The sequence below is a fragment of the Balearica regulorum genome, chromosome 17 (assembly GCF_011004875.1).
Source record: "Balearica regulorum gibbericeps isolate bBalReg1 chromosome 17, bBalReg1.pri, whole genome shotgun sequence".
In the NCBI taxonomy this organism is placed as follows: domain Eukaryota; kingdom Metazoa; phylum Chordata; class Aves; order Gruiformes; family Gruidae; genus Balearica; species Balearica regulorum.
This window is the reverse complement of record NC_046200.1, coordinates 10,528,681-10,643,223: the sequence shown is the minus strand read 5'-3', so window position 1 is coordinate 10,643,223 and position 114,543 is coordinate 10,528,681. Positions and strand designations below refer to the sequence as shown.

Sequence of the window (114,543 nt, the reverse complement as noted above, 5' to 3'; positions counted from 1 at the left end):
TCCCAGTTGCCTTCTGGGAACAAGTGTTTCTCTAACCAGCAAGTGCAGATCACCCGTGCCCAAAAAGCAGCAGAGAAAAGCTGCCGTGCCCAGGAGGAGCAGAGGGAAGGGGCTCACAGGGAGGGCAGCCAAACCCGGCTCTCGTCCTGGCCTGACTCTGAGCTGGGGTTTGCAGCCGGCTGCTGCGGGGCCAGCTGCGCTGAGCAGGATTGAGGCAACAAATGCGAATATGAGGAAGCAGGAACTGCTCCGTCTCCCCCTCCCCTGAGCAAGTGGATCCATTTCCTCTATTTTTGCAGAGAAATAGCCCAGTCCTCCAAAACAACAATGTATCTCCAACCACAGCTTCCCTTCTAAGTTAAATAATCGGAGAAGTAGAAAGCAGCACAGAGCCACCTGCTTTCGGGTGGGCGCAAAGCCCTTGCACGGCGCCTGCGCCATGGCAGGGGTGGCTCCTGGCCCCGCAGGTGAAGCGCACGGGGAACCAGCCCGGGGCTCGGTGCCTGTGGGAAGTTCCATCGCAGACCCAGCTCCCTGCCACGACACACAGCTCACACGGCTGCAGTGGATAAGCAAAACGAAGCTGGAGCACAGCCTCCTGCCCCAAGGCAGTGCCCCCACCGCTCTCCTGGATGCTTCGTCCAGGGGCTGGTCGCTCAAACTGTGGGGTGATTGTGAGAGTTTCTCTTCTCACTTACTGGCCTCACCAAACCCTGTGTTGTTGCTGCCTGTATGCTGCTCAGCATTTTCCTACCCATGCCCCACAAAGAAAGGAGAAGCTATCATCTCTGACGGTCGTGGTGTTTTGCTTCTTTAAGGCATCGGAGCCTGCCTTCTCCATCCAGGTTACAGCAACTCATTCCTCGTCCTTGCTGGCTCTTCACCGACATTTCTGGCAACAATTACATCGTGCTGTTCCCAAAATCAACCAGAATTCCCTCTTTCCTGTCCACTTATATGAACAAGAATCCCTTGATGTTCTTCACCTTTTTTCCTACATGGAGCAAGAAGCCAAGCCCCAAACTGTTCATGCAAGCACGCAGAGGCTCTGCATGTGATGACGTTACAGCCCCACATCACACCACACCACCCTGCCCCGGTTCCCAAGATGTCTTGCAAGCAGCTGGTAACCCACCGTGGCCAGTCCTGCCGCCACCACTGCTCACTGCCAACCACCTCTGCGGCGTTAGGAGAGCTCCAGGAGCTATTCTGCCTGAGGAAGGAAGCGTCCTAGGGTCTGGCGCATAGGAAAATGGAAGATATACAGGCACAGCAAAAGGAAACAACCCTCTAAAAAAGAAAGGGGGGGGATGGAAATAATCACAAGTCATCAAGAGCCAAGATGGTTTTTCACACTGGATTTGGCCCTGTAAGGCACATTATCTGCTAGCGCTACAGCACCAAAAATATCTGACAACAAAGAGTTTACTGATTCTCTAATTACAGATAGCAGGGGCTGAACTGCAGCAGGAAGCAGAGACCAGACATTACAGCAGGCGTTACAGGAATAGCCCATCTGAAGAGCACTACATCCCCTTCAAGAGATCGTTTTATAGCATTTCATTGAAAATAAATTATATTCCCAGCAAACATGTGAAGGCACTTCAGTCTTGCAGAATCGAGACTGTGATTTTAGTAGGGCTGTCTAGGTTAATTCACTTGAGAGCAAACACAAAACCAACGCCATCCCACAGGATATTTAATGCAATCTGCTTTTAAGCATGATTTGCACAACACAGAGCTAATCATTCTCAGATATCACATTCCCCTCTCTGTTATTCCAGCTATATCTTGGTATGAGCACAACCAGTTTGAAATGCCATAGAAGATGCACGCCCCGTCCTGCTCCTGACCCACAGGTACGCCCCATCCATGGTCCCTCGAACACTGCCCAGCCTTTACACCCATCCCATGCCCAGAAGAGAGGGCTCCCGCACCCAGCGAATGGCTAGGAATCATCTAGCAAGAAGATGGAGGAGACCAGGCACTGTGCTGGAGACAGGCACGCTGATCACAGCCTGCTTCCGTACATCCAGCCCGTATCCCAACTTCTCTCCATGTTCCCATGCTTGCTCTTCTCTAAGCCTCTTCTAATTACTTTTTCCTGTTGGGCACAGTCTTGCTACATCCGTAGCCAAACTGGGTGTTTCTGATACCTCTGACTGGGTCACCTCCACCTTGGCAGGTTCCACACCCCAGGTGGTCCCCATGATCCTCCTCAATCACCTGTGAAGCTCAGCCATTTCCCCGGGGCGGTCACTGTAGTGGTCCAGCAGCTACCTGTTACCTGCTGCATCCGTCCATCTCTCATGTCTCATCTACTCCTTTCTCCTGGTCTGCTCAGTGACCCAAACTACATGCCAGGGCCTGACCATCTGCCTGCGTACCCTAACAGAGAGGTCCTACATTTCACGGAGATAAGCAGATCGTGTGATCACTAGGAAAGAAATAATTAGTTTTAAAAATTACCCAAGAACTTGTTATTTAGCCAGCTCAGTCCTTACAGAACATCTCTGAAAGCACAGAAACATTAGTAAATGGATTCCCTTTATATTCATTCATGAGTACCTGAGAATATTTCTTGCTTAAAGAAAAAACAGCCTTCAATTATTTCTAAACTAAAAAAAAGCAAAAACCATTTCTTGCAGTCACGATTCCTAGCAATGTCATGTTGACCAATTGATTTTCACAAGGTGCACTATAAAAATTGAGTCTCTTGGAAGGGTATTTCACAGTCAGGGACATGAGTTTTGGAAGTGGCCATGGAAACCATGCAAGAGGAAGCTCTCCATCAAGAAAAACACAGCATCAAACAGCCCAGATTTTACAGAAGGCTGCAGGCACGGCTCAAAGACCTGCATAAGATTTTCCATGGATGTTCCCTCGGTAAAACATCACCCAATTACAGCAAATGTCAAGACTGCCAAGTGTTACACTTGCCAAGTGTGGCACTCTGGCATGGCGCAAGAAGCGTACACATCTGGCTACGCCTGCTTCCTGCTAAAAGGTGCTCGGTGCTTCTCCAGGCGGGATCATGCCACATGAGTGCTCATCCCACACTCAAATATCACGTTCCCCTCTCTGTTATTCCAGCCACATCTTGGTATGAGCACAACCAGTCTGAAATGCCGCAGAACAACCCCAGCTCCGAGAGCAGGCTATGTATGGTTAAACCTGCTCTTCAGGGTTTTGGCTAATTACAAAAATTAGCCAAAAGTTTCAAAGAATGGGAGGAAAAAACCCAAACAAAATGCCCAGTGTGGCTGTCAGAAGTACCACTTCTGTTTTTCAGAATGACATTGTCATCCACGCTGGTGGACAGACCACGATTGTCCCCAGCCCCTCTGTGTTGTGATCGTCAACATCATCAAGTCTTTGGAGTCACACACATGGCAGCTGTAAAAACAAATTTGAAAAAGCTGAAATCAACACAAACCAAAATTCTCCAGAGGCTGATTACAGTGAAGCAATCAACATGCAAAACAGCAATCCTCTGAGCCATTTTGAGGAAGGTGTTGGTGTGAGCCTTTCTTAAGAAAAGCAGACACTGGAAGTCAAAACGTAACTCCCCCACCGAGGAAGGGTTTAAGAAAATGCCAGCTGCAAAGCCCACGAAAGCAGCCAATCATCAGAGCTACAAAATGGAGGGGCTGGATGAACAACAAGGAAATGAACGTAAAAAAAGCCACCTCCTTCCCCTAACAAGCCCATGAGGAAAAAAAATAAACCAGTTCTCAAACACAGCCCTGGCGAAGGCAAGAAAAGCAGCATCCATCCCTTTTGAGGACAGCTGGCCGACAAGGAGCAAGGCCACCACACGCCAGAAGCAAGCGTATGTGGAGCTTAAAAGATTGAGACATACAAAAAGACAACAGACAAAATTTCACCACACGTGAATAAAAAGACTTAGGTACATTTTAGGAAAGAAAAACTTCCATCCTGTTAGCAAAACTAAATAGAAAGATCATTTGATGAAGGCAGCAGAGCACAACCAACGTCTCTCAGCAAGGTGATGTTCAGTTTTTGAAAGAAAGGTCCTTCCAAGTGCCCCGTGCAGGGGCAGCCGCCTGTGACATCACACAGTGGCCAGCGCCGGGGTGCCCACCCACCTGCCGCATCAGTGCCCTGGGCAGCCACCATGGTGCGTGGGCACACCACCTGCCACCACGCATGATGCACACCAACAACAACTCACACAGCTCCCGCCAGCTCGCCCACCATGGATGATGCTGTGGTGCTTGGAAAGAAAGGCTACAGCCTGAGCAACACGCTGGGAGAAGGCTCTTATGGCAAAGTGAAATCTGCCTACTGTGACCAGCTCAAATGCAACGTGGCCATCAAGATAATCGACAAGAGGAAAACTCCTCGGGACTTCCTGGAAAAATTTCTCCCCAGGGAAATAGAGGCTTTGAGACGTTTGCACCACCCCTCAATCATCAAAACCTATGAGATTTTTGAGACATCAGCTGGGAAAGTGTACATCGTGATGGAGCTGGGGGAAAAGGGAGACCTCCTGGACTACATCAAGATCACAGGAGCTATGAAAGAGGACATTGCTCGCATCAAGTTTCATCAGTTGGCTTCTGCCATCAAGCACTGCCACGACTCGGACTTCGCTCACAGGGACTTGAAATGTGAGAACATCCTTCTCGATGAAGACCTCAACATCAAGCTGTCAGACTTTGGTTTTTCCAAATCCTTGTCTCGGGATGAAAACGGAAGAACTATTCTCAGCAAAACCTTCTGTGGCTCTGCTGCGTACGCAGCTCCTGAAGTGCTACAGGGCATTCCTTGTGACCCCAGGATTTCCGATATATGGAGCCTGGGTGTAATCCTGTATACAATGGTCTACGCTTTAATGCCATTTGACGATTCCAATGTCAGGAAAATGATCTGTATCCAGAAACAACACAGGATTCCTTTCCCCAACACAAAATACCTGACTGTAGAGTGCAAGGACCTCATTTACCACCTGCTCCAGCCCAACGTGTCTCAGAGGTTGTGCATAGATCAAGTTTTGAAACACTCATGGCTGCAGACTCCAAAATCCAGGCTCCCTTCCCCTCTGCCAGCCGCAGAAGAGGGCGAGTGTTCCCAAAACCTGCGCGAAGGAAAGCCTGAGCACAAGCTGCAAGCGAAATCCCATTCTGCAGAAAGGGAAGGAGAGGGGAAGCAAAAGGGAGCCTCTTAAAGATGGCTGGTTTTTAACAATAGCACAATGGGTCTAACTTGTGAACTGGTGGTTTTCAACTTCAGCTTCTCTGGACCCTTTCAGAAATAGTCCTCGTCTTTTGCTTTACAGAGTACAGCAACAGAAGACACAGCACATCTGCTGAGTGAATGAACAGCTTAATACTACTATTCTCAAAAGACCTGTCTCTAATAGGGTTTGCAGGGTCGAGAAGTTACCGTCAAAACACATTGGAAAGTTTTTCAGTGCTGTTGACATTTAACAGCTCTTATGCTCTCGTTTCTCAAGTTCCTGACTACACCGGCTGCAGAATTCACACATGCATCACGTTTTGGATTCAGTAAGAGGGCAGGTTATTAGGAAGTGTGAACTGATGTCTGAGACTGTATGCATACTGTTTTCATAATGTACCACCTCTCTTGACAGACCCACTGTACGTTCAAGAGCATAAGTTTAAACTCCGCTTTAAATTAAAGATAAGCCCTCTAAAATTATGGGTCATGTCTCAATATATACATGGTTGTATCCCTTCTTCTGCAAAGGACAAACCCAAAGAAGTTTGACAAGCCAGAAAAAAGTCCAGTTCAACCTTTTAGGAAGGATTAGCACATTTTATAAATAGACATATCTGTACAGAAACATATTTAAATGCATGCCCATCTTAAAGAGAAATATATCTTTTAAAAATTATCACCATTTTCCAAGAGTCCAGAATCTTCTCTGCTGTTGCAGGAAGCATCCTTCTGCTACAGCAGCCCTGTGCATCCCACCCATGCAGCTCAAAGGGAAGTTATACCACAGCAGGAGATAACTCTGCTTCCAAAAAGCACATTACAGGCTATTTTAGCTATATAGTCTAGAGTAGCGTTGGTCCCAGATCTTATAAATCGCTGGCTTCCATTCTGGCAGCTGTATCTAGACATCCCTTACTACCGATGGCCCACAACATCCAGTTTGCAGACAGCTGAGCACAGCCAGTTCACTATAGCCTTGCTGGTGACTAGAATATTCAGAAGAAATCAGATGCCTTCCTTCTTTTGGGAAGCTGCAGTAAATTGTCTGTGATTGATGTAGTATCCTGAGATACTGGCGTCTGAGATACTGTCCTAGACTGTGGGGTGCTTGTGGGTGTATGAGGCCCACTTGCTGGGGTCTTGTAACCAGGAGTTCCTGTGTGGGCTGGGGAAGGAGTATAGCTGGCTCGCAGGGCTTTGTCGGTATATTTACTCGCAGTCCTGTTTACTAGTCTTTGCAAAGCTGGCGACATTGCTGGACTTAGTCCTTTTGGGGTGAGGCTGGAATAGAATAAAGTTTTAAAAGATTTTACAATTAAAATCGGTCATTTATCAGGAAGAGCATCAATGCTTCCACAGGCGAGCTCGGTGTCCACTGCCCCCACAGACCAACTGGCTACAGAAGTCATTCTGCCTGCAGGTAAATGCAGCCTGTCTCTCTAGAGACAAGCAACAGAGAAACCACCCACATCCCTCCCAAACCTGAGTGGCACTGCCTGCCCTCTCCTTTGAGCCTGTTCAGTCTTTCCCATGACCCAGCCAAGCAAGCCCTATCACGTCTCCTCTTTGCAATGAGGCAAGACACCGATCCAGATGCATTGCTGGGTGGCTGTAGGGCCAAACAGTAATGCTGACAAGAGGGAGTATCAGGGACAGCCATCAGTCATCTTCCTGCAGGAATTAAGGTTTTTAATTTCTAAAAACTTCTAGTTTGACTGTTGCTTCTCCCGATTCCAGTACTCTTATCATTCCTTCATTTCTACATACATTGATTTAAATCTCATCAGAAAATACCTATCCCCAATTCTGCTGCCAGAACAGAAGTCTCACCTGGCCAAGTTTTCTGTCACTTTTCGAAGTGCCTCCTGCTTCTTTGCTCGGTTTTTAGCTGCCACTTCATTGGCCATCTTGAGTCCTAACCTCTCACGGCGCCCAGGCTCCAGGATCTACAAATGCATCACACAGTTCACTCGCCAAGGCACTCATATAAGTGCTACATAAATGAGTCAAAGCACCTTCAAAGTTGGATTCCAGCCTACAGGGATCTAAAGTGGGGAGAAGTGGGATCAGCCCATACCTCTCTGCTGCTATATAAAAGCCAGAGAGGACACAGAGAGACCTTCAACCTGCCTTAGCAAGTAACAAAAATGGTAAAACCAGTTCAGTCAAGGAAGCAGCCATTACCTCTGGCATTTCCTCCTGCTGTCTCTCCTGGACAAACAATGTCACCTGTGTCTTGCCGAGCCTGGCCTGCAGCCAGCCAGCTCTCAGGCAAACACAGACATTGCTAAACAGCAGGAGAACCAGTCAAGGGCTTCGGAGTCTGACAAAACAGGGGCACATACAGCAAATTACACCTTTCTTAAACTAAGAGTCTCAGACAGCTCACATTTCAATGACACCAGCAGGAGGCAGGTGGCATGCAGGGTCAGGTGCCATTAGCAAAGCCAGAGTGTCTTTTCTACTCTCAAGTGATACACCTGCCTCAGGCTGTGACAGCCAGGAGATCAAGACAGAGGGAAATCCTACAATTTCTACCCATTCATAAATTAAAGTCAGAGAAATCAGGCATCTCTTCAGCTTTCTCTGAAAGCCCCTCTGTCTGGGCCCATCATCAAATATTGACTCGCACTCTCCTGCCAACAGTGTGTCATCCATCTTAGCTATCTCCACCAAGTAGCTTTCACGTGGAGCCATGTCCACCTCCACCCTCCAAGCAGAACCTGGATTATTAGTCTCAAGGACTGGGAGCACAGCCCAGAGATGTGTCACACTCCCACAACAATGTCAATCTATTAGTTACTCACTTGTCTTTCCCTTCTTAGTCCTTCCCCCCCAAGAAGAATGCCATGCTGACTCCTGACATGAAATACCTTGAATGCTGGTCCAGGTGTTCTGTCCACATATGGTGTTTCTGACCCTTCTAGATGCAAAGGGGTGCTTTCGATTTCACCCCACGTCATAAAAGGAGACTCATTCACACCTAAAAACAAATTTTAAAAGTCATGCTCACACAAGACATTTGACTATTCATTCATCGCAAAAAAAAAAAAACCAAACAGAGAAGCAAATTATGAAATACAGCAAATTAATCAAGACACAAAGGAGCCCCTCCACGGCAGAGGAAATCACAGCCAATGGTGAATAGTAACATGTGGTTCCCATTAAAAGAGCGTGACCTTAAACTCATAGGATTGCCTGTGCTGTGTCACCCTAGGTTATGACACCCAAGCACTGTCCTTTCCACGTGTTTATTTTTCCAGTTGGTGAGCTTTTGCTTAGTGACACTTTAATTTTTTTCCTCTACAATACTAGTCTTCCCCTCTGCTATTGTATGAAACTCTAACTATGGACAAACTATTTAAAATCAAGGAAATGAGCAGAAGACACAAGATACTTGTAATAGCTAAATGTACCCTCAATTCATCTTGAGGCTAGCCTGCACCCAACGGTGACTGCACCTTGCCTAACAGCTACAACTGCAGAATAGATTCTAAAAGCCCCACTGCCTAGAAAATCCTGCTGCCCAGGGTTTGGAAAAGGCATTTACAGCAGAGAAAGGAGGTGCGCTCCAAATGCCACCTACAGGCTTTTCGGAGGAAAAGCCTCAGTATGTTCACCTTTTTGCATAGTGACAAAAGACAGGGAAATATAATGGCTGGTGAAGAACAGCTAAAAATTCAGATATCCCATTTCAACTGGAAGAAAAATAATCAGTTTCTTCTACCTGAAAGTATCCTGCAGCTAATACATTTGAACAAAAGGATTCTATAATACACAAGTGTATTCAGAGAAAGAAAGAACCTAGAAAGAAGTAGACCTGTAAGAAAACAGTAGGTTAGACTGAAGGAAGTGAGAAACACCACATCCCTATGAGCCAGGCTGAACCCTCATGCAGCGAACTACTGGACACAGTGACACGAATGCTCCCCATTTTGCAAAATGAGCAGCTGAACTCATTGGAAGCTTGATGTTTGTGAAACATCTGAATTCCTATCTTTAAGCCCTAGAGAAGCATCACTCAGGGATAAAACAAGCAGCTACAGCATTCCAGGTGCCTAGGAAATCTCACAACCCTCTAGATGATTCCTATGCAACAGCACAGCAGCTTGCTCAGAGCCTCTCAGGTACTGCACAACTTCTCTTGCCAGTTTATCGGAGTAGGATTTAAGTGTTGAACAAACAGAGCATCAAAATAAGTGCCATAGCAATCCTCTTAACATCAGAATAAATAAAACCTTCTTACCAGGGGCAGGAGAAGGGGTAGCCACAAACCCATAACCATTCACTTTCGGAGATTCTTGTGGTATCAGCTCCTTCCCATCTGGTCCCACTTTGCCTTGTTTATACTGAAACAAAAAAGACAATGCCGTTCACTGGCCTTTGGAGAAAGGTATGTGACAGCTGTATCTAGCACACACACAGTTCTCCTGGCTGATGAACAATACCAGAGGGCAGAGTCTAACAAGGTTTTAGAAGAAGTAAAATTATCCAACCTGGGCATTGAGAGCTGCAGCTTGCTGGAGCTGTGATTTGCTCACAGCTTGGCTAAAAGGGTCCTTCACAAAACGGGTGTTTCGATGGACAACTTCCCTGGGCTTCTTAAATACATCATCCTCATCAGGTACACCTTGAAAAGCAAAATATCTTTTAAGAAAGGGCTCAGGTAACACTAGGCAGCGTGCTTTAAAGCCCCCAACCAACATGATGCTTGCCACATATTCCTACACAACATCAAATCCATCAGCAATTCCAGTGTATCTCTAGCAATTTAAAACAAAATTTGCACTAGATATATGCTTTGTAACACCTGACATCTGTAAAATAAGATCAGATTTATTTATTTTAAGAAAACAGTCAACAAGAGTTTCTTTTCTCTACTTCACTGGTTTGCAGAAATTATCAATTGTACATTTATAGCCAAAAAGAAAACTGTTTACAAAATAATGTAGTTTTCTATAGCAACTAAGGGATCGACAAGCCCAAGGAGCACTCTTTGAGCAGAAGCCAAGAATGACAATAAAGAAGACAAGAAAGTGCTCCTAAATAAGATAGGCCAAACTGGAAAGAGCTTTGGCTCCTGAAAACAATTGCTTCTATAATACAGATAATAAGCTTCTCAATGACAACTAGAACATGATCAAACTTTGCAATCAGAGGCAAAGGAGCAAGGTCCAAAGAAAGAAAAAAAAAAAAAAAAGACTTTATAAAACAACTTTACATATCTGAGCTTCACAGAAGAAAAAGTGCAGTATTACCAGTAAGACCTGCTCAGTCATCTATAGAAATGCTGTAAGAACTGTTTGGAGTCAATGCCTCTCCTGAGAAACCTGGCACCTCACCTGTCGGATAATACATGAGGGTGTTTCGAGCCGTGTACTCCCAGGTCTCCAGTCCAGCTTTCACATTCTCCAGAGCTTGCTGCTCTGCTGAAGGAAGTGCCAGGTTCTCATTTCGTCGCTGAAAGGGCAATGGAACAAAAAAATTTAAAAAGCTAAAAAATAAAAAAAAAATCAGGTGTGAAACAGACTCCTGCAATCTTTTAACCAGGCATACATGAGCTGGAGAGCTCAATCATGACCTCATGACTCATGACTCGCACACTTTGCATCTGGCGTGGCACAAGCACTCTCTGGCAAGTGGCATTTGAGAAGCCATCCTGTTCCCAGGTGAGCTTGCAAACAACACCTCCATATGAGGTTCTGGTATAAAATCAAGTGAGAACTAAAGAATTAACTTCTCAGAAAGATTATGACTTTGTTTATTACATCTTGTGACAACCCTTGTGATGGTTCAGACTCTTCCTGTTTTTCTCTATCTGCTCATCAAAATTCAAATGAGGCATCCATTGCTAAATAAGGGAAGAGCAACATATGACACTCATATCTAACATAAAGGCAGGCTACAAGGTTTTGGCACGTAACCTTGGGAGAATATTTGTACCATCCTAGTCTCGTGCAAACTGTATTAGCTGAGGCAAGCAGTAATGAAAGAACGGACGCTTCTTCAATACTTAAGAGAGTTTTCAAACATTTCCATAGGCAGTACAGGTATGGAAGCATTTGACATATTCATGTGATTACTTGCATGCTGTTACCAGCGTACTAGTATCACTGTAGTATCACCAAAGAGAAACTAATAGAATGCAGTCAGCTACCGACAAGTTACTCCATTTTAAAATTCTCATAGTAATTAAACTAGACAATTACTGCCAGAAGCTATATATTAAAGACATCAACTGATGTTATCTTTAATAGGTATCATCCATATACATTTAAGTAGCAGTATTGCCACTGAATACACTAAATGAGGCATAGCAAAGTTGTTCTGCTACACAAAAAGCATGCTGTGCAAGGAAACGCGAGGTCTGAACAGAGTGCTGGGTGACAGGAACACACACAACATCAGCACAAGACCAGCTCCAGCAACTTCACCTTGACCTGAAACAACCTGTGCTTTGGGAATGTTCTCCTGCTGCCTGCCTTTTAATTTTGGATGAAAGCATTCAAGCAAAGAAGATGCATAAGGAGCCACAGAGGGCATTTTTATTCTAACAGACACCGAGGGTTTACATTAGCTGGGATACAAACATAACACTTGTAACAACAGCAGTGAACACTCATGTGTCAGTGCCAAGCTTCATTAACAGGCACTGCAGCTCACATCCATCACTGACACATCTGGCAACAATGCCAGCTGCTCACTGCTGGTGGAGAAAGATGGACATGGCAGCCCCAGAACAGCTCCTGAACCTCCCACGAAGCTAGCTGAGAAAGACAGCACAGCCAGCCATGTACATACCATGTACAGTACTTCGGCAGCTGAATGGATTATTACCGATAACAGAAAACTGAAATGAGAAAGACAATCTAACTGCAAATAATAAAGGGCTGATGGACAAGCAACAGGAACTGTTCTCAACTGCTCTCTTTGGTATTGCTGCTTATGGAAAAGACTGCCAAGAACAGCAATACTTGCACTTAGTGCAACGTCTCAGTCTCAAAACTTTAGGACGAGACAGATCCTCAGCAACTATGTCAACACTGTTCTTGCATTACAGATGGGGGAAAATCAGGACTGCAAAAGGAAGCAATGAGCTGTCACAGGACCCAGGAAACTCAGGCTTAGCTCAGATTAAGATGTGATCACCCTGTGCACCTACTATCCAAAATCAAGACCTTTCTATTCTTATTCAATCATATGAGTAATTCAACAGTCTAATGCGACAGCCCCATGCTCAGAGCAAATGAATTCTCATTCATATTTATAGCAGGATTCGAAAACAGAAGGTGAGATAATTTATTCAAACAAGAAAGAAATACAGTGAAATGGTAGTTCCCTGCTGTGTCACTTTGGAAGAGCAGAGATACAGCCGAGCCATTTCCCTACCTGGGCATACTCCTCTTCTGCACTGTACAGCCAAGCATGCTTGACTTTCTCCTTCTCTTTGGCCACTTCCATGATCTGCTCAAATGAAGCATTATCTTCACTTGTGTGTTTTGCTAAGAAGCTGTCCAGACTGGGAAGTGCCTCTTTATCATCTTTTTCTGCTTCTCCTAACAAGAGGAGGGAAGAAGCCTGAGAAAGGTTGATACCTCCATTTCTATCAGAGTGCTATACATCAGTCTTAATCCCTTCCGACAGCGAGCCTTCTACAGACCCGATAATAATTAACATTAAGCTTGGTGAAAAAAAAACCATATATACACACAGAGTGGTACAATAATAAATTCTTTTTTGGAAAATATATAATTAACTTCCACATAAAACCTTTTATGGCATTTACAGTTATTTGTGTTAAAGGGAAAACACATAAGTGGACAGCTGCTCACAGGCATTTTTAATATACTATATGAACAGCTCTGCCCCTACAATCTTTGCTTATTTACAGAATTAATTTCAGGCGACAGGAAAAATTTACTGCCTTCAAAGAGATCAATTGAGCTACGAATTTACACAGCCATAAAGAGAATTCACTGAGAATAAACTGAGAATTCACACACATGATGTAAAACATTACATCAAGTTCACCTTCAGAGTGATAATTTTTACCTACTAGAAGGTTAACAGAAACTGCTTAAACATTTGCTAAATACTCAAAATTCTTATAGGAGACAGACCTCACAAAAGTATTTTCCTGCTGCTGAAGAATTCAGCTAGAGAAATATCATTCTCCTACCTTCCTCTGCAGATTTGGTGCCAGCTTTGGATTTATTCCCCAGTGGAAGACCACCTGGATGCACATCTGGGGTTTCAAACGTGGCTGGAGTAACATCTGTGACAGAAAAGAAAAGGCTCACATAGTTACCGGAGCATGGAATAAAACACTTGCTCTCACATCTTCCACCATAGTAAGGGTCATGTGCCAAACAAGTCACAGAAAACATATCAAGAGAACAACATTTTAATTAAAGATTGTGAAAACTCCAAAATGTTATATTCAATTCTGTCCCAACCACTGAACAAGATTTTTGCACTCATCGAAGACACTCATTTTCTCCTGCTGGGAAAATTTCACAGGAGAGCCACAGCCCGGTACATTCGCCACCCTATCTACAGCTTTAACCAAATAAGCAAGCAGCAGCGTAACAATCCTAACCTAGGCCAGAGCCAGCACTGGCAGGAATTATTAGATACTACCACAGAGAAACTCAGCATCAGCCATCAGATACCGGCTACTACCCAATCCGAAATATTAATTCCCACACAATGTCAATCTTGATTCTTTAAGATAAGCACTGCCTGCACAAAGTTAGGTAAACCAGAGCAGTAATATTAGATATAAAAACTTTATGCCAGCTCTTACAGGGCACAGGTGTGTCCCTCGATGATTTGCCCAAGGAGGAGCCAAACTTGATCGCAATTTGTCTCATTTTCTCCAAGTCACCATTTTCTTCAGCCTCCAGATACTCCTTCTGCGCTCGCAACTTCTCCACGTCGGGGAAGAAGTCTCGCTGAATGATTTTTTCTAAGCCCTATAAAGAGAGAGACAACTGCAAGGCCGTGCTGGGACACATCGGAGTGCCACATCAGCTCGGGGCCGGCCGCACACAGCCCACCGGGAGGGGGACGGGCTGCCCACGGGGAGGGGGACGGGCTGCCCACGGGGAGGGGGTCGGGCTGCCCACGGGGAGGGGGACGGGCTGCCCACCGGGAGGGGGACGGGCTGCCCACCGGGAGGGGGACGGGCTGCCCACCGGGAGGACCCACGGGCGCTGCAAGCCGAGGCTGGGACGGTGGCAGCAGGCCGGCACCTGTCGCCACAGGAGCCCAAGGGGCGGCCCCAGGGCTGCCTCGGCCCCAGGCCCGACCCGCTGCCAGGGTCACAGCGGGCAGCGGCCGCGGGCGGACCAGAGCCGGGCCCCGCCGCGCCAGAAGCCGCTCGGCCCGGGTGCCGGGAGAGCGGGGCCGCCCGGGCCCAGGCCCGCCGGCCTACCTCGATGTAGGCCTCCTCATCCAGGATCTTCTTCCGGCGCTTCTGGGCCGGGGGGGTCGCCTTCTTCCCCGTCGCCATGGCGGTGCCCGCGGCGGCAGCTGTCACCAAGGCGCCGGAGGAGACCGCTGCAACCGCCGCCGCCTCCATTGCGAACGCGACGCGCAGTGACGTCACACCGCCGCGCCACGAGGAACCGGAACGCCCCGCCCCGGAGAGACGCACGGAGCAGTGCGCGCGGCGGCCAGCGCGCCCCCTGCCGGCCGGGAGGACCCGCCCGGTCCCGCTCCATGACAACGGCGCGGCCTCGGTCCGGGGCGGGGGGATGCGGCCTCACGGACTGGGCTGTGCCGGGCCGCGGCCGGACACCGGGCCCCGGCCTGGGGACAGCCGCGGGGGCGCTGCCTGTCCCTGCCGGTGCGGGCCGGGGCGAGGCCCTCGGTACCCACAGGCCGCGCGTTGGGTCTCTCCCTCCCAGCACCTCCCCGGCCGCCCTCAGGGCTCCTCAGCGGCACCCCGGGCTCCCCGGGCAGCGGGGACCAGCGCCTGGGTGCCCGAGGGCTGTGGAAGGCCCCCTCGGGGCCGTGGGGCAGGCGAAGGCCCTACGGGGAGCGGCCCTACGGGGAGCAGCCCCCGCCGTCAGGCACGGCCAGGGCCCCCCCGCCGCCGGCTCTCCACAGCACGCACAGAGGTGACAGGGACGGGTTTATTTATCTCGCTGCTTTACAGGACGTGGTTTCTGCTCAGCCCCGCCGGGGACACGGACACCGCTTGCACTGACAGGGAACCGGCCGGAGCAGCGAGCTGAACCCTGGCTGTGCCGACCCCTCTCGCCACAGCAGCGGGGTCACCTCTCCCGTGGGCTGTAGGGAGAAATCCGTGTTTCTTTGTTAAGGAACAAATCGCCTGGTCACTGAGTTCAACCCCAAAAGCAACTCCATTGATGCCATTGAGGTGCTGAAAATTAGAAACATTCATTTGCAGGATATTTTGCAAATCTACAGTAGTAAAACAAGCACAAATACTACCGCACAGAGCAAAGACGTGAAGGGGAGTCTCCCCTTCTCCTGAAGCACACACATTTACCACTAGTACAGCTCTGTCCCTGCATGGGCTTTGGGCAGTGGTTTCTGCTTAGGCATCTGAGGGTCACGCCTGGTGAGTTACTTGCCACGTGAACTAGGTTTGGAAGAGAAACCGGGATGTGAAAGTACCATGTCTGCTTTTACCTGTCCTCCTCCTCTGGGAATCAGAGATTCCCTTTTGCTTCATTAGCCCCCCGTGGGCTACCTCCCTGCGGAACCTGTCAGCTACGGGAAATGGATGCTCTTGGCATTCATCTGCTGACCGACCACTAACAGCTCTCCTCAGGGGGCTTCTTGGTGCCTTGAAGGATCAGCGCTGAAGCAGACGCCCTCTTCTGATGCCGCCACTTGGCCCGTCGATTTTTAAACCAAACCTAGAAAGTACAAAACAAGAAAAGAAGAACTTAGGTGTTTCACGTGTTGCTCGGAGGGGACAGGCGGTCACACTCCTGGGCTGTACAGCGTGAGCTTTAGGATACTGCAATGTATTTCCCCATATAAAAGTTTGATACAAGATTTAATCTGTCTCTCCCCTGCAATCCTGCTCAGATGCATGTAAGGGGCACAAAGGAGCTGAGACACCCCACCCACCCCTCCCGTGGCAGATTCAGAAGTCACGCAGATCACTTAAATAAGGAATACACACTCGGGTGCAGGGAACAAGCAGAACTGGGCACGTCTGTGTGTTTGTATAGGTGAACCCAGGAGAGACAGAGTGAGTGAGTCTGCGGGACCAGACACCAGAACAAATCAGCCTGACAGAACTGTTTTACACTCTTCCATTGCTTGCCAAACCTAGTTTTCTTAAACACCCAAGAATGGTTTTTAAAATGAGGCCCTGGGTCTGTGGCTCCTGTAAAAGACAGCGCAATGCCCTGGTCCGTGTTCTCGGGGGCGTTGGAGCAAACAGCACCTCACCGAGTGGCAGGATCTCACCTCTACCCTCTCCTCCTTCAGGTGAATGCGGTTTGCCAGGTGCTCGCGGGTGATGACGTCTGGGTACTGGTTCTGATGGAAAAGCGTCTCCAGGGCCTGCAGCTGATCCTCGGTGAAGATGGTGCGATGCCGGCGCGTCCGGCGCTGGATCTGGTGGAAAGTCTGCAGCTCGCTCGGGCTCCCCTGGGGACTCTTGCAGACCCTGACGGCCGAGTGGAAGAGCTGCATGGGCCAGGGGAACCGGGCATCTGCAGGGGAGAGGCACAACGGCAGCATTAGGGGTGAGATGGAGCTAAAAACTCTTTTCCTTGAAGGACAAATGAGGTTCCCCAGGGCCGGTGGTGTCAGGAAGCACAGGCACAGCTCTGCGCATCAGCAGCATGACCGTGGGGCCCCACACTCTACAGAGAAATTCCACCCCTAGAAGCCTCATCCTCTCAAGTGTTTTACAATAAAACAGTAATGTACAGTAATAAATAGCCCCTGCTGCTTTTAAAAACCTGGTGGCATTGCAGGTAACAGTGCCCACTCTTAGGACCTATGCCGAGAACAGATCCAGCTGCCCCTCGCTGGAGCTGGGATCTGAGAAGACCACCGTGGTGGTAGGCCAGACGCTACAGCGTCACTCAATGCCCAGGTTGTCCCCTCCGCTGGCACCAGCCCATCCACGAGCCCCACACCGTGAAACAAACCCAATCGCTCACCCAGCCAACTCGGCAAATCCTGCCGGGAACGGGCGCTCATGTGAGAACAGCAGCAGCAGTTGCAGCCTACTCCTTCCAGCTCTTCCTCCTCCTCCTCCTCCTCCTGCAGGGAGCTGGCCGGGATGGCCTCCAGCTCGCACAGCCCCTTGGGTGCGCAGTCCAAGATGCCCTGCAGGCACAGCGGGACCAGGACCTGGGGGCTCTTCTCTGCTGGGCTGGAGAGGATGTCCTCGATGCTGAACGAACACGGCTTCTTGAGGCCTCTCCTGACCGCATCGGTGTCCGACGCTGGCTCTGAAGACATCCTCTGCTGGCAGCAGCGGTCGCGGGAATGGGCAGCTCAGGTGGAGCGGGGTTTGCTCACCGTGTGCTAACTCTGGAGTAGGGTCTCGCAAGGAAAAAGGCAGCTTACGTAGCTTTTAAAATGGACTGGTGAAACCATCCAGAATCGCTGCTTTGTCTTGGCACTTCAAGTGACTGTCATTCTTGCAGCCGAGTTTTTATTTTATACGCACGCACACTTTTTCTCACTCTAACCTAGCTGCTGTATGACTGAAGCCACTCTAAATATATATATATAGAGAGAAAGATATAATCCCTCTGGAAAGAAAAACGTAAACCCCCCTGTGAATAAAATAAATTCTAACTAATCTTGGCAGCTTTGTGAAGGGTTAGTGTGGATCTAAGATTTAGCTAATCCCACAAAAATGACTGGAGAAGGAAATCTGATTTCTCCATCTCGGGTGTAGATTTGAGGTGGTTATGATCTCCATTGTGCTGCCGCCTCCGATCCAAGGAAGGGGGAGGATAGCTGTTCCCAGCCCAGAAATGGACCAGAGGATTAACTCCTTAAAAGAAGCAAATTATCCCTTTCTCTGGCCAAATGAAAGCTTTCCCATCAAAAGAAAGCTGTCATATCATACAATATGAGAGAGAAGAGAGTTCAGCTTAATAAAAAATCATTTTTAATGATAGCACAGCCTTTGGCCATGCCAGAACTCTCTGTGAAAGTTGATTTATTTTCTGCTGAAAGCAGAAAAAATGTATTTTCCCTCCTTCCCCTTTCCCCCACCTCCGCTGCCCTAATCATGGTGATAATGCAGATGCTTTGCCATGTATCCAACATACTCTTTGCAAGGATTCAAAGCCCTTAATAAATTAGATTACTGGCAGCTCACGGCAGCTGTGGCATAGCTTAGCGGCACATAGCCGCCTCCTGTACAGCTCAGCTGTAACCCTGCTCGGCATCGGGAATGGGAGGAGTGCTGCCTGCTGCCTCCATGTGCAGGCAGCCAACGAGATCCTGCAGCAGCTTGGGCAGGAGCGTGGCCTTGGTGCCGCAGCTAACGGGCGGTTCAGTGAGCCCAGAGCAGCTAGGATGGCTGCCTGGGGCAGCCAGGCTTCCCAGAGTCAGTCCCATTCCCAACTTCTTCTCCCCAGCAAGAGAGACTGAGGTGAGCTTACGGCCGAGAGCAGTGACTCAGGACGGGAGGGGACGCTTGGCACTGACCCTCCCGATGGCAAACAGCAAGAGGATCCACAGGAGGAGAGAGGACATCTTCCATCTTGGGCTTATAACTGAAATGAGTAGCTGGGGTTAAAATAGAGAACCTGACTTTGAGCTCAGGTTGCTGAGGAAAGTTTAAACCCAAGTTCTCTTGCCCTCAGTGCGGTTTAAGCCAAGGTAAGTAGGAAGGCTTCAGGATCTCACGTGGGGAATGCTCTCCCACTTGGAGTTTCTTTGCAGGGGAGAGAAGGTACCAGTCGCACCCATGGTACACCGAGGAGACACACAGGTGAGTGCTGTGAAACCACTGCACGTCAAAGGTCCTCGTGGCACCTCATGACTTCACACTGAACAGTCGAGCAACCCCTCCAGCATCACGCGAAAATGAGAGTCAGTCTCCAGGAGAGCCCCCTCGCAGTCCCCTCTCTCCTCTCCTTGGCCCTGCTTTCTGCCTGCCCTTCCTCACCCTGCTGCTCTCGCAGTGCTGGGAAGGGATGCCCCATAGCTGCTCTACCCGTGACCCTCACATCTCTATAAAATCTCACTTAAAACCAAACCACTATTTTTTCTTCCATCCCTTTATTTGCCTCTTCTTCAGCTATTCCGATGGCATAACATAAATTATAGCCATGGTCTATGAATCTTGACATGTTTGCTGTAGGCTTGAGAGGAAGACACCTTTGTAGCTGCCCGGTCTGGACATGTTCACTGCTGCCCCGCCAAGGTGTCAGCGCTCCAGAGAGGCACTGGGGATGCACTAACCCAGGGATCCTCGCACACTGCTCCCAGCTTTTGTGCACGTACCCAAACCCTGACACAGGAGACGGATGTGGGGCCAGGCTCTGCTCCCCACACCGTGCTGGTCCAGAGTGATGGCAGGGCAGGCGCACTGGGACATGCCGTGGGCAGGATCCGACCCTTTCTGCTCTCGGCTGTAATAATCATAGGCCCGAAGCGGATTAATTCTCATTCCCCATCCTTAACAAAGGACGCCTTTCCCTGGCCTCCGCTGCCCGTCCCTGCCTTCCCACCACACATGCACTTAGCCTATTAGGATCTCTGCTGATTGCTTTCTTTCATTCCTCCCGTACCTTTCACTTCAGAAAATGGACTGGTAATACTTCTTTTATCAAAGAATTATGGGATTTAGGACCCAGATCTTACAAAGAGACTTTTGATAGCTGCTGGTAATCAAATCCCAATCGGCGGACACTTCTCTGCACCCTGTTACCGGAGAGGAATAAAGGAAAGGGATTATTGATGTTCTGTTTACCGAGCCTCCAGGAGATAGGATCGCTGGGCTATTTCATATTAGAAAAGGAAAGGAAAATAAAACAAGACAGAAAAAAAAATGCAGACAAGGGAGGACAATATAGATATAGATAAAAAGAAAAGAAACAGGCTCTTATCATTTTCTTATTGGTTAAGGAGATTCCAAAGCCATTATAGAGGATTAGCAAAAAGGTTAATCTGCTTTAGCCGTTCACTTGTCAAAAGTGAATTTATGGGGTTTGAAAATCCTGCCTATGGTGAAACCAGAAAAAAAATGCCCCTCTCCCTCCCCTGCCCCTCCCTTCTGCAGGCAGCACAAGAGGATGGGAACGGGAGCCTCAGAGACCCTAAAACACAGGAGCACCCTCCCTCCCCTTGCCCCTGCTTGGGCACGTGCACCCATGGGAGCTCTGGTTTGGCAGTGCTTCCCCCTCTCCCTCACCCACATGGGGTGGCTGTGGGGCTCGGGGAGCGGAGGAGCAGGTCCAAGGGACGTGACTATCCTCCCACACTGCTCCATCTTTCCGGGGGTAAATCCCAGGCTGTTTCACTGGTTGATATCGGCAGCAGTCAGGGCAAACCTGGACCCGTGACTGGATTTGGACAACCAGGTTGATTTCTAAAGCAGAACAAAGATGGACGTTGCTGGTAAATGTTGCCAAAAACTCCAGGCTGGGGCTTATCTATCCCCAAACACAGTGCTCACCCAGGGAGCCACGTCTCAACATCCTCCCGGTCACCCAGCGCAGATGTTGGCCTGTCCCAGCCGCACTCTCCTGGGCTGCCCGTGCCACTGATTCGCCCAAGCGGCCAATGCCCATCACTCGCCTTTGTGCCACTGTGAGAAACAACCCAGGGAAAAAACAATCCTTCAAGGTCAAAAGCAGCCAGGAGCACTTTCTTGATAGCTGCTAGGTGAAGTTCAGGGGCATGTGTTAGTCAGGAGTTACGACTACATTTCATAAAGACACAGAAATCATAGAATCGTAGAATGGTTTGGGTCGGAAGGCACCATCTAGTCCAACCCCCAAATCATGCCTGTTAAAATAGTTCAACCCTGTGCCAAGTGACAAAAAGAACCCAGACAAAACCGTTTGGATTCAATGACAATTAATATCAAGTGTTATAATAAATCTGTTTCTCTCTCCAAAGGCCATTCCATCCTGCAGGAAGAAGCGGAGTCCCTCCACTGGCTATTAGTGTTAATTGGGATGCTGGCTAACAGGGATGGATAGCAGGAGGACCGTGGAGTACCAAACCTCCTCTGGTGCAACGAGGCACGGTGGAGACAAACAACTATTTCGCTCTGAAGCGTTTCATTTAGTATTTCCCAAATCTTACAACCACCATCTCATTCTGCCTGCCTTCCTCTTTGCTCAGCAGCGAGCACCAGCTCCCCATTTTTTTTCAGCCCTTCTGGGGGCTCTCGCTCCCCACCGACTATGGAAACAGCTTTCAGAGGATGTTTTTAATCCCCGATTTTGCAATCTGCGCTGGATCGAGTCGTGAGGAAGGCTCCGGGGGGGGGGGGAAGGCGAGCCTCCCCGCCCGGCGATAGCCGGGCGGGGAGGCTCGCCTTCCCCCCCCCCCCCCCTCCGCCGCAGCCTTCCTCACTACCAGCCCTACCAGGAGCTTCCACCATCCCCCGGAGCCTGCCCGGCTGTCCCGGGGAGGGCAGAGCGCTAGGGGGGGCCGCTGAGGCGACAGAAACACGGCCGAGCTCTATGGTGGTGGTGGAGGCTGGGAGCGGCCATGGGAGCGGAGCGGGAGGCGCGGGCCTGCGCTGCCTTCTACGGGGCGCTGGGTATCGCTCAGCCGGTGCTGTCCTGTTTGCGGTGCCTACGGCAATTCGCGGGGTAAGAGAACCGGTCTTGAGAGAGGGATTACTCGGGAATTGCCCGGCGTGGAGTTATCGAATGTTTCCCGGGTGAAGGGGACCCGGCGTGGGTCCTCCGAGCATCCCCCCGGGCGTGGGGAGGGAGGGAGGGAGGGAGCCGCCCCCACTTGCCCTCATCCCGTTGCAGCCCTCTCTGCAGCAGGAGGGCAGCAGGTTTTAGGATTTTTCAGGTCCTCCTACGCACCCCCCCCCCCCACCCCCGACTTACAGTAGCCAGAACGGGCTGGGGTTTGGACTGAGCTTTGAGGAGTTCCTCCCCACCGCTGCAATGCTGAGTGCAGTTTGGAGAGAGGAGCATTCCAAGCCGGGGCACCCCAACATTAACCCCTGTCAAGCCAGGGCACCCCCTCCCCAATCCAAATCAAGCTAGGGCACACCCACCCCGATCCCCACCAAACTGGGACACCCCCACCCCAATGCACATTGAGCTGGGGCTCCCCAACCCTAATCCCCACCAAGCTGGGGAATCCCTCGCCCCAAGCCCCATTCCCATCCCATTTCAGGAGTACTGCCAAAAGATGCAAAGACAAGCACCTGGAGGAGGCTCTACTGCTGTCGCAGGCGCTGAGCGAGGGTCTGCGGGCGTTGAGCGAGGCAGAGGCACGGCCCCTGCTCCGCTGCGTCCTGGCTTTCCAGATGGAGGCAACCAGCAGCTCCAGCTCCTTCCAGAAGCTGGAACAGGTCTGTAACACAACCGGCTGGGCTGCAGCTTCAGAGCTCCATTAGCCACAAGCGTAAGCGATGGTCTCGCCCAGCTCTGCCGGCCACCAGCACAGCCCTGGTGCGGTACATCCTTACCGGCAAAGGGGCCACGGTGATGCCGCAGAGCTCACCTAAAGGGACCTTGCAGCTGGTATCTCTCGGGGGTCCGGGCAGAGCGGCTGACTCGGGGCGTCTCTCAGCAGATCGTGACCCAACTGGCGGTGGGGAAGGAAGCCCTGCTAGCCCAGGAGGTGGGCGTGCTGCTGGCCGGCCTGGTGCCGCAGGGAGAGGTGAGAGCACCCCAGATGTGCGGTGGTACTGGCTTTTGTGGGGACTTGGCTGGAGCCCATGTGCAACAGGGACCTCCTGGTTTGGGCTGCTTGGGGTCCTTTGCTTCTCTTCCCAATGTGCTGGGGGCTCGCCCTTGCTTGCAGCTGGTGACACGTGGCTGCCTGTCACACCAGCCCTTTGCTCACTGCTGGGACAGCTTCTGGTGCAGGCAGGACCCTCCTGCCCAAGGCACTGAGCCCCAGCATGTCATCACATGGGACAAACTGTCCTTCTGCCTCTGCAGGTGCTGTCTCCTGGGGACCTTCAGTCAGGTCAGTCTCTGTTCCTTCCCCTCTGGGGGCTTCTCCCAGTCCCCACCACCAATGCACAGAACACATCCTGCCCACCCAGACCGGGTCCTCTGTGCTCATGGGAGGGGGAGCAGGGATCAAGGATCAGCCAGATCCATGGGAACTCTGCAGAGGTCCCAGCAGCACCCAATGGCTCTGCCCATCTGCCTGGGGCACTGGAAGCTGGATAAGCCAAAGCATCCCCTGCATCGCAGCCCTGTTCTTACCCCGCTCACCAGCAGCGCAGCCCTTGGTTTAACCAGGAGCAGGGCTGGCTGCGGGCACAGTGCTGGGAGCTGATGCTGTCCCCTTGCCCACAGTGTGCATGTTCATGGAGGAGAGCAGCCTGGGCCGACAGCACTGGCAGCAGAACCTGGCCCCGCTGCTGCAGCGCCTGGCCAGTACCTTGCGCTGGGTGCTGCAGAGCCAGCCTGCGCCCGGCAGCACGTGGGGCTACCTGGCTGTCAAGGTAAGAGCCGAATTTCAGAGGAGGAGGGAAGGATCAGTCCCTGCAAGGATCTCACTGGAGCGATCTCCAGGCAGGACGCGGCACACAGTACTGCTTTGAACGGTCGTCCCTGGGGAACCACTGCTTTTTGGGAGGTGAGGGATGCTGACAGCCATCCCTGTGGCCCCTGTCCCTCCTATTGCTCCAGGCCTGCCTCCAGCTCTTCCAGGTGCTGCCAAAGGACGTGGCCCCCCTGGTGTGGAGCGCGGTGGGGAAGAGTGAAGCCCTGCAGAGCCTCCTGGAGCTGCTGCTGGAGGTGACGTGGGGGAAGGTACGTATGGCTGCAGGGAGGGATGGGGCTGCCTGTCCCAAGGAGCAGAGCAATCCCACCCTTCCCGGGTGCTTTCCTCATTCCCCTAGCCAAGGGGAGCCTGCAGCGTCTGGGGTGTCTGAGGGACCCTGCGTGGTTGCCTGCATGGGCATGGAGGGAAGGTTAAATGGGGTCTGGTTTTCAAGGGGCGTTTTGAGCTGTGCCTTTACCTCCCTCGCAAGTCCAGGCCCCGAACAAGGACACGCGGCTGCTGGCAGGCACGGCCCTGAGCATGCTGGTGAACACAGCCCTGCAGCCCGAGCACGGGGCAAACGCCATGCTGGCCCTCTTCCAGCTCCCTGACCGAGGTGCGTGCTCCATCCCGAGCCAGGGTCAGCCTCTGGCAAACAGGACAGCAGGGACAGGCGTGTTTGGGTGCAAGAGACCAGTGCTGGTCTGGGTGCCACTCACCAGCAGTACAAGCTGGACACTGCTGCTGTGTCCTGTTCTCAGGGTTTGGGAGCACCAGCTGCCACCGGCCACCTCCCACAGTCACTCTGGGATGAGCCAGGGCAGTTCACTCTTGGAGCAGTGTTTGCGTTTGCCATCTTCCTGTCATCTAATGCAGCCATTTCCCACCAGGTGTGGGGGAGCTGAAGTTTGGGGAGCTGGCAGTGGAGGTCCCCCCCATCCTGGAGCCAGATGGGCTGGAGAAGCTGGTACTCACCAGAGGTTTGCTGATGTGCTGCAGGATGGACATCCTCAGCTGCCAGCTGGAGAGCTTCACCCACCAGGTAGGGGAGCTCCAACCCAGTGGCCAGGGATTTGGAGAGCCCCTTGCACAGGGCTGGCAGCTGCCAGCAGGGGCTGTGGATCCCCAGGGAATGTAGCCAGGCTGCACCGCTCCACACCCAGCTCCACGCATCCCGCTGAGCACCGTGCATTAGCCAGGAGCCTGCTTTTTCCAAAGACATCCGAGCGGGGATTTCCCTCTCCTGGGGAAGCTGAGAAGCCAGGAGGTGCCAAAAGTAGCCCCCACAAAAGCAAAGTGGCAGCAGCATTCACCCTGTGCTTCTGCAGCATGAACCCAGGGCAACCCTGGGCCAAGTGCAACCTCCAGCCCTGCCCATCTCCAGCATCTCCCAGGTCCTCAAGAGCTGAGGACCTCCAGACAGGAGCAAAAACTACTACAGCAATAAGCTGCTGTAAGAGTAGAAAAACCCAGCAGTGCTCCCCTCATCTGTCTCGTGGTGGGGTTTTCTCACCCTGGAAAGCCCACGCCTGCCCGGTCCCTGAGCCCCCGTGCTCCCACAGGCCTGCCTGCTGCTGGACGTGGTCTTTCCCACCGTGTGTGCCCTGACCAAGGAGCGGAAGGACTGTCACTACTACTGCTTCCAAGGTAGGAGATGATGCTCCCCTTGTGCACAGGGTCCTTAAGCCCAGCAGCCCGCACCAGCTCTGCTGCGGGTGAGTCTCGGGGCGAGGGCTGCAGCGATGCTCTCTGCTCTTGCAGCATGTGTCCTGTGGCTGCAGCGCCTGCGGGAGAGCCTGCCTGCCGTCTGGCGCCTGACCGGGACCCGCATCCTGGCCCAGGACGCTGAACTGCTCCAGCAGCTCGCCCAGCTGGTGTGGGACAACGCTGAGACCCCGGTAAGGCCGGGGTGCTGGAAACCCACACCACAGCAAGCAGAAACAGCCCTTTCCCTGCCCATAACGCATCCCTGCCTGTTTCAGATCCATCAACCAAATACAACCCCCTTGCCCATGGCTGCCTGCAGCTGCCTTCCTCTGGCAGGACAGGGGCATCCATGCTGCTGAGGCCAGGGCGCTCATCACACATGGCTTCCACAGGGTTGTGTCCCAGGGCTTCACCCTCCCTAGGCAGCGCCCATGGGTGCAGTCCCAGCCGGTCCATGCCTGCTGGCTCACCTCCTGCCATCCTCACGTCCCCAGCTGCCAACCCCATGGTTACCAGCCACTGCCACAGGAAAGCAAAGACTCTTTCCTCACCCAGCAAGACAGGAGGAGGAACCCACCCTAACCTCTCCTGCTTGTCATCCTTCTCCCCCCAGGTGGAAGGGGTGTCCGAGTTCATCCACAGCTCCTTCCGACTGCTCCTGGAGATCTACCACCTCGAGTGCCAGCGCTTCCAGGACCAGGAGAAACCCCTCTACCAACAGATGCTGCAGAGGGTGATCTCAATGCCCTGGCAAATCAAAGCCAGATACGTGCCCCTGTGTGCCATCATCCCCTTCGTGGGCAGCCAGCAGGTAGGGAAGGCAGGGGGACAGGGAAGCTTGGTCCTGGCTGGCACTGCTGCTGGGGTGGCACAGCCTCTGTCCACTGCCTGTCACCTTCCCCTGCCCAGCTCAGCCATGCGGGCAGGCAGCATTCCCAGCCAGGGGAGGCGTGTTAGCATCACCCAGGGGATAGCATCCCTGGTGGGGCAGTGAGCTGCAGCAACCGTGATGCATCCCTGGGGACTGCCAGCAGGGAGGGAAACTTTGTCAGTTGATGATCACAAAACTCTGGCCAAAAGCAGCTTGGGGTACCAGAGATGCTCAGTGCCATGGGTGACCACAGATCTGCCCCACCACCCGGACCCTTCAGCCCAGCAGGGAATCAGAGAATCATTTAGATTGGAAGAGACTCTTAGGAGGGGGTCATCTGGCTTTCTCCCAGGTGCTGGATGCCTACCCAGACCTGCCACAGCACCTCCTGAGCTGCCTTTCCACCAACCACCTGTGTCCCACAGCTGCCGAAGTCTACAAGGCCCTGGTGCGACAGCAGCGCGCTGAGCAGCAGGACGGGCAGCAGGGCACAGAGGCAGCTCTGGCAGAGCGGTGGGCGCTGCGCTGGCTGCCCCTGCTCTCCCAGGCGCTCCGCTCCCCCCTGCCCATCCTGCAGAGCAATGCCACCAACCACCTCCTCACCTGGACCCTGCAGCACCTCCCGGCTGCCCAGGCGCTGCTGGCCGCCCAGTTCGGTGGCCGGGATGCAGCATCGCTCCGGGCTTGGGTCTCACTGCTGAAGGCGCAGAAGAGCGTGGCAGGGGCCCTGCCACTGCGTGGCGAGGAGCTGGAGCAGCTCTCCTGCTGCCTGGGCAGCCGTGAGGAGGGCGTTCGGCTGGCAGCACTGGGTCTCCTCTGCTGCAGCCCCAGCACCAACCGGCCCCTCTCGAGCACTGAGATGCGGCTTCTGCGGGAGTTCCTGCCGCTCAACCTCAACTGCGACTCCTCCTCGTTCCGGCAGCTGCTACAGGCAGCGGTGAGGAAGGCACTGGTCCGGCTGCGGGACAGCTCGCTGGCCCAGCTGCGAGGGAAGGTACCCCAAGGTGCCGAGCCGAGCGAGGGAACAGGACAGCTCGCCCAGGCAGTAGGTGAGGCGGCCACCCCGGCCCTTCCACCGCAGCTCCAGGGAATTCACACGCGGTGCCCAGCCTGGCATCGCTCTCTGCCCACAGGCTTTGTGGAGTGGCTGCTGCAGCTCAGCATCGCTTCGCTCAGCCCAGGCTCCAACTACCAGAGGAAGAAGACAGCTCTGCTCCTCCTGGGCACGGTTTTGGAGACCTGCACAGACACCTGGAGCCCCGATAGAAAGAAGGGCCAGCCCCCACGTGAGTACGGGCAGCCCCCCCAGAGCATCGCCCCTCAGCTGCAGGGGTGCTGCCCCTTTCCCCGTCCCACTGCCCCGTGTCCCCACCACAGGGACCATGGCCACGCTGCTGAGCTATGCCAGGCAGAGCGGCTGCTGGCACTTCTTCTCCCAGCCCAACTTGTTGGCACTGCTGAGCTGCTTGCAGGACAGCACTAACGAGGTGAGCCTTAATGGTTGTAAAGTCACCTGCCTCAGTGGGGAAGGGTGGTGGGCTCCCCCTCCTGCCCTGTCCCAGCTGCTTCCACGTCTGTCTTGTGTCCCAATTCCCCCCACCTCTCCTGTCTTGGCAGATCAGAGACTTGGCCTCAGAGCTGCTCGTCCGCTACTTCCCCCCCACGTTCCCCGAGCCCGTTGCCCTGGCTCTCTTCCAGCTGGCCCAGGACACCCTGGGCAGCCCGCGAGTGCAGGAGGCTGAAGCCGGAGCTGTGCTGATGAAGACCATCCTGCAGAAGTACGGGCTCTCGGCCTCCCCATCCCCGCAGTGGGGCAGCAGCAGTGTCTCACCAGCAGTGTCTCACCAGAGGCTGCCTTTACAACAGGGCAGCGACGGCTCGGGTTTGAGATAGCCTTGCAGTGAGGAGCTGTGCAGGACCCCGAGCCAGGGGAGGAAGGAGCTACACAGACAGTTGGACAGAAAATTTCATCCTCACAGCAGCCTCTACCTCTTCCCCCAGGTCAGACAGCAGCACCATGAAGAGCCTGGCCCTGGAGGCCAAAGCAGCCCCTTTGCTGCCCAACCGAGGCCTGTGCTTCGCCCAGCACCTTCTCCACGTGCTGCAAGCCCAGTATGCTGCGGCGTGCCAGGACCTGCTGCAGGCAGCAGCCACTGCGCCAATGCACGGTACGTCCCCAGCCTGGCTGGGCAGCAAGGGGCTCCTGCAGCGGGTATCCTCCCCAGGAATTTGGAGCAGGCAGGAATCGTACAGGCAGGATTGAGGCCACAACTCAGTGCTGGTGCCACAGCCTTGCCTCAGTTTCCCTGTATTACTGCTCCACCTGCCCAGCGTGCCCATCACCTAGGGGCCCTGCTCGCTCCCCTGCCCGTGAGCCATTTCAGCTGCGGGCTCAGGCAGGAGAGCTGGGGTCACACCAGCCACTGCTGTGACCACACGTGGGTGTTCTTGCAGGAGCCATTGCAGCCCTGCGGCGGTGCCTGCTCCAGGTGCCAGAGGTGGCCGCCTCCATGCGGGCAGCAGAGTTGGTGCAGAGCTGGCAGGAGCTCCTCACCCGCCTCATAACCACAGTGAGAGACATCACCTCCTTCCTCCTGGGTGCTCTGCAGAGCCAGCAAGGCCCCGGTGCTGAGCAAGGTGAGTGTGTCCCCAGGGAGGGACCAGCCCTGGGAACCACTGACACCTCCATCACAGCTGTCCTTGACCTGGCAGCCCTCCAGCCTGCAGGGAGGACATTTGCTTTTGGGAGGGGACAGCAGTGGGGCCAGGCAGGCAAGGTTGGCCTGGGAGTAAGGTCCAAAGCAGGACACCTGAGCAAGGATGCTCTAGGTGTTGGGCAGAGGATCCTGGAAACCACAGGAGCAGAGCAGCTAGTGCCTGGTTTTGCCTCCCTTTCTCAACTGCACATGAAAACAGCAGCAGAAGTAAAAGGCAAAAGCCTTCCAGAAGCATAGAATAGAATCATAGAATCATTTAGCTTGGAAAAAACCTGTAAGGTCATCAAGTCCACCAGCAAGGCACTTGCTCAACTGGAAGAGCTGGGAGATCAGGGGCTGGTGGACCCCTTACAGCAATGGCTCAGAAAGAGCAGTGGGGCAAAGCACAGCTGCAGTCCTGAGCACGACAGGAGCCACTGTCATTTGTGTGCACCCCTAACAGAACAGTGGGTCCCCCCAGCAGCATTCCCCTCCCTCTGCCTCACACCACCCTGCTCAGACCAGGCTTCTCCCTTTTGCAGCTGCTGCCCCATCATTTGCAGACATGGGGAATGCCATCAGCTCCCTCATCATGCTGGGGAAAAGCCAGGGGCAGGAAGAAGAGGAGGACTCAGTCCTGCTCTCAGAGGAGCACAGTCTGATCCTGACCTGCTGCTGGGTATCAGTGAAGGTAGGCACCCCTCCCCATGGCACTGCAGAGAGGGGCAGCCCAGCCCCAGCCCCGCACCCACCATCCAGCCCAGCCCACCCACTGGGTTCTTCAGCTCCCCTTGGGGCATTTATGCTCCCTGGGGATGAACAAGGGGGAATTTCTGCCCTTACCTCAGAGCTGCCACAGTCCATCCTCACCCCCTGACAGGGAGGATACAACCACCACCCTCCCCAAAAGCAGCCACCCCCCTGCCTGCCCTTATGTAGCCCAGCTGGTTCCCAGGCACTGACGGACTCCAGCTGCAGCAGAGCCGGGCTCCCCAGCTTGCAGCCCTGTGGCTGCCCGTCATGGCTCCTTTCCGACAGCTGCCCATCCCAGCTTCTCCTCTGCAGCCTTTCCAGCGGCTGCCTGGAAAAAGGCCATCTCCACCACACACACCTTGCAGCTGGCTGAGAAACCGCCGTGCCGCAGAGCCTGTGCACGCTCCTGGGCATGCCGGTGGCCATGCTGCCTGATGGTGCCGGCAACCGAGAGCGCCCGTGCTGGGGGGCAACAGCAGCACCCGCTGTGCTTCCCTGTGGCGGCAGTGGTGGGGCAGGACAGGAACGGGGCAGCCCTGCTGCCAGTGCTGGTGACCTTCCGCTTCTTCCCAGGAGATAGGGCTGCTCTTGGGGGGCCTGGCTGAGCTGCTGCTGGCCCCAGCGCTGCCTCCCGGATCAGGGTCCCTCCTGCCGCTCCCCACCGTGCAGATGGCCGCAAGAGTGTTCCAGGAAATCCTGCTGCGGTGCCGGCACTGGGTAAGAGCGTGTCCTGCCTGGGGTGGCTTGGCCCCTTGCCCACCCCTCCAGCCCCGTCCCTGGTGTGCAGGGTGGGCGAGCACAGCAGGCAGAGTCTGCTCTGGGGTGAGATGTGGGGCACAGCTGGAAGCTCCCAGCTGAGATCCCAGTGTCAAACTCCATCACGTCCCCACACCATCATGTCTTTTTGCTTCCTCCTTCCCCTGTGCAAAGAGTTTTCGGGGGGCCATGGGGGGCTGGCGGCTGCAGCCTTTGGGGCGCAGGGGCCTGACGCTGCTCTGCCCTAGGGAGCGGTGGAGGGCTGCAGCATGGGCTTCACCAAGTTTTGTGCTGCTCTGCTGAACCACCCAGATACGGAGCTGCAGGCGATCCCGCAGACCATGCTGGAGCAGGTACCACGCTCATTCTGCCCCATGTTCCCCCCATGTCTGGGGAAGCCCCAGGGCCATGTCCCTGTGTCCCCCTACCCTGGGATAAGCACCCACGTGGCGGCCAGGGTGTCGTGGTGCGGGTTTGGTGCAGCCGGTACGCTCCCCTGCAGAGCAGCTGCAGGCTCCAGCCAGCAGGTTTCCAGCCATATCTCGGGTGGGTTTTGTTCCTCAGGGCTTAGATGCACTGAGCGGACCTCGGAGCAGCTCCATCACGCGCCGTGCTGCCGGCTTCCCCATGCTTTTCCTCTGCATCACCAGCGGGGAGGTCCCAGCGCAAGCACGGCTGCTGCTGACCCGCTGCGTCCAGACGCTGCTGGCCTTGGCCACCACTGCCCTGCCGCAGGACTGGGACCAGACGCTCGACCTCCCACAGGTGAGCATGGTGGGCCCTGAGATCCTGGCTGGAGCTGGTCTGGGGACAGAGCGATCTGCACGAGGTCCCCTAAAGGGACCCGTGCTGGGTACCCCAGCACAAGGCTGTGCTAGCGTGGAGACCTTGGGGTGAGCCAAGAGCCACAGCCCTGCCTGTGCTGCCTGTCCTGGGAACCCTCAGCTCCCCCATCTCTTCCCACCGTTGTCCCTTTGCGCGGAGCCCCCTCCCCTCGCCGCTGAGCCCCGCACACTTTCCCCAGGTGTGCGCCCTCCACGTGCTGCAGACGCTGGTCCGTGGCACAGGGCTGGGCGGCACGCTGCTGCGCCACGCCACGCCAATGGTGGCCCTGGCACTGCGGGGCTTGAGCTCACCGTGCTGGGCCATGAGGAACGCGGCCGTCCAGCTCTTCAGTGAGTACCGAGGGGGAGAGGCAAGAGAGCCCCGCAGGACCGATGCAGCCGCCCCCCAGGGTTCGGAGCCTGGCCGGAGTGAAGTGCAGGGGGTTGAGCAGGGGGTGGACGGGACCTGACGCTGCTCTCTGCCTGTCTCTGCAGGCGCCCTCACGTCCCGGCTGCTGGGCCAGCAGCGGAGCCGTGGGGAGGGCTGCCCAGCGGAGGGGGTGAGCCTGCAAGCCTTCCTCGGGCAGCACCCCCAGCTGGGCGCTGTGCTGCTGGGTGAATTGGGGGAGGCCGCAGGGCCTGTGCCGGGGGGGCCCCGCCTGCGCCCCGCGCTTCATGCCGTCCTCACCCTCCTGGCCCAGCTGCAGCCCGGCCCCGACGGCCCCAACAGGTGAGGGGGCAGCAGGGATGCTCTGCCCGGCCAAGGGCTCCTGCAGCAGGAGGTGGTCCTGCAGCACCAGGACTGGCCCTGGCTCTTGGGGGAAGTTTCGCTCCAGCCACAGCATCACCGTGCCGTGCCCTTTTTGCTCCACAGCCCCTCTCCTCGCTTCCTGGGGCCGCTGCTGGAGCTGGCAGGGAGCCCCATCTACGCCGTGCGAGTGATGGCTGCCAAGGCGCTGGTGCCGGTCGTCCCGCCGCCCCGGCGCTGTGGGGTCCTCCTGCAACTGGCCCAGCGGCTCCCTGCCGCACCCGGACAGGTCCGCTCGCACAATGCCGTTCACGGGCACCTGCTGCAGATGCGGGCGCTGCTGGCCTCTGCCCCGGGCACCAACGGGTGAGTGGTCCCACGCCATCCCCCTGCCCATGGCCCCTGAGGTCGCTCTGTGCCGAGATGCAGCTTTTTGGCCAAAAAGCAGCGTCCGCCCCTGTGCCGCAGGCCCCGTGGTGAGGCTGCGCATCTCCCTGCAGGCTGTCGGCCGAGGCGCTGCGCTCCGTGGCTTTGCAGCTGGAGGCGCGGGGCTGGCTGCTCACCCCTGCCCAGCGCTGCCCGCTCGTCCGCGCTGCCTTCCTCCAGGTCCTCGCCCTCCTGCCTGCATCCTTTGGCCCCGGCTTTGCCCAGAGCATCTGTGACACCATCAGCGCTGAGCTGGGCAGCCTCCCGCCGGGGGGAAAGCCTGGCTGTGCCGAGCTGCAGGTATTGCTGCCTGCCTGGAAAATCACAGCCGTGGCCTCCCTGGCAGCGAGCCTGGGGGTGGTGGGAGGTGGGGCACCCCCCACTTGTGGGGCACACCCCCCCCCCCCCCCCCCCCCAGGCCAAGTATTAGAAGGGGGATCCTGGTTTTCCTCCAGGTGGGCTCAGCCGTCCTCCACCAAACCATGGCCCACTTCGTCTGCGGCAAGGCAGCCCAGCTGGCAGGCGGTGAGCGGATCAGCTCCGTCTGCTCGCTCCTCCGGCAGCCGAATCCCGACATCCAACTTGCCATCCTGAGCTGGGTGATCACTGGGAAGGGAGGAACGTGCGAGGAGTTGGAGAAGGCTCTCGGTCTGACACTACTGGTACGACGAGGCTCAAAAGTCACCAAGTAAAGCGGAGGGTCCCCGATGCACCATGCAGACGGGATCCTGGGTGCTCACTGAGGAGAGCAGTGCTCCCCGGGCTCCCCCGGGAGGGTGCACGAGTGCGGTGCGCTCACCCAGTTGCACTGAGGTCACTGTCCTGCAGTGCCAGGGATACTAACTGTGTATCTTCTTTCCTGTTGTTGACTAGGAGAGCTTGGGGTCGGTGCTGCGAGAGAGAAGGGATGGAGAGTTCCTGAGATTGTACCTTGAGGCTTTGCTGCATCTTTACAGAGAACCCTCGTCATGGTCCCAGGAAGCTTCCCATAAGCTCCAGGGCTCCTCAGCAGCATGCCTGGAGATGCTGCTGCACATGGTGGAGGCTGGGTGCCCTGGCCCCGACCTCCTCTTCCAGGCACTGTGTGCTGCCAGCCTGCTGCTCGCCCGCTGGTAGGTCCCTGCTGCTGCCGGGGGGGCTCTGCCTGACCCTTCCAGGAGATTTCTCCTTAGTCCTTGCTGGAAACAGAGCCGTGGCTTCTCACCTGTAAATCACAGCTTTATGCCTGGGTCCTGCGATCTCAGGGGAGCAGGTGGCCTTTGGTCCCCTGGATGGAGTTGGAAGGTGTGCCTGAATTCCCTCTCCTTCCCTGGCCTCTGGCAGGTTTGGGGACGAGGACGGCCCGCTGGTCGAGCGATGGTGCGCAGCGCTGGAGGAGTGCAGCCAGTCCGCTTCGTCCGAGGTGCTGCGGCTGGCGGCAGCCCGCTCCCTGCGGATGGCGGGTGCCAACATGGTGCGGCGATCCCTGCGTGCTGCCTGTCCCTCGCTTGTCCCCGTAGCTCTGCGGTAGGTCACTGAGCCCATCCCCTGAGCTGGCCATGCTTGCAGGAGCAGCGCTGCCCACAGCCATGGTGCATTCCCAGCAGCACTGCTCCTTGGAGCCCCAGCCCCAGGGTGCTGCAAGTTAATTGACTCTGCAAAAGGAGATATCCCCTGCAAAAAATTCAAGGGTGTTAAAGAAAACCCCCCACAAGACCTTGCAGCCTACAAAAAACTTGAGTGGCACTTGAATAGAAGCAGCCAGACCCATATGAGCAGCAAACCGCATTGCTAGGTCCCTCGTTCCCTGTCACAGTCCCTGCCCTCCCAAGCTGCAAGCTCTCGGGTGGTGGCTGTGCTTTTCACAACCCAGGAGAAAAGTCCCTCGGGGAAGCATTGCCCTGGGGGGTCTCATCCTTCCCCCGCTCTAGGCAGGCTGGGGATGCTCTGGGGAGTGTGGTGCCCTTCCCTTCCCTTCCCTTCTCTTCCCTTCCCTTCCCTTCTCTTCCCATTCTCCAGGCTGATAAACGTGGGCATTCACCTTCTGCAAGACGAGGAGCGGGAAGTCCGGCACGAGGCCTCAGGTTTCGCCAGCCTCCTGCAGCAGGACCCTGGGGAGCCGCTCCGAGATGGCTGCATCTTTGTGCAGGACAACGTGGCGCTCCTGGGCCTCCTGCAGCTCCTCCTGGGAGAGTTTGGGGAGCACCCTGAAACCTTTGACTTGCTGCTGCAGCATCTCCCAGTCCTAGATCTCCGGGGCATCGTGGAGGAGATGGAGGCCAACAAGTGAGTTGCCAGACCCCTGGGCTGGGTATGAGGGAGCGTGGGGGACCACGGGGCCGGCCCTTGGCTTCACTCTGCTTCTCCCCGCAAGAACCACCAGCCTGTACAAGGAAGATGAACCCAACGTTTTTGCGGAGCCAGCCGTCCTGGCGTGGCAGCTGCTCCCCATCCTGCTGCAGCTCCTGGAGAAAGTGCCCACCAGCCGCCCGCTCCGTGCCTCGGCCCTGCACTGGCTGGCAGCCGCGGGCCCCGGCATCCTGCGTGACCTGCGGTACTGCAGGCACCGCTGGAGCCAAGGTACGGCGCAGCGTGAAGCCTCTGGGGTGGGTGAGCTGGTGTCCTCATCCCCTGGGCCGGCGCTGCCCGCGGGCACCCCGCCACGCTCACGACTCCTTCGCCCGCTCTCTCCGCAGAGGCTGCTGCCCGCTGGGGCATGAAGGCGCTGGGCTGTGCCAAGCTGCGCGTGGCCGTGGCCGTGCTGCTGGTGAGGGCCCGGCTGGCGGCACGGGCAATGCAGGTGCTGGGGGAAAGTGCCGTCACCGTGCCAGGGCTGGACTGCGGTGCCCAGGAGCTGGAGCAGGAGCGGACGCTGGTGCAGAGGCTGCTGGCACAGCACGGGCTGGTCCCCGTGCCGAGCCAGGGCAACGCACCGGGGGAGCCGGGACCACCGTCTGGGGCTGCCTGACAGCTCTGGGTACGTGTCCTGGGTTCGGCTGGGGTAGAGTTAATTTTCTTTCTAGCAGCTGGCACAGTGCTGTGTTTTGGGGTTAGGATGAGAACAATGTTGATAACACGCTGATGTTTTTAGTTGTTGCTAAGCACTGTTCACAATTAAGTCAAGGACTTTTCAGCTTCCCAGGCCCTGCCAGGTGCAGAAGAAGCTGGGAGAGCACAGCCAGGGCAGCTGACCCGCACTGGCCAAAGGGATATTCCCTGCCATAGAACGTCATGCTCCAGATAGAACTGGGGAAGCGAGCTGGGAGGGGGGATTGCTGCTTGGAAACAGACTGGGTGTCAGGGATTTTTTCCCACAGATGGTGAGCAATTGCATTTGTGCATCACTTGTTTTTTATTATTATTATTGATGTTATTGTTATCCTATTAAACTGTCTCTATCTCAACCCATGAGGTTTTTTCCATTCCTCTCCGCATCCCACGGTGGGGGGGGAGCGGTGAATGAGCGGCTGCGTGGTGCCATGAGGCACCCTGTGGTACTACCTGCGTGACCACAGAGAGGACATGAAGGGCTGTCTGGTTCTAGCTGGTAACTGAGCACCTGCAGCTGCCTGCTCACCCTTCCCCCCCAGTGGGATGGGCAGGGGAATGGAAAAAAACTCATGGGTTCAGATAAAGACAGTTTAATAGGATAACAAAGGAAGAGAATGACTATTATTATTAGTTTTAATAATAATAATAAAATGCCCAGTCTGTTTCCAAGCAGCAATCCCCCCTCCCAGCTCGCTTCCCCAGTTCTATCTGGAGCATGACGTTCTATGGCAGGGAATATCCCTTTGGCCAGTGCGGGTCAGCTGCCCTGGCTGTGCTCTCCCAGCTTCTTCTGCACCTGGCAGGGCCTGGGAAGCTGAAAAGTCCTTGACTTAGTGTAAATGCTACAACTACCTAGCAACAACTACAAACATCATTGTGTTATCAACATTATTCTCATCCTAAACCCAAAACACAGCACTATACCAGCTACTAGAAAGAAAATTAACTCTATCCCAGCCGAACCCAGGACAGCATGGAGCAGCATCACACCAAGCCCTGCAGCCCCAAGGCTCCTGGCTTACGCTGCCACATCCCTCCCTTTGCCAGATTCTCTCTCTGGCCGCCAGCCAGGATTGCAGGGTCGGTGGTATAACTCAGGGGAACCCCATTTGCCGTGCAGGACACGCTCACGTCGTTCCTGATGTTTTGTAACTCTCCATCCCGAGGACACCAGTGCAGCATCACCTCGGCCCGTGCCTGCGCTGCTGCCCGCAGCATCCCTGCCTCGGGTCGGGCCGGGAGGAGAGGACACGCACCCCGGAGCCCTCGCACCCCCTTGCACTGCCTCACTCCCACCACCTTTTTTTTTTTAACCAAAGTTTTAGCTCCTCTTTCGCGACCGACCTGGGCTTTTTATCCCAAATAAAGAGACCAAGACCATCCCCGGCGGTGAAGCCTTTTAATTTCCCTGCTCTCGGGAGGGGTGGTGGGAGAGGGGGAGGCGGGCGGGAGCCAAACACGCCCGGGAGCAGCCAAGGGGCAGCAGCCTCCAGCCGCAGCCGGGGAGGTCCGAACCCCGAACCGAGCACCCCCCCGCCGCGGGTGCAGCCCAGCTCCCGGCTGCAGGCAGCCGACGGGCGGGTGAAGACCCAGGGCCCGCCCGAGCCCCCCCCCCCCCGCCCCCGCCGCGACCCCGAGCGGCAGCGCCCCGCGCCCCCCCCCCCCCCCCCCGGCTCCGGCCCCAAAGCCGCCGGGCCGGACCACCCCCGCCCCGCCCCGGTACCGGCCCCGCCCCGGCGCGGAACAGGATGCGGCCACATCCGCTTCCCGCGGCCATCCGCACGGCACCGGCCCGGCGGGAGGGCAGCGGCGGCAGCGCGGGACCCCGCCGGGCGTGGGGAGCACCGGGGACACACCAGCATCAGCACCCCCGGGGGCAGCCGGTCTTGCAGAGCCCCGAGCAGTGCCGCAGCCCCGGGGCTCGGTGTGCCCCGGACACGGGGGGACAGAGCGGTGCTTGGCGTGAGTGCACCCCGACCCGTCCTCACCCCTCATCCTCACCGGCCGCAGGGGCAGCATGAGCACAGCCAAGCCGAAGCGCATCAAGTTCTCCGAGGAGGAGAAATTCCTCATTCTGGAGGAGTTCAGCCTCCGCAAGGACATCTTGATCCCCAAGAGCGGCCGGTACAAGAACACGCTGGCCCGACAGCGTGCCTGGGAGGAGATCGCAGCTGCCGTCAACTCCCTCAGCCCCCTGGTCCAGCGCACACCCGACGAGATTCGCAAGAAGTGGCACAACATGGTCATCAACGCTCGCAGGGAGCTGGCCGTGGAGAAGCACCCGCTGCTCCGCCAGCGGCCCCAGGAGAAGCTCTTCCAGAACATCTTCGCTCTCTTCAACAAGCCTAGCCCAGGGCTGCCGGACCCGCTGCTCTCGGCCTCAGCCTTCAGAGCGAGAGCAGCCAGCGGCCCCCCCGGGATGGAGGTCACGCCAGACTTGCTCCTGCATGGCCAGAGCAGTGCTGCTGCTCCAGGCCGTGGGCTGCTCTGCCCCATGGGGACCCCGCCAGCCCCTGGCCCCATACTGGAGAGCTTCCTCAGCGCAGCCGGTGGGGAGCCCAATTCCAAGGAGAACTTGCTCCTAGCAGGACCCCAGGACAGCGTGGAAAAGAGACTGCCACCACCCAGCGCAGCCCCCGCAGTCCCCTGCCCACCCGCAGCAGAGGTGCTCCCGGCAGCAGCTCCCCATCCTGCCTCGTCACAGGGCCAGGGTGCAGCGGGGATGGCCCCAGTGCTGCCAGCCAGCTCCCCCGAGCCCCTCGCGCCCTTCCGCATCAAGTGCCCGCCGAGCCCGGCGCTGGCGTGGCCGTTCCTCAGCACAACAGCGAGCCCGGCGATGCAGAGCAGGGGGACGGGCAGCCCCGGCCCCCCGGCCCCGGATGAGAACGGTGAGGCGCCCGCGTTGCTGCCAGGCTCTGCCCTCCTCCCTAGCACCCACTGAGCTGGGTGCGCTGAACCTTTGTCGCAGCTTCCAGCCCCGTCCCCACGCCAGGCAGGTTGCGGAGCTGCAGCAGCGCTCCCTGGGCAGTGGCTCCTCTTTTACTGTGGACAAGCAGTTCAAAACCCGCGTTTTTCCGAGGGAAAAGCTTGCTCGCTCTCCCTGCCGGTCCCAGCTCCCGCGCTGGGGCAGCCGTACCCTGCCCTGCTCCCGCCGGCTGCCGCAGCACGTAGAGGTGGCTCAGGGGGAAAGGCCGAATCCTGCAGGGTTACGTTTTTGGGAGGCCGCCGTACAGCTGGCGGGGAGCGGTCCTGGGGGCTGCGTTCAGCATCACCAACCCGTCCCTGTCCTGGCAGCCCAGTTCCCTGTGGAGAGCGGGTGGGAGGGCCGCACAGCCATGGCAGGGGCGTTGGTGGGAGAGAAATGGCAGGAGCAGGCAGTTCCCTGCAGCTCCGCAGCCCCTCGCCAGCTTTAACGGGTTTCCCTGCTCCGCTCAGGCAGCCCATCAGCGCCAGAGGGATCCCAGCCCGGCCTGCGGGGCTGCATCGGCATGGCCGGGGAGCGGTGGGAGAAGCAGAGCCAGCTGCAGACGGAGATCCTGGAGCTGCAGAAGGAGACCCTGCAGCTGCAGAAGGAGAAGATCCTGCTGGAGAAGGAGAAGCTCCTCCTGGAAATCATCAAACTCCGCAGGGAGCTGGGCACCTGATGGTCCTCTGCAGGTGCTGGGGTGGCCTAGGGCCACAGTGTCCACTGAGGGGACAGGGACAGCCCGCTCCCCCGGGGGATGGGCACTGGCTACCCCCCTGCAGCTGGGGTCCCACAGGATGAGGCCGGGACGGCAGTGCCATGAGCTGCCCTCTCCTTCCCACCTCCTTCCCCAGAGCCAGGGCTGTGCCCGCCTTGGGCTCCCTCCTGCCTGCTGCCTGCCTGCACGCCCTTGACCAGCCCGGCAAGGGCCAGCCCCGGCACAATGGGTCATCCCGCCGCAGGAGCCTCATCCCGCCGAGGCGGGGGTTTGGATGGGTGCTCATGGTGTGGGCATGGCCACCCTCCGCTGCTGCCCACGTCTCCTCTGGCCCCTTCACTCCATTTCCCTGGGGGTGTTTAACGGCTCAGAGCTCCCCGGGCATCTTGGCCGTGGCACGGTGGGGCTCAGGCACTGCTCGTCACTGCAGGTGGCCATGTCTGAATACGGGTGATCTCTGTGGGACGAGCAGCCGGTGCTGTGCCTGGCAGGGGTGGGGGTGAAGTCACCCAGGGGATGTTTTGGAGGTGCAGGCAGGTGCTGAGGCCACTGGCACGGTGTCTCAGCTATGGGTACCACTGGCCGAGGCTGGCCCAGGGACCCCACCAGTGGGTGAGGAGTGGGGAATGGCACCAGCGCAGCCCGGCCCCGCTCCCTCCAGTGGGGGCTGCTGAGCCCCGTGGCTGGACCCGAGCGCCCGCTGGCATCATCGCCCACGTGCAGACTTTGGGTGCCTATGTTTAATTTCTCTCTGCAAACCACAGCACGCAGCCGAGCTGCGCTTCATGGCTTGCTCAACAGTTGGGCCAGCCCAAACGCACAGAGGGAGGATGCTCCTCCATCCTCATGTTGCCTGCCAATGGCAGTTCATTGCATGGTGTGATGTCATGGCTGAGCATGATGTCATTGTGGTGTTCTCCCATGTCACTGCCACATCATCTTCTCACCCACATTTAACAGCATGCTGTTCTACCACCATTAATCACCATATTTTAGCAATTCCCTTGTTTTTAATCTTTATAGGCAGGGTTTTCTTCTCATTCTTCACCAAAATACTTAATGCAAAACTGTGCTGGTTTTGGCTGGGATGGAGTTAATTTTCTTCATAGTAGCTGGTATGGGGCTGTGTTTTGGATTTGTGCTGAAAACTGCCTTGATTATAATATAGAGATGTTTTCGTTATTGCTGAGCAGTGCTTACACAGAGCCAAGGCCTTTTCTGCTTCTCACCCCACCTGCGAGGAGGCTGGGGGTGCACAAGGAGTTGGGAGGGGACACAGCCGGGACAGCTGGCCCCAAGGACCAAAGGGATATTCCATACCATATGGCATCATGCTCGGTATATGAAGATGGGGGAAGAAGAAGGGAGGAGGGGACGTTTAGAGTGATGGCGTTTGTCTTCCCAAGTAACTGTTACATGTGATGGAGCCCTGCTCTCCTGGGGATGGCTGACACCTGCCTGCCGTGGGAAGTGGGGAATGAATTCCTTGTCTTGCTTTGCTTGTGCACACAGCTTTTGCTTTACTCGTTAAACTGTCTTTATCTCCGCCCATGAATTTTACCTTTTTTTCCTTTTCAGTTCTCTCCCCCACCCCACTGGTGTGGGGAGAGAAGTGAGCGAGCGGCTGTATGGTTGCTTTAGTTGCCGGCCAGGGCAAAACCACAACAGTCCTTTTTGGTACCCAACATGGGGCTCAAAGGGGTCGAGATGACCACAGGTTTGATTGGAATGTGCTAGATCGAATTTGTAACTGTTATTGCTGATTAGCTATTAATTGGCAGGCTTCTGGACTTGCTTGCCTTACTGTAAAGTCTAGTGCTCGTTAGTGGCTGCTTTGTGCTTTGGCTGCTGTGCTGCTTATCATCTCAGCGTGCTGTGCCTGGGAACATTCTGATAACGGCGATGGCGATGCGCCTGGGCTGGCAGGTGGCCAGGGCATCGCTGCTGTTCCTGTGCTGCTGTCCTGGACAGGCTGGAACTCCTGTGCGCACTCGAGTCGAAGGGACCGTGACCTGTGGATGAGGCCACGTGGGAGCAGGACACCCCGAAGCATCTGTGGCCACGAATAAGTCCACACCAGAGCAGGTACATCTTGAAGTATCTGTGGCTGCGGTTGTGCCTGTGCCGCAGCAGGTATACCTCTGAAGGGATTGTGGCCCAAGGGGAAGTCCACGCTGGAGAAGGTACACCTTGAAACATCTGCGGCTGTGGATAAGTCCACGCTGCAGCAGGTACACCTTTAAGCATCAGTGGCTGTGCATGAGGTCATGTTGAAGCATCTCAAAGCATGTGGCCACAGATAAGCCCACAACAGAGCAGGTACAGCCCTGGAGGGACTGCAGCCACGGCTAAGGCCATGTTGGAGCAGGTTTACTTCTGAAGGTCCTGTGGCTGTGGGTAAGGCCATGCCGGAACAAGTGGACCTCAGAGCAACTGTGGACAAGTCTATGCCGCAGCAGGTTACCCCTGAAGAGACTGGCTCGTAGATAAGGCTCCACTTGGAGCAGGTACCCCCCTAAGGGACTGCAGTCTGTGGATAAGTCCAAGCCGGAGCAGGGGCGAGGGGAGCAGTTCATTGCAATGCTAAACCTGATGGTCTGGTCCAAAGGGACCAGGGGTGGATATTGTAATGGCAATACCTTTAAATTGTTGTAACCTGGGATTTGAGTTACATGTTATGGAAATTACTGTAGCAGGAACCACCTGAACCAAGGGAGGACAAGCCTTACAAGAAGCAGTGCAAGCACAGCAGCGACCTGACCTGACCTGGTTTTGCCCAGTAACTCCAGACAACACACCACCCCTCCTGTCCCGACTGACCACCGTAACACGGAGCCCAAAGTCAGGGGCCAGATTAACTCAGTGGACATTTGTGGACATTTTAAAGACATTGAACAAGGGTGGTCCATAGACTAAGGGGATGGTATCTGGGTATTGTATCAAAGGATGGGAAGGGGGGGGGGTAATGAGTGTGGTACCTGAGCATGACATAAATGGTATAGAATAAGGGGTGGAGAATGGGCTGGTTTTGGCTGGGATGGAGTTAATTTTCTTCATAGTAGCTGGTATGGGGCTGTGTTTTGGATTTGTGCTGAAAACTGCCTTGATTATAATATAGAGATGTTTTCGTTATTGCTGAGCAGTGCTTACACAGAGCCAAGGCCTTTTCTGCTTCTCACCCCACCTGCGAGGAGGCTGGGGGTGCACAAGGAGTTGGGAGGGGACACAGCCGGGACAGCTGGCCCCAAGGGCCAAAGGGATATTCCATACCATATGGCGTCATGCTCGGTATATGAAGCTGGGGGAAGAAGAAGGGAGGAGGGGACGTTTAGAGTGATGGCGTTTGTCTTCCCAAGTAACCGTTACACGTGATGGAGCCCTGCTCTCCTGGGGATGGCTGACACCTGCCTGCCGTGAGAAGTGAGGAATGAATTCCTTGTCTTGCTTTGCTTGCACGCGTGGCTTTTGCTTCACTTATTAAACTGTCTTTATCTCAGCCTGTGAGTTTTACCTTTTTTTTTTTTTTTCCTTTTCAATTCTCTCCCCCATCCCACTGGGGGTGTGTGAGCGAGCGGCTGTGTGGTTGCTTTAGCTGCCTGCCGGATTAAACCACAACAAAAACACAGGGAGTCAGCTCCAAGGGTGAACAGCAGGCCTGCAGAAGGGTGAAATTAAAAAAGACACCAGGTTTTTATTTTATTCCTCCTCCCAGCAAGGAGCAGTGGTGGGGAGGGCTCAGCTCACCTTCCCCAGGGGATGCTACACGAAGATGAGAGCCGGGGGGGAGCAGGCACAACCCTCCTGCAGCCCCTCCTGCACCCACGAGCCCTGGCACCCCGCCACGGAGGCGGCCACCCAAAACGTCCTGGAAGGGAAAGCTGGTGAGAGCTGGGGCACACTGCAAATAATTCAATATATATTTTTAAAATTATATCTATTTTTATATATATATAAAATAATATACATTGGCAGTTGGTCTAGATGACCATTATAGGTCCCTTCCAAATGAAATATTCTATTAAATATATTTATTTTTATATTATATAGTATTGATTTATAGTACATATTACTGATTTATCTTATAATATTATGGCATCTTATAATATTATCTTATAGAATCATAAAATCATTTAGGTTGGAAAAGACCTTTGAGATCTTCAAGTCCGACCGTTAACCTAGCACTGCCAACTCCATCACTAAACCACGTCCCTAAGCACTGCGTTTACACGTGTGTTACGCACCTCTGGGGATGGGGACTCAACCACCTCCCTGGGCAGCCTGTTCCGATGCTTGATAACCCTTTTGGTGAAGAAATTTTTCCTAATATCCAATCTAAACCTGCCCTGGTGCAACTTGAGGCCGTTTCCTCTTGTCCTATCGCTTCTTACTTGGGAGAATATTGTGGCATAATGTAATATTAGTTTTATATATAAATATATTATATTTATAATTAAGAATATTAAAGGAAGATGCTTTAGGGGTATGGAGAGATGCTCCTCCATGGTGGGGGGACACGCCCCTTTGGACGCACAACGTGTCCTAGGGACACGTTGCGCCTCCGAAGGGACATGTCGTCGTGTGTCCCCCCCCCCCAAATTACCACCTACCTGACTCCTTGCAACCCGTGTCCGGTGCAACGGGGATGGCGGTGGGATGCGTCCCCCCGGCACTCGACGCACACCCGCTTGTCACGGTGCAGCTGGCGGCTCCAGGCTTGCCCACGGCAGGGGGGTGCTACCTGCGTCAGGCGGAAATAGCCGCAGTAGCTGGGGAGGGGGGAAAAATGGGGAGGGGAAGGGGGAAAATGGAGGGGAAAAAGGGGGGAAATGGAAGGAAAAAAGAGGAAAATGGTGGTTGGAGTGTAGGGCAGAGGTTGTGGTGTTTTCTTGATGGATGGCGGGGGTGTAAAGGGGCCATGGGTTTGGGGGTGCAGAGGGGCCATGGTTGGGTGGGTGAGAAGAGTAATGGCTCTGAGAGGGTGCAAAGGGGCAATGGCTTTGTATGGGGGTGCAAAGGGACCAGGGTTTTGGGGGGTGGGGTGGGAAAAGGGCCACAGTTTTTGGAAGGGGTACAAAAGGGCCATAGTTTGGGGGGTAGGAAGGGTGGTGGCTCTACAGGGGTGCAAAGGGGCCATGGCTGGGCTGGGGGAGAAGGGTAATGGCTCTGGGGGGTGCAAAGGGACCGTGGTTTTGGGAGGTGGGGGTGCACAGAGGCCATGGCTCTGGGGGGGGTGCAAAGGTGCCACAACTGCAGAGGGGCGTGCAGAGGGGCCCCAACTTTGGGGGGTGTGTGCAAAGGGGCCACGGCTCTAGGATGGGGTGCAAAGGGGCCACGGCTTTGTTTGGGGGTGCAGAGGGGCCATGGCTCAGGCGGGGGGGTGCAGAGGGGCCCCAGCCCCACACCTACCTGGATGGCTCCTCTGACAGCAGCAGCCCAGCTCTTCGCCAGGGATCCCTGAAGTCCCGGCTGAAGGAGTCAGGTAATATCTTGGCCACCTCTGGCAGAAGAGCAGCCGGGGGACACACACGGATGGTTAGGGATGCCACGGGACAGGCAGCGGGGACGGCAGCACCGGGGGGCGGTCACGCACGAGGGAGGCAGGCATCCCCACGGGACCCACGTTACCTTTGGCCGTCCCGCAGGTCGGGTGCTCCCCTAGGCAGCCGCGACGCTGCTTGAGGTCAGGACAGGGCTCCCCTCCGTGCCGCGGCGGGACGGTGACCTGGCGGCTGCGGGCCTTGCTGCCAACGCCGCACGGGGAGCTGCACTCGCTCCACGGCCCCCACGGCCCCACCGCGCAGCCCACCGCTGCCAGCGGGCCAAGGGAGCAGGTGGGACGGAAGAGGGAAAAGAGAGCTTCAACGCCATGACAGGTGGAAGTGGGAGAGCAGGGGAGATGCAGCACGGTGGAGAGGGGAGGCAGGAAAAGGGGCAAGGTGACCCTGGCAGCCCCCCTCCCCCCCCCACAGATCCCCGGGCAGAGGCTTCCCCACCAGCCGCCGGCGCGGTGGCATTGTGCACGGCTTCCGCAGACTTTTATGCCCACATGCTGCCGCGGCTCTGCATCATGCTGAGCTGGGACTCTGCTAATCCCCCCGGAGATTAGGGAGGGCTGACTGTTGCAATTGTCCCGAGGGCTGCGACCGGTGCCCGCCCGGGGTTTGGGTCCCCAGGGTGGGCTGGCTCTACACCCCCAAGCCCATGTTCCCCGTTTGTCACCCTCAGCGCAGCCCCCGGCCCTGGGTGCAGCATCCCCGCGCAAGGTACCATCTGTGGCAGCGGCAGGGGTGATGCCGGGGCTCATCCCACCCAGGTCCCGCACTGACGGCTCTGAGGCTCAAAACCGCAGCGCTACCGTCATCCTGCTATTCTCAGCTGCAGATCAGAGGCCACCCCTGCGGGCTCTCTTACTGCACAGGGAGCAGTCAGACATTTCAGCGTGGAAAAAAGCAGAAAATCAGGATATTGCTCCAAATCCAGCCCAGCTGGCATCCACAGACACAGCCCGTTACCAAAGCAAGGGGCCAAGAGGTAAAGCAAACACCTGCCACCAAAAGCAGCAGCCCAGGCTGGCATCCCCAGCCCTGGGGCTCCCCTCTGGCACAGGGTCCAGCCAGCACCATCCGATCCCAACACTCACCGGCGCGGCGGCACGCGGCACGGTAGTCCTTGCAGCAGTCGCCCGTCCTCTCGCAGTACGAGTCGCAGTAGCAGCGAGCCCGGCGGGTGCCCGGGGCCCAGCAGGCATTGTTCCTGCCCGGGCAGCACCGGTGCCAGCAGCCGCCCGCGGCACCTGCCAGGTAGCCAGTGGCCAGCAGCCAGCCCCCGCAGAGCAGCGGGCCCCACATGGCACCAGGTCCCCACAAACCACTGAGCAACAGCTTTCCCCCCGCGCCAGCAAACACCGGGTGAGCGGCGAGAGCTGGAGCCCCGGCCGCACCGCCCCTGGGCTGGGCGGGGGGACGAAGCCCATTCCCTTCTGCTCCACCAACCCTCGCTGTCCCAGCTCTTCATTCTGCCGCTGGGGTGAGGAATCAATAACATTAACCGGGACGGTTAATAAAATGCAGTGTGTGGGACAACGCAACCCCGGAGCGGCCGTGAAAGGGGCACTGCTGGATTGAAACCGATGCTCCCCTGGGAGCACCGGCTCAGCCTCGGAGGGCAGCGGGACTGGGGCGCAACGGGGGACCCCATCCCCAATTCCCACCCGCACCGCAGGAGCCACGAGCCGACCGCTCAGCACTGCCCGGACACCAACACAGCCGCTAAAGCCAGACTGATTTTATTCAAATTGCGAATGTAAAACAGAATAATAATAAAAAAAAAATTCAACCCAACCCTCACTGGCTTCAGAGCAGAAAGCCGCAGGTAAACCGCGCCCGGGCTTTCCTTCTCCTTCGCCCTCCCGTGTTAAGGCTGCATTTGTCACTGGAGACAGGAGGGAGGAGGGACGGGGCGAACCCCAGCTCCCGCAACCCCCCCGGCTCCTTCGTGGGAAATTTGGCACAAATCCGGCGGGGCCAAGCCCGGCACGGGGCAGTGCTCCGGCCCCCACGGCCACGGATATTAGTGGGTCAGCGTAAAGCTCCGAAAGCTACGGGATTACCTACGGGGCCACGGCGAGGTAAGGGCAGATGGGGGGAATGTGGCAGAAGAAGGGGTTTGCACCCCGGCCAAGGGGCCAAGCCTGCGGCGCAGGGCTGCGCCTCCCTGCCCCAGCTTGCGCACGCGTCTCGACTGTAAACGGCAAGTGAAGGGGGCACCCGGCTTGCCCCAATCCTGGCCCCACGGCAAGGAGAACTAAAGGCCTGGCTGTATGTGCAATTTTGGGCAGCGCCTGCTCAGCAGCCCCGGGGCTGAGTGGGACCCAGGATGCTGCACCCCAGGGGGTCTTGGTGCTGGCAGGGAGGAGGAAGGAGGGAGCCTGGGGCCGTGCCAGTGGGTCACCGGCCTCCCGTCCCGGGGGCTGCAGGGCTGGTGGGTCCTGCAGAGCTACTGTGAGACCCGGCACGTCGCTCACAGCCGGCGGTGTTGGCCCCAAGAGCCTCCACCAGCTGCGATGCCTGGTGCACAGCTTGGCCATTGCACCCACAAGCCTCCGGTGGGTTCTCTGCACCCCCAAAAATACCGGCTCCTGGGCAGCTGGCAGCTCCTGGCTGCTGGAGACCCGGGGGGTGCAGGGCCATCATCCTGGGGGACACCTCACCCTGGATAACCTTGCAGGTGATGGAGGACCAGGGGGAAGTGTCACCGGGGTGGGCATAACCAGGATGCTGGGGGTGTGGATGCTGGGATGCTGCTCCCTCCCTGCTCCTCTCAGCACACAACTGGTAATTTAACCTGCTCCAGAGCCTGTTCCTAAACGTAAAGATGGCCGGGTTTGGGGGGAAGGTGTGTGCGTGGGGCAGACTTGGCCCCGGGCAGCGCCGGCAGGCTGCTGCAGGCTTGGTCACGGCTCTCCAGCTGCAGCCCCGCGGGGCGAGGGAGGCGGGGGCTGCCCCGGCCCGGCCCCCTCAGTCCGTTTTCCACACCTTGTTGAGGAACTTGACCACCTCGTCGTAGATGACGAAGACAATGGCCACGTCGAGGCAGACGCGGCCTAGGCGAGGCACCGTGCCCTTGTAAAACCTGCCAGGAACAAAGGGGGTCCGTGGGGCTAGATGCCCTTGCAGCTCTCTCCCCACTCATCCTCCTGCTGCTCCCGGCCGCCCCCCGTACCCCCCCCTCGCTCCCCCCCACCACACAGCTTACGCCAGGGGCCCTTCGTATTTCATGATCTGGTAGGCGCAGTCCCAGGTGCTCTTGTACTTGTGCGCTTCCAGCCCCTGCGGGACGGGAAAAACAGGGTGAGGTCAGAGCCAGAGGCACATCCAGGGGAATTTCGGGGGGAGAGAAAGAGCTGGGGGTGCACCAGGAGGAACCGATCCCCCTTCGCCGCTGTAGGCCATCAAAGCCAGCAGGGATGTCCCCACTTCCATGTGAACACCTCCCAGGACACCCACGGCCTGGCTGCGAGGGGACAGCGTCCCCAGGCATCTCCTAAACCTCGCTGGCATCAGGCGCCTGCCCCGGGGGCTGCACAAAATGACTCCCCAACAGCGGATGACCCCAGCCCACCGCAGGTAGAGCCGTCCCGTATCGCGCGCCAGTGCCGTACCTGCATCCTGGTCTTCACCACGTCTAACGGGGTGTTCCCGAAGACGCTCGCAGCTCCAGCAAGGGCTCCAAACACCCCCGTGACGAAGGGGTTGATGACCTTGTTGGGATCGTCCCCTGAGAAGGAAGAGGGGTTGAAAGCAGAGCGGTGGTGTGGGGATGAAGCACGGCATCCCCGAGGGAGCCCACAAGGAAGGTCCCAGGTCTGGCTGCTCGCAGTCAGGGCTTGCGCTATGCTGAGCTGGGGCCTGGGGCACTGGGAGGCGACCATCCAGCAGCACCAGCCCCGCGGAGCCCACGCAGCACTGAGGGCCTCAGGGTGGGGGTGAAGGTGATGCTCCAGCACCAGGACCCTTCACAGCCCCACGAGCTGGGGCACCCCTGCCCTGGCTTTTGTATTCCTCCATCACAAGAGGCTGAGCCATGAGAAGCAGAGGGTGTGCTGATGGAGAGCCCAAGCCCAGCTCCCGGGGATGGGCTGGGGGAGCCAGCGGTGCAGCCAGGGCGGCGTGGGGGGACAGAGGCACCGTACCTTTGTACCAGTTCTTGAGGGAGGTCATGACGAAGAAGCGGATGGCCTGGTTCGATCCTTGCTTGAGAACTGTTGCAGTTAAGCCCTGGTAGGTCCCCTTCAGTCCTGCAGCAAGAGAGGGTGTTGGAGGGGAGCACCAGCCTCACCTAGGCAGAGAAAATCCTCCCCAGGCTGCTGGTCCCAGCCTGTACCCACCCCCCACCTGCTGCCCCATCCCCGCAGCATGGGGGTACAACAAGCCACAGCTTCCCTGGGTCTCACCTTGTTCCCGAACGATCTCCCGGACGCCGTGGAAAAAGCCACGGTATTTGGGCTTGGGGGAGCACTGGTCATGGATAAACTTCACCTGCGGGGAAGAGGACACGCTCGTCCTGGCCGAGGCAAAGGGGGATGCGACAAGCCCCAAAGGGCTGCCAGCCGCCTCTCGCCTTGGTCCAGGGATGGTCCTGAGACCAGAGCTGACCCACATGGCCAGGCAACGCAGGGAAGCCTGTGCCCACAGCCAGCAGTGCATTTTACAGAGGAAAACCTGGGAAACTGTCTCTGCAAGCAACTGCATGGGTTTTACAGGGCTAAAACAGGTGATGGGATGGCTCCTGGGTGGGGGGACTCCTCCCTGGAGCAGGGAAGGAGCCACAGCTGCTGAGCCTGACCTCTCCATGGGACTTTCCAGCACCTGCCCCTCCCCTACCAAACTAGCCCGAGCAAACCCACGTGGCCCTCAGGTCCCCAAAAGCCGGACATCCCAGGCTCCCACCCCCTCCCGACCTGGCCCGGGGTGGGGGGGACACTGGCGTCTGCCTCCCACCTTTATGGTCTCCATGGGGCAGACCACCACCACGGCCTCGGCCACGCCGGCGCCCAGCCCGCAGATGAGGCCCCGCGTGCTGTCCAACCGCCCCTGCTCGTCTCTCATCTGGTTGCTGAGGAACTCGAACATCCCGAACCTGCAGAGGAGCCGCTGTGCCAACCCCTGGGCACCCGGCCAGGGGGCTGCACCCCCCTGCTCTGGGCTGTCCCTGGCAGCAGCCCCGCACCCTGCGAGAGGACCCTCCCAGTCTGGGAAAGCACCCGGCTTCGGCAAAGCGCTACTGGGGACATCGAGGCCAAACCACCCCCCTGTTTGCTGCCACCCAGGGTCGCCCCTGCTCACCCCACACCGTGGGGGACGCCTACCTGACGGCAGCCTTGGGGATGGAGCCGTACACCAGCGAGCTGAGCCCCCGGTACAGCCCTCGGATGCCATGGTCACGGACGGTCTGCTTCACGCAGTCCCCTGTAGCAGAGCACAGCAGCGACACCGCTGTCACACGCCACACTGAGGGCCACCGCGCCGCCCCCACTGCCCCCCCTCCAAACCCTGTTCCCTCCCCCAGCTCCAGCCAGGCTCCCGCAAATCCGGCCGGTGGGTTGGGGCGGGACAGCGGGTCCGTGCTCACCGATGCCCTTGTAGCGGGGAGGGTTTGCCTTCTCGTCCAGCTGCAGCTGCGTCTTCACATACTCAGTGGGGAATGTGATGCAGATCTCGATCCCTCCGGCCAGGCCACCTGGGCAGGACAGGAGGGGACGCTGGGGCCAGGAGCAGCACCGTGCCCATGCAGCACCGCGTGGCTGCTGCCGGCTCCATGACAGCTGAGCCCAAGACCTCTGGCAGCCAGGTCTGAGCTGGGACGTGGTGTCCCTGTCCTCGCCAAACCCCTGAGGACTTCACACGGCAGCAGGGCCCCACGCCAACCTGGCACCCTGCACAGGCATTACCGCTGGCCATGGCAAGAGCTGGTGACAGCATCGGCCAAAGGGGTGGGAAAACCAGGCAAAACACCGCACCCACGGCCGCTGTTTCAGCATCATTTCCCCCTCAAAGGCAGCTCTCCCCCTCCAGAGCCCTGCACCGCACAGGTGAGCTGCCAGCACAGGGATTTATAAACCTGACAGAGCCCAAGAGCGCTGCATGAGGCCCGACGTCGCTCCCCAGCGCTGGCAGGAGCCCATTTGCAGACACAGCCATGCCCGTGCAGAAGTGCAATTACAATCAAGGCTGTCTGGCCGCCCCAGGATCACGCAGCGGCAGCTGCTGGGCGCTGATTACACCGGCTGAAGCCTTTCCCACCGCAGCCTGACGTGCCGGCACCCCGGCAGCAAGCAACACCGGCTCTCGGTGGTTTGGTTCCCTTTGGCACGCTCGAAGCGCCTGCAGCTGGTCCCACCACGAGCTGCCTCCGGGCAGCAGAGCCGAGCCCAGCTGGGCGGGAGATCCCCGGGAGCCGGGCTCACCCCTGGGCAGCCGGCTAACAGCTGCGCAGCTCGGCTCCTGGCATCAAAGCACGGCGGGAGCTCTTTGTGCCGGTGCAAGGAGGAAGCGCGGGGCCCGCTCCAGCACAGGGCCCAGCCGGGCTCCCCCAGGCTTCGCAGGGCTGCCAGCTCTCGGTCAGGGACAAGTCTCCCATCTCGTCTCCACCAAACCGGCCATGTCCTCAGTGTGACTCAGCAGAGCTGCAGCTCCTGCCACGGCCACCCCCAGCACACAGCCTGCCACGGCCCACACGCACCAGTGTCCCCAGGGAGGAACGGCCCACACGCACCAGTGTCCCCAGGGAGGAACGTGCTGCCCTCGTGGGAAGGGCCAGCGCAGGGGCAGGGTGAGGCAGCGAGCTGTCCTGCTCCGTGGCAAAATGCAGCCCCGGCACTGCACGGCGCAGCTCGGCTTATCAGCACGCTTCAAATTACCCGGCGAGGGGACGCTGATAGGGGACACCACAGCCCACGGGACGGCTGCTTCCCGTGACAGCAGCGAGCAGCCCCAGCTCCTGGGACCCAGGGGCGTTTCTCATATACTCTTATTTCCTCTGTGTGGCCTCCAAATTTACAGGAGACACCCTTAATCTCTCTGGCACTGCCTCCAGCTCCCCCCTGTAGAGTGCCACCAGCAAAGCCACTCGCCCAGTGCAGGGACATCCCAGCAGGCAGGCTGGCATCCCCGGGGGCAGCACTGCCTTCTCTCAGCCCTGTCCTAAGAAACGGAAAGAAGCCTCGCTGCGCTCCCTCCTGCAAGCTGGGCAGCACCCACCTTAAACCAGACACATCCTGGTTCGTTTGCCCCAGACACAAGCAGCAGCAGGCTGTGCTCGTCCTCTCCGAGGCAGCCAAGAAGCCATGCCAGCACTCAGCATGGACCGGGACGATGGGAAAGCCCAGCCCCATGCTCCAAGAGCATCCCCTCTCCTCCTGCAGACACAATAGGGATAGGGACACCGCAGCACCCAGTGCCAGGCCCCCACCCCAAGGGCAGGACCTGCCTAAGCCCAGCCTGGCGGCATCCCGGCCCCGTGGGGCACTGGGGACGAGGCGTGAGGCCAGCCCCGCTCCGCTGCAGCAGACAAAGGCCCCTTGTTTCCCCCTGCGTTCCCAGGAGGGGCTGGAGCTGCTCAGCCCGGGCCAGGCAGGCGCCTCCTGGGAGGCGGCGATGGGCGACCAGCCTTTGCGCCTCCACGGCACCCCGTGCTTCAGCAGCGTGGGAGGAAGCTGTGGCAGCCGCAGCAAGGCCGGCTCACGCCACCGCGGCCAGCTCACGCCACCGCGGTCAGCCGGCAGCTCTCCCCCGGGGCACCACGGGAGGACATCCGCCACCCCCAGGGTCCCCAGAGCTCTGCTGCTGCCCCCTCAACCCTTTCCCATCCTCGGCGTGTCTCTCAGAGGTGGCAGCCACTGCCGGTGCCGTGGCACGGGGCCTCGCCAAGCACTGTGATTTCTCCGGCAAAGCCAAACGGTCCCTGCGGGAGCAGCTGGCAGGTCCCCAGCGAGCAGCATGATGAGGAACAGCGTCCTCCAGCTGGGTGCAATAGTCCCCAAAAAGCCCAGCACGGGCTGACACCTCTCTGCACCGCTACACGCCCCTGTGCCACCAGCCTCGCTGCCACCACAGCCACACGAACGCGCCAGGTGCTGCCAAGACCACTGCCCTCCCTCCAACATTGCAGACCTGAAGTGCTGGACATTTTAAGAGCCGTAACTGCTCCCTCTCGGTTCCCCAGCACCAGCTCCTGCCTCAGCACCTCCAGGGGCCAGACGGCAGGGAAACACACAGGACAAGCACCAGTCCAGGGGCAACCAGCACCTCAGCTCATGGCAGCTGCACCGAACGGCACAGAGAGGGATGCCGCAGCTCCTGCAACCTGCCTGCGGCCTCGGCGGCTACCGGGATTAACGATGTTTGTCCGTGCAGGGTGGGCAGGGAGGCTCTGCCCAGCATCCTGCAGACAAAACCATATCCGCAGGCATCCTGGAGCCCACAAAGTGCCCTAGAAAAGGGGCAGCGTGTCCTTCCTTGGAACCGGCAGCCTCTGGGGTACCTGGGCTGCGCAAGCCAAGGCAGGAGGAACGGGGTGTCTGCACTGGCTTCCCGTGGCAAACCGGGGAGCTGGAGACAAAAGGTGTCCCCATCCTAGAGCCACCAGGAGAGCAGCTGCCTCCCCGGCACGCTGCAGCACACTCATTGCCCCTGGCTGCGGCAGGGGACACCCCAGGGCTTGCGCAGAGTGGCAGGGGTACGGCTGGACACGGGTGCCCGGATCAGCTCTGTCGCTGCTCACTGGGGACAGATGAGGGGAGGGCAGCTGGCCCAAAGGCCGCCCTGCCACTGCACAGCTCCTGCACTTCTCGGGCGGCCGCACACGCACGAATCGCAGGGCAGGGGAACGCGTCTGGTCAGGGAAACGCACCCAGAGGATCTTGTCCCTCGCCCTGCGCAGGGAGGTGTGCTGCCTGTGCTGCCAGCTCCCCTCCCTGTCCCCTGGGGTTGCTCTGGCCCCAAATCCCGCGGGAAGGGGCACCCAGCATGGACTCCAAACACACTCCATAACTTGGGGTAATTTTTTCCTGTCTTCCTCTGCTTGCAGAGGTTGGCACAAACTGCTTGGCCGAAGCCCTTCCCTCCCATCAGAGGGCCTGCTCTGCTGTCGAGTGTCCTCTCCCCACACTTTCATTCCAGCTGAAGCCTTATTCTATGCAAATAAATCACCCCATTGCCCACGAGCAGCAGCTCCTTCCAACCCCCCCTTCCCTTGTCAGGGCCGCCGAGGGCTTTGCAACCTGTTTACCCGGACTTTAACCAGCAGCTTCAGCTCTTGCAACACCGCGGAGTCAGCAGGAACAGTCGTCAGCGAACGCTCAGGAGGTGAAAGAGCAAGTGGGGCAGCCCGGACGCCGAGCCAAGGCTCTCAGCTATTAGCTGGATGCAGCGGAGCCAGAGGAGAGAGGACGTCCTTCAGGGAAGGTCACTCTCTCCAGCTCCAGAGAAGGTGTCCCCGATGGGGGATCCCACTCCCTGTGCTGGGAATTGCTCCCTGGTTGCAGCGAGCCTGCAAGCGCCCCGGCTGCCAGCAATCCCAACCCTGCAGGCTCAGCGGGGAAGGGAAAAATACCTGCTGCTCAGCCACTTGGCATGGTTTTCCCAGAAAAAGTTCAGCTCTCCTTTGTGGAGGGGCCAGCAGAGTTATTTGAGGACGTGGCTGCAGCCCTTGGACACGGCTGGGGAGAGCCGGCAGGAAGGAGAAGAGGGGTTTGGGGGACTGCGGCAGGGTGCTGCTCCTGTGACTCTTGCACAGCACATCATGGCATCAGCGCACAAAGGTTCAGCTAACCACCTCAAACCCCATTAGTGAACAGCTCCTGGGGACACCACCAGCCACCCCCTGACGAGATCATCCCGGGGACGTCAGCTCCGGCACCCAGGACAGGGTGGGTGCCAAGGGCAGGAGGATGCAGCCGTGATGGAGAAGACGAGCGGAGACCCGGGGACCGACACAAACCAAGGCTGCGCAGCGGGGGCTGGCACTGCCACCCCCTACAAACCCCCACCCAGAGGCAAGTGCCCCAGCGAGCACCCGCTGCCCTGTTTGGGGGTTGCAGAAGGGTAGGAGGTGGCACCAGCCCTCTGTCACTCCTGCAAGCGCCTGCGTCCGCAAAAGTCCTGCGGATGATGGAGCAGCGGGTCTCTGTGCAGCTCTGATGAGAAGTGGGCACCCAGAGAGCAATTTCAGCCTCTCCATTTTAAGGGTAATTTCACATGCAGATACACAAGCACCTGATTTCCATGCAAAAAGCTCCTTTTAACTTCAGATTTTGCAGCATCCTGTCAGGCCAGAGGAAATTGTTCCTAAGGGCTTGGAAGCAAATCAGCAAAGCTCTCACAGGACCCCCTCCTGAAGCGTGCCCCTCCTGCCGGCTGCGGGGCTCAGGGAGGTGGGAAGGCACAAACAGGCTTCTAGCTCCTTTCCAGAGCACCAACGAAAGCTGACCCCCGCGTTCCCCCCCCGTTCGGAGGGCATCCATCTCACTTGCAGAAGGTGCAGGTGTACGGGGTGAGCTGAGCAGCCGAGACTCGAGACCTGGACCAAAGATATGGACCATAAGCTGTGGGCACAGGAGGCAATCCTGCCTGCCTCCTGTACGCTGCGCTTACAATTCCAACGCTCACGAGGAGACCCAGACCCCTTCCTCGTTAGCCCAGGTAGCCTTCAGAGGTGGGGAAATAAAAAATAAATCGAAGACCAGCAGGGTGCTACAAATCAGGGAGCCAGAAACGCCCACCTCCAGCTCATCCCAGCTCTCTGCAGCCCAGGTGCCGCCCCATCAGCACCACAGACCTCCCTGCCTGCCCGCTCCCTGCCTGCTCCCAGCCGCCGAGGGATCGACCCTTCTTGGCAGCCATCCACGCGGCTCTTGAGCCACGCCATTAATGTAACCCAGCTAAAGGCGGTGCAGAAATGCTACCGTGCCTGCAGCGGTGAAACGGGTTTAACAGGCTCCACCCTCCCCGCACCATCCCACCACAGGCCATCTTGTGAAACGGGCTGAGGAGCAGAGCCGGGCGCTGGGAGCAGGCCGGCGTCTCGCTGGGGACGGCACTCTCCTGGAGAGCCGGCTTTCAGCAGGGCTGGCACCACGGTCCTCGCCTGGGCACCTCCTCCTGCCGCGTACAGCCCTTCACCGCCCACCCTTGGGCAACGCCACCACGGGGGCTGCTCTGCAGCGAAAGGTCTTATATGGCACTGAGATCAGGGAGGGCTGCTCCCCCCAAACCAGATTACCAGAGGATTAGCTGCGTTTTGGGTAGAAGGGTAAAAATGTGTCCTGCGACAGGTCAGCCCTTCTCTGAGAGCGTCCATCCCCTGCCCTGGAAGGTCTCCTATCTGACAGGGGCAAGGCCGGTGGGGGGCACGGGGGTTCAGCGTGTCCATCGGTAAATACATACGTGGCCGTTTTCATCATGGGAGCGTGCTACGGCCAGGCTGGAGAAAGTCTGATCCCCCACCAGGCATACACAGGACGACAAACATGAAACACACCTCTCTGTACCCTGTGCCATCGGGTGGGTAAACAGCTCCGTGCAAACAGCGCTGCAGATAATGCCGCAGATGGGATGGAGTAATTTGTCCTTAATCTTACTGGAACCATCCTGTTTCAACAGGCTGTCCTTTCACAACCCCTTTCATTCATCTCCTCTTTGCATTTACTTCTCAATAAGCCAATATTGCAATAAATCATTATTATATTTTAAACTTCTTGGCTGTAAGTATGGTGGCAAAAGCCATTTCCTTTTGCTCGCAGTCACAGCATCATCTGCCTTCAGCGCTGAGTTCATCTTTGGGGACTGTCAAGCCCCCATCCCAGCTCAACTCACCTTCTCCCCGCTGCCCTGCACACCCCAAGGCCCTGGATCCGCTGCACTGAGCCGGCTCCCGGCCAACCCATCACCCCAGTTCAGACACCTACTTTTTAAGCGTCCAAAAATCTTACTAAAGACAAGCAACAGGGGGCTGACGTCAGAGCGCAGGGCTGCTGGATGCTCCCCCCAGGCCAGCCCCGTAGCTGGATGAAGGAGCCACCGCCGGGACCGTGGCTTCCCCGGGGACGGGCTCTGGTCCCCCAGCCACCAGCACAGGGGAATGACTGCTGTACCGGGCACTGGAGCACAGGGAGAGAGAAGAGATGGCAAGAAATCAACTCCTGCTGTCAGGAGATGACCTGAGACCTCACGGCACGAGCACGGGGTCACCACCGCCCAGGCAGGAGCAGGGAGGCTGCATTGGCATGCACCGCACAAGGCCGTCAGAGATGAGAGACGCTGCAAAATCCCTGAGCTGTCAGCGCACGGTGCTCATTGCCTTTGGAAGATGGACGGCTCCTTCCGATTGTTTACGTCAACCCAAACAAAATGGTCGCCTGTAGAATGTCAAGCAGAGCACCAGACGTGAAAATCTCAGAAACTCACATTTCAAAGCCCTGGGTTAACCCCAGCTCACACAGAATTCATTCAGACCAAAGAAGCTGGGCACCCCAATGTGGTTTCCCAGTTCTGGGGCTGACAACCTCCTCCCACCAGAAGCCTTAGGGCTGCTCTAGGTTTCCACAGCAGCTGCAGCGCACGAGGGCTCACAGGCTGGCAAGGAGGCACTCGTGGCCAGCGTGTTCCTTTTGCCCCACTCCCCAGATGACAGCCAGAAGAGGCAACCCCAGGGGAAGCCACAGCAAGGCACGATGCACCAAGGGCCAGCAGACCTGGCAAGAATGGTTCCCTCCATGCTCACCAATCCTCCCCCCTATGGCCACGTTCAGTCCACCATCCAGCTCCCCCAGCTCAGCATCAAGGGGGGAACATCCCCTACTCTGCTGTGAGCATCATGCGTCCAACAAAAAGCCAGGGAGCGTGCCGGTCCACAGCCATTCCCAGCAGCACAACCTCCCTCCCTCCCAGGCGGGCAATGGCCCTGGAAGCACAGGTGGACTTCGGACTTTTGGAAAAGGAGTCCTACTCTGCTAGAAGCAAGTCACACAGCCTTCGCACCAAGCCCCTGACTCCTCTGCTCTGTAGGTACAGCATTTCCTAAGAAAGATCGTATCAAGACATTAACAAAGAAGAGGAAACTGAAGCTCTAATTACTGCTTTGTTTCCCACCAGATCCTGGGCTCTCGGCTAAAGGTGTGCTTCGTGCCCTACCCTGCAGAGGCCCCCTCCCTCCTGCCCATGCTCCTCCTGGGACCTTGGTGCACATCACTGCTATCTCCCAGCGGTACTCAATGTTTGTAGCAAACACCAGAGCAGCAGCCACAACCGTTGCGAGCTCTTTCCAAATCAAGCACCACGTAGGACAGCATCCAGGCGTCCTGCCTCCCTGGCCAGGCAGGATTAGGTGTAGGCAGGAATAGCAACTGTGCACCAACCCCGGGGCGAGCAGAGAGGTACCATGCAAAGAGCAAGGCAGCTGGGAGCTTCTCCGTGGGAAGCAGCAGACCCCAGGCTTGAAAGCTGACTAAAAACAGAGTAAGACTGTACTTAACTCTGGGCAGGGCAGGCAAAGCCTTTCATCAAATGGCCGCTGCTAACCAGGAGCGAAGTTCTCAGGAAGAGGCCAGGGGTGCGGGGGTTTGCCTGCAGAGTGGCAAAGACCATTCGCGCTGGGCTCTAAATAGCCCACCGCAGGCTGGCTCAAGCTGACCTAACAGCACTGCGGCACCCAAAAACCCAGCAAGGAGCCCTCTGGGGAAACCCAGGGGTGACAGCCTCTGCCAGCCCTGCAGCCAGTGCTCCTGTCTCACCACTTGCTGCCTTTATTTTGAACTCCCCACTTGCCCACCGCAGCGTGGCCCCGTGCTGGGAGCTGTGCAGTGGACCGGCAGCACCCAGCCCTGCACGAGGCCGGTGGGAGGGACAGGAGCCCAGCGGGCTAAAGGGTTTGTTTGGAAACCACGGCACAGAAACCGAAAGCTGGCTGTAGGGAGGCTGGAGACGCGGCTGGACTGCTGGGTCTGCCTGCTAACAGGTGATTACCCAGCAGGAGAGACACGAGCTGGCCCTCAAACCAGTTCATGAGTTCCTAAGAAAGTTACGCCAGCTTTACAACAGGTAACTGAGCCAGCAGATGAGTTAGAAAGACATAGATAATATCCGTTTCAGCATGAAGCCTGCATGTTTACCAGTCTTTTAACCAAGTTTAAGCGAAGCCACGTTATGACAAATCTTAAGCCTCCTACAGCCACGTCACTTCCGATCCAGTGCCAGGTCCCCCAAAGTAACTTGGTACCATCAGTTCAGAGCGTGGGGGGGCTCTTCCCCTTGCACAGGGGATGTCGGGGCCGAACAGCGGCAGGGACCCGCACCGCTCAGCTCTGCCCTCTGAAAGCCCAGTCTGTGTGCAGCACCCCCAAGACCAAGACCTGGCTGCGACACCCACCCACCCAACCAGCCAGGACAGCCAAGCTGCCTTCATGTGCTCAGGCCACACAGGGACACAGCACTGGCACAGCCTGTGTGGTCACAGCAAGGTGAAGCACTGCCCTGGCACAAAACAACTGCTTGGACAAACGAGACCCATTAGCAAATTAATTTTTAACTTTGCGTTTGTCTGTTGTGACAAGTGAAGGAGAAGAGCTCTTGGCAGCCAGAGCTTCGCTTGCATCTCTTCAGAAGAGCCAGCCCCAGCCTGCTGAGGTCTGGGCAGCGTGAGGGAGCTGTGCCTCCCTGGCAGAGGATCTCAACTACCCACGGGTCTGGGAGCAGATATGCATCCAGGGTGGGATGACGGCTGCTTATTTAACTCCACCAGTACAGGGCAGGTGAAGCACAGCACAGTAGGAACAGTCCATCTTGAACACCGCCAGCTCTCCAGAAGGTTGAGCTTTGGAGCATGCACTCCTGTTGTGCAGATGTCAGATAAGAAACCCTGACAGCATCAGCGAACCCCTTAAAGTCAGCAGAGACAGCCACAAACGGCACTGCCTGTCCCCAGCCAGGGGCTGGTGGGTTGAGCAGACCAGGACACAGGGAGTTAACAGCAGCTTTCTCCCATCTATGTAGTTCTCTAATACAATTAGATGCCACGGAGGCTTGGCTGGACTTCTGCCCATTAACCAATTACTCTGATTTGCTGCATGTGAGGAGAAGACTAGCATCTCAATAGGGTCCTTCTTCCATCTCTGCAGCCTCACGTGGACTCAGAAGGGCTCCTCCAAGCAGGGGCATGTGCAGCTTTGTGCTATGTTGCCCAGCCTGATGCGTGGCAGAGGCCACGAGCACCATGTCCCTTCCTTTACACCAGAACGGCTTCCAGGCACACCCACAACAACTTTTCTAGCAGGGGGGAGCAGGGCAAGTCTGCTGCAGCCTCTTCCAGAGTATGCCGATAAGCCATCTACAGCTGATCATCCCTGATTACAGACCTGCGCAAGGGCTACAAAAGTCTCCTGCTACGCTGGCCCAGGCAGTAACAACCTGATGCACCACATGTGGGCAGTGAGCTGGGAAACACTGGGAAGGCTGGATGGGGAGCAAACTACCTGTCTTCCCCATCCTGAACTTAAATTAAAATCCCATTTAAAAGATCTCTAAATAAAAGGGGATAAGAAGAGGCTTGAACTAACAATCTGCTTCAAGGGGGTGGCAGCACAGGTCTTGATGCCCCTGAGGAGCACAGAGATCTGGAGGAACCTGGCCTCACCGAAGGCCTCATTTGAACAAGAAGGCACTCTGTCATTTGGCCACAGCCGCCTCCTCCTCGTGCCCTAGCCCTCTGCCTGGGCAGCCCGGCTGACGGCACAGACCCCTCCAGGCGACGTGACACCGGGAGGTCTCGACACCCTTTGTACGCTCCGGCGCTCGAATCCATTTCCCACAGCGCTGCCATCTCTGGCAGTTCTCCGGAGCTGTGCAGTGCGAGGCTGACCACTGAGGCAGGGGCCAGCACTGGTGGGCAGAGCCAGAGCGGCAAGGGCTCGGCTCCCCGCACCCAGCCGGAGGGCAGGCAGACCCTCACTCCTCCCAGGTCCCCGCTACAGGAGACTAGAGCTCTGCCCTCGGAGGGAAGCAGAGAGTTGGATGGACGAACAAAGAACAATCGCACAATCGTAGGAGGAGGAATTGGCTGGAAAACACAAAAGCTCTAAACATGTCAAGGCAGTAATGGCTTATTTCAAAGGGAAGACACTAATCTCCGCTCTGGGAATTATCCTGCAAGTGGCAGGAGAAACCAGGGAGCTAATGAACGGCTACAAAGGAGTTTAACAAGCCTGCAACTGTCTTGGACTCCATTCAGCTCAAAGCTCAAACCAGCCACAAGCAGGGGAAAGCGCATTAACTCTGCAGTTACTGCTGCACTCGGAGCCTATTTAGATACCATGAAAATGGTCAGAACTGGATAGGAAAACATGCCCTGACCCATGGGGATTGATGCTGAGACACAAAGGAAGGACCAAGAAGCCGTAAGAGGAGCTGCATCAAAGCAGTGTGCAAGATACGGCTGGAGCAGGAACGGCGTGAACGCTACTACTTCAGCTTTCTCCCTTAACGTCTTCAGGGGGTGCACAAGCAGGTCCCCTGCTGCCGCCTCCTCCATCAGCTCCCTCCTGCTAACATGAAAATCTGCCCTGCTAAACCACGCGACGGCGTTACTGCAGCGAGCACGCCGACCCCTCCCCAGCAAGGCCACAGGTTGCAGGAACAGCCTCGCTGCGACCCCCGCCAGGAGCAGCGGGAGCCCGGAGAGCTGACGCCCAAGCTCGGGGTGCATCTGGCTGGAGCTCTCTGCTGCTGCTGCCGCCAAAGGGAAACCCCGGGCCGCCTCCCTGGGGCTGACGGCCGCCAGGATGCAGCGGGAGAGGGGCGTTGTACAGACACCGGCTCCGGAGGACCCCCACTCGGGACGGGCTGCGGGCGGTCCCAGCAGGCTGGGTGGGCAGCGGCAGGGATGGAGCACCTCCGGGGAGCGCGCTGCCTCCCCCCCGGGGCGGGTCACGGCAGCCTCCGCCCAGCACGGATGCCCACGCTGGCAGCGGCGGCCGGGCGACCCCACCCGGGGACGGGAGCTCCGCGGGCGGGGGCGCGGGGGAGCGCTTACCTGCCAGGATGGCCTTGCCGGGGTGGGTGAGCTTGGCCTTGCCGGCGGGGGCGGCGGCGGCCAGGCGGTGGGGCGCGGCGGGGGCGGGCATGGCCGCGCTGCACCGCGGCTCCTGCGCTGCCCGGCGGCGGCAGCAGCGGCGGCCGGGGCCGTATTTCAGGGCCGCGCCCGCGGAGGGGCGGCCCCGGCGGCGTCACATCCTCACGCCGCGGGGCGGAGCGAGCATCCCGCGGCCCGGCCTGGGGAGAACGGCCTGCTGCGAGGGGGGAAGGAAAAGAAAGGAGCAGGCGAGGGGCAGCGTAACTCTGCTTGTGCCCGGCGTGGGCTTTGCTAGTGCGAAAATGGTGATTTCTTAGCCCGCTCCTAGAAACACCATGGAAAAAACCCTCCGCGTGGGTACACGGAAGAGATGTCAGCCCTGCCGCACGCTGGCGTGGGACACGGGGCTTGGCCAGCACTGCCTTCTCCTCTGAACAACAGCGAGCAAGCAATGCAGCAAGCAGCACGCCCCCGGGCACGCTTAAGCCAGGACTAGCTATAAAAAGCACCCTAAAAACCACACAGTAAGATGGACACACCAGTACGCTCGCTGCTCTTGGACAAAGGCAGATGGTCCTTTACTGGTCCTTTCCCTCTTCAAAGGGGTGGGTTTGCTCCTCTCAAGCGAAGGGCAGGAATCATTTATGTTTCAGTGAGGACAGCAGACAAGGACAGTCCCAGGGTAGCAATCACATGCGAACGCCTAACATTTCTCTTCTGATTACAAGCAAAACATTCTCACGTTAAAAAGCTGCCTGTGAGCGCATAGACACTGTGGGCTTGTTTCAGATAACGGTTAGGTTTTTTAAGGAGAGGGGATTTATTATCTATTGCCTCTAAATAATTAGGCGTGCAAATGACACCACTACTTGTTTTTGCTTTTATCTGCAGACAGAGGAAGACAGCCCTTCACTGATTCGTGGCTGAAGGCCATGTTTACAGGAATGCTGGGGAGAGAACCAACACTTTTCCTTTCCGTCCGGGATTTCACAGAAAGCAGGGAACACTGGGGCTGGACTCCAGAGCTGTGTTCTCCCTTACACCTGGAGCAGCTGCCCCATTCCAAAGAGGGAACATTTTGTGTAAGAAATCTCCCCCTGACACACGTAGAGCATGCTCCTGTCGAGACTTGCTTTCTGTGCGCTGTGTGACATGATTTTTTGCTTAACAAGACTCAGCAATGGGGCAGCTCGATTCTGGCTGCCAGCCTCATCCGAAAGCAAACTGCAGCTACAGCGCAGCGATACAGCTGTGGCTTTGTGGCTAAACCGACTGCAGAAAGACCATTTAGGAAACTGAAGCACCTTTATTCTGCCAGGATTAAAAGGAAACGAAGATGTACTTGCATTGCAGAACTCATCCCCAGATGATGCCAGAACTATTTCTGGTTTCAGAACAGAGTTAAGACAGGCACAGAGGCAAGTCCATTGAGGTAGTCCCATGTCAAGCCTAAGGCCACCTGCCTCCAGCACTGGGAAGGGGAAAACAATAACATGTGAAGGGTACATAGAAGGAATGAGAACATTCACAGTCCCAGATGCAGAGCAGCTACTCAGTGCTCAGGTTAGCACTACCAGAATGGCAAAAATAAGATAAATCCTTTTAAAGATGGCAAACAAATGGAAACACATTTGGATTTCTGATTAATCTCTGCAACTCCTCACCACCTTTCCATCAAATTACCATAACATTCATGTACACTTGTAGACATGTATACGCACTGCTGCGAGGCCATGATTGACTTCACAAGAAACACTGGCTCTTACGAATTCCCAAATCAAGTCAGAAAGGCCTTGTGCACAATCTCACCCTGTGCAAGAAAACACACCACATGCTTAATTCTCATCAGCCTCAGTGGGATTCACAACTGTGCTTACTTTGCTGAACAGGGAAAAGATTATTCATATTTAATCACATGCAGATTGCAAGCCATCTCAACTTGACCTCCAAGAAGCTGCTAACAACACTTGTCAGCAGAAAGCCTGAAGGAGAAGAGGATCTAAGGATGATAAGCAGCTCCTGAAATACCAGAGGCTGCAAAAGGTACATTTTAAATCCTGTAAGTGACTTACATGAAAGGAAAGACTTGACCAGACTTGCATGGTCAAGAGCATCTCCTAGGAAATGGATGGTCAAAGCATAAAAGAGCAGCTGCTGTTATGGACAGGATATCGAGTCCTCTATAATACTGCTCTCACTTCAGGAATTTTTATGGAAACAACCCTCTTGACAATCCAAACCCATTTCTCTTGCTGGTGGCTGGTGCTTGTTTCTGCTACCTTAGAAAGATACGAGAATTGTTAAATACATAGGCAGGTGCTATTACAGCCTGTACGCCTCCTGACATCCCTCCAGGCGCTAATAATCAGAATTAAAAAGAGAACTACTGAAGGTGAAAGCAACTTCCATGATTTTTTTTAAACACAAGCACCAACTACAGACAGAGATTTCTGGATCCTAGAAAGCACATAAAGTGACCCGACTTGATCAGTTCTTACTTATCCCTCCCCCTTGCCCTTCCCCAAAAAGATTTTATTTTTTTTTTAATTGGCACAGTGTGATGCACCCAGCATCACACCAGTTTCAGAGACCATAACTGGTCAATATAAGGCGGATAACTTCCTATTATATACCCCTGAATCTGAGCATCTCTTCATTTCAGTGAACAGCTATATTATCTAAAAGGTTACAACTCATCTACTACTACAAACCTTTCCATGCATTATTAATCCACATCACTTGGGGTCTTATGGTAAAATAAGAAAACTCATTTCCTCTCAGGTTCCCTGACAAGAACAAATGATGCCTTTATACGTAACAGATCCTGCCCTTAATGGGCTTCAAGGAGAAGTGGTCATATTGCAGATTTGAGTCAATGTTTCCTCAGCTTTCAAGTGTGTGCAGCAGGAGCTACTGTGACTACAAGATGATGCTATTCCAAAACAACTTGCGTGATTCCCACTTGAGCACACGTGCAAAAAGAGCTCCTGTTGATATTCAAGATTATTCACTGAGATTACCAAGACTAAGCCCCTAAAGAGCCCAAGAGAAGTCCCTGTTGTATTAACATTTCAGAGGGCCTGACTCAACTCAGAAGATGAGTGAAATCCATGTGCTGCAAACAGCATTTAGAGGTTATCATTCTGCTCCCAGACCATGGTCACACTTCCCTCACAGCATGATATATTACTGAAGAAACTGCTTCAGCTGACAAACCCTGTTAGCATTTTACCCCTAGATGACACCATTTCCCCACCCTCTAACTGAAAACAAAAATGTATCTTCCAAAAGGAAAATGATTCAAAGGTTTACCAACCACCCCTTTCCACTTGAATCCACTCCCAGCTTCCCAGCTGGATAACCAGCACTTTGGGAATTTGCACTCTGCATAATAGTGGAGACCTCATTGCTGTGGAAAAGAACATACCAGATGACTTGAATTCCTTCCTTTCATGGCTACTAGGGAGGAAAAGGAGAAATACAGAGTTTTAGATGAAGATATTTTAAAGTCTTGATTAAAACCACAGCAGACAGGGAAAAAAAATTATCCTTGAGTCATGAAACCATATAGGAGAATGCATGACTGCATAAACTCAGTTTGACTCAGAATTTTTAAATTCTGACACATAAAAGCAAGACAAGACTTACCCTTCAGTCACTGTATTTCAAATTCATACCATCTTAACACTTAAAAGCTGGCAACTTTATAGTCTATTTTGGCTTGGAAGAAAATGGATGGATTTTGCTACCTTCCTGAAAGATCTCAAAGGCTCCACAATGAAAAATCTACACTGAAACGCATACCTATGCTAACAGTTTTGCAGCATTTTATTAGCAAAACATGAGTCAGGATCTGTCATTACCTTTGGAAAGATGCCCACAGAAAACACATAGTATCGAAAACCAAGAAAGCTGTACTAGCTACTCTTTGAAGGCTGAATGCTTGCTGAAGAAAGAGATGCAGCAGAATAAAAAGACTCCAGATCCATTAAGCTGGACTGGTGCACCTGCAGGTTGCTATAGCAAGCATTAATTCACTCTGCAAACCACAACCTAATTACACACAGGTGTCACAAAGCACTTGGGTGTCATTAAGTGTTTTCCAGCCTTATGTTCCATAACATTTTACCACAAATTCAAGATGCCCCAAATTTTACTTTGTGAAAACAAATAAGATTGAAGCAGTCTTGGGGTACTCTGTAAAGCAAAAAAAGAAATAGCTTGGAAACAAGTGACAAGCCAAACCATTTACAGCAGAAGACTGAAAAAAGTTCTATAGAAGAGAAATACGCCTTGTCACAAGGTAGCACACACACTTTCTAAACTGCTTATTAGGGGAACCTGGTACAAATGGTACCAGTGGAACAAATAGTACCACGATTTGCAAGGTTTCCAGCCTCAATTTTCATCAGCGCAAACTGGGTCCACTGTCATGCTGTTTTAATCACACTAAGAGTTTCTCAGTGGCCAAGTTCTAGCCTGCCAATTAAAATGTCACACATCAAAGCATAAACATTAACTACGCTACAGTTGAACAGTCAGCTTTGCCCAAGCATATCATACACGCCCGAGTACAAAAGTTATCGATGCTCATCTAAGTGGGCATCTGACAACAGAGCACATGTTTGTCAGTTTTAGAGTTCAAAAAACAGAAGTCTTTTATGCTTCTGAGTAACTGTTGCTGGTTTTGCTAGGGAAAAAAAGTTGTTCCTTGTTTCACGCTGCCTTATTAAGAGATCCATGTCATCCTGTAAGTGCCAGCTCTGGGCACTGCAGTTGCTAAAAAAAGAAGCTATTAAATTAAAATTAAGTTTTGGACCTTACAGTTACTACTATCTTTCCTATATCATTCCCATAATTTGTACTAACTTGAACAGGCTTCATCTACCTTTAATTTTTCTTTTTAAAGGAGCAAAATTACTTTGGAGTATTTTCTTCTGCTGCACTACCATTTAATTATAGAGCCCTAAAGGGAAGGGGAAGAGAAATAGTCTTGTAAAATACCAGATTATGTAGCCACTAAGAAACAGAACTTACCCCAGTGATGCATTCCTCCTGAGCTTAATTCCTCCCGAGCTTAATTCCTCCCAAGTTTATGGTGCATGGCTCATCTGGCCCAACAGAGCAGACAGCAGCAGCCTCCATCAGAATTCTGCTTCTAGCAGCAGCCTTATTAAACATTCTTCCTCCCTTCTCCTTTCACTTGGTGTTTGTACTAAAAGAAGCCAGTAACCTTTAAAGATGCGAGGGAGCAAAGCATAGTGTAAGCAGCTCAAGTGCCTAGCACAGAGTGAGCAACTGCACACAGGTCAGAATTTTATGCCAAGAGCAGCACATGTCCTTGCAGTCATTTGTGGAGAGATCAGTTTCCACCTAGCTCACAAGACGTTAAAGCAGCTGCACAGCAATGCTTGTGAATTGATCGTAATCTGATGTCAGATCTGTGGTTGCCCAAAGTTTGCCAGGTTGGGGAAAATCCTCCTAAAGGCTGACAAATAGCAAGAGTTATTACAGAAGGAAATCTATACTGCTGCTCACAGCAAAAGCATCAGTCAGTAAAAGCCTATACGTAGGTTCAAGCAAGTTACTGTTTGCCAGTATCTAAGCCCAGAAGTTAGTCTCCAGATGCTGCACTGTGCAGTGTGTTTGCACAAACAGATCATTCTACGTGACAGCACTAGCCCCACCTCAGTGAAGCAGTGGGAATTAGCGAGAAGCTTAAAGGAGGTTTTCTGTAAAACAATCTTATCCAAGTTTTTGAAAACTTGGATGGACACTACAATTTCATAAACTGGATTAAGTCCTCCACTTAACCTACTAGAAGAGGGGTTATGTCCTGCCGAGAATGATTTAACTATTAAAGAAACAGTGAAGTACTCTGGTATGCAGGAGTTTATTCCACATTTTAGGTAGAGCTGCACTGTAATGGCAGGGAGTGTTTCCAGATGCATTTCAGAATGTAAGATCACAACATTTATAAGAGTCATTATACTTAACAAGAGCTTAAAATACCAGGAGAGCAACTAAAGCAAGACTATTCAGAGCCAGCAGCTTTGCTTTCCTTGAGAACTCAGTCATTCCTGTAATTAGATTGCCAGACTTCAGCTATAAAGGATTCCCAGGCTAGCTCGATTCTCCACAGGTCACGAGCTGTTCTAGTATTTAATCTAGCAGTTCACTGTATTCCACCATCAGCTTGTCATTGTTGCTGTGAAGTCACAGTAAATTTTCAAGTTGAGGAAGGGAACTCCTAAAGTCATACTAATCCTAGAGCTGGTCTTCAGCTCCAGCTGCCTCACCCAAATTCTGTTTGACCCACAAGAAACTAGTTACAAAATATAAGTACCATTTTTCTGGAACATAGTGTGCTACTCAGCTAATTCCTGCTAGGAATAAGTCTGGGCAGAGTACAGATTTGCTTGAACTCATTAGGTGCTCAGTATTTCAAGCTGAGGTGTTGAGCGCTGATCAGTACAAAACTGAGGTTAGTATGTTCTATCAACACTTGGAGCAGTCTGTCCTGTGTCAGGAAGGTGGAGACCACATCTCTTTGCCATAGCTATCAGTGCAGTGACCAAGGGAGACAAAATACTCGGTAGAATTGTGCCAAAGCACAGGCTGCTGTTACTGATTTCACAACCCTGGCAGTCTGTACTCATTGGCATTTAAAGATGCTTTGCCCTGTTCAAGTAGAATTCAGTATGATGACGTGTAGCTTACCACTACTACTGCTACATTAATGTATTTTAGTGGAGAAGACACTACCTCTGCAGCATCTCCCTCAGCACAGGACCAAAGCTTTTCCAGTCCCGTGAATGAAGTCATGTAAGCACATGACTGCCTCCTGCAGCACGACCTCCACACGTGACAGTGTGCTGATGTGTCCAGTGAAGAGACTGCAAGGCCCTTAAGTTAATTGCTAAGCCATCTACTTTAGGTACTTTGGCACAAGTTTCCCTTTTTCCTGCCTGGCAGCCTTAGTTGTCAGCTTAAGAAACCTGATACTGTTAGTGGTAGCATGTTACTACCAACCGGTCCCCACCCCCAAGATATTAAGACTAGAACCACACAGTGGATACTGCAGTTTTACATTTATAGTTGGACTTTTATAATATTCAAGATTAGCACAAGATTCATAACCATAAATTATACATTGTTATCTAAGTACATAAAACGTTAATGATACATGTATTTGAAGAGTGGCACAAAGTAATAATACATCCCCGTTAGCATTCTCAAAGAGGTGGGTGATGGACACGCTGTTGATACTACTGCAGCATAGCAGAACTAAGTCCCTGCACCCTGTTAACTCAGGTGGTGCTGACTCTGCCCACCAGACAGGATCAGAACACGGTGTGGCAGGAAGCCAATGCCAGAATCAGTTAAAGGTGCAAATAAAAAGTCAGGATTATGGACCTCCCTACTGCCTCAATATTTTAGCAGTGCGTCCCCCTCCCCAACCCTGACACTGTGCTCTTGCATCTCCAGTACTTTGGCAGCCCATGCACACCCCTATGTCCACTTGCCACACATAGCTGAGGTTTCCTTTAGTACCATTTAACGTCAACAAGTAACATGCTCTCTTCTTGTTAAACAAAAAGGACCTGGGAAATGTTTGCTCTCTGGCATGAGAAGATTTATTTTCTTCAAGTCTCAGATCTACTCCAGAAAATATAGAACAGACTCCAACAGCATTGAACCCCAACAGCATTATTGTCCAGAAAAGAAAGCTTTCCCAATATTCCTCTAAATATTCAGAGCACAAATATTAGAAAGCCCATTTTCTTTTGCATAAGACTGCAAATAAAATGGGGTAGTCAGATGTGCACAAGCTTTCAACAATTCATTATTAACGAGATGCTTCACTGAATTGTTAACAACTCTGCTACTTCAGTAGCTTCAGCTAAAGCTTTAACAACTTGGTGCCAGGCAATTTCCCAGCTGCCTTCAATGGGCTTTGCTAAAGAAAGAAAAATATGCTCTCTTCCCCCTGGCCTCAAGCAGTTATTGCTACATGAGTTAGTGAAATAGTGCCTTAACTTCTGACAAGAGTCTCACAATGTCATTAACAAAAGCTGCCTTTCAGAGGTTGAAATGTAACCGGACAATAATCAATAAATAACAGTAACAGGCATCCCATTGAAGTCTCCTCACTGAGCCAGGCAGCAAGTGTGTTCAGCCAACAGAAGGTCGTCTGTGCCTTTAGGACCATTGTACACTTCTTGGAGAAGTTAAAAAGGGACGGGAAGGAAGAGAACAGAGACAGTGAAGGTCTGTCAGAGAACTAGTTACATATTGAAACCATAAACAGGCGGCTGGGTGAATCCTGGTGCTGTGTATCCATATGGGAAGTTTGCCTGGGGAGGTACTGCACTGGGGCCTGCTGTTAACATCAACTGCTGGCCTAGAAAACCACAAGAAAAAAAAACAAGTTAGTTAAAGAACCCAAGCTTCCCTAATGCTAGCTGTACTATGGGACAGGATTATGAGACTTTAGCTAAAAATCAGCCACTGTGCAAGCATACACTAGCAAGTCACACTATTACTCAACATGCACCACAGAGTGGGCACCTAGGCCCTCTGCTCTTGCTACCACAAAACTACAAAAGCAAGGCAGGTCTCTGAGGGAAGATGATCTGCAGGGCATGATAAACCTGGCTTGTTTTGAAGGGATCCTACTAAAATCCAAACAAACTGCTACTATTTAACCCATGCATGGTCAGAACTGAAAAGTAAAGCAATTCAAGCAAATAGTTAGGTCTGTTAGATCTCACAGTCTGGAGAGTGCTGCAAAAGGCCCAAATATACCTTGGCACATTTGTCTTCATCACTGGGAGCACACATGCCTCATGCATATGTTAAATTCAGGTTAACGCTTACATCAGACAATGAACCAGTCACATCCTTCCCTTACCAGCCACTTCTAGGTGCTTGTTAGCAGAATGCCTCTTCAGAAGGGATTCTAAAATAGCAGCACACTTGGAGAGCCATGGTTTTTTGGCTGCACATGTCTTAAAATGGGTGAGCTAGAAAGCCAGTCTGCCTTTCTACTTGGAAGAGCAGAAGGCAGACACATTCCTCTTAGACAGGAATAACACGAGGAATTTGCATGCTGTAGGTTATTCCTGGGGTTGTGCACACCTTGGTATTCCCTGTCCTGTTACTATTCCTAAGCTAGAATTCTGAGCCATGTAAGAGCAGCAATACTTTATCTGAAGAGTAGAAGTACTGTAAGAGTGAGATGCACTTCAACAACTTACACAGTTCATCTAGTGGAGACAACCATTTTACTATCTAGTTGAAACCAGTTTACTTCAACTGGAGGTAGTCATTTAAGTTACCTCCACTGAGGCAAGACTGAGAATAGGTAATCAATTAAAACCAAGTCTTTCACCTACCAAATACTATTGGAGTGGGTTCAGTTACTTGTTCCTCTTCTTTTCTTAGGCTCTCAGAAGCATCAAGTTTATCCACCTACATTGAAGCGAACAGGAGATGTATGAAGGTCTTGTCTAGGAATTGCACCATTGTCTGAGGCTTTTCATGCCTGGTACCTTAGCTATCAAGTGTTCCTTTTATTAGACCAAGTTGGAGACTATGAAAGTCTGTGTGTTCTCAGCAAGCTATGTTGTAAACATACCCTCCCAACTGCTTTAGGTTTATTGCAATAAACAATAGCTGTCAAATGCAGCTAAGAACGTCATTACCTTCAAGTGAAGCACTTTTTGGCGCCCTGTTCTAATCACTGTTAACTCTATGACCCAGAAAACAAGCCCTTCAGATTGCAGTTCCAAGCATCATCTCAAATGGACCTATGCTCATCTACTAATCTTCAATCCCTCTCCCCTTCAAACAAGAGGACCCAGATATTTGCAAATATTCCAGACCCATGAAGTTTGATCTTATCTAGGACTACAGCCTAACCGAGGGTGCAGAGTACTAGTTTAACTGTATTAGTAGTCACAGACTCCTTTAAGAGGAAACTCTAGAACCATCACGGAAAGTGGTCTAGTAGTATCAGCTTTACTCAGATCTCAGCATTGTGCCAAATAATGCTCTATTCATGCTAAGCACACTTGTGAAATTGTTACAGTAATGCAGGAGCCCTGAATACAATTTTGAATTGGGGGTAGGGGGAGTAATCCAAGAAGGCAACAGTACCTTCCCTTCTCTCAGTTTTAACAACTTGTGCCTTTCATAAGGGACCCGTTGAGACTAAAGACTGCAAGGCATAAAAATCACACAGCTTCACATCCAGCTACAGGCAGTACTAACATCCTGGGCAAACCTACATTTAGCCCGGTGCTGTATTTCAGCTGCTCCTCAGCCTCCTTTCCCACTGCAAGAATCATATCTGGCCTGAGAAGTGCTGCAAGAAGAGTCTCTATTATACTTCAGAGATGTTATCTAAACCTGATGTTTAACAGTTTCCTGCACTTTTTTAAATTTGCAACTCAAATTAATAACTTGAGTGGTGGTAGGTCTTTAACTGGATCATTTATAGCTGTCAGTCTAACAGCTCTTCACAACAACACTAAGTATTTGAGTTACAAATGCTATCCCTACTACTATGGATCAAAGCAATTGATAGCTACCAGTTTCAAACTAGTTTATTGCTCTACTTGTGACCTGGGATTCCCACACTGTTGGATTAGACTTTCCCCCTAACTGCCCCTAAAGCATTAAGGAACTTTGAAGTGAAGTGCAGTTACTCCCTCTATTGGATAAACAGCAAGCATGCTGAGAGCAGATATCCTGAAGAAAGGACAAGAGCAGCTCTCCAGGAAACCCTAAACATCTGTCTGGTTTGCTGCCTAGAAGTGAAGTTATTCAAAAGGTTTCCAAATGAGTTTCATCATACTTTGTGTGTCTGTCCCCTTCTAGGGCATAGGCTATTCTGTGCTTTAATACCTTTTTATGCATAAAAGAAAGATAAGTTCTGGAAGACATACACACCCTGCTTATAAACTAGTCTGTTCTTTTGTACTTTTGAAGTTAGTTACATGACAGTTTTAGACATACCACATTTATAAAGCCCATTCTCTAATTCCATGTTTTGCAGTTAATTCAGACTAAATTAGTTCCACTGTAAACCACTTTCACCATGCAGATTTTCCTTCTGGCAAGTTATCCCGTATTTAGTACATGTGATTACTTGTAAATCCAACCAGCCATTTAAAAACCATGATCTTAGACCTAAACCTCACATGGAGGAATACAGGTGAACTTGTGTGGCAAGTTCCTCCTCAGTGGAGGAGGAGTTTACGATCTGTGCAAGTACTTTCATCATACTAACAGGCAAGAAGTTTACAGAAGCTTTATGTTACTATTCAAACTCACCATGCCTGAAAGATTTAGAGTAATTTAGAGCATAACAAGCAATTTGCACTTAAAACACATCCTGTTACGTGGCAACTGCTTTTGTTTACTCATGAACAACATCCTCCCTGCCACAAGATCTGTAATACAGTGAACAGGAGCCCAAACAATCACTTGCTTCTGTTTCCCACGAAGAGGAGCAAAGTCTGGTTGGATTTTCAAGTTGCTTGTGAATAGTTATCCTTTTAGCATTAGAAAGTGAACAGGAAATGAGTTAGAGCTAAATTACACTGCTCTTCTGGCAGAAGCTACAGCTAGATTCCTGTAAAAGAATCCTAGGATATTGAGGGACACAAATGAACACAAAGAGTTTGAAATCAGAGTGTCACCTTATAGAACAGCCCATCAACCTGCAAGAAAATTCAGAGGGGAATACTTAACATGACTGATTAAAGGCAACCTGAAGCAGTCACTTTTAGATTACTCATTTTAAAAAGGTTCTTTCCTGCAATGTCCTATGCAACTCTAGAGCCTTCTAAGGAAGTAGCTTAGCTTAGCATCCTAGAGCTGTTTGAGACAAGCATTTCAGGACCACACATGATCAGAATCTCTCTTCTCTCTCAATTGAGGGCTAGCTATTGGTATCAGTATTGTACAGCCAGACTACACATCTAAAGCTCTGTTTTTCATTTTAAAAAATCATCTTCAGCAGTCTACTCTTATGGCTGATGTAGGAATAGTGTGTACTATTAGTTACTCAAAAGTTATATTTGCTCTGAAAGCACTCTGTTTTCTTGTTATAGTTACACAAAGTAGAACAATACAAGGTTGTCCTCATCAAGTCTTCAGCTTCATCAACTATGGAGCTGCTTTGAAAAGCACACAGTTGCTTATGCCCACTGTTAAAAGCAAAAGTTTAACTAGACCTCTTTCAAGTCCCAAGGCATCTATTTATAAATTTTGCTAGTCTGAAGTTATTAAACCCACAGAACTTCCTAGAAGACAGTCTGAGGAATAACAATATTCCAAATACATGCAAAGAGCTCTGGTTTGCATAATGCTAATCATCCAGCAGACTAGAAGCCTTAACATTTTAGCCTATGCAATACTCACTTTGGTAAGGTACTCTCTCATCACTTGGATGAAATAAGGCATTGCAAAGTCCATGATGTTATGCCTCCATGCCAACTCAAGGACTACATCGGGGTGCAGCAAGTCATAACACGTGAAAAGGCAGGCTGCAAAGCACTCCTGCTTGCCTTCTTCCAGGAACCACTGAAGCAGCTTCTCAGCTAGTTCTGCATCTTTAGACTCCGCAGCATACTGCATAGCATCCTACAGAAAAGAAAAAGTTAAGCTTGACTCATGCCTGTCAGCATCTTGCTCTACACCTTATGTGCATGTTATTGCTACCTAGTTAAGCCAGGTGTTTAGCATATCATGAAGTTAGTCCTTAACAACACCAAGCATATTCTGTAGGAGCCAAGCTACAGTACATACACTCAGTTCTAAGTCCTCTCATTTTGAGACAACCCAGATACTTGTATTAACATCCAACAGGCTTTCCTTCAGTACTTGAAGTGGCCTGATAAGATTTTTGCTTAGTTCTGTAACAGAGAAGACAAATAATCTTTTGGGTATACTACCTACCTCACCATTAGATATTAAGTATTACCCAGAGCAGAAAAGATTGTTGCATCAACTGCTTGCTATGCATCAAGGCAGAAGACTATTTGCCAGCACTCCTACAGAATAGTCAAACTGGCCTGCGTGAACTCACTACAGGCTTGCACACTATACCATTGTAATTGTGTTTCATCTGTACCCTAACATGGGCAGAAATCTTCAGTCTTATGCAGGATGTTCCACACTGATACGGAAAATTGTACAGATACCATTGAGTGATGCAGACAGGTCTCCAAGTACAGGACATTATGAAATTAGATTTAAGATATGCATTTGAAATTGCAAATGCTCCTGCTCCAAGAGTCTTTCCTTAAACTTCAAGTGAAGGGCTAAGACTAATTAGAATTCCAGATTTGAAACTAATGGAACACATTCCGTATCCAGGAGATCTATGCTTCACAGACTTCTTTTTGACAGTCAGAGAGAAAGGATGCGTTAACTCACCTTATACAGACGGTCTTTCTTGCATAGCTCCACGCTCTGTTTCCAGCGGTTGTTACCCTTATACAAATATGCTGCAATACGCCTAAATTCAATTAGTTCGTGCTTTTCCAGACGCTGAGCCAATGTTATGTTATCAAAGTTGTCATAGGCATCAATGGAAGCTCTCAAACCCTGTTTCAGAGAGAATTGTTACACATGCTTCCAGATGGTAGTAAGTGAGAACTACAGTAGAGAAGCATCTAAGCATGGTGCACAAGTGTAAGTTCTGCCAGCTGAACACTGATACTATGGCTACAGCTTGTTTACCCTGCGTATTTCATGCATCTCCCCAAAAGCTCATTTTTAACAAAGCAAGACACTAACTCTGTCATACTGACTTCACTCAACAGAACAGAAGTTAATTATCTTCTACTATGGCTTCTTTTTGTTGGAGAAAGAGGAGCATCCCTCAAGGCCTAGCAGTCTATTTTGTGGGGCTCACCTGGTAATCTTCCTCCTCTGTTAAAAGGTTGTTTAGAGCTTCGTTAACTCCTTTGTTGTTGTGGTTCTGGACTGAACGCAGATAAGGCTTTACTAGAAGTAGCTGATTGACCTGGAATTAAGAGGATTGCAATACAAGACTAAGTATACCGATTCTGACACATCATACTCCTGAAAAAGATTCCCCCTTGTTATTACAAGAGTTTGTGGTTACTGTCAGGACTCTTCAGACAAAGCATCTTGTATTGCCAGAAGTAAAATAAAAACTACCCTCCTAGGCCAGTTATGCTAACTCTTCCAGTGTTTCCTGTATCAAGCCAGGATTGGGCTGCTTCTCAGTTCTTTATATTGGCAGCAAATCCACCTGACAGATGTCAACCCTTTTTTTCCAGCCAGATACTGGAGTATCTGAACTTGAGCAAGAGGATTTTTATTCATCTACCATCTCTCAAACTCACCTTTGAGAAAAAATTGACTGTCCTGGTGTGATCCAGTCGTGGAGATAATACAAGCAGGAGATCATTGATCAGCAGAGGTTTGTAGTCTAAGTAGAACTGCAAGGCTTTGTAGTACAGCTCCACATTGGCCACCTGCATAGTTAGATGCTAGTTAGTACTTCAAACACAAGTAAGCCTAAGGTGCTTAGTTTGGATTACTCAACACAAGTTTTATCTGACTTAAATAAAAGCTTAAGTTTCCTTCTAGAGGCCAGAAGTGTTACACTTACATGCAGTATCCTTGTTCAATCTTTGACTGCTTCTTGCATCATCTGTTTCCAGACAGTGAAGTCACAAGCTACCAGGGGTAGTACAAACCAATTCTAACCCATCCACAGTTAAAAGATCCTGGCACAGGCAGCCCACTAGAGTTAACGTGACCATTTGCTGAAACTCCTAAAGCTGGTAAAGGTTGTAGTCTTAACCAGTCTAAGTTGTTGCCTCGAAACCCATAAGACCAATAAGAATGTGTTCAGTCTCAAATCTCGTCTAAATTATTCATCAATTCACTATTCTCTGCTGCATTCATGGACTGCCCACCCACTGAAACAGCTGGAAATGTTTGCAGAGATCTTTCAAGAACAGTCACAGCCTTAGTCTAAGACAGCAGTCAGCTCAAAGGTATTAAGGAGGTTGTGCCTCTTGCTTGTGACCTATGATCCTGAGCAGTCTCCGAAAACATCCTGTGCTAGCTGCTGCTACTCAACAGAATGTGCTGCCCAGCAGCAAACAAAGGGTATAAGAGTAGATTAATTCTTGTGCTAAACTGATTGGAAGTTGGTTTAAGTAGAGCAGGAAAACTGAGTAGTTACTTAAGGAAACTCATTTTCAAAATGACAATTCTATTGTGCATTTTTGCCTCTGTTCTGAGAGAATTTTTCAGCACTGATTCAGTTAACTAGTTACTTACCTTGGCAATTATGTCTTTAAACTGCCCTTCTTTCCAGGCATCAGTGGGATGATTCATCATAGTAATTATTGCATTGTCATACTCCTCATACTTGTCATAGAGGAATACAAGCTCTGCCCAGAGATGAGCCTGTTCTGCAGCTCTGAGCACCTGATAAAATAAGAAATCAGTCAGTCTGATTCACCAACAGCTTCCCAACTTCACTTGCGGTGTAGCTACCTTACTGCATACCTTTGGAATATTAACTCTAGACCAGAAGAGCTCCAAGTGTTCCCTCATTTTCTGAGGCTTGAATTTGGAATATAAGATGGCAAGTTCAGTAAACATTCCCATGTGAGCACGTTCTAGGCCCAGAGCGGCTTCCAAAAGGGCAATCAGTTCCTCAAAGTAGCCACGATCCTGGATGTTAGGAAAATAAGAATTAATTGCAAATTCATGACCAACTGGCACTTAAAGCTTGCTAAAAAGCATGTTTACTTAAATTCAACATGCTTTGCTTTTCTCTCCAAGTGAGAGTGCTTGTACTTGTAAGACATGATTCTAATGAGGTGACAGAATCATAAAAGAAGGGACAGTGAAAGCTATCACCATTCTATTTACTACAGAAAAAAATGCATGCAGTTACTAGGAAATAGAGATAGAAGAAGAATGAATTTAAAGATCAGTCCCATAAAGTATTGGGTTTTCACTACAACCACTTTACTAGCAGACACAAGTACGCTGTGTAAAGTTTTCTAGGATGTTTACAGTGATCTAACCTGATAGTAACTGATCAGCTCTTCAAGTTCATCAGCATGGATGACTATGTGTAAACCACAGATCTGTGCCAAGCGGAATTCTTTTCCATCTACACAGGCGAAACATACCTGTAACAAGAGTTAGCAAATAGTCACTTAACAGGAGGCTACTGCAATGCTTACTTAATCTCCTTATAGTAAAGGGAAAGTTAATTAGCAAAGCTATTCCAAATTTGAGGCTTACATACAGTTCCAAACAGGTATTTCCATAATGCTTGCTCTAGAATTAAAATCTCTGCCATTCATTTTACACCATTTTGAAATTAAGCTTCATTATCTTGGGCAAGAAAATAGCTTATAAAGCTACAAACACTCTGTAGCCAGAAAAAGTTAGCAAGCTACTATCAGAGCTAATTGTAGATAGATAGGAATTAAGTCTTTTTTAATTCCCACATTATTGACAGAGCAAAGGAGTCCAATTATGCTCTAGAGTAACAGGCTCAGAGACAACAGTAAAGTACGTTCTGCAGACTATTAAAAAACACTTAAGTTACCTCCTTCCAAGTCCTTGTGCTGTTGGCTTTGCGGCCACTGTCCACTGCCGCCTGATACTCTCCAAGGTGCACCAAGGTAGACGCCAGGCGAGCAAAGTTAGATACGTTGTTATAGAGTAGTTTTGCTGCTTCATACATCCCCTCTTCGTAACAGCGATCACCAACCTGGATTAGGAGTCCAAGGTAAACAAGAGTAACAGCAAGAATCAGAAGTCAGCTAAGCAGCAAGTCATACGTGGGAACTGTGGATCAAAACATACCTGTTGTATATGGGCATTATTAGGGCCACTAATAAACTCCTCCAGTTCTGATAGACGATTAGTTTTTGCCAAAGCAAAAATAAGTTCTGTCTCTACGTAAGACTCTCTAGCCTTCTTCCTGGCCATCTGTAAGAACTTGACTAGGTCCTCCCAGTTATCTTGAAGAAAGAAGAGATATTTAAGATCCTCTGTTTAGTCATTTTGTATCACTCACCTTACCTACCTTTGGAAGGGTTTTCACTAGTAGTCTCAAGGATCTCCTCCACCGTGATACTAAGCCATTTACATTTGAATTAAGGCATTCCCTGCTAAACACCAAGTCACCCTCATGTAAAGTTGAGCTTCTTGCAACTATTCTACAATCCAGGTAGTAAGCGACTCTGTCACACAGTTAAATACATACATTACACTTGGCTATATTTTAGATGAGTACAGTCCAAGTTATCTCCACGTGAAGGTCTTAGCAACACAGACAAGTTTGTTGACAGGAATCTCACTAAATATTGACTTGTCCATTCCATGTACTGACTGCTCCCCATTTCCTCTGAAACGGAATTCATAGGTCTCAAGAATTCCTGCTGTTTGATGTAGATGCAATAACCTAGCTCATGTCCAAACAATCTTAAGTTTGATGATTCTTTGCCTTACCATTTCTATTAGCTGCTTGAACAACTTCCATGTAAGCAGATGGATCATCTGCCTTTATATAGGAGTCGATGGCTTCTTTCACCAAGTCCTTCTGGAGCTGTGCTCTGGCTAGCTGGCTCCATACTGCTGGTTCATTACATCTCTCTGCAAATTCATAAGCACGGTCTAAATTGCCAATGTGCTCAATCAGCACCTGTTAGAAATTGAAGTTGCAAGTTAAAAATCAAAGCTTTCTAACATTCTCCTTTCTAACAGGACTCCTCCTTCAAGTGTATATGCTGTTCTGTGTAAGCAATATGACACTAACTGCTTTTAGAACAGCCATTTCTGTCCAATGAATTAGAGGCAGCAAGAATAAGACTCTTGTTGCTGTGGTTTCTCCTCTGCTTTACAGAGGTCAGTAATGTTGGCCTAAAGACAATGCCTAGCAGCATTTGCTTCTCCTGCACCTTTCAAGTACGAGTCTTCAAGGTAGCCACTCTGAATCGAATGGAGCACACACCCACCCCCCCCAAGGATATAGTGCAACACCCTGACATTTTTTTTTTTATTACTTTGACCAGGATCAGCCTCAGCCAAGTCAGTATTTTGACTGTTTTGCTAGTTTTTGCACACAATCCCACTTCTCCCTGCAACTTGGTATCATATGGGAACTGTACTCTTAAGTCTCAGTGATTTAAGTAACAATCACTCCTGAAGAACCAATATAACGGTACACTTCCCATTCTCTCTATCACTAGCATTCTATACCTTTATGCAGAAACCACACCTCACCTGAATTGCTGAAGTATTAACATCAAATTTTCTGAAGATAGCAAAGGCTTCTTCATATAGCTCATTACTAATGGCAATGTTTGCAATATCTGGGGCATCATAGTTATCCAGCCGATTGATGTATTCCATCACACGAGTGCGGTCAGCCTTAATAGCAGTCAGGATCAGCAGATTCTGGAGATTCCTTTGGTTAACAGAAGGCAGAGGCTATAAGTGGTGCATAGTAACATCTGCTCAAGTGACATGTATTGTACATGCAAAAAAAAAAAAAAGAAAAATACACCCACTTGCTGTCACTAGCAACAACCTTTCATCCCCAGATTAAGAAGCACTGATATTTGCCTTCAAAAAGAAATTGCTTACCAATATCAGTGCTCTCTTGTCTCAACACATCACTGCAAATTGCATACTGTGAACTAGCCCTGTTCTTAAAGCACAGAGCACTTTTAAATGTGTATAAATCAGGTGAAAAAGCAGAATTTAGACTGCTTAGGTCCTGCAACCAAGAGACCCACAAATAACTTGGGTCACTTCACAACCTGAACAAAGACACTGAATAGACTAAACGTGTGAACAAAGCTCTCCTCTTACCTGTGTTCACTGAATACAGAATTATCCAAGACAATTTTTTCCAGTAACTCAATCAACTCATTAGGCAGGTCAGCAGTCATGAAAGCTTTCACAGTAACAGAAACCTCCTCTGGATCCTGTGTCTCTGATAAAGCTGTTTGGACAACCTGGATTTAAAGGCAGGAAAGTTAAATGTTTTCCCCAAATGAGATATTTGCCAATCTATTCCAGTGAACTACAAATTAAGGCTTCAGAACTTTCAGAGTATTTTATCATAGACAGCAAGAAAGAGCTACTTCTACACTGGATATGGCTTATTAAAGTCACACCTTGATGTAAAGGGAGCAAATTCTCTAGAGGTAGGTCACTCCACAGGAGAGAAATAATATCTTACCGGTAACTAAGTTTGCTGACCATGAAGGTCAGAGTTAATACCTCCCACTCAAGCTCTTACAAATTTCTGTATGGTTGAGATAAGGCCTGGCCTCAAGGGATCTTGTGAGGGAAGACAGCTACTTTAATGCTCTGTAATGTTTCTGAGACATCCTGAGGTCTCCTCATACTGAAAGTTTAGCCTTTGTGCTGTACCTGGTCAATAAGCTGCCGCCTGAATGGGTTGTTTTCTTCCAGAACATTTGCCCAGAGCTCAGGGTCCTTCCTGCGCACCAGATAGCGAGCCTCACTCTTAAACAGTGAGTTCTCATTGCAGACCTGAAGGAGAGGTTACAAACATTGACATTAACATTAAGGGTTAGTGCCACAAGACAGGTTTAGCTAGCTATGAATCAGACAGTCTAGAAGACTGACTAAAACTAATTGCTGACCAATGCTAAATGCCACAGACAAATTCTTACCCAACCTCTGATCTGGAAGGCTCATGGAGAAGGTCTCCAGCAGAATTTCTATAGCTTCTCTTGGTTTTGCCCGACACACAAATACTGTGACAGTGTCTTCACAGTAACTATTTGCTTCTGTTTGAAGTGAAGATCTGCAGAAGCCTGAAGAACTTAAGTTTTAAATCTACAAAGGGAGCCCCTTGCCTGGGCAGTGTTAAGTAGTAAACTAAGGAATGATGCTGGTATGTAAAGCTAGAAACAGGTTACGTATTTGGTGTCATTAGCTTTACACTAGAAGTGTTCAGAGTAGCAAGTGGCTTGGATTCCCCTGTTAAAATGTTAAGGGTATAGAATAAATGTGAAATCTCCTATAGAAGTGCAGCGAGGAAGAGTTATGAGTTAGGATTCTATTAGTACCACGAGCTTCAATTTCCAACTAGCAGAGTTGAAACCTGAAGGCCTATTCCATCTTCTACCAACAGGTCATGTTTTGTTAGTATCCAAATCAGCTCTTGGAATCTCAAGTACTTTGTTGTAAGCAAATTAGTAGTAGCACAGTTTTGCTTAATATTGTACATCTATTAGTTGCAGGGAGTTGAGTCCTCTTCTAGAAGGCAACAAAGTCTCAAGAATAATTCTTACAGGAGGAAAATCTTTTCTCCATAACCAGAAACACCTGCTCAGAACATCAGTTCAAAGAAGAACTGGTAAACTGGTACTGACAGGTTTTTATGGTTAACCAGAATGTTAAAGCTTATCCTAGCAAAGCTTCCTAGCAAAACAACTCAGACCCTCCTTCATATCCTGAAATAAAAAGCCAAATATAGCCAGCTGGGGGTTTTTTGTTTGTTTTGGGTTTTTTTGTTGTTGGGGTTGTTTTTGGGTTTTTTTATAACAGCTACAGAGGAGGTAGTACTTCAAAAATATCTGGTTTAGGCTAGAAAGTCATCCACTTTCAGCAGCAAGCCTAGATTATATCACCATTCTAACACTCACAAGGTAAGCCTTGCCAGGAAACAGCATTTACTTTTCAAACAGGGCAAAACAAGCTAGTTCTTACACCTACACAGCTGACATTCTTTGCATATACTAGTGCAGAAGTGCAGGTAGGAGGAGAATGTTTTCTTACTCAGCAGCCACAGGCACTACTATCTGGCATTAAGCTCTAGTGTTCAGTTTGAGACTAGAATGTGTTTGGAGAACCCTGGGAATTTCACTTGCCCTTGAACTTCTGAGGGAGGTTCTAGGAATCAACCAGCTTAAGATAGGAGAGGAATGCTATCGGAAGAAGTCCTTGCAGTTTGACTGTCAACATTTATTTTCCTCATTTCTAGTTAAGTATTGGAGCAACTCTAAGGGTCAGCCACAGTAAGGGAAAATTACAAGCCCTGTTCTAGTTTCAGTGAAGTTTTTCCTCCTACTATAGAGTCAGGCTAGATGACAGCCTGTCCCTTCTGCTGATCAATTACTCAGAGGTCAAAAAAAAAAATCAAATTAACAAAAAATTTAACAGTAGGCATATTCATTAGCTAGGCCCAATAAACAATTTAATTTTGAGCAAAATCAGTGGATCCAAGACATGAATGGTATCTTAAAGCTGCAGAGTTACACAATTTTAGTTCAGACATACAGCATAAGAGTTCTTTTCATCTGCATAAAAATTACTGTCTCCATATAGAAGAATCCTGCCTACCTCAACTCCTGAGTGAGACTGCAAGACAGAATTCTGCAAGTGTTAGACAAAGAGCCAGCTAGGCTTCCACTTCAGGCTGCAAGTAGTTCTTTAACATGTTTATAAATGCAGTTTTGCTAACCTTTATGAGTTCCAGATCACATTGCCCCCTTTCATAAGCAACGCAGGCCAGATGAGGGTCCCTCTTTTCACAATATTTGCCAACTACACGGCTGTCATAGTAAGGATTCTCACGAAGGAACCGCTCTGGATTATTATTACTGTCAATGTAGATTTTGGCCAAGGCATTATGAGTCGCAGGTTCTTCACAGCCTTCATGAATCCTTGATTCAAGCCATGGCAACAGCAACTTAAGCCTTTGAAGAAGCAAACATTTTAGGTTTGTAAGTCACACTGAAGTATGCTTGACAGCTACCCATTAATACCTGGCTTTCCCTTCAAAGTCTGCTGGTCAGACTTAAAAGCAGCTAGAGACCAGCCAGTTATTTTTAATGAGTCTTAAATGAGTGAGGCCAGATCTGCAGTTTAACATCAGGGAAGGCTGCAGATACCACTAGTTTTGCAATCTTTCCTTTCAGCTCCTGTTCTGTTAGCTGGCTCTTCACACTTAAAGCCATTTGTTCATTTTACAGGTAACTACAAGCTAATTACACAAGCTGCTGTGCCTACAAGACGACTGTCAAGACAGTTTTATCCAGGTTTACTCCAAAAGCACATCCCAGGGTTGGCTGTACAGGAAATGTTCAAAAGCCATGTTATTCATCATGCAGTGCTGTCAGGCATTCCTACATAGTCCAAATAATCAAGAAACTAAGAAATCGAACATGTTTTTCTATAAAGAAACATAAACCAATATTAGCATTGTATCATTCAACAAAGCTGCATCTAATTCAATGTGGGTGTATACCAGGGTCAGAAAAGCCCCACACTGGTGTCTACAGATACATTTTCATTACCGATTTCTTTTTTCCACTTCTGCCACCAACTCATCTGTTGAGAACTGGCCTCTAACCACCATGATCAAGTTCTTAATGACATCTTCAGAACAATCCACATCAAGAAGCCCTCCAACCACTGCTGGTATACGGCTAGGATTCACCTAGAATAAGGCACCATCATTAGTTATTAGTATTACTAATAGTCCACCCCCAGTCTTCCACATGGGGAAGTTCTAGTTAACAATTTAAACTATGCTTTAGAGCATTGAATTTTAAGTTAACAAATTTGTATATACATTACAGGAAAAGCTACACTTACAGGTTTGTAATAGACACAAGGCTCATTGAAGAGCCTCTGCACTAGAAGTGTGAGCATAGGAGACATAGAAGATTCTGGCTTAGCTTACTGAAAGGTTAAGTTCCTACTAAGGAAGAAAAGAGCAAGAACTTAAAAACTGGATTCTTCTTACCTTCTGTACATAGATCTCTATATACTTCTGCAGGTTATTGCGATATAAGTAGAGCACCAGGTCATGAACAAAGTCAAATCGATCACAGACAATGATCAGAGGAAGCTGGTCTGTGAGCTTTGCCTCCTGTATTTTGGGGGGGGGGGGGGGGGGGGGGGGGGGGAAAGTAAGCAATCACCATTTGTTGAAGTGTTTTCAAAGCAGGAAAGTCTAACCAAGTTACCCTAGCACTAGAAGTCACAATACATTCAAATTTAAGACTGTCAAGCAGACAGTTGACTTCAAAAGCAAGTTACCACTATGAATACCATGCAGCCAGTCTATCAGTTGAGTTTTAAGTTTAGGCTCCTCATGAAGTGCCACATTAGGCCTACATCTCAGCTGAATTAGTAGTCATTTTGAAGCCAATCTATTCAGAAGACAGTTGCTGGGCCAAGAATTTAACAATGCAAAATGGAGTGGCATTAAAATGTGAAGTGTTGTAGTACGGGTTGACTCCAGTTTTAATAAGCTTTGTCTAGCCCATTTCCTTGATAAAGCTGCTGCTGAATACTTCAGCATAATCTTTCCTCTTGCCAACCTGGATTCACCTATTGTTAGGTGACAGCATACTCATGAGTTTCATACAAGTTAATATCATACAGGCTAGCTTTAAAGGAATGGTGAATTTAGGCTTGTTTTCCCAGAGGTAGCCTAGAAGGACCTATTATAAGCCTGGAATAGGATCAGACTCCTATTCCAACTATGCAGTAGACTACTCAACAGCCATGCCAGCTAAACGTTGAGTTCGTATTTCCCTCCATTAGAAGGCTGTAGTTCTGCTGCTAAGCAAAACATACAGAAGACTGCTCAATCCATTGGACAGAACATTTACCTTCAGGAAATTCTTCACCCGTTCTGGATTATAACAGTTACTTTCACGGCAGATTCTTTCCACTTCTTTTATCTGACCAGTCTTGCAAGCTGCCTGGATGTACTTGAAGTGAACATCTGGATCCTGGCTGAAGTTTACAATGGAACCCAAGAAATAGAACAGTCCTAGAAAGAGTCACATGTTTTTAACACAGTTAGAAGGGTAAATGAAGCAAGTGCAGACTGTTACAGGCTTCAGCTTGTGACTTAGTTGAACCCTGCTGAGAGAACAGTTTTTGTTCAACTGCAGGAAAAATCAGAAGGATTTTGCCGCCTCTTTCAGGTTTCATCTTTCTTTCTGATCTTTGCTCAAGAGAAGTAAGAAGCTATCTAGAACAAAGCTACCCCTAGAACTCACTGTGATGAGCTCACTTTGATAAATGCATCCTAAGGTCCAGCCATGTAACAAGTACCTCTCCCGTAAAAGTTACAATCCTTACTATTAGCTTCAATCAAGTAGTGCTTCCACTCTAAGTAAGCTGCTTCCCTCTAATACTGTACCTTCATAGCTCTTGAAAGATTCAAAAAGCTCCACCAGAGACTGAGTACCGAGCTGCTCATGGTATTTAGAAGCAACTTGCACACAGAGCTGTAGGTTTTGCCTAATGTTGGCTGACAGCATGGCACGCAAACACTCCACAGAGTCTTCAACTGAGAGAGAGCCAAAGAAGTTCACAAGCCACTGCAAAGAGAAAGAAGTTTTACTCAGTAACTTATACAGGATTTGACTGACTTCTAAAGTGTAACAACTAGCCAGAGTTTCTACCCCAGCTACTAGAGAGAAGTCTTCCACATGCTAAGACTAAAGACTTAAAGAGAAACACACTGATCTTTACAACCACAAAAATGCAGTCTGGAAGTAAGATTTAAAAATGCCCACCTGGGAAACTGAGGTCAAATTTAAGCCATGAAAAGTATAGATTATGGTTTAGTTATTAACACTGGACAAGTGTTCTTTAGTTAAAGCTACATGTGCTACTTTGGTACCTACAAACCATCTTATAGTGGCTACAGGGATTTTAGCAGCTACAGAAGTGCTAAGAGCATTCACTTTACTTTCACTTTCTTACTCTGTACTTACCTCAGGATTCAAAAGGTGAGTATGAACAACAGCACGTTTAATATCATAGAGATCTGTGTAGTGTTCCAAAGCTCGCTGGAGCAAGCCTGCCTTTTCACACAACTGGGCAATATGAGCACGATCATAATGTGTAAACATTTGGTTTCCAAGAATGGCATCTGCAACCTAGAAGATTACATTTCATATTCAGACTGTCAGAGAATCACAGCAGCTCAGGTTAAAAGTTGTTTAAACATCACAGCAGTGACTCATTAGTAGCCTTTGATGTTGCTAAACTACTTATAGATATATCAGTATCAGACATCATATTCTTGTGCAAGCCTACTACTGTCTCTTCTTCACTTTTTGGAGGAACTAGGTTAACAAGTCTTACCTGTGGGGCATGAATTAAATTCATTTCCAGGAGACGAGTCTGAAGGTGGCCTTCTGCAGGGCGGTTATTTTTCAGGGCATCCAACAGAAAGGATGTGCACTGCTGAATAAGACTGTTCTCCATGAATACATCCACAATCTGTTGAGATCAGTCAAGTTAGAGAAGGGGGTCTACATACACATATGCACATTTATCTGTATATACTAATTGCCTTGCTAGAAGGCTAGAAAGGAAGCTCACCACAGCACCTAGCGTGCTCTATTCCCCTTTGTTTTCATAGGATTACTACCATGATAATAGAGAGACAAGTTTCACGCTTTGTTTTCTTTTTCTCTAGAATGTAAGTACATTACTTTGAGCTATTATGCCAGATTTTGCCACCCACTCTAGTTTGAACACAGCATGCAAATCCCATCCCTTCTCTCTTGTTGGGATAGTTGCTACACAAAAAGCTAAGACTTTGTCTAAGTAACTTGAATTATTTAATAACGCAACTTGTTGCCTTATTTCTCTATCCATTTAACCAGAAGTGGCCACTGGTAGCCAGCACTCAACTTAGGTTTATTTATTGTTCTTCCCATAAGTTCCCTGCATGGGAAGAGTTAATGTATGCTCCATTAAAGCCAACAGTAGGACAGTAACACCCTGTTGCTTAGACTAAGACTGTGGCAGATTCACTATCAATATTACAGAATTAGCCAGAAAGCTTCCACAAGAATTTGAGAGCACACTTGCCTCTAATGACTTAACAGTAATCAAACTTGACTAGAATAGATTAGTCACTTTTCTAACCAAGCCAACCAGAGACTTGAACTGGCCTTACCAGTCCCCAGGATGGTACTATGCTATTACCTCCATCTAGAAAGAGACCAGTAATCTTGTAGTAGGCATCACCTGATTAATGTTAGCCAGTGGCTCCTCATCCTGTACCAGCATCTGAGAGAACTGCAGGCCTTGCTCTGGACTGACTCTCATCACACTTCTCAGCAAGAAGATCCAGTCTGGAGTATAGCCAACCTAGAGATTTCCAAAAGAGTCATGCATGTCTTGGAAGCTGCTTCAAATTCTTTAGTATAGGCACTATGAACTGCTGTGAGGTTGCCATGCCCATCCCCCAGGAATTCTCTGACAAAAGCATTGCTTGTGTGTTGACACAGAAATTCAGTATTCACCTGCTTAGTAACTGAACTTGTGCCAGGGCATTTGTCTTGCTAGGCAAGAAAACTACTTGTAACAGGTCTTTCAAGTCTTAAGGCTTTATTTGTCAAGTAAGGTCCTAAACTTACAAGTGGACATCAGACAAATTGTTTTGTAAGCTGTCAAAAAAGGTCTTATGAATTTAGGAAGAATCTTGTTTTTATTCTCTAAAATAAGCTTGAGCCAGTCCATTAATTTGATAGTTCATAAAATTCTGGGTGTTCTGAATTTAATTTTTTGCAGACTGCTCAGACCTTAAGTCATACACTATGATTTCCACTATGACAATTAAGAAAACACTGTTTCTCAATCTAACCTACTTATCAGTTTTAAGCGACAGGAATCAAACTTATCTCATGGAAGATAGCTTGAGAATGTACACATTAAACATAAGATAGAGTCTAGCAGTTTGTGATCAACAACTTTACCTTTTTAGCATACAGCACTATTTTCTGGAATTGACCAGTTTCAGCAAAGCACTGAATCACTTTGTTTGGCACGTTAGCACGAAGATAAACACTGAGTGCAAGGGTTGGGTCAGCTGTCTTCACCAAGTCTCCCAGCTCCTCTGAGCACTCCAGCTAAAGTCAGAAGTGACATTTTGTCAAGCAGAAGAATTCAGAGATGTAACAACTGAGTGTGAACGATACTTTTGATACTACAAGGCAACAGAATTAAGCTAATGTTATGATCGAGCCTACCTTGTCTTCCTTCAGCCACTTCTCCAAAAGCTGCTTGCGGCCCTGCTGTAGGACAGGGCGACAGAGCTCCAGAGACTCAAACTTGTTCAGCTGTCCCTGGTCAAGCAATATTCCAAAGTACTGGAGCAGGGGAGAGGCCTGCCCAGGCTGAGCTGGTACACTCTGGAACTTCCTGATTGTATCACTGGTACGTAGAATTCCCTGAAGAGGCACAAGATAGAGAGAAGCAATGTTTAATTAGTGAAGACTGAGTAGTATTAGTCAAAAACAGGTGTTAAGCTATCCACTGAAGCATCTACTCTTAAGCCTTCAGGGTGGAGATCTTCCTCAAACCAACGACATTCTAGCAAGAAGTCAGTGGCCACAGCAAGTCCAGTCTATGGTTGGAAAAGTATAGCAGATGCTCCTTTATAGGATACAGGAGCAATATATTACTTGGAAGAACTGAACTGCAGAGAACTAAGGCCAGTATTGCAGCACTTTAGTTTCTGAATGTCAAGTACTGAAATGCAAGTGAGCTAAGCAAGTCCACTACAGCAAATCCCCATGACTTTACTTTTGGATTTATTTACCTTTGGTGCAGATGCAGCTACTTTAGCAGCATCTGCGTAGCTTCCTTGAGCAAACAGTGTGTTGAACTTTCTGGCAAATAATTCCTCTGCCCCAGCTAGATTACTACGTATAGCCATACGCAGTCCCAAGTCAGGATTCTGGAGAACATTTGTAGCATAGTTCACTATGTTATCTTCCTCAACACAGACAGAAAGCACCTGGAAAGGACAAAAAAAAATATTGAGCAGTACTGTCTTTTCCACAACTACTATGAAATATAGCAACCAAATAGCTATGCAGCCCATCAGTGAAGTAGTAGATTATTAAAAAAAACTACGTTCCTCCCCAAGCAGTTTTGTACTAGGAGAGGTTAAAAACTGACTAATCAAATAGTTACTTGCTCCCTTCTATGATGTTTGTTGCATCAAGTCACTCATTAGGTTTGTTACATTCCATCTGAGCTTTAGGAAGCTCAAAAACAGAATGCTGGATTTGTTACCTGTCCTTTTTTGTTCACACCAATAATGCCTGAGGTAGGTTCATGAGGAGCTGTGACAAAGATAGTATCAGCACTAATACGGTTCATGTAGATGCACACTCCAGACTCCAAGTCATACATATGAATATATCCATACTTTGTGATCAGGTAGATAACACCATGCTTAATTCCAATCTGCCAAAAGATGAGTTTTTATTAGTCAAGACTAAAGCTATAACAGTTAAGACAGCTGCCTTTAGTCACAAGACAGTACTGCAGTGACATGCCTTTGCACTGACACTAAGAACAAATATAGCTTCAGGTTTCTTCCTTTCAGCCTCAAAGCAATGAACAGCTTTGCTGGCCATTTGGAGCCATAGCTCTGCTGAACAGAGAGGCTGAAGGGAAATTAAAACTCATCTGCAGTAAAGGACATACTCCCCATCCCAATGAACCAGACTGAGGGAGAAAGTTTGGGCATAATTAGCATTCTAGTCTAGATAGGTCAGCACCACGTTTCTGTTCAGAAATATTAATGAGATAACCCCACTCTTGCAACCCAAAGCACCAACAGAACCTAAACCAAGCTCAGCGACTGAGTACTCCAGTTTACCTGTCAAGTCACTTAAACTGGGGAGGCTTTCAAGCCAAAACGGTCTTCAGACAAAGAAGTACTTTCACTTTGGAACAAGTCTTTAGATGTTTTGTTAAACCTCAAGCTGAAGTACAGAGCCACATGAATCCTGCCATGTAGACAGTTTGCTTTGTGTACCTTAGTTTAAGGCATCTCTTGGTTCATTTACAAAGTTGGTCTATTAGGTCAGCAGTTGCATGCTCTGAGAGAGTTTGTTTTTATTACACAATTTCTAGTCCTGCAGACATGCTAAGTGAAGTTTGGTCTGTCAAGGCAACCAGCTATGTTCTTCCTAAAGAACCTCCCATTAACGTCCCCAATTGCCTTTCTTCTGTTGCTACTACAGGAGGTACGCTGATATAAGACTCCTTGCTCCATTTGTCTCTTGTAGTGATATCTGCTATAGATGAAATGCCACTTTTGTGTGAAGTTACATCAAGCACCATAACATTCTTATCCAGAACTCTGAACATTACTAGGAAGTTCGATAGCCAAAGCAATGTTACAGACATTCTACCAAATGACTCTATTGAGCTTTTGGGGGTCTGTTTTTTGTTGCTGTTGTGGGTTTTGTTGGTAGGGGTTTTGTTTGTTTTCCTTTTAAAACTACAATCTTAGTTTGACACATGTGGATATATACTGAAGCAGCCTATATATTTGTGTTTGAGTTACTGTTTTAGTGTCCAGGCTACCTCCCACAACTCTATTAACACCTCTCCCAGAACTAGGAGGAATGACAGCAAAGCATTAGTAGAAAGCATTCTTTACGATAGAGATGGCAGCTTCTTGCCAGGCTATAAAGTTGATTTTGGTTTGGGTTGGGTTTTTTGTTGTTTTTTTTTTTTGAGGGGGTAGGGGTCAAACATTTACCTGCATTGCCACAGGAAAGTCTGTCTGTGCCTCAGGTGGGAAAAACACATCAACAGCTTTCTTAACAAATGGCTGATTTCCAGTAGCTGGCTGACCTACTTCAATTATGTGTAGCTAGGAAGAAAAGAACGTATGTCACAAGATTGCCTGCAAGTACAGCCACATGAAAGAAGTTCCTCTCTTCAGATATGCTACTGAAGTCATCTGCCATACTTCACTGATGAATATCTGCCCAATCCTGAACCAATACTGTCTGGGGAGCTGTGCTCCAGATATTTATCAGAGGGACAAGTTTTCCAGAACTTGATAAAGTAAAAACCAGGAAAAGCTAAAACAAAGAAAAACCCCATGCTTTCTGTGAAAGCAGACTGTATTTCTATTTAAGACAACTTGTTCAAGATGTTTTAAGTCAGATGTTGATTCATCAATTTGTGCAGGATAAGACTAGAAAGCTCAAGAAATTTTAGTGTAACCTCAGCTCTTTACAGACTGCTCAGCAGTTGTAGCATATTCAACTGCTACTGAATTCCACTATCTGTTTGATGCCAACAACATACCTACAGCACTAAGGTTTATCTAGCCTTTTTCTATACTAGATTCAAGATGCTGCTTAATAAATTACCTTCATACGCACAAAACACCACATGGGCCTAAACTGATGTTTTAACACCCTGAGCTCAGGTCTCATTGCATCTACATTTGTTCTTACATCTCAGTTGCACCCAAGCCATTCAGACTTTTTGTAGTTTCTATCCTATTGAAAGAAAGCATTTTGATGCTGACCAAATATGCTGTCCACATGGTTCCCAAGCTGTTCTTCAGAGACTGTATTCTAAACAATGTGATCACTGACGTTCTATTAGTATCTGCTATAGTAGAACAGGGAAACAGTTGCAGATTTTACCTTGCCCCCTGCAGGACTCCTCACAGCAAAACAGAAGAGAGTAGAAGGTTTGGCATTTCCCTCTATTTTGAATTCTGCAAAAGCTGCTGCATGGCCCTCTATAGGTTGGGAGACTTTTCTATCAACTGAGTACAGCTGCATTGCACCAACCACACGATTTTGCTAGAAAAAAAAGAAGAAAGGTCAGCTTTTAGAGATAAGATTTCAAATGTTTATAGCAAGACTTTTGGGATAGTAAACTAAAAAGCAAATGCCTCTCATCCTCTCCTCCAACACTTTAATGACATTAAAGGTCAGGTTATTCCTACAAAAAAGATATTTTTGTATTTTTGATCTATAGAAACCAAAGTTAAGAAACTATAGCAGCTATTAGGTGAAGTGGGGCCATAACTCTCCCGATTGTTTTCGTAGCATGCTATTTCCAGGTAACTTACCTGTGCTGAAATTCCTATCAGCAGCAGCCATTTTTGGTGTTCATCTGTTCTGTAATTGATGATTTGGCAGCCTGCAAGACTAGCATGCCTGTCAAACATCTTTTGGGGTTGCGATTCTCCCTCCATGCTCCAGTGGTAGACTGCTGTCTCTGTCACCAAGGCAACTGTATTCACAGATATCCATTTCCAGAAGATCACTTCCTCTGCCATTGTGTGGGCTTTCATTTTACTTTTCATCTCAATGTTAAAAATCTGAAGTGTTTTCCCAGCTAGCATGACAAAACGCAAGAAACATCAGATAGATTACCACAATGGCCATCCTGCAGTCTGCCTATTTACAAGCACCCTGTTTAACCCACTATTCCAGTGATGTTACAGAAAGGGTTAGCATCCTGTTACATCTGAGTCTCCTTTAGTACTTGACTCATATCAAACAGGATCCCCTCTCCAACACTTCTATCATCCCTGAATCAAAAAAAGTCTTCTACTTATGGACACTTACATGGACATGCCAACAACTGACAAGCATAAACATTTTAATTAACTATAAGCTGTAGTTAACAGACTACAGAGCTTGCGTAAACTCCATTTTAGGTAACAGCACTGGTATACTAAGTTATAGGTGTCTAGTAGATGTCATTCAGTATAATTAATAGAAAGAATGGCTCCTGTTAGTGTCAATTTAGTAGCTGCTGTAGATGACCTGGACTGAGTTCAACAGCATGAGACTTGCAACAGTTTGAAATAGCCAAAGACCATAGCTTCCATTCTATTTTCCCGTTGATGGGCTCTGTACAACAGTAATACAAGTGCCTATTGAAGAGGCCAGTCAAAAGTTCAGAGAGATTATAGAATGGTTTGGAGCTTCAGTTCCAGTTAAGGTTACTTCCTCATGATTTAGGCAACTATATTGCAGGTTTAAGCTTGACTTTAACATTCCTTTCAACTACCAGAAGCAGTTAGTAAGGATAGACTTAAAACTAATGTTAATTGAACCAATCTATAAAGAGTAAGGCACTATTCAGAAAGAGTTTTCTTTCAGAAAGTCAGTGATGTTTTGTTTCACTACAGATGAGAACTCAGCTCTAGGAGTATTGTTTTCTGTTCACAAGACACCCACTCAGACTGCTAGAGTATTGGCTTGTAATTCCATTATTTCTGTCCACATTTCAGAAGTGTTTTCCCTGCTAGTAACAATTCTGACTGTCAAACTGGTAGATGTTCCTTCTACTGCAAAGTTTTGATGGATGAAGGCTGAAGGCCAGTGAGGAATTGTTTTCAAGAGGTACTAACCCTAAGTTAATATGCATCTGAGACTGCTCTATAATGTTTTAGCATAATTTATACAGTAAGTTGATCATATTAGTTTAATGCAGAGCCAAAAGACAACACAAGACTTCAGAACTGCCACATGCAGCATTTATGCTCCCCGGATTTACTGCATAAAGAACTGTTAAGCTGATCAACTAATTCCTAGGACAGCTTGTTAGCTTTCCTGGGACCAAGAGAGCCTGTTTCAGACCACCTTACTCTGCACACGCAGTTATAGTATTATACAAATGCAATAAGCCCAGGCCTAAGACCAGCTGTAAACCGATAGCTGGAAACAGCATATTTACTGTATTGGACAACAATTTGTCTAGCAGTGGACTGGTGCTATCAAGGGATTGATTTTGGAACTTCCACAGTGTGCAGCCTTGCATGCAGAAGGCAGACAGTTCTGGAAGGGCTCTGGTCACCATCTAAACAGGAATACCAGTATGTGCATACAGAAATTGCTCTCAAAGTCAGTCTTCCTGAAAAGGAAGCAGGATGTCCTTCCTAGTTGAGAACACAGAAGAAACCAACAAGCTACTAAAACAAGATAAAAGATTATGCTTGTCTATTTTCTAGACTGAATTTGACTGTTGTATTACAGTTGGAAATTGCTTTAGAAGCTTCATCAGGCAGCTAGCTCTGGATATGGGGGCCACAGGAGCCATACCAATACAATTTCTTAATTGTGGCAACATAAATTCAAACTTCAGAACTCTAAACTGTAATTAAACTACAAAAAATAAGCTACGTTATTTGGCTTAAGAGAGCACAGAACCTGCTATAAAGTCATAGTGAAGGCTAGCGTGAGTTTGAGTGTCTGCTGGAATGCTTTCTTAGGCCAACATCTGAGACAAAAAGCCAGACTTAGGTAAGTTTTTCTGGTCAAGCTACCAGGCTGATCAGTCAGACTATTATCTGCAGGTGTAGTCAACTAATCAGATTCATTTTTTGAACACTGGCACAAGAATTTACATTTCAGTTCACTGGAGCATGAAGTTTCTCCATTCCACAAAGAATGGAAGCACCCCCAAGTGCTGCATTCTCCACTTACACCGACTGGGGAGTACTCTCAGTACAGAGCAAAGCAAGAGAATCATGAACACAAGGACAAAGCATAAATCTTGGTACACTAGGAGAATGCCACATGCAATCCAGAAATGAAATTGTGCATACTGTATTTCAGTTTAAATCAAGAACCATTTCATTTCTTTTTCTGAGGGTGGGTTTGTATATTTATTGCTCAATAATCTTCAGATTATGAGCAACTCCCAATCATGGCACACAGACTCACGATACGCAACAGTTTTGATTATTGAAGCCTTCAGTCAATCAGCAGGGAAAGTTTTGAGTGACAGACTGACTTAAATCACGTCTTCAGTGCAGTTCACTGTAGTTCTGGTGGTTATTGTGGGTAACAACATATTGGTTAGGCAGCTCTATTCATCCTCTTTTCTACCCAATCCTTTGGTCATTAGATTATTGATAGAAGAGATCATTAAGTTTGCAATACCTGACAACACAACTTTGCTTGTCAATGTGGCATCACTCACTCAACATTATCTGTTCAGAGGACAAGTTTATTCACTGTGCATGGACAGAACAATACTTTTTGAGCAAGTCTTAATACTAACAAGAACAAAGCTATGTCCTTTGAAGCTGATAACCCATTTAGTCAGTTTTAAAACCAAATTATATAGTTTTCTTTTAACAGCTAGGTGAAGCTCTGCTAGTACAGAGAAGGTACTTTCCTTGCCAATATAGTTTAAAGGGGTCCAAGATTAAGGACAGTGAACTCTTAACATATCTGAAATTATTTTTTCATTGTTACCTTTACCCACACCCCAGGTAAGGCAGCCCTTTGCAAGCTGTATAAGTGTCTTAGCTGAATCTGTGATTCAGCTGAAGTCAAACATTAACACATTAGTTTTCCCCTAATGTCAATATAAGCCTGAGATCAAAGACAAGAAGTTACAGGGTTTGTGCCAGTTCTGAGGACAGTTATTTCTTGGACCCCTGAGTAATTCACCATGATTTTTCACAATAAAAAACACACTTAGGCAGAAATGAATAGCACACAGGACATGCTAGCAGAGGTCTCTCATAAAAATATTACAACTTGGTTTTGTCTATCAACTGTACTTCCATTATGTATATGCACACACACACACACAAACATTAAGAGCACACTCGTCTTCACTCGGTACAGTCAATAGTCAAAGCGGCCAAATGGTTAACAACAAGCCAATGGAGAACATTTTCACTATAATACCAGTTGAGGATTAAAATCCCACACCTGGCTATGAAGTGAACTGTCAAATGGCTACCTTAAAGTTCAGTACTTTTTATGAGATTAGACCATTCTGTACTACTGAACATGAAACGTCATGACAAAATTCACTCACCATCTGTTTAGATAAGATGCAGGAAGGAAAGTACATAGTCAGTAACAGTTATTGAGATTAAATACCAGAAGTTGGTCATTTAAGAAGAGAGCCAGATACGTATTAAAAATTATTTCTTTGAGCTCAGAGTCCTACTTAAAGGCACTATCAACACCACAGGCACTGGTAAACAGAGGTCTTCTATCTGCAAGATCCCATGACTGCCAAACTTAACGTGATTGTACATTCAGACTTCCACAGTTACTAGCCATCCTTATGACATTTTGTTGGTACCTAGTAAGCTCTTCGGAGCTACAAGAAAGGGCCAGGACAGAGCAGACAGTACGAATGCTTTACACCCCTATTCATCTTTACAAGTGTCCATTATGTTTACAACACCTGTTTAAAGGGAAGTATACCATATGTTGACCGGGTCCTCAATGAGACTAGGAGGCTGCAGTGTCAAGCCCAAGCATCTCACACCTACTTAAAGGCAAATCATCCAAAGATTATTGGAAAATTTACTGCCAAAAAATATAGCATGCAAGTTCAGGCAAGAATTCTTATTCTCATAGACATTGTTCTTAGAAAGGTTACATAAATCTTAAGAGCATATGTAAGCAATAATACAGCTAACCAGTAGGTTTCATACTGCATTAATAAAGCGTTACTCACCTTTTAGTGCAATTACTTTAGAAGCTGGATTCATGATGGCACTTTCGGCAGAAATTGGACGTCTGATGGGTGTTGTTGGATCGCTCATGTCAATTATCACTACTTGTGCCTGCTCTCCCACCTTCTCCCTGATACAGATGAACTTGTCAGATTCCATTGTTAGGGTACTGAATCCAATGTTTGCTGGGTTAATGCCCAAATTTTGGAGCTAGAAAGACAAAGAGAGTGCTTTATTATCCTTCTCATGTTGAAGATCAAACTCAAGCCTCTATGTCTCATGTCTCTTCCAGAAGGAAATGCAAGACTGGCATATTTCTCTGACAAGAGTGTATATTACAGAGTTACAATTTATCTTCTGATTCTTTCTTCCATAGGTAAAGAACTACACTATTCTCAGTATTCAAGTCCTAAAGACATTCCAAAGTTGTGTCATTGATGCAAACTAAAAGGAGTTTTTCAGTATTTATTGCTTGTTCTAGTAATGTGTTAGGCTGTATACTATCAGTAGCATCACTATTCCAGATTTAGCAAGGCTGGTAAATTTGATGTTAAAAACTTATTAAGTGGCAGAACTACAACATACAGCATCAGTAGGTCTTACAGAAAGAACCAATTACCCTTATGCAACCCACTCTTAGCAACTTTATGGAATGAAGTCTACATAGGTGGTCTCAAATGACTTTTTTTTTTTTTTTTTTTTTTTACACAAGTAGACATGTTCATCTTCCTTCATAGAATCTAATTCTGAGCAGTGAAAGCTAACAAAGATGTGTTAAAATAACCTGTCATTCCATCCCTCCTTGCCCAAGATGTCATGCCATTTGGCTCAAAGACAGGTATTTCAATGCAGGCCCTTCCAGCTTTATGTCTGACTCTCAAAGCATAACTTACACTCGATCATATGACAGTGGGTACAAAGCAGTTACTCTTAATGCAACTTAAAGTCATTTCTATTTCTCATTTTCATCCTTTTACGTTAACTTTGTTTCCATTCACTTCCCATTTCAGGTTAACAGGAAGAGGTGGCAGTGGATGACTATCACTGTTTCAGTTGGTCTGCAGTAAATCAGATTTACCTGTGCAGCACACCCCAGCTTGGTATGTATGCAAGTCACATTTTATATAACAGTAACTGTGACAAGCCTGAGCACCTGCTTTATGCCCCAGAGCAATGCTTTTTCAAGCAGAGAAACTGTAGCATCTTCACTGAAGCTTCTTAAGGGATTAGTCTATACTGCTTTTCAGTGCACTGCAAGTGAAAAATGATTGCCTTCAAGGAGACAGGATAGAAACCACCACCAGCATCACTGAGTCATTAGATTCCTTTGGTACATACCACCAGGACCTTCATACAATGGACTAGACCCCTTGGGCAACAAGTCCCACGATAGTGTCACAAACACTGTTTTAGTGTGTTTTGATCTGGCTGATCATGGCTTGTTACAGCTTCTGTAAAGCTACTCACTAAATCATAAATTGGGTATGTAACAGTTACCTAGAAGTGTGGTGTGTCAGGACTGTGCCCTCAGGAATAGTTTTGTTTTCTGTTCAGCTTACTAATGAAGAGCTATTCAGCTCAGTAACTGCCAATCTCAACACACCCAAGTTTCATTAATGCAATACAAGCCAAATACACACATGTGTAAAAAGACATTTACTCCCTTCTGCAAGTGTGTCTCAGCAAAATTGAGACCCATTCAACTAACACCTCACTTTATAGGCAAAAGCTTCATAAACACTAGTAAACTTTAGTTTCATTCAGTCCAAAAGAGAATCAAACTTTAGGCACAAGAACATCAGAAGCTGCTTGCAACTAGAGTTTTGAAAACAAATCCACTGAGCATGCGGCTATTACAGACTTCTGTGCCAGTATGGAAAGAAGTTTCCATATCAAGATACTCATGTACTTTTCATATGTAATGCAGAAAGTTTTAGTACTCAAACCTGCAAGTTGTAGCTCCATCAATTTCTGTGACCTTGAACAGAGGAATAAATGATGGGCTGAGTTCCCCTGTTCTTGGTCATATGCTCTAGACTGGACAATGTCCACTTATTGTGACAGATTACATGTTCGCATACTAGACACTTGAGCACTGTAATGTTGAGCATGACTCAAGCCCATCTACCAATATAGTCCATTGTAAGAGACTAAATGTCACAAGAATGGTCAAGAGATTTAACTACAGCATACCCAAGTACCTAACTTGATTTAATTAATCCAGACTCAGATGTATTTCCAGAGTACTAAAGTAGAAACACAGCCTCTTCAAGGTCTCTTCTTGATCGCTGTGCTTCAGCTTGACCTACTCTTCAAGAGACAGCCCCCGGCCACTCATTCTGCGTTGTGAGAATCTTGAAGCATTAGCCTACTTGAAGTTCAGCTTTAAGCCCAAGGTTATTCACTCCAAAATCTGGTTGATGTTGAAGAATAACACTTTGGGTATCTTCACTAAGATTTTTGCATCAAGTTCTGGCATTAACATTTCCCATTTTAACTGTTATAAAATCTAGCAAAGCTTTCAGAAAATATAATGCTAAATTATGCATGAGTATCACTGCTGTGCTTATTATTAGGGAAGTCAGTCACATCTTTTAAAGGCAAAATGTCAGTACTTCCTAAAGGACGGTCATGTGAATACTGAAAGCATCCGTAAATGACGACAATGCTTCACATTTTAGCAGACTGAAAACACTAAAGGCTGTTCCTGCCACCAGGAGAGCAATAAGTATCCTCATCAGATCATACGTGCTCCTATAACATGGAAGCAGTGTAAGAAGCATATTCCTTATGACTATACATAAGAACATGAGCAGAATCTCTTTACCACCAAATAAAGGGACATCAGCCCGCATCGCTTCTATCCTGAATGGAACAAACCTGCCAAGACAATCTGGACTATGGTGTTCTAAAGCACCTTCACCCCTTCCTAAAGCATGGAATTAAGAAAGCTTTATTACAGGAGATAGCAAGCATTTAGCTATGTATCTTAAAAGGAGTCAGGTGAGGGTGCTACAGGTCATTAGTGAAGTTTGTATATATTAGAGATTTTGCAGTTTCTTCTCATAAAGGAGTAAACATCATCGTTACTAAATTTTCATTTAAGGCAAGCAGTATTCAAACTAAGGTTGCCTTCTTCTAAAAAGGATTCAATATTACAAAGTCATTCCAGAGACATTTACTATGGGGATAAGTGATTTTACCCCACACTTTACTTTTCTGTAATCCAGTTAAACCCTACCAAGCACCCCTACGTAGGTTACTGTAAGCCTGGCTGTAAAAGAAAGGATAACATTCTGTTCTACAATAACAGCCTAATGCTTCTTCTACCCTTTCATGCCCTAATGCCCATTATCTACATGTACAGTGTAGAACATCTTCACTATCAAGCTGAATGAAACAGATAGCAGGTTTTTGCTTCATAGATATCCAGTATTACCGCAAACTGGATTAGATATCAAACTTACTTTTAAGCATCTTATGGCTACTGAGAACTGACATGGTAAAGATTAACCCGAGATATGTTGTTTGATTCTCAACCTGAATGAAGACACACGAATCCTACACTTTGAGTGAAATACAACTATAAATCCGGGATTTATTCTTTCCCCATTCTACTTTACCAACATGGTACTATTTGCTAAGAAATGGAGTTGAGATGTTTTTACACAAGAATTCTACTACATATTGGGCTAAGGCATCTCCCTTTCTGTGGAGTGCAACGATCCAGACTGAGCCAACAGAGAATAACTCAGACACTGATACTACCAGTCTTCAAACTAAGTCCATTTCTCTAATAGGCAATACTGAAGCCTAACTTACTGTTCGTTCAATACTGACACTCCAATACTTGGGACCTACTGCCACTTAAATACTGGAGTCATAAGAACTCTGAGTTTCAGATCCCTCCAGGGTTCAGTAAATATCCCATTTCAGCTTCATGTCACACAGCTCTAGTGGAAATGCTTTTTGGAGGTGATCAACTCTTGGGTTTTAAGCCTGTTAGGAAAGAGTAAGGCTTGGACAGAGGCTATAGGTATCCAAATATTAAAAACTGCCTGCTAAAAGCTCTGTAAGCACATATAATTTTAAGCCTAATACAAAGAATGCAGTTTCTCAGAATTCTTACTCATGTGACTATATAAAGTTAGAATCATGCTCAATAAGGATCTGCATATAGTTGTTAGACATACTCTCTCAATTGCCCACCCTCACCTCATCTCCTGATATAGTTCCCATCTTGACAGGCACGGGACATCAAGGAAGTATACAGGAGCTGAAATGTGCAAGACCACCGACTCACAGGTTTTAGTTGCAGTTGCAATTAGGCTTTCATCTTAAGTGACAGTTACTCCCTACACAAAAAATCTGTTCTTCTATGTCTGTGATGAGAATTAGAACATCTATTGATTGAGTCTCCCTACCACATGTAGGGCACTTCTCAACTGGGTGAGCAAATATGGTCTCTTCAACACTAAATAGCTGAATCAAGTCATGATATTTAGCCCTACCTTTTGAATATAAGTCCAAAAAGTCATTTACAGCTTGCAAATATCCTGAGTGCTTTTAAGTCCACATCTAGCCAAAACAAACTCATGAAAGCCATTACACTTCAGCACAGTCATGCCTATTGCACAACAGATAGTAATTCTTAACAAGACATCTCAGACTATCCAAATAGAAAGTGGTTTTGTCCAGAAAATGACAGAAGTAAATCTACATCCTTTACATTTAAAACCAGGTTACCTTAGCTTCTCAGTGCTGCACCAAGATGCATAAAACTTATGCATCAAGAGCATGTCACGCACACAATTTTTTTTACATTAGTTGGAATGAGCCTATATTAGTTATTCAACAGAAAGCAGAAGCCTGTCTACAGATCCATGTGTCTATCCATCTAAGGGATGGAGCCCCCCAACCTAGGAACCTAAGACTTTGTATAAGCAATAGCTTTCTCTGCAGGCTAGCGGAGATTTTTGCTAGTGAAAACTGAAAGATCAAAAGGGGACAAAGACAAGCTTTTAAGAGCAAACCAATGACTAAGTAAAGTTTAATTTTAGATCAAGAACACTTTGTACACCAAATTCCAGTAGTATTGCTTCTTGTCTACATAGCAGTATATTTAGTCTTTTACAGCATTTCCATCGTAAACTACAATCCCCTTGGAAGAGTTCAATCTGGTAAATAACTTATAATTCAGAGCTCCAACAGAAGCACTGGAGTTAAGAGCCTGATTAAATCACAGTAGGTTAGTGTATACTAGTACTTCACTATAGCAGAGCTGGCATAGGTTGTACTGCTGCTGCAGCTGGTCAGCCATCAGACAGATAAAAACAAGTCCTTATCTTATTCCCCTCCCTTGCTATGGGGCATAACTGTGATATCCTCTGTGGGAAGAAAAAGCAAGATGCTAGTACTGCATTCAGCTCTGAGACCCCAAACATAAGGACATGGACCTGTTGGAGCGAGTCCAGAGGAGGCCATGAAGATGATCAGAGGGCTGGAGCACCTCTCCTATGGAGACAAGCTGAGAGAGTTGGGGTTGTTCAGCCTGGAGAAGAGAAGGCTCCAAGGAGACCTTATAGCAGCCTTCCAGTACCTAAAGGGCCTACAGAAAAGCTGGAGAGGGACTGTTTACAAGGGCAGGTAGTGTCAGGACAAGGGGTAATGACCTTAAGCTGGAGGACAGGAGATTTAGATCAGATATTAGAAAGTCTTTACTGTGAGGGTGGTGAGGCACTGGAACAGGTTGCCCAGAGAAGCTGTGGATGCCCCATCCCTGGAAGTGTTCAAGGCCAGGTTGGATGAAGCTTTGGGCAACCTGCTCTAGCGGAGGGTGTCCCTGCCCATGGCGGGGTGTTGGAACTAGATGATCTTTAAGGTCCCTTCCAACCCAAACCAGCCTATGATTCTTCATGAATTTGTGAAAACTCATAGCTACAGAGTTCACATCCGAAAACAACTCTTCAATTGCATTAAATGGAGTTAAACAAACAGTAGGACTTGAGTTCATTTTCAGCTTGACTACTACATCAAGACCTGGATATCTATCTTTTACTGCAGTTATTCTCCATCTTTCAGCTCACATAGGACTTGAATATACAAGCTATTACAACTTCAAATTTAACATGCACTGTGACTGGCAGTCACTCCTCCTGCAGAGGCTTGGAGCTACAGTTCAGTCAGATGGATGATCAACATACAGCAAAACAATCTTCACAATAAATGTAAACAGTCTGCTGATCTCTAGTACTCCTCCAATTTTACGTGGACCAAGATTGCTCTTTCAATTCACACTATCATTTATCCACTTCCAGCTAGAGAGTGGGAGAGAAGAGTTCAGTATTTAACACTGCAACTTATGTTTAGTTTCTCTGGAGAGCACTTTCTGCATGCTTCAGTTCTTCTTTTAGTTAAAGTACATACAACTATCTCAGGAAGACTCTGAACTTAAGTGAAATAATGTTTCATCAGCAACATGTTGAATTCAGAATTGACTAGTTAGAATAGCTGTTAGTGCTATAACTACTTAAAGCTGTAAGGTATAAACAGTAGAGACTGACTTAAAGTACAGAAAGGTTCAACATAGGATCACTGAAACACAGCACAATTATAAGGAACTGTAACTTTTTTTGGTTTAACATCATAAAGCAGTGTACTATATCTGTTACACTAATTTTATGTGTCACTAATATGACAATTTAACTGTAGTCAAGCCAATTTCTTGGAAGTAATGTAGGGAAAAAAGAGATTAAGCAGATAAAGCTAAAAATGGGTGACAGTGAAACAATATGAAAAAGAGTGAATGCTTAAGCTTTTCATGAATTCCCTACCAGTCAACAATAAGCAGCACGTATCATTTATTCATGACTAGATGTTTACAAGGCGTATTAAGTTGGGGCTGATAAAACTGTACTGCAGATATCCAGTTAGAGCAAACACTACCAGTTCCCACATTCCTTCTGATTTCCCTCCCCATTTATCCCACCATGCAGAGACAACTGCAGAAGCAGCACTGAAGAGGCTGACTGCATTCCTACTCCCAGCTACTACTAATTTCAATTTGTCTTTCACAGAGTACTACTTTGGAGCTACTGCATTCAAACCGAGGGAGAAGCAGGAAAGAATGAAACCTGAAGAAGGGTTTGGTCCTACATGTTAATGGCATGGGTCTCAATATTTCCTCTGCTCCTCTATGCAGCCTCCATGCTGGGGAAAAGTCCAGGTTTAGTCCTTTCAACAAGATCAAATTATTTAAGAGCAAAAGCAGGTGGCGGCAGAAAATAGAATATGACTTCAGTACAAATCCCTTGAGAGGCTGCTAGCCCCCCACCCAAACCAGAAGTACTACAATGCTAATATTGGCATGTTACAAGACACAACACTAGCCATCACAGAAACAATCATTTAATATGTAAAGCAGCACATTACATCTATGACATATTGTGTGATGTTCTCTCATCATTATTGTATAAATCAAATACAGTCAGCAGGATTGGTTATGTTTGCTAGTTTAAAATTGTAAAAACTATACGCTTCTTTCTAAGGAGAGCCTGATATCAAAAATGCTTTGATCCCAAGTTTTAGACAGCTGTACTGTAGCTCTCAGGAATTCATTTGTGATTACTACAATCACTGCTATTGTGGACATGGCGGGGGGGGGGGGGGGGGGGGAGGCAGGGAGAGAAGTGACAATATAATTCTTCACTATGTTAAACTCTCTTAACCCATGGCAACTCTGAGCAGACAGGTGTGTCTGTTCCCTTGGGCACAGAGATTGGATATTTCTGGAGTTTGCTAGCCCTATTAGGGTTTTTCAGGATAGGGCTCCTTCTGGAGTTACAAAGACAGTTCTTCCAGTCAAGCAGAAAAGCACTTCCCAAAAGGAGCTGGAAGTGGCAATAACCATTTCCCAAGCTGAAATGCCTGAAGTGGCACACAGTCCACGCTGATGGATGATACCCAGTCATATTTTCAAATGGATGCCTGATTTGACAGAAAGGGGCAGCACAGAGACAGAAGGATGACTTGCCAAGTCCACTTCCTGTTCTCTCATTCATTTAGCAAATTCCTTTAATTCTTGCCTTAAACTGCACGTTCAGAGACCGCTGTTCTCTCACTCCATTTACAACCCTCCCTCACCACCACTTCACAAGGAAACAGATAAACCGGTTTGTCTGTGCTGCATCCATTAGTCATGGATCTTTTCCAACGCTGGCATTACAGTTTTCACAGGCTATTAAGAACTGAACTATGTCATTTTTAGGGAGGTTTGGGGGGTTTTTTTAATATTGTTATGTTTGGAAGAAGGGACGGAGGCTGTGCAGCTTCCAAGTCCAAATGGTTTCTTGCACCTCATCTCACCAATTTCCTTCCAGTCTGCAGCTGCACAGAAAGAGGTTCCCAGGAACCTCCGCGATCCGGAGGCTGGTGGTCTTTAGGTAAAGAGAAAAACCTCGATCCCTCTGCAAGATTCAGGCGCCCACCTAAGCTGAGGCGGGGGAGCCCCCGCGGTCCCCGGGGCGAGGAGCCCGGCCCGGCGCCTCCCCCTCCCCGGAGCGGGAGGTCCCTCAGGCGGCGAGTGACTCTGCACAAATCGCGGCAGCTCCGCACGCCGCGGAGAAGCAGCCCGGGGGATGGACGGCGGGAGGCGGCAGCCCGGGAGCCCGCACCGGGGGCGGGCTCGGGCTCGGCCCCCCGCGCCTTCCCGCGGCACCCAGCGGGACGACGGCCCCGCACCGGAGGGGATGGAATGGGGGGGGGGGGGGGGGGGGGGGGGGGTGGTGGTGGTGGTGCGGGTGTCCCCCAGCCACAGCGGCCACAGGAGGCGTCTCCGCGGCCTGGCCCCCTCTCCCCTCAGCGCGCCCCCAGCCCCGGCTAGGCCGCGGCCCCCCCTCTCTGAGGGACAGGGTGAGGCAGGGGAGGGGGAGCCCCGTCCCTGTGCTTCCACCGCCCCCCTCCGCTCACCTGAAAATGCTCCTGAAAACGAATGGGCAGTATCTGGGCCATGGCTGGGGGCGAGCTCCCCGGGACAGGGGCGCGGGGCAGGGGCCGGCGGTATCAGCAGGGCAGGCGCCGCTGCACCCCACAAGGCGGCAGGGAGGAGGGGAGGGGAGGGGGAGGCGGCGCAGGCGCAATGCCCTCGCTGGGATGGTGCCCCGGCGGGCTCACCTCCCTTTTCTGCCTCAGCTCGGGGCCGCTCACTCCGGCGGAGGGATCACTCCGGCGGAGGGATCACTCCACACCTCATCAGCCTGCCAGGGTCTCCTCAAATAGTCCCTCTCCGCGGCGCTTCTTTCCCCCGCCCCACCGTCCCCGCCTCTCGCCCGCCATCGCCTCCCACCGTCGTCCCCTTCCCCCGCCGTCCCCCACTGCCGGTGAGGGGCCGGGCTGGGCAGGGGGCTCCCGGGGAAGGAGGGGGCTCCCTCCGCCCCAGCTGCGGCCAGCCGAGAGGGGTGGCAGGCGTTGTCAGAGCCCAGGTATCCTTCCGCTGCTGCCACACGCTCTCACGTGACCCGGCCCCCTCCCCGCTCCCCTCGGCGGCGGCGGGCGGTGGGGGTGCGCCGCGGGCTCTCACGGCCCTGCCCCGCCTCACACGGACCCCCGGGAGCTGCTCCCCAGCCCCGCGGGTCCCTTCCCGCCGTTCCCCACGGCAGGGGCGGAGGTGCCGGGGATGATGCTCCTCAGGGTTCCGGGGGTTCCCGCCGTGGGTGAGAAGAGAGGCGAGGGACTCCCAGGCGCTGCCCGGCTGTGGCCCTTGGTGGGCACCGAAGGCCGGGAGCAGGCCCGCTCCTGATCCTTGTGCCTGCGGGCCCCGCGGCCCGCTCCAGCACCTGCCGTCCTGGCTGGTTGTGCCAAAGAGTGGCTCTCCTCCTCCTCGGCGTGGACATCGGCTTGTCCCGGCCACAGGGGAGCAGAGGCACGCGTGGCCTTTGGCAGTCATGGCCCCTACTTGGGGCACGAGGGCCGGGGCAGCCACCACATCTCAGCAGCTCCTGGGAGACCCAAGGGGCCCAGCTGGCACTTGGATCTGGCTCGGTCAGATGTCGTGGCTGCCCACTGCCCTTGGCCCACCGACAGATTGTAGCACCACACGGGCTTTGCTACCTACTGCCGTGCACAAAGGTAGGTGAGTAGTTTTATGACTGGTTATCAGGTACATTTGAAAAGCCATCCTGCTGTTCTGCCCTGTTGAATTTCTAGATGAAAATAGGGTTTCTTCCCTGAGGAGTTGACATCATAAATTGGAAAGTTATTGAATAACCAAGAAGTGGAGGGTGCAACATGCAAGAGGTATATCAACACCTTTTTTTTTTTACCCTCACTCCTAGTCAAACCATTAGCATCAGATGGGGGAGGTGAAGGTAACATTATTGCTACTAAGTTTCTCCTAAATTACAGTGATCCTTTGAGATGGAAACTGATTGCTGCAGTGTTGCTAGCTCCAGCAGTTTTAGTATCATGTTGTGCACATTTTCCCAGAGAGCTCAGCTCTGCGAAACACAAGATTACAGGAGTATCTCCGATTTAATTTTTTATAAATGAGTTTCTCATGCTGTGGGTTGCAAAGAAAAGCTGAACAAGGGACCCCTGAAGACTCAAAACCAGAAGGCAGATTAAAACAATTCCAAATATATTACAATTTAAAACCTCATTATTTTTACTTAACCTCATTCATTTTTAATACATGGAGCTGGGAATTACCAAAACTGGGTTAGGTTTCCAAAGGAATCGTAGGCATGGCTCTGCTGAGACACCTTGGTTCCTACTGGCACGCACAATCACAGGCTGCAGCCATGGGGACCCCTTTGCCACGTATGGGAGATCTGAAGGTCTACAGCTCGACTGAGGAAACACTGAACAGCCCATTGAACAGGTGGCAGAAGGTGCTGGGACTGAGGTGCTGTGCTGGTAAAGCCCCATCCCTCCAGAAATCTGGGATCTGTAGCTCTCCCTGGAGGACTCTCAATAGGGGTTTGGCACCAAGGTCTGTTCTCTCTAAAGCAAACAAGAATGGAGCTGAGGTGGAGACAACTTCTTTACATGGTCTCAAAAGGGGTTTGAGTAGCATCTACTCCATAGGTTTGTTAGTAGCAGTTTATTTACGGTGGGTTAGCTATATCAATTTCTAAATGAGGGCAAGTCAACAGTGCTGCAGAGACAAGACCATCAGTGGGAAGGCAGGACATGATCTGTCACCAGCCCATTTTGGTATAATGAACTTGTTCTGTGTTTGCCTCTGTCAACTGCCCTTCCTCACAACCATTTTGTGGACACTAATTATTTATACCCAGAGCTCCAATTGCTAGCTTTTGCTTTCTAATTTATAGCTAACTAGCTCAGTTTAAAAAAAAAAAAAAAAAAACCCACAACAAAACAGAGCCACAGACTTTCATCACTTATTTCACAAATGAAGTAGGATCTCTTAAGTAATGTACACAGTTATAAGATATCTTTTTATATCATTTATATTTTAAAGAAAATTGTGACAAAGGAAAGAAACAACAGGTTTGTCTCAGAGACATATTTTTATTAGCAAGAATTAGAAATGCACAAAAATCACTGTATACTGTGTGCAATTGCCCGTAGTAGTCTGGCACTGACTGCTGACATGAACTAGACAGATGACTGGCTAAAGGAAATCAAAGCTCTTTTAAAGTATAATTAAAATTCTGTTATATTTCTTAAATCCAGTTTTAATAATATAATGCTTCGTGCCCACTCCCAGCTGGCCAAATCCTAATTATAACATCCCATAATTTCTGTAGTAAAAAAAAAAGCATCTCACTTTATGTAAAAGTGCTTTGCCACACTTTTGTCTGCTGATGTCTTTCTCATTTATACCTCCTTTATGCTGTTCTGTGTTTAAACATCTGTTCTTTTTACCACCTGGCTTTGCTGATCGTAAGGTTAGATTCTTCACAAGTGTGGTCAGCTCTGAAGAGCTGGCTGGTAGTGTTTGAAATTTTGACACAAATCAAAAAAATGGGAAAAATATATTGCCATCTTTTCTCCACTTTGCAACTAGCTGAGCTTCCATAGCTAAAGCAACTGACCCCAGTCAGCTATGTGCACGTATGTTTTAACTGAGTCTTTTAACCTTATTTTCTATATTTAGTTTGGGATCTCTCGATGGAAAGCCACTACTGGCCTTATTTAAGGTATTTCTCCTACAGTCTATTGTCTATTAAAAGGAAATGTAAAGGGTATCAAGTCTCTAAATGTTCACTGCGCTAGTACCCCTCTGATTATCTAACTGCTACTCTCTTCCTCCTTTATAAAAGGCAGAGCCACAGCACTTAGCAGCTGAGAAGGGTGTAATCCCTCACAATGCTTCAACAACTCAAATGGAAAAGCTTCTAGTAAATGTTTCTCTATTTTTTCAGAGGTTGCTCTCCTCCAGATGTTTGGTTTTCTGGCTCCTCCTACGGATGGCAGCCTGATGCTCTTTTTCAGTATTTGAGAACAGCCCTGAGAAGAGCTGCATTTTTGCCTTGGAGGGGCTGTTATTTACATGGAAAACTATTAGATGTATTGTGCATGTTCCTAGTCTTCTTCCCACAAAATCAGCCAAGGAAGTCTCACTGGAAAAGCAATGTACATTTCTCTTAAGTGTTCCTCTCGGAATATTGCTCCACAACATCAGTTCAAGTCCCTGTATAACTACAAAAGCGTTCAGTTTGCAAATGTTTGTCCACTTTTCTGGTTTGATTAAAAAAAAAAAAAAAAAGGCACTAGCACATATTCTGGCCTATATGAGAAAGCACCCGCTTGCTGACAGCAGGAGACCTACCTGGGTGTGAACAAATAAAGCTCCAAGTGACAAAGTCTGCGGATTGGACTTGCACATCCTTGTGACTGACCACTACAAACTGCTGGAGAGCTGATGTGAGTGACAGCATTGAACGCAGAATGTTTGATCCACATCTGTTCCCAGCTGTATGCTGACTGGCACCGTCTAAGTGTCAGTGCTTTGCCTAACAGATAAATCCGAACCTTAGGAATGCTGTATCAGCAGTCACAGCATGAAGATTGTGGTACAGCAAAGACAGAGCATTACAACAATTCCAAAAGTTCTGATTTGGTCTCTCACAGAGAAAATAGACGTTTCCTGCATCTCAAGGCCCTCACTGACTGCCCTGTTTGCTTCAGGATCCAGTTTGAAATTGTACTCCTTGTTTTTCAAACCACACCCTCACTCCTTGGACTTCTTTCCAGCTTGTCTCCTGGAGACGGTGGAGCCCTCCCCTTTCCTCCCATCTGTCTCCTCTCTCCTTCCAACAGACTCCTCACTGCTGAGTCAAGAACTGTCTCCTCTCATCGTCTCCCATCCAGAACTAACTTCTTGTACATGTCCCACAGTCATTCTCTATTTTAGTGCAAAATTCTATTCCAATAATGGTCTTTTCCCCTGGAATACAATTCTCCTTTTCCTATCTGTTCTTCTTATTGAATGCATAACTCTGGGTCATACAAAGCACTCTGAGTCTCTGGATGAGTTTCTTCTGTGGTTTTTGTAAGTCATTGCACAAGCTCCTGAGAGCAGACTGGTAAAATCTGTAAATGTAATGACTTTGAAGAAATTATTTGAAATTTAAAGATTCTGTTGCCGAGTTGTTTGATATGTAACTGTTCAATGTTTAAATTACCTCTAGTACATTCTCTGGCAGGAGAATGTCGTTGTATGCACTTAGCATTTAAAAGAAATCCCCTGTTATGGTGGATTTCACTCCCGACGTGCTTGATAAAGGTCACTTTATGAATTTAGCTTGGTATATGAAGCCCCATCCTGTATTCCCTGTGCATGGAAAGCTCTGCTGGACGTGATAGATTCTGATGGCATTTAATGTCAGAATGAACAGAAGTGTCTAGAGGAGGTAGCAGTGCAGGCTGGAGGTCTTTAGATTCCCCACAGAGCTAATGCCACAGTGATACATAATTTACTTGTAACTTGCAAACAATATGCCTGTCTTTCCTCCCAGAAGCATTTCAATGTAAAGAAGCCATTTCTGTCTGTCTGTGCAGTGTGCTGCCATTCATGCTCTCTGTGCATTCATATAGTCATTTACTTCTCTGGACACTTGCGTTCTCCAGGGTTTGCAGCACAGATGCTGAATTACTTGCACAACAGTGAATTAGCTGAAACTGCAACTCCTCCAGCCCAGCCTTGTAAAAACAGAGGTCTACTGGTCAGTGACGCAAAGCCGGATAAAGGGCATGGGAGTCAACGTCTGTCTTCAAAATCATGACAGATGGGTCAGGGCTGCTTCCTACGTCAACCTTTTTTGACGCTGAATTCCTCCAGAGTGTTTTCTCCGGCAGCTCATTCATCAAGTGGATAGAGGGTGAACATGTTCTTTCTTTGAAAATATAACTAATGGAACGAAATAAGGTAGCTAATATAAATCAAGTGTGCATCTATTTCTAATTTCACCAGTTCTGGAATGACAGAAACCAAGCTACACTTATAAGTAGACCAAGTAAAATCTTAGCCTAAATGGTCTGAGTGGTTAAATATCTTTTAGAAGCATAAGTAGTAAGTGTGCATAAATAGGATATGAGAATAAAAGGCTGGAAAGGACCTGAAGGGGTCTTCTGGTTATTGCCTCTGTCCTACAGCAAGACTCAATGAGCCAATGTTTTCTAATTGCAGATTAATGGGGTGATTTGGGAAATGCTGAATATATAGACTGTTAGGGCCTTTTAACTATTTCCTTTGAAATAGACTCTTGACAAGGAAACCTCAGTGTTCATTTTCTTAACATTATTATATTATCCAGGAAATAGAATAAAGCCAAGAAAAGCAGAAACCCCATTACATTTTAGAGTATAGTAGTAAACCATGCAGATGGTAAACAGACTTTTAATTTTCTATAGGGCCTTTACAATATATTTCCCCTTCTCTTAATCCTGGAAAGAAGCACTCTCTAAATTCATAAGCTATGAATTCCCCCCATCCCCAGAAGGGAACAAATCTTTTATGACTATGCTTTCCCTATGTTTGCCTGTCTCCTTTTCCTCACCGTAGCAAATTTTGAGACCATTGGCCAAATTCAGCCATATGTGAATGAGAGGAATAAGTTCAAAGAATCTTGATTTTTGCGAGTTTCATGAAAATAGGCAGCCAGAGAGTGGAGAGGGACTTTCATTTAGAAGGAATAGCTGAAGTGGGAGCTCAGCCCTTACTGACAAATCTATGAAGCAGTCAACCCAAATCATGGAAAAAAAAATCTTTGACCAAGGTCTGCATCTTCTTGAATTAGTTCTATTGTTCATTAAATATTTTTGTTCCCTTTCTTTATGCCCAAATTCCTGCTTTTGTATGAATCTATACCTTTGTCTGTGTTAACTTTAAAGACAGGTTCAGAAATCCCCTCCTGAAAACACCATTATTTCTTGAACTATGTTTTCGCCTTCAAAAACAGGTTTTTATTAGACCATGTAATGCTATTTTATGTAACACAAAGGCGCTGGTTTTTTTCTATTGGCTTGTAGGAATTCAGGAAGTTGAAGATAAAAGTCACCCTAATTTTCTTGCTCAGCCTTGGCTTTCTCTGTCTTGAATTGTTTGTGGAACAGGTTTTAATTGAAGTTCTCTGCATTTCATGGTTCTTAATGACGTATATAACCTGAATGTAACAGACTGGCTTTTCTGGAACTTCAGTCCTAACTAGAATTTTCAAGATACAAACACAAGACACAGATGTTTCGCAGAGAGGTTCAACAACCATAAAAATTTGCTACATTTTAGATTTTTGAGAAAATAACAAGCAAGTCAGCCAAGCTATAATAAAATGTAGGTAAGCAGAGACTTACTTACATTCTCAAAGTCCTCATAATCAAAGTTCTAAATTACCTTTAAAAAAAAATCCTACCAGTGCTAGCAGAAGCAATATATAAGCACTTTTGCTACCCTGTCACTAGAGAAATTTAGATGACACAAGATTAGGACAGTTGTGCCCCTTTATGCCAGTGCTTTCAGTGTAACTGATACTACTTGTCTGAGGGATGTTAAATAAAGGGAGAAAACCTCTTGTGCAGGGGCAGCCTTAACAAGCACCAGAGGGAATTTACAATCCTCTCTTTTTAGAGTATAGTTAATCTTTTTAGAAATACCTATCTTTTTTAGAAAGATCTTCCTGAATTTGAAGAGTATTTGGTATTTCCCACCTTTCTAAAGGCCTAAGAGGTGCCCTGCAACATAAAAAAGTGACACTAATTTTTGACTAACTATGCTGTTCCAGATATGTAGAATATCTTTAGCAAACACAAAAATGAAAGGGGAAGCATAAAAAGTGCTAGTTAAACCATTTATTTAGCATTTTGTGGTCGCATTTCTTTGCAGATTTTTGGTCCTCATCATAGAAGAATGTAATCTAATAAAGTATTCATTTCAAAAAGAATGTGTGGAGGTCCAGTTATGCAGTAGCTTTTAGTTGCCTCCTTCTTTCTGCACATGCAATACTGCATCCAGGAAGCAAAGGAATGATTTCTACTCCCAGTGTCAGAGTTTTCCCTCTTCCATCCTAGCTCTCCACAAGTCATTTGCTCTGACTCAACCAGTCTAATGTGAACGCATTTAAAATTCTGGATCGAGTAAGGCTCTGTAGGCCAAGCACATCAGAAGTGAGTGATCTTTGTGTGTTTTCCCTCCATTTCCATTTCATGAAGACTGAAACATAACTGTTAGCAGCTCTTCTTTTGTTTCTTTGGTTATGCTGGAAGAGGAGAACTAAAGAACCGAAAGAAACAAGTTTAGTGTTAAGAAATAACCACTTTCATGGACCCTCCCAAAGATCCTTAAATATCTGCATGTTTCTCTTCTAGCTCTGAATGTGACTGAGACAGCACATAATGTGTTGCCTGATGCAAGAACTATGTTCAGTTAATGCATATTGCCAAGTTTGTGTCTGCAAACAGGAGCTTGATTTGCAATGTCTGGGCTGTGACCAATCATAGTCATTCACAAAGTGAGTGAAGGAAGGGCTGTATAAACAGCGTTGAGCTTTTTGATCAATTATTCCAAAACAAGGATGGTCAAATACAGACCACAGGAATAAAACACAGCCCGAATCCGTCCTCATTTGTAATATAAACATTTCGGAATGGTCTGTCCCTTCCCAGTCCACCCACTCTTGTCAAACAATGATGCAGCTGGATTTGCTCGTTGTACCAAGATTCTGGTAAGCTATCGGCACTGTCCCTCTCGTTAGTCAGGCTTCCCGATTCATTTCA

The 114,543-nt window shown here is 50.1% G+C and overlaps 8 protein-coding genes and 2 long non-coding RNA genes across 20 annotated transcripts; 5 read left to right on the top strand and 5 right to left on the bottom strand.

The window, feature by feature from the left end:
* The first annotated feature begins 4,219 nt into the window (after positions 1-4,219).
* TSSK2 (testis specific serine kinase 2) lies at positions 4,220-5,191 on the top strand. Its single transcript, XM_010299252.2, has one exon. It carries the CDS (start codon positions 4,220-4,222, stop codon positions 5,189-5,191), a length of 972 nt encoding a protein of 323 aa, XP_010297554.2.
* Positions 5,192-5,781: 590 nt separating this feature from the next.
* ESS2 (ess-2 spliceosome associated protein) lies at positions 5,782-14,809 on the bottom strand. Its single transcript, XM_075769395.1, has 10 exons — positions 14,642-14,809; positions 14,012-14,180; positions 13,385-13,480; positions 12,595-12,761; positions 10,548-10,665; positions 9,702-9,835; positions 9,452-9,554; positions 8,079-8,188; positions 7,036-7,151; positions 5,782-6,486 (listed from the first exon to the last, which is right to left on the bottom strand). The coding sequence occupies exons 1-10, from the start codon at positions 14,786-14,788 to the stop codon at positions 6,201-6,203; spliced, it is 1,446 nt and encodes a 481-aa protein (XP_075625510.1). The 5' UTR covers positions 14,789-14,809; the 3' UTR covers positions 5,782-6,200.
* On the top strand, positions 14,773-17,550 carry LOC142604217 (uncharacterized). 2 transcript variants are annotated; one of them, XR_012838101.1, is made up of 3 exons: positions 14,773-14,859; positions 16,681-16,940; positions 17,175-17,550. It is a non-coding gene; the product is annotated as an uncharacterized LOC142604217 (long non-coding RNA). The 2 variants fall into 2 exon arrangements; XR_012838102.1 differs by lacking the exon at positions 14,773-14,859 and adding an exon at positions 15,274-15,329.
* On the bottom strand, positions 15,923-17,667 carry GSC2 (goosecoid homeobox 2). Its single transcript, XM_010311289.2, has 3 exons — positions 17,364-17,667; positions 16,660-16,907; positions 15,923-16,097 (listed from the first exon to the last, which is right to left on the bottom strand). Exons 1-3 carry the CDS (start codon positions 17,665-17,667, stop codon positions 15,993-15,995), a joined length of 657 nt encoding a protein of 218 aa, XP_010309591.1. The 3' UTR covers positions 15,923-15,992.
* Positions 17,668-21,813: 4,146 nt separating this feature from the next.
* Positions 21,814-35,773, top strand: LOC142604221 (tRNA (32-2'-O)-methyltransferase regulator THADA-like). Of its 7 annotated transcripts, XM_075769427.1 has the most exons (31): positions 21,818-21,998; positions 22,543-22,720; positions 22,945-23,031; positions 23,316-23,343; positions 23,682-23,830; positions 24,018-24,140; positions 24,367-24,487; positions 24,762-24,913; positions 25,434-25,518; positions 25,633-25,769; positions 26,192-26,389; positions 26,802-27,498; positions 27,583-27,735; positions 27,827-27,936; positions 28,067-28,227; positions 28,451-28,617; positions 28,904-29,086; positions 29,688-29,836; positions 30,472-30,615; positions 30,903-31,007; positions 31,219-31,419; positions 31,679-31,829; positions 31,974-32,208; positions 32,353-32,592; positions 32,727-32,952; positions 33,108-33,314; positions 33,526-33,764; positions 33,976-34,158; positions 34,651-34,917; positions 35,006-35,211; positions 35,328-35,773. In XM_075769427.1, the coding sequence occupies exons 1-31, from the start codon at positions 21,895-21,897 to the stop codon at positions 35,597-35,599; spliced, it is 5,658 nt and encodes a 1,885-aa protein (XP_075625542.1). In that variant the 5' UTR covers positions 21,818-21,894; the 3' UTR covers positions 35,600-35,773. The 7 variants fall into 7 exon arrangements, 3 of the variants coding, with proteins under 3 accessions (XP_075625543.1, XP_075625542.1, XP_075625544.1); XR_012838110.1 differs by lacking the exon at positions 35,328-35,773 and having other exon boundaries at positions 21,815-21,998; positions 33,897-34,158; positions 35,006-35,147; XR_012838109.1 differs by lacking the exon at positions 35,328-35,773 and having other exon boundaries at positions 21,815-21,998; positions 33,870-34,158; positions 35,006-35,147.
* A 1,655-nt stretch (positions 35,774-37,428) lies between these two features.
* Positions 37,429-40,554, top strand: LOC142604319 (uncharacterized). The gene is made up of 2 exons (XM_075770132.1): positions 37,429-38,570; positions 39,118-40,554. Exons 1-2 carry the CDS (start codon positions 37,700-37,702, stop codon positions 39,324-39,326), a joined length of 1,080 nt encoding a protein of 359 aa, XP_075626247.1. The 5' UTR covers positions 37,429-37,699; the 3' UTR covers positions 39,327-40,554.
* A 2,029-nt stretch (positions 40,555-42,583) lies between these two features.
* LOC142604318 (somatomedin-B and thrombospondin type-1 domain-containing protein-like) lies at positions 42,584-46,484 on the bottom strand. Its single transcript, XM_075770131.1, has 6 exons — positions 46,006-46,484; positions 44,991-45,173; positions 44,772-44,862; positions 43,973-44,146; positions 43,110-43,230; positions 42,584-43,020 (listed from the first exon to the last, which is right to left on the bottom strand). Exons 1-5 carry the CDS (start codon positions 46,211-46,213, stop codon positions 43,125-43,127), a joined length of 762 nt encoding a protein of 253 aa, XP_075626246.1. The 5' UTR covers positions 46,214-46,484; the 3' UTR covers positions 42,584-43,020; positions 43,110-43,124.
* A 150-nt stretch (positions 46,485-46,634) lies between these two features.
* On the bottom strand, positions 46,635-62,111 carry SLC25A1 (solute carrier family 25 member 1). Its single transcript, XM_075770130.1, has 9 exons — positions 61,947-62,111; positions 50,496-50,603; positions 50,233-50,332; positions 49,865-50,003; positions 49,318-49,402; positions 49,057-49,161; positions 48,526-48,641; positions 48,120-48,193; positions 46,635-47,996 (listed from the first exon to the last, which is right to left on the bottom strand). The coding sequence occupies exons 1-9, from the start codon at positions 62,035-62,037 to the stop codon at positions 47,882-47,884; spliced, it is 933 nt and encodes a 310-aa protein (XP_075626245.1). The 5' UTR covers positions 62,038-62,111; the 3' UTR covers positions 46,635-47,881.
* Positions 62,112-69,069: 6,958 nt separating this feature from the next.
* Positions 69,070-106,764, bottom strand: CLTCL1 (clathrin heavy chain like 1). 4 transcript variants are annotated; one of them, XM_075769867.1, is made up of 34 exons: positions 106,276-106,544; positions 97,311-97,518; positions 92,938-93,206; positions 92,504-92,665; positions 91,600-91,713; positions 90,117-90,290; positions 89,638-89,835; positions 89,066-89,266; positions 88,793-88,945; positions 88,062-88,184; positions 87,168-87,305; positions 86,795-86,959; positions 86,215-86,395; positions 85,676-85,839; positions 84,802-84,927; positions 84,350-84,492; positions 83,515-83,749; positions 81,453-81,575; positions 80,886-81,031; positions 80,295-80,478; positions 79,521-79,713; positions 78,873-79,030; positions 78,613-78,777; positions 78,080-78,187; positions 77,553-77,720; positions 77,322-77,471; positions 76,373-76,504; positions 75,916-76,026; positions 75,435-75,605; positions 74,418-74,639; positions 73,694-73,714; positions 71,384-71,459; positions 70,900-70,986; positions 70,129-70,389 (listed from the first exon to the last, which is right to left on the bottom strand). In XM_075769867.1, the coding sequence occupies exons 1-34, from the start codon at positions 106,315-106,317 to the stop codon at positions 70,274-70,276; spliced, it is 5,127 nt and encodes a 1,708-aa protein (XP_075625982.1). In that variant the 5' UTR covers positions 106,318-106,544; the 3' UTR covers positions 70,129-70,273. The 4 variants fall into 4 exon arrangements, with proteins under 4 accessions (XP_075625979.1, XP_075625980.1, XP_075625981.1 ...); XM_075769864.1 differs by lacking the exon at positions 70,900-70,986 and having other exon boundaries at positions 69,070-70,389; XM_075769865.1 differs by lacking the exons at positions 70,900-70,986; positions 73,694-73,714 and having other exon boundaries at positions 69,070-70,389; positions 106,276-106,764.
* A 542-nt stretch (positions 106,765-107,306) lies between these two features.
* Positions 107,307-109,651, top strand: LOC142604293 (uncharacterized). The gene is made up of 3 exons (XR_012838165.1): positions 107,307-107,433; positions 109,427-109,469; positions 109,593-109,651. It is a non-coding gene; the product is annotated as an uncharacterized LOC142604293 (long non-coding RNA).
* Positions 109,652-114,543: the final 4,892 nt, after the last annotated feature.

Excerpts from the sequence above, each read along its gene's own strand:
- LOC142604221 (XM_075769427.1), top strand. The coding sequence starts at position 21,895 with ATGGGAGCGGAGCGGGAGGCGCGGGCCTGCGCTGCCTTCTACGGGGCG. Across the intron at positions 21,999-22,542 it reads TGCCTACGGCAATTCGCGGG|GAGTACTGCCAAAAGATGCA; the intron begins GTAAGAGAACCG and ends ATCCCATTTCAG. Across the intron at positions 31,420-31,678 it reads AGACGCTCGACCTCCCACAG|GTGTGCGCCCTCCACGTGCT; the intron begins GTGAGCATGGTG and ends CACTTTCCCCAG.
- SLC25A1 (XM_075770130.1), bottom strand. The coding sequence starts at position 62,037 with ATGCCCGCCCCCGCCGCGCCCCACCGCCTGGCCGCCGCCGCCCCCGCC. Across the intron at positions 48,194-48,525 it reads TGGTGAAGACCAGGATGCAG|GGGCTGGAAGCGCACAAGTA; the intron begins GTACGGCACTGG and ends CCCGTCCCGCAG. Across the intron at positions 47,997-48,119 it reads AAATACGAAGGGCCCCTGGC|GTTTTACAAGGGCACGGTGC; the intron begins GTAAGCTGTGTG and ends TGTTCCTGGCAG.
- CLTCL1 (XM_075769867.1), bottom strand. The coding sequence starts at position 106,317 with ATGGCCCAGATACTGCCCATTCGTTTTCAGGAGCATTTTCAG. Across the intron at positions 92,666-92,937 it reads TGATAGGAATTTCAGCACAG|CAAAATCGTGTGGTTGGTGC; the intron begins GTAAGTTACCTG and ends TTTTTTTTCTAG. Across the intron at positions 81,576-83,514 it reads GTGATCTGGAACTCATAAAG|GTCTGCAATGAGAACTCACT; the intron begins GTTAGCAAAACT and ends CCTCTCCTTCAG.
- TSSK2 (XM_010299252.2), top strand. The coding sequence starts at position 4,220 with ATGGATGATGCTGTGGTGCTTGGAAAGAAAGGCTACAGCCTGAGCAAC.
- LOC142604319 (XM_075770132.1), top strand. The coding sequence starts at position 37,700 with ATGAGCACAGCCAAGCCGAAGCGCATCAAGTTCTCCGAGGAGGAGAAA. Across the intron at positions 38,571-39,117 it reads CCCGGCCCCGGATGAGAACG|GCAGCCCATCAGCGCCAGAG; the intron begins GTGAGGCGCCCG and ends TGCTCCGCTCAG.
- GSC2 (XM_010311289.2), bottom strand. The coding sequence starts at position 17,667 with ATGTCTTCAGAGCCAGCGTCGGACACCGATGCGGTCAGGAGAGGCCTC. Across the intron at positions 16,908-17,363 it reads GGATTTGCCGAGTTGGCTGG|ATGCCCGGTTCCCCTGGCCC; the intron begins GTGAGCGATTGG and ends TCTCCCCTGCAG. Across the intron at positions 16,098-16,659 it reads TGAAGGAGGAGAGGGTAGAG|GTTTGGTTTAAAAATCGACG; the intron begins GTGAGATCCTGC and ends TGTACTTTCTAG.
- ESS2 (XM_075769395.1), bottom strand. The coding sequence starts at position 14,788 with ATGGAGGCGGCGGCGGTTGCAGCGGTCTCCTCCGGCGCCTTGGTGACA. Across the intron at positions 10,666-12,594 it reads CAGAAGAGGAGTATGCCCAG|CGACGAAATGAGAACCTGGC; the intron begins GTAGGGAAATGG and ends TTGCCCTTTCAG. Across the intron at positions 7,152-8,078 it reads CACCTGGACCAGCATTCAAG|ATCCTGGAGCCTGGGCGCCG; the intron begins GTATTTCATGTC and ends ATGCATTTGTAG.
- LOC142604318 (XM_075770131.1), bottom strand. The coding sequence starts at position 46,213 with ATGTGGGGCCCGCTGCTCTGCGGGGGCTGGCTGCTGGCCACTGGCTAC. Across the intron at positions 45,174-46,005 it reads TGCCGCGTGCCGCCGCGCCG|CGGTGGGCTGCGCGGTGGGG; the intron begins GTGAGTGTTGGG and ends GCCCGCTGGCAG. Across the intron at positions 44,863-44,990 it reads GACCTGCGGGACGGCCAAAG|AGGTGGCCAAGATATTACCT; the intron begins GTAACGTGGGTC and ends CTCTTCTGCCAG.